Raw genomic sequence first — 117045 nt, forward strand, 5'->3', positions numbered from 1 at the left:
GGCCAACAGCTGCTGCTCTGGTTAGACCTCTAACCTAGGAACTTCCATATGCCTTGGGTGCGGCACTAAAAAGCAACAACAACAAAAAAAAAAAAACCCATGGTGTGTCTAGGTCAATCAGAGAGAAAGGCTGTGACCATTAAGCTAAGGACTTTGCCAAGAAATGTCAAACCCCTTACACAATGGAATACTACTCAGCCATAAAAAAGAACGCCATAATGCTATTTGCAGCAACATGGATGGAACTAGAGACTCTAATACTGAGTGAAATGTCAGAGAAAGAAAAATGCCATATGATATCACTTATAACTGGAATCTAATATACGGCACAAATGAATGTTTCCACAGAAAATAAAATCATAGACTTGGAGAATAAGACTTGTGGCTGCCCGAGGGGAGAGGGAGGGAGTGGGAGGGATTGGGAGCCTGGGGTTAATGGATGCAAACTATTGCTCTTGGAATGGATTTACAATGAGATCCTGCTGTGTAGCATTGAGAACTATGTTTAGATACTTACATCGCAACACAAAAATGGGAGGAAAAAGTATGTATACATGTGTAACTTGATTCCCATGCTATACAGTGGAAAATAAAAAACAAACAAACGAAAAAACAAATGTCAAACCCACTTGGGGTCAGTCCAGGCTCTGGGCGCATGGGAGGTGTGGAATATGATAGGAAGGGGCATGTGGTCTAGAGGTGTGGCAGAAGACCCACCAATGACACATACACACAACCCGAGCAGTGATTCAAACAAAAAAGTTTTTTCCTGGGAATTCCCGTCATGGTGCAGCAGACATGAACCCAACTAGAAACCATGAGGTTACAGGTTCGATCCCTAGCCTCGCTCAGTGGGTTAAGGATCCGGCGTTGCCATGAACTGTGGTGTAGGTTGCAGACGTGGCTCAGATCTTGCATTGCTGTGGCTCTGGTGTAGGCCGCCAGCCTTAGCTCCAATTCAACCCCTAACCTGAGAATCTCCATATGCTGAGGGTGTGGCCCTAAAAAGGAAAAAAAAAAAAAAAAAACTAGAGGAAATAAACACAACACTTTAGTGCCTTTTTTCCTGATGTATGTATATTAATTTATTACCAATTGGGGTCATCCTGTATAACTCTCCAATTGGGGTGGACCAAACAGGAGGGACTTGGCACATGAATCTTTGGTTGACCTCTGAGGAGCAGCCAGTGGATCTTCTCCAGGGCAATTTCTTTTCTTTTCTTTTCTTTTCTGTTTTTTTGTCTTTTCTAGGGCTGCATCCGCAGCATATGGAGGTTCCCAGGCTAGGGGTCAAATCGGAGCTGTAGCTGCCCGCCTACACCACAGCCACAGCAACACGGGATCTGAGCTGTGTCTGTGACCTACACCACAGCTCATGGCAATGCCTGATCTTTAACCCACTGAGCTGAGCAAGGCCAGGGATTGAACCTGTGTCCTCATGGATAGGATACTAGTCAGGTTCATTTCCACTGAGCCACCACAGGAACTCCATGAGTCAACATTCTTTTTAACAGGAGAATTGTTCCCTTGAGACCTTTAGGAATGATGTTTTACTTCCCAGTATCTTACTGGGGGTTAAGGGAGAGATGTCCCTTCCTTCTAATCTAGGGATCACAAGACAATGCCTCCAGGGACCAGTTATGAGTAAATAACACAGGGAAACAAGATGAATGAGAAAGAGCAGTTGATATCAGGAGTTCCCTGGTGGCTCAGTGGGTTAAGGGAACTTCTGCATGCTACATGCAGAACCAAAAAAAAGGTGGATATCATACAATGTATCTTCTTCAACCATAATAGGATAAAATTATAAGTCAATAGAGAAGGAAAACTGAAAAATTCACAAAATTTTGGAAATAGTTTACGCACTGCTAAACAACCAATGGGTAAAATACGAAATCACTAGAGAAATTAGGAAACTTAGCGATGAATGAAGTGATAACACAACATATTAAAATTTATGAGACATGATGAAAGCAGTGCTAAGGGGGAGATTTATAGGCATAAATATTTACCTTTAAAAATGGGCAGGAGTTCCCGTCGTGGCTCAGTGGTTAATGACTCTGACTAGGAACCATGAGGTTGTGGGTTAGATCCCTGGCCTTGCTCAGTAGGTTAAGGATCTGGCATTGCAGTGAGCTGTTGGTGTAGGTCGCAGACGAGGCTCGGATCCTGAGTTGCTATGGCTCTGGAGTAGGCTGGTGGCTATGGCTTGGATTAGACCCCCAGCCTGGGAACCTCCATATGCCATGGGAGCGGCCCTAGAAAAGACAAAAAGACAAAAAATAAATAAATAAGTAAATAATAAAAATGGGCAAAGGAGTTCCTGTTGTGGCTCAGCAGTAACAAATGCAACTAGGAACCATGAGGTTGCAGGTTCAATCCCTGGCCTTGCTCTGTGGGTTAAGGATCTGGCTTTGCTATGAGCTGTGGTGTATGTTGCAGATTTGGCTCAGATCCTGTGTTCCTGTGGCTGTGGCCTAGGCTGGCAGCTATAGCTCTGATTTGACTGCAGGTGCGGCCCTAAAAAGACAAAAAAAAGGTGGGGGGGGCAAAGAAGTTCTTGTTGTGGCTCAGTGGTGATGAATCTAATACCCATGAGTATGTGAGTTCAACCCCTGGCCCCGCTCAGTGGGTTAAGGATCCAGCATTGCTGTGACTGTGGTATAGGTTGGCAGCAGCAGCTACAATTCGACCCCTAGCCTGGGAACTTCCATATGCAGCTCAAAAAAAAAATTTTTTTTTTGTAGTTAAAAATGGGCAAAGAAGGAATTCTCATCTGGTGTGGTAGGTTAAGGATCTGGCATTGTCACTGCAGTGGGTCAGGTTGCTGCTATCCCTTGCCCAGGAACTTTCACATGCAGTGTGCACAGCCAAAAAATAAAATTTCCAAAAAATGTTCAAGTGAAAAGCCAAGCATTCAAAAAATAAAAATAAAAATCAGCAAAGAACTTGAGTAGATATTTCTCCAAAGACAAAAATCAATAAGCACATAAAAAGCTACTCAGTATCACTAATCATTAAAGAAATGCAAGTCAAAACCACAGTGAGATACTACCTCATGCCCATGAGGATGACTCATTTAAAAATAAAACAGGAGTTCCCGTTGTGGTGCAGGGGTTAAAGAATCCGACTAGGAACCATGAGATTGCGGGTTCGGTTCCTGCCCTTGCTAAGTGGGTTAACGATCCGGCGTTGACGTGAGCTGTGGTGTAGGTTGCAGACACGGCTCGGATCCAGCGTTGCTGTGGCTCTGGCGTAGGCCGGTGGCTATAGCTAGGTTGGTGGCTACAGCTCCGATTCGACCCCTAGCCTGGGAACCTCCATATGCCGCGGGAGCGGCCCAAGAAATAGCAAAAAGACCAATAAATAAATAAATAAATAAATAAATAAATAAAAATAAAACAAACAACCAACCCAGAAAGTAACGAATGTTGGACAGGATGTGGAGAACTTGGAACAGTGCGTTGGTAAAATGCATTGCTAGTGGGAAGATTAAATCCGTGGTGGAGCCACTGCAGAAAACAGTATGGCAGTTCCTCCAAAAGTTAAACACAGAATTACCATATAATCTAGCAATTCCCTTTCTAAGAATATGCCCCCCAACAAAAGTCAGGTCTCAAAGAGATGTTTGTGTTTCCATGTTCATAGCGTCATTATTCGGAGGAGCCAAAATGTGGAAACATTCCAAGTGTCCACAGAGAGATGAATAGATAAATGAAGTGTATTATATAAGATGGAGGAATATTATTCAGCCAGAAAAATGAATAGAATTCTGATAGATGCTGCAACACGGATGAACCTTGAGGACATTTTGATAAATGAAATAAGCCAGGAGTTCCCGTCGTGGCGCAGTGGTTAACGAATCCGACTAGGAACTGTGAGGTTGCGGGTTCGATCCTTGCCCTTGCTCAGTGGGTTAAGGATCTGGCGTTGCCGTGAGCTGTGGTGTAGGTCGCAGATGTGGCTTGGATCCTGCGTTGCTGTGGCTCTGGCGTAGGCTGGCGGCTACAGCTCCGATTCCACCCCTAGCCCGGGAACCTCCATATGCCGCTGGAGCGGCCCAAGAAATGGCAAAAAGACAAAAAAAAAAAAAAGAAATAAGCCAGACATAAAAAGACGAATACTGGAGTTCCCGTTATGGCTCAACAGAAAGAAATCTGACTAGGATCCATGAGGACACAGGTTCGATCCCTGGCCTCGCTCAGTGGGTTAAGGATCCGGCGTTTCCATGAGCTGTGGTGTAGGTCGCAGACGCAGCTCGGATCCTCCGTTGTTGTGGCTGTGGTGTAGGCCAGTGGCTACAGCTCTGATTTGACCCCTAGCCTGGAAACTTCCATATGCCACAAGTGCAGCCCTAATGGGTACAGAGTTTCAGTTTTTCACGATGAAAAGGGTTCTGGAGATGGATGGTGGTGATAGTTGCCCAATAATATGAATGTATTTAATACTAAACTGTACAATTAAAAATGGTTAAGATGGTTAAAAAAAAAAAAAAGAGTTCCCACCATGGCATTGTGGGTTAAGAACCTGACTGCAGTGGCTGGGGTCACAGCTGCAGCTTGGATTCAATCCCTGGCCCAGGAAACTCCCATATGCCACGGATAGGGCCATAAAAAACAAATAAACTGAAAAACAGAGGAAACAGAACACCTTCCATATAGAGGAACAAATATAAGAATTACATGATTTTTTCTTCACAATCATACAAGCACAAAGTGGAATAAAATATTTTATTTTTATTTATTTATTTTTTGTCTTTTTGCTATTTCTTGGGCTGCTCCGGTGGCATATGGAGGTTCCCAGGCTAGGGGTCCAATCAGAGCTGTAGCCACCGGCCTACACCTCAGCCACAGCAACATGGGATCGAGCTGCATCTGCAACCTACACCACAGTTCATGGCAACGCCGGATTCTTAACCCACTGAGCGAGGCCAGGGATCGAACCCTCAACCTCATGGTTCCTAGTCGGATTCGTTAACCACTGAGCCACGACGGGAACTCTGGAATAAAATATTTTGAACACTGACAGAAAATCCTATAATTCTGTATCCAGTGAAATTATCCTTCAAAAGTAAATGATTTTCTCATACAAAATAGACAGTTTCTGCCTGCAAGAAAGATTAAAAAGGGAGTTCCCATTGCAGCGCAGCAGAAAGGAATCTGACTAGTATCCATGAGGATGAGGGCTGGATCCCTACCCTTGCTCAGTGGGTTAAGGATCCAGTGTTGCCATGAGCTGCAGTGTAGATCACAGATGCGGCTCGAATCCCATGTTGCTGTGGCTGTGGTATAGGCTGGTAGCTGTAGCTCCAGTTGGACCCCTAGCCTGGAAACTTCCATATGCCATGGGTGCAGCCCTAAAAAAAAAAAATCCTAAAAGTAGTTAGGCCTCCCCTTCAAGTTCTATTTCAGGTGAATATTCCCTATTGAAACCCAGAATTCAGTCAAAGAATTCCATGGGCTCTAACCCGAGGAGCAGCTCTTCGAGACCCTCTCTGGGTCACTAGAAGGCTTCCCTCTATTCACATAATCCCTCTGGTTTCTTTTCCCTTTCTCTGAGCCTTCTTTTTTTTTTTTTTTTTCTGTCTTCTAAGGGCAGCACCTGGGGCATATGGAAGTTCCCAGGCTAGAGGTCAAATTGGAGCTGCAGCTGCTGGCCTGCGCCACAGTCACAACCAAGCTGTGTCTGAGACCTACACCACAGCCACAGCAACTCAGGATCTGAGCCACATCTGCATCCTATACCACAGCTCACAGCAATGCCGGATCCTTAACTCACTGAGCGAGGCCAGGGATCAAACCGCATCCTCTGGGATCCTAGTCAGGTTTGCTACAGTTAAGCCATGACAGGAACTCCCTGAGTCTTCTTAAGTAGAGCCAAAGTCTCCATCTTTCCAACCCACCTTGTGCCCAAGATGAGGTATTTCCTGGGGCTGACCAATCCCAAGCTTTTAGGTCCCTCTCTTCCCTGCTCTCAATTTCTACAAAATTCTGCCTCTCCCTGAGCTGTTTGCATCTTAGATAGAAGGTCCCAAAGGAATGGATGAATTGTTTATAATAAAAAGCCATCTTGGGAGTTCCTATCATGGCACAGTGGAAAGGAATCCATCTAGAAACCATGAGGTTGCGGGTTCAATCCCTGCCCTTGCTCAGTGGGTTAAGGATCTGGTGTTGGCTTGAGCTGTGGTGTAGGTTGCAGACTTGGCTCGGGTCTGATGTTGCTGTGGCTGCGGTGCAAGCTGGTAGTTGTAGCTCCAATTGGACCCCTAGCCTGGGAACTTCCACATGTCACAGGTGCGCCCCTAAAAAGAAAAAAAAAAAAAAAAGCCTTCTTCTTTCCCTTTTCACATTCCTTCCAGCTTCCCACCCCAACTCCTTGCTCCCAGACCCGAGAGAATACCATTCTTCTCTACCACTCCAAAGGTTTCTATGCAGTAGGAGGCCTTCAAACCTGGTAGCTGTGGGATGAAAAGGAACACCCAGGAGTGGTCAGCGCTGGATTCCCCAAACAGGCTTGGAAGGCGCCTTTGTCCTGGGGTGGTTCTAAGCCCGACACTGCAGCCCTAATATCAAGGGGCTGACGCTACCTGTCACGTGATCCACTCAGCCCTGGAGCATCTCCTGCAGCAGATACTGTGTTTGAAATTCAGAGAAGGTACAAAGCAGTTCACGGACACTGCGGGGAGGTCAAAAACGACACGGAAAAGTTAGTGAAGAGTTCAGGGAAGGTGCAGCAAGTGGAAAGATGGGAGACAAGAGATTTTTTTTTTTTTTTGGTCTTTTTAGGGCCACATCCGCTGCATATGGAGGTTCCCCAGGCTAGGGGTTGAATCCGAGGTGTAGCTGCTGGCCTATGCCGCAGTGACAGAAACTTGGGATCCGAGCCATGTCTGCGACCTACTCCACAGCTCACAGCAATGCCGGATCCTTAACCCAGTGAGTGAAGCCAGGGATTGAACCTGCGTCCTCATGGATACTTGTCAGACTCGTTTCTGCTGAGTCACGACTGGGAACTCCAAGAGATAATATTTGAGAAAGTTTGGATGAGATGCTCCAAGACAACAACTATTCTATTTTCAATTCCTTTTTTTTTTTTTGGTCTTTTTAGGACTGCACCTGCAGCATATGGATGTTCCCAGGCTAGGGGTCTGATCGGAGCTGTTGCTGCCTGTTTTCAATTCCTCCACTGGTGCATAAAGATAAGCCTTAAGTAAAAATGGTATCGTTTTAAAAAAATGGCTGGTTCAGCTCGCAATTCCATCTCACAAGTGCCTTTCCTCAGTATATCCATTGTAGTTCGTTATGTATCATATGTGCTTTATCTGTGCTTCCCATTTTTTTTTCTTTGTATGGCTGCGCCTGCAGCACATGGAAGTTCCCAGGCAAGGGGTGTAATCAGAGCTGCAGCTGCCAGCCTACACCACAGCCACAACAGCCAGCTCCAAGCCGCATCTGGAACCTACATTGCAGCTCGCGGCAACGCCGGATCCTTAACCCACTGAGCAAGGCCAGGGATCGAACCTGCATCCTCATGAATACTAGTCAGGTTTGCAATTCACTGAGCCACACCGGGAACTTCCCATTTTGAGATGCAGAATATTTAAAAGATATGTCTTCAAGGGTTAAGATTTCATAAAACTGATCATTTTTACTGCTTCAAAAAGGACGTTTTAAAGTGAAATTGACTTTTTTTTTTTTTCTTCAAAGTGTCCTGAAGAGCACAGTGTGTGCCAGTTAGCACTGTATTGTGTCTCAGCTACCCGAGTTGGAACTGGTAAACATTTCTTCATTGCCAGTAGAGGGCGCTGGGGAGACGCTGCAGAAAGAAGGGGCTTTGCTTATCTCCCCTGTGGATTTTCTCCCTGCTGACTGTGGCAGACAGCTCCCCGCAGGACATCAAGTGGCATTCAACTTCCAGCTGGCCAGTCCCAGTGCATGAATCCCAGCCTGACAGCCTTTGCACACTGGCTCTGCCCTGGGAGGGTGTCCTGCTTCTGATTCCCTAGCCCCCAGCCTCAGCCAGCTGGCTGTGGACCAGCTCTGGCAGCAGGCAACCTAGCAGACTTCTCCACCATCCACTGGGCTGCAGCCACATCTCTCCAATGCCATCTGAAACCCAGCCTTGGGGAAGGCAACCCTCTTTCAAGTTTGTTTCCTCTACCGCCTTAGGCATTTTTTATTTTATTTTATTTTATTTATTTATTTACTTATCTTTTTTTGGAATTTATTTATTTATTTACTTATCTTTTTTGGCTGCCCCTTGGCATATGGAGTTCCCAGGCCAGGGATCAGATCCAAGCTGCAGTTGTGACCTCTGCCGGATCCTTAACCCACGGGGCCGGGCTGGGCCAGGGATCGGACCTTCATCCCAATCTCCCAAGACGCCACTGATCCCATTCCACCACAGGGAACTCCGCCTTAGTTATTTAAAAAATAACTAAGTTATTATTCACACTTAATAGTAATCCTCTGTAAACAGTTCTTCATTCATTGTGTTAAAACTTTCTTAGTGAGTTCCCATTGTGGCTCATTGGTAATGAACCCAACTAGTATCCATGAGGACCCAGGTCTGATCCCTGGCCCCGATCAGTGGGTTAAGGATCTGGTGTTACCGTGAGCTGCGGTGTAGGGTGGCAGTTGCAGCTCCCATTCAACCCCAAGCCTGGGAACTTCCATATGCCATGAATACAGCCCTAAAAAAGACAAAACAAAAACAAAAACTTACCTGTTATGGAGTTCCCTAGTGGTCTAGTGGGTTAAGGATCCGGTGTTTCAGGTCACAGCCGTGGCGTGGGTTAGATCCCTGGCTTGGGAGCTTTTGCATGCCACAGGTGCGGCCAAAGAAATAAGCTTACCTGTTTATATTACTGGTGTGGCTTCTGCCTCATGATCGGATCCTGACAAATTTAGAGTTAGTACCAAGAGGGGTACCAGGAGATGTATCCACAAAGATGGAATCTTGGCACTGGCTTGGTCATGGCATTGGGTTTGAGCGCTGTGCCAAGTTCCTTGAAAGTGGGAGATAAGGAGATGTTAGTAATCCATGAGTGGCATCACAATTAATAAGGCTTATTTTGTTATTTTATTTTATTTTTGTCTTTTTGCCATTTCTTGGCCTGCTCCCTTGGCATATGGAGCTTCCCAGGCTAGGAGTCGAGTCAGAGCTGCAGCCGCTGGCCTATGCCACAGCAACTTGGGATCCGAGCCACATCTGCAACCTACACCACCGCTCACGGCAACGCGGGATCGTTAACCCACTGAGCAAGGGCAGGGATCAAACCCGCAACCTCATGGTTCCTAGTCGGATTCATCAACCACTGAGCCGCGACGGGAACTCCCTGTTTGTTTCTTTTTTTAATCTGTTTCTGGAGTTCCCATCGTGGCTCAGTGGTTAACGAATCCGATTAGGAACCGTGAGGTTTCGGGTTCAATCCCTGGCCTCGCTCAGTAGGTTGAGGATCTGGTGTGGCTGTGAGCTGTGGTGCACGTCTCAGACTCGGCTCAGATCCCAAGTTGCTGTGGCTCTGGCGTAGCCTAGCAGCTATAGCTCCGATTAGACCCCAAGCCTGGGAACCTCCATATGCTGTGGGAACGGCCCAAGAAAATGGCAAAAAGACAAAAAAAAAAAATCTGTTTCTGCATGTATATCTGTTAACAGTATGGATAGATGGATTCTTCATTTACTCAATGAGTTATAATCAATCACTATCCTTATTTTTTGATGCTCAAATTGTGCCAGATTTGGCCTTTTCAAACTGGCATCTGTATTTCTTTGATACCCTTATAAAGTTTTTTAGCACTTATTTTCTGGCACAACAAAATGTCCCAGGCTCATCTAGTACCTTCCTTGCTCTTGCCCAGAATGGAGTCAGCCGTTTCTTCAAGGAGCCCTGGTTTCTTTCTGGAGTATTTAGAAAGCCGGATCTAGGAACTAGGTATATAGAAATCTATCTGATTTTTTCCCCATAAATTTTATATTGATGCTTACCATTTCAATCCCCAGTGGGTTTTTCCCCCCCTAGGGCCACACCTGTGGCACATGGAAGTTCCCAGGCTAAAGGTGGAATCTGAGCTATAGCTGCCGGCCCACACCACAGCCACAGCAACACTAGATCCAAGCCACGTCTTCAACCTACACCATAGGTCACTGCAACACCGGACACTTAACCCACTGAGCGAGGCCAGGGATTGAACTCGGATCCTTATGGATACTAGTGAGGTTTGCTACTGCTGAGCCATGACAGAACTTCAACCATGCCTACCTGTTTACTCATATTCTCAATCCTAAATAGTTTCAGAATTGCCATGCCCTTACCACTAGGGCTAACTGGCTTATGAATTCAAGGTTTGCAGCATTCCCTTTGTGGCTCAGCAGTTAATGAGCCCGACTAGGATCCATGAGGATTCGGGTTCAATCCTTGGCCTCAATCAGTGGGTTAAGGATCTGGCGTTGCTATGAGCTGTGGTGTAGGTCGCAGACGTGGCTGAGATCCTGCGTTGCTGTGGCTGTGGTGCAGGCCAGCCGCTGTGGCTCTGATTGGACCCCTAGCCTGGGAACTTCCATGGTGTGGGTGTGGACCTATAAGCAAAATAAATAAAAGAAGGATGTAATCTGGAGTTCCTGCTGTGGCACAGCGGGTTAAGAATCCACTGCAACAACCACTGGAGTTGCAGTGGAGGCCTGGGTTCGATCCCCAGCCCGGCACAGTAGACTTGGTGTTGCTGAAAACTGCTGTGTAGGTTGCAGCTGTGGCTCAGATTAATTCCTTGGCCTGGGAACTTCCATATGCCATAAGTAAGGCCATTAAAAAATAAATTAAAGGCCATTAATAAATAAATTAACCCCAAAACCAAGGACCCTTCATTTTCCCCTGCCCCTCACAGGTGACCAATTTTATGAGTTTTCACTTTATCCTTCTTGTGTTTTTCTTTGCAAGAATTTACAGATACATTTCTGTTTTCCTATTCCCCCTTCGTCCTTGCAGAAAAGGTAGCACAGTTTATACTCTTGAACTTTGCTTTCTTCATTTAACAATATATCTGGAAATCACTCCTTAGCAAATCAAAGTAATGTAATTTCTAAATTGCATATAATAAGACAACATTTCATTCACTTATTTATTGAGTGACTGTGTGCCAGCCACTGAGCTATACAAGAAGGTTAGGGAAATGAGTAAAATATAGTCCCTGACTTTATTGACCTCAGGCTCCAAGGGAAAGGGAAGCCATACAAAAAACAAACAAACAAATAAAAAAAAAACAGAAAACACGGAGTTCCTGACGTGGCTCAGCAGTAACAAACCCAACTAGTATCCATGAGGACACAGGTTTGATCCCTAGCTTTGATCAGTGGGTTAAGGAGCCAGAATTGCTGTGAGCTGTGGTGTAATTTGCAGATGTGACTTGGATCCTGAGTTGCTGTGGCTATGGTATAGGCCAGCAGCTGCAGCTCTGATTCAACCCCTAGCCTGGGAACCTCCATGTGCCATGGGTGTGGCCCTAAAAAGACTTAAAAAAAAAAAAAAAAAAACCCAGAAATAAACTATCACAGTGCTCTGGGAGCCCGAAGTAGGAAGTCAATAACAAGAAGTTCCAAAGGCCTGACACCTGAGCTTGAACAATGAGGATTAAGTGAAGAAATAGCACGTATAAAGGCAGAGTTGAATAAAGGCAAGCTATGTTGTATAAATGAGAGTTTAACGAGGCTGAAACTTAGCAGAGTTTGGGAGCAGGATGAGGTGGGCGAGACAGAAGTGCCCATAACGAGGCCAGCTAGAGAGGTGGCATAGCATCAGGTGGTATAGGTCATGTCAGGAAAAAACTGGACTGTGTTAAGTCTTTTTAGGGTCGCACCCACAGCATATGGAAGTTCCCAGGCTAGGGGTCCAATCGGAGCTGTAGCCTCTGGCCTACACCACAGCCACAGCAATGCCAGATCCCAGCTACATCTGTGACCTACACCACAGCTTATGGCAATGCCAGATCCTTAACCCACTGAGAGAGGCCAGGGATCAAACCTTTGTCCTCATGGATGCTAGTCAGATTCGTTTCTGCTGAGCCACGACAGGAACTCCTGGACTGTGTTATTTAGACATCCAGGAGATATAGTCCTGGATCCATTCACCTCACAGGTATTTAGTTGACTGCCTGCATGGTGCTAGGTCTTGCAGAAGGAGCTGTGAATAAGAGCAAGATTCCAATTGTTAGGAGCTGACACCAGCAGGAAGACCGAATGAAAACCACTCATAGAATGAAGCTGGGAAAATTGCAAACACACAGGAAGGGAACCTAACACTCTCAAAGCTAGGAGTCAGGCGGGATGAAGGAACACTACCCAAAGAGCAAGGCAGACTTTGAGCGAAGTGTGGGCCTATTTAGGGGAGAAATGAAAGCTGCAAGAGTCCCAATGCTGATGTCTGGAGTGAAGAGAGAGAAAGATACTGGAAGTTTATCTGGGATTGAAACCACAGACTCATCACTCCTCCACTCTATTTTCCACACTGCAAAGGGTAATCTTTTAAAAATTGAACCGGTTCTATCCCCGGCCCAGTACAGTGGATTAAGGATATGGCGTTGCCTCAGCTGTGGCGTAGGCTGCAGCTGTGGCTAGGATTTGATCCCATATGCCGCAGGTGTGGCCGTTAAAAAAAAAGTAAAGTTCATTAAAAAAATGTAAATCTGGGAGTTCTTGTGATTCAGCAGGTTAAAAATCCAACTAGTGGGAGTTCCCATCTTGGCTCAGCAGTTAACAAACCCGACTAGTATCCATGAGGATGCTGGTTCAATCCCCGGCCTCACTCAGTGGGTTAGAGAACTTGGCGTTGCTGCAAGCAGTGTTGTAGCTCACAGATGTGGCTCTGGCCTAGTGTTGCTGTGGCCACTGCTTTGAGGATTATGCTCATGTCTCCTTAATATCTGGTCCCACGTTACTTAACTTTCCAGTTTCCTTTTTCAACCTCCTCCCTCTTTAATTTCATACTCCAGACATGCTGAAGTTTTCCTAACTTGTCACATCCTATGCCCCCTGCCTAGAAACCCATCACCCAATGCTGAATTAGATGTCATTCCTATCTACTCTTAGTGCCCCGTGCTTTACCTAAGAGATCTAATTGTCTGAATCTACCACTAGTTTAAACTCCTTGACAAGGGCAGGAAGTAATTTCATTACAGTTATATCGAAAACACCTAACCTAATGTCCTAATGACCAACTAATTTGAATGAATGAAGGCTACCTTCCTTGTCGAGTGGGGTGGAGGATTTTGAACTAGACTCTAGGAACTTTGGCCTTCAGACAGTCTCTTTGCTGCTAGTTTGAGTCCCGTTCCAGGGCGTGGAGAAATTATTATATTGAAAACCACGTAATATAACTTAGAATTAAGCAGATATTTATCTCCAAACTGCTATCTTTAAAGCCTATCAGTCTTTTATGTAAAGCAGATAAGCTCGAGAGTAGCTCCCACGAAACTACCACCAGCTTCAGCGAAGTCCCTGGTCTACTCTCGGGATTTTTTTTTTTTGCACTCAAGACTCCGCCCACAGGCCCCCGAATGGCGGAAGAACTGCACGCTACGTCGTGACTTCTCACAAGACTGCGGAGGCATCCCGACGCTACGCCGGCGGCGTAGGCGTGGCGGCCGGCTCTTCCTTCCTCTCTGCTGCTTCGGCTCCTCCCCCAGCGCTTCACACGCTCATTGTGAAGCGACAGCGGCCGGCAGTCTTCTGGGCTGCTTGAGATCTAGAGACCCTAAATCCTTGGCGCGCGTGAGCGCCCGCGCTGCTCCTCTCCCACTCCAAAGGGTAGAGGCGCGAGATTCACCTTTCTTTATTCCCTCCTCTGCCGCCCGGAGCTAACCGCCCCGGTGCGCTCGGACATCTCGCGCCGACGCTCCCTCCTCCCCGCCCCTCCCCCTTCGGGAGCTCCCGCCCGGGCGCTCCTCCCCCTCCCTTTTCCCCGGCGACGCGCACGCGCGCCAAGCCGGCTCGCGCCCTCTCGCTTTCCTCCGGCCCGCGAGACCCCCTCCCCTTCCGCCTCGCGGCGCTTCCTCGCGCCGCGGTCTTCTCTATCCACCCCCGACACCGCGGGGCTCGCCCCCGCCCGCCAACGGCGGGTCCCCAGCTTCCCAGTCCACCTCGCTTCCCGCGCTCTCCGGCGGGGCCCCAGCCCCGGCCTCCTCTCTCCCTCCCTTCCCCCTAATTCCCTTTCCGGACGCTGCCATCATGTTGAAGCCTCAGCCGCCACAACAGACCTCCCAGCCCCAGCAGCCGCCCCCCACGCAACAGGCCGTGGCCCGACGGCCTCCTGGGGGCACCAGCCCTCCCAACGGCGGCCTCCCGGGGCCCCTGGCCTCCACCTCGGCTCCCCCAGGGCCTCCCGCGGCCGCTTCCCCATGCCTAGGGCCTGCAGCCGCTGCCGGGAGCGGACTCCGCCGGGGAACCGAGGGCATCTTGGCGCCACAGCCGCCGCCGCCGCAGCAGCAACATCAGGAGAGGCCAGGGGCAGCGGCCATCGGCAGCGCCAGGTGAGAACGTGTGGGTTTCCGGGCGCCGGAGCCGAGGTGGCCGAGACCTGTACACCGCGCGAGGCAGACCTCTAGCCTTTGGCCACCTTTGAGGGACGCCAGGGGGAGTGGGGAAATCCCGTGAAGCTGGGGGTGGGCCCTTCAGGTTCTAACAGGTCGGAGGAAAGCCTCCGCGGCTAGCCACCGGGACATTGAGGGTGCGCGCTCAGCTCTGAGCGACCAGTCACTGCTCGGGGCTTGGGCCTTAAGGGCAGGCAGGGCGCATCCCGCCAGCGGCGTCGGAACGCGTTGGGGGGGCGAAGAGGTGATAGGGGTCCCCGGCTCCATTACCACGAAGGGTCTCGCGGTCCGGAGCTTCAGCCAATGGGGAGTCAGCTGCGGGAAGGGGTCCCTGGCAGTAGCCAATGGAGGGGGGCGCGCGGCCCACAGTTTGGCCAATGGGGAGGGAGGGACTTGGGAGCGAGTGGCTACCTCCCCCTTCCCAGTCTGGCCAGTAGGAATGGAGCAGGGTGGGCGGGGGGGGCGGAAGGAGGGACAAAACTGGGAGGACTGCGGGCCGGGAACCTCCAGCGCGCGCGCGCGCGCGCGCTTCCCGTACGTGCGCGCGGATGCTCAGTCTTATGACCCGGCCATTCTCGAGCCCCGGGTACCATAGAGGGCAGCTGCCGGGAGTGTGCTTGGACGGGTTCGCCGGGTGTTCTTGGATGAGTGGTGGACACCCCACTGTGTTTCTTCTGTTTGTGGGTTTATAGAATTGAGAGTGGAGGTACACGCAGGCGCAGTAGGTTGTGATCGCGGGAGGGGGGATTTTGAAGAGGCCCTAGGGCTTTAGTGCGCAGGCGCAGACCGGGCGAGGCCTCCCGGTGGAGAGCTTTTGCGGCTGCGCTGTCCCCCAGCCCCGCCAACGGCCCCCTGATCGTCCTCTTCAACCGACGGTTACATCAGCCAGCGAGGAGCAGGGTTACCAGGCGATTGGTGACCCCTTCCAGAGTGGGTAATAGGCTGAATGAGTAAAGAGATCGAGAGGGTGGATTGTAGAGGGAGTACCCCTCCTGCCAGGGTTTAGGGCGCAAAGCTACGGGAAATGATGGTCTTTTCTGTTGGGGAGGTAATAAATGCATGCCTGATCTAGGTAGTTGCAAATCTACACTCTGTGAGCTTCTATCTTTACATCTGGGGTGGGCTGTTAGTTATCAAATATTATAGCATTTGTCTGTTGGAAGCATGCAGCCCTGGCCTTCTTGGAGAAAGTGAAAAGGTTGTGTTGAATTGGCTTTTGACAACCCTTGATTACTGAGGTCTGTTTTGCTGGCAATTGGAGGAAATGGCTTTTAATGTCCTTCTTGCTCTGAAGGTGAGATCTTGAAAGTAGTGTTGATTAATTGGTTTGTAGCCTAAGTGATTATCTTTACATGATACATGGTTCTAACATACCAGGTCCTTTGAAATCAATGGTACAAAAAGGATTGAGCATGAAATAACTAGCTCCTTGTTTCCTTTTCTTATAGAGGACAAAGCACAGGAAAGGGACCCCCACAGTCACCGGTGAGTGCCTTCTCCCCCTCACCCAAGGCACAGAGACCTAAAAGATGCATGGGTGGGGATGTAGGGCAGATAAGGTGCAACAATAGATTGGTTGGGAATAGCAGGGGGCCCAGCACATATAAGGTGGATATTAGTGGACTGTGGACATTTAGAAGGAAGGTGAGATGTTGACTGGCTGTTCCTTTATTTGTCTCTCCTTTGTTACTGACAGGTGTTTGAGGGTGTCTACAACAATTCCAGAATGCTGCATTTCCTTACAGCTGTTGTGGTAAGTGGGTACCTAAACTCTTAGGAATGAAATGCTTCCGTTTGCTGGAGGCACTCGTCCTTATTTTCCCGCTCTTTCAGGGCTCCACTTGTGATGTAAAGGTGAAGAATGGTACTACCTATGAAGGTATCTTCAAGACACTGAGCTCAAAGGTCAGTGTACTCAAACTGGCTTATTTTTGGAGAGCATGCCGAATGCTAACCACTAGACCACCTGGGAGTGTTAGTTTCTTTTTGGAGTTGGCATGGGAGGAAGAGGAGGAGAATGAAATAGGCTCATTGAAGATGTAAAATGAGTGGGGTTGGCCAACTTTGTGCCTGTTGCAGAATAATGCTACATGGAATTAAAAGGCATGGGTTCAGGGAGTTCCCGGGTGGCCTAATAGTTAAGGATCTGGCGTTGTCACTGCAGTGGCAAGAGTTCGATCCTTGGCCCAGGAACTTCCAGATGCTGCAGGCATGGCCCAAAAAAAAAAAAAAAAAGACATGGGTTTGAAATTTGGGGGTGGTGTCTTTTTAGGGTCACACCTGCAGGAAGTTCCCAGGCGAGGTGTCATATCTGAGCTATAGCTGTTGGCCACAGCAATGCCAGATCCAAGCCTCATCTGCCACCTACACCACAACTCACAGCAACGCCGGATCCTTAACCCACTGAGGGAGGCCAGGGACAAACCCATGTCCTCATGGGTATTGGTTGGGTTCATTACCACTGAGCCACAATGGGAACTCTGAGGGCTGGTATTCTTGGATATTAAAATGCTCAAATTTTTAAAATGTGACTTTGTAAAGATTTTTGCTGAATAAGTTCCATGGCTGATGTCGAGAAGACATTTCCTGTGAGAATGTGTGGGGGAAAGTTTAAAAAGGATAAGATAAAAGTAGTCCTGTTTTTGCCTTTACATTTCTTGATACTGACTCATGTGTGTTGGTGAATGGAACTTTTATAGTTTGAACTGGCAGTAGACGCTGTGCACCGGAAAGCATCTGAGCCAGCAGGTGGCCCTCGTCGGGAAGACATTGTGGACACCATGGTGTTTAAGCCAAGTGATGTCATGCTTGTCCACTTCCGAAATGTCGACTTCAATTATGCTACTAAAGGTATTTATTGGGCCAGACTGTTAGGTCAGATCCATTTCTTGGGTAGAGAGCAGAGAACAGTTACACGGTGAATCTGCTCCCTGTTCCTCTGTATCCCCCTCCTTTATTTCTCAGGAAGATGGCTAGGGTTTCTTCTCGAGGGTGTGTCTTGACGTTTTAAGATACAGTGGAATGAATTCCAGTCTGTGTTGTGGTTCTTTGTACTTCCCTTGCCTTGTTTGCAGACCACCTCCCAGACTCTTGACACATACAAACTTTTTTGCTCGGATGGGGAGGTGTGGGGGGGTGTTGGAGGAAAGGCTATGAAATATCACCTGACTCTTGATCTTCAATTTGCTCCAACAGACAAGTTCACTGATTCAGCCATTGCCATGAATTCCAAGGTGAATGGGGAGCACAAAGAGAAGGTGCTTCAGCGCTGGGAGGGGGGCGACAGCAACAGTGATGACTACGACCTCGAGTCTGACATGGTACAGTCTTCTTCCCCCAGAGCCTGAGAGCTGGGGCGCTCTGCTGCCAGAATGTGGGTGGTTGTCAGTGACATCATCCTTAGAACCCACAGTGAATGGGGTGGGCCAGGGGAAGCATCCTTTACTTTTCCCTATGGATTCCAGTTGGATTCCAATGGAAAGGGACAGAAGATAGCAAAGATACCTGTTCTTCCACCATCTGTGACCGTCAACTATTAACATGTGCTTCAGGTCGATTATTTCTAGTCTTAATAAGGGGGGGTATGGATGAGATTGAGTACTGTGTAGGTCCATCTCCCTCCCACAAAACAAGGGCCTTGAGTCCTTTAAAATTCGTCATTAGAAGTTTCACTACATTACCATGTCTAAATTTTACTTTTTTGCTTGTTTTTGAATTTTTTCGTGTTGGTACATGGGTGTAGTCATTGCTTTTACCTATTGTGTATCGTCCTATTGTGTAAACATGTACATATAGTTTTATATGTGCACGGAACAAATGGTAGTAATCTCTTTCCTTAGTGAATGGTATTTTTTTGCCACTCAGGTACGAGAAATGATACCTTGTTGAACTTTTTGAACGTGTATCCCCATGCACATAGGCCAGAATTACTCTGGGAGAGAAACCTGAGAGTGGATGTTAGGTCTTAAGACCATTTTCTTTCCTGGCCTCTTGCTGATTTGCAGTCAGTAGTCCTTCCTCATCGATGTTCCCACCTCCCATGTTTCCATGTTTCCCCTCTGGGTTTGGTCAGATGTTTAATCTTTCAGCCTGATAGAGGCGAGGGACAGGAGGTGGTTGCTTTCCTTGCTGGACTTTGAAACGTTTTCCCTCCTCCCTTAGTCCAATGGATGGGACCCCAACGAAATGTTCAAGTTTAACGAGGAGAACTACGGCGTGAAGACCACCTATGACAGCAGTCTCTCTTCCTACACGTGAGTGTTTTTCGGTACTTCTCACGCAGTGCAGCTTGGGGTGTGGGGTCACCAACAGAAGGCGGGGTCTCTTGGGGGAACAGAGCTTTTGTTCATGCTTTTCTGGGTGTCCACGTTGTCCTCTCCCCACTCCTCATCCGCTTTGTGAACTGCTTGCTCCGAGGCGTCTCGAGTGTCCCTCAGGTTCACCCGGTCCCTTGCTGCTCTGCCCTGGACCCTGTTAGAGGCCAGTGCAGTATATACTGAGTATATATACTGAGCTGTCGAAGGGTTTAAACGCCCACAAACCTAGGTGGTAGGACTAATGGAAATATCTTTCTTTTTGCCCCCGCTCTTGTCCTGGGGCACTGGGATGGCGGTGGTCCTCTCAGGGTGCCCCTAGAGAAGGACAACTCGGAAGAATTTCGTCAGCGGGAGCTGCGTGCAGCCCAGTTGGCTCGAGAGATTGAATCAAGCCCCCAGTACCGCCTGCGGATCGCCATGGAGAACGATGACGGGCGCACCGAGGAGGAGAAGCACAGTGCAGTTCAGCGACAGGGGTCAGGGCGGGAGAGCCCCAGCCTGGCGTCTAGGTGATTGCTGGCGGGGGGCTGCTCTTTGTCGGGATCGATGTATGGGCCAGGGCCTGAGCCAAGAACTTTTTTTTTTTTTTTTTGTCTTTTTGCCTTTGCTAGGGCTGCTCCCGCGGCACATGGAGGTTCCCAGGCTAGGGGTCTAATCAGAGCTATAGCTGCCGGCCTACACCACAGCTCATGGCAACGCCGGATCCTTAACCCACGGAGCAAGGCCAGGGATCGAACCCGCACCCTCATGGTTCTTAGTCGGATTCGTTAACCAGTGAGCCACGATGGGAACTCCTGGGCCGAGAACTTGATGTGCTCTTGTTGAAGCCTTAGAATCCTATAGGTTACAACATAATTATTCTCAGTTTTTAGGTGTAGGAGGTTGAAGCCTAGAACTGTTCATTTATTTTCCAGGGACAAGAAGGCTAAAGCTTAAAGACTCAAAGGCAGGGGTTTTTTCCTCCCAGCTTTTTGATACATATTCTTATTTTCTCTTACTCACATGTATATCTTGTTCTTTTCTTTGTGAAAATGAAATCAAAGTGTGTTGCATGTGAAAAGCTGTACCTTAAGCCGCGGTGTGGTGCTACCTTCTAGGTCAGGAGGGGTAGGATTATGGAGCACTGGCTGGGTTGGTCGCATCAGAGCTTGATGCAGGGCGGGGTCATGATCCTCGAGCCACAGAACATGTAACCAGGATAGTTCTTCAAATGAAATAGTGCAGAAAGCTGAAGCCAGTCGTGTGTGGGTGTGTGTGTGGGTGTGGGTGGTGTGGACCTTAGGGAGTTCCTGCTGTGATGTAGTAGATTGAGAATCTGGCTACCGTGGATTGGGTCACTGTAGAGGCTAGGGTTTGATGCCCAGCCTGCACAGTGGGTTAAGGATCTGGTGTTGCTACAGCTGTGGCTCGGTTTTGGACCCTGGCCCAGGGACTTCCACGTGCCACGGGTGTAGCCATTTAAAAAAAGAGAAGAAGAGGGTGGACCTTAGAAAGAGGCCTCTGAAATGTATGTTTTGTGGCTACATGATGTTTTTTGAACTCTCCCCAGGGAGGGAAAGTATATACCTCTACCCCAGCGAGTGCGGGAAGGTCCCCGGGGAGGAGTTCGGTGCAGTAGTTCTCGAGGCGGCCGGCCTGGCCTGAGCTCTCTGCCACCTCGAGGCCCTCACCATCTTGACAGTAGCAGCCCTGGCCCAGGTTCTGAGACACGTGGTATCAATGGAGGTGAGTTAGGAAGCGGACTTTTGTGGGGGATGGGGGTGGTAAGAAGGTGGGAAAGATACTTAAAAAAGGGTTTAGATGGGTTGGAAGGAAGGTGCGTTGATGGTAATGTAACAGCAGAAACTCTGCCCTTTTTTTCCCCACTTAAAAAAAAAAAAAAAAAAATAGGCCCTTCCCGCATGTCCCCTAAGGCACAGCGGCCTCTGAGAGGTGCCAAGACTCTGTCTTCCCCCAGCAGCAGGCCTTCTGGAGAAGCTTCTGTTCCACCTTCTGCAGGTAAGATTCCAGCAGTGCTATATGGAGAAGTGGATAGAAATGTGTAAGGGACGGAAATATGTCAGCTGGCAGAATGCTTGGATGGGAGACAGTTTCAAGATTTGTAAGGTGTTTTGGAGGCTTGGATAAATCCTTTTTTTTTTGGTCTTTTTTTGTCTTTTTGCCTTCCCTAGGGCCGCACCCATGGCGTATGGAGGTTCCCAGGACAGGGGTCTAATCAGAGCCGTAGCCGTCTGCCTATGCCACAGCCACAGCAACGCGGGATCTGAGCCACGTCTGCAACCTACACCACAGCTCACGGCAACGCTGGATCCTTAACCCACTGAGCAAGGCCAGGGATCAAACCCGCAACCTCATGGTTCCTAGTTGGATTCGTTTCCCTGTGCCACAACGGGAATTCCAGATTGATGCTTTTAAGGAAAGAAGTTTTCAGTTTCTCTAGTGCAGAAATTCCAACATGGCAGTCCATGGGCTGTGTCTGGCTAGCAGATGTCTTTTGTTTGAATTAGTTGCCAACATTGTATGACAGGAGAAATCATAGAAAATTTCTAACTTCTTTCAAGATGCAGAAAGTTCTGCTGCTGACACTGAACCTGCCTTGCCGCATAGCTCTGCTTGGCTGAGTCGTGACTGTCCCTTTCGGCATTCCAGGCTTTCTTGGTACCCATGAGGCCATTTTAGCTGCTTCCCTTACTTGCCTTGCCCTTCTATGCATTTAGGTTTGTGACTTTGCAGATAAGCATTTCTTGGTGTTTCTAGTGGGTCCCCAGCACCTATTGCTCATTGACCAGCAGTGACCATCGCATACGTTTTCCTTTTCTTTTAGTGGGCCGGATGTACCCTCCGCGCTCCCCCAAGTCTGCTGCCCCTGCCCCAATCTCAGCTTCCTGTCCTGAGCCTCCCATTGGCTCAGCAGTACCAACCTCTTCAGCTTCCAACCCCGTGACATCAACAGTTGGGGATCCTGGAGTAGGCTCCATCTCCCCAGCTTCTCCAAAGATCTCACTGGCCCCCACAGATGGTAAGAGCCACGTGGTTGAGGGCTGTGGACAGTGTTGTGTGGTTCTGGACAGAAGGGCCTTCAGGCCTCTCCTCTTTCTTGCTCAGTAAAAGAACTCCCGGCCAAGGAACCCGGGAGACCTCTGGAGTCCCAGGAGCTGTCCCGGATAGCTGGGAAAGGTAAGGTGGGTTTTTTTGTGGGTTTTGTTTGTTTTCTGTGCCTGGACCATGTGGAAGTTCCTGGGCCAGGGATTGAACCTGTGCTATAGCTGCAGCAACACTGAATCTTTAACCCACTGTGCTACAGGGGAACTTCCAGAAACTAAAGGATTCTAAATATTCTGAACAGCTCTTCTTTCTTTTTTTTTTTTTTTTTTTTTTGTTGGTTGCTTTCTCTTTTGGGAGGTCAATATTGTGTAGCCACCTTCAGGAAAAGAAATGTGTACTTTTTTTTTTTTTTTTTTTGCTATTTCTCATAGTCCCTGGCCTTCAGAACGAACAGAAACGCTTTCAACTGGAAGAACTGAGAAAGTTTGGGGCCCAATTTAAGGTAAGAAAAGTGTGAGCATGAGCTGGGACGTTTGCAGGATGGAGCTGAAGGGGGCCGGGGAGACTTATGGAAGAGGCTCTGGGTGGCATCAGGAGGTGAGAGCAAGCAAGGGGGGTAGGTGGGAAGCCGAGCCTGGACTCTGGACTGGACAGTACCCTGTATGTTGTGTTATGTGTTTTTCTCCTTCCAGCTTCAGCCGAGTAGCTCTCCTGAGACCAGCCTGGATCCTTTTCCTCCTCGAATCTTAAAGGAGGAGGCCAAAGGGAAGGAGAAGGAAGTTGATGGTCTTTTGGCTTCAGAGCCCATGGGGTCCCCCGTTTCCTCCAAGGCAGAATCCGTATCGGATAAGGAGGACAAACCACCCCTGCCAGCAGCAGGAGGCACCGAGGGGCCAGATCAGCCCTCACCACCTTGCCCCAGCCAAACCGGCAGCCCCCCAGTGGGCCTCCTCAAGGGAGATGACAAGGACGAGGGCCCCGTTGCTGAGTGAGTCAGGGGGGAGGAGCTGGGTGGCTCTGGGGGGTGATGTGGGACAAGCCGTGGGAATTGACTTGATTTTTTTCTCTCGTAGACAAGTGAAGAAGTCAACGTTGAACCCCAATGCCAAGGAGTTCAATCCCACTAAGCCTCTGCTCTCTGTGGTGAGATGGGATGCGGGAATGTGGGCTTTGGTTTCCACGAGGGAGGTGTGGGAGCAGGGTCTTCAGCACTGGAGGGAGGCGCCTGTCAGGCTGTGAGAGGAAACGTCGCAAGAGCGTGTAGGGACCTCGGCAGGTCTCGGCAGCGGGTGGCAGGGGTTCCCGATGCATCTGACAAATTATTTGTGGGTTTCTCCCTGTGATGTATGTAGCCTTTGGTTCAGGGGGATCTGAGTCTGGTGGTTAGGAGCTTGGCCTTCTTTTGGGCCCACTGACTTGGCTCTCGCCCCTCTGTACTCGCCAGCTTTGTGATCTTGGGCGAGCCGCCTCACCTGGTCTGCCTCAGTCTCCTCATGTAGAGCTGGGAGCGCTCATGTCCTCGTCTCATAGGGCTCGATGGGAGGCTTAACCAAGGAAAGGTGTAGGATGTGTTTGTTGTACAGCCCTCAGGGCTGTCGGTGGGGCTGGGGTGGGGTACAGAGGTCATCAGGATAGCTCCTATGCGTTCTCTGTCTCTCACAGAATAAATCCACCAGTACTCCAACTTCTCCTGGGCCCCGGACTCATTCAACGCCCTCCATCCCGGTGCTGGCGGCAGGCCAGAGCGGGCTGTATAGCCCCCAGTACATTTCCTACATACCTCAGATCCACATGGGACCAGCTGTCCAGGTGAGCCCTGGGGTCACAGGTTTGGTTGGGCTGCCTGAGGGACCATGTCGCGCCTGTTCTGAGCATTGGTAAGCAGGTCGTTGGGCCTCGCCCATGCTCTGTCCCCAGGCGCCTCAGATGTATCCGTACCCCGTGTCCAACTCCGTGCCCGGACAGCAGGGCAAGTACCGGGGAGCAAAAGGTGAGCAGGGTCAGGAGGGGCCGGCAGCAGGGCTGCCCAGTGCTCCCTGGCAGATGGAGCTGGAGCTCTGCACTATTTTCCCCCCACCTTTAGGCTCCCTGCCTCCCCAGCGCTCGGACCAACACCAGCCAGCCTCAGCCCCTCCGATGATGCAGGCCGCTGCCGCCGCCGGCCCACCTCTGGTGGCTGCCACACCGTATTCTTCCTACATCCCCTACAACCCCCAGCAGTTCCCAGGCCAGCCGGCCATGATGCAGCCCATGGCCCACTACCCCTCGCAGGTGACTGTGGGCCGGGAGGTGGGGGGTGCGGAGCCCCGGATGAGAGCAGGTCTTCTCCACCTCCCAGACTCAGTGGATGGTGAGAGAGGTGGGCCGAGGTCAGGTGGTTGTGTCCGATGGGCTTCAGTCCTGGCTCTGGCGGGACCTGTAGCAAGGCGGTAGACCCTGAGCTTTAGGTTTTTTCCCTGTAAAACTGGGGATAAGATCGCATCTACCTGGCAGGGTTATTGTGAGTGTAAAGCCAGGGGGTCATGATGAGACCTGAGCAGTGCTGCGGGCAGCTTGTTGGGCAGCAGGATGTGGCCTCCAAGCCCTCCTCTATGCCGACCGCGTCTCTCCTCATGCAGCCGGTGTTTGCCCCCATGCTGCAAAGCAACCCACGCATGCTGACGTCTGGGAGCCATCCCCAGGCCATTGTGTCATCCTCTACCCCTCAGTACCCTTCTGCAGAGCAGCCCACCCCCCAAGCCCTTTATGGTGAGTTCCCTACTTGCCCCCCCTCCGCCCCCGGCTGTGCTCCTCGGCCCTCTCCCGTGTGCTCGGCACTGATTCTCTCCTTCTCCTGCTCTAGCCACTGTCCACCAGTCCTATCCACACCATGCCACGCAGCTCCATGCCCACCAGCCGCAGCCGGCCACCACGCCTACTGGGAGCCAGCCGCAGTCCCAGCATGCGGCCCCCAGTCCCGTCCAGGTGCCTGCCGTGGGGGGTCCAGGTTGGGAGTAGGGGTACGGGAATCGGTAGCTAGAAGGAAGGGGAAGCCTCGGGCTCTGCTCGTTCCCCAGCAGGGAGGCCCCAGGGCTCCCAGAGGAGGGAGTGGCACTGACCTTTCACCTCCCCCTGACAGCACCAGGCGGGGCAGGCCCCACACCTGGGCAGTGGACAGCCACAGCAGAACCTGTACCACCCAGGGGCCCTGACAGGCACGCCGCCTTCTCTGCCACCGGGACCCTCTGCCCAGTCCCCTCAGAGCAGCTTCCCCCAACCAGCCGCCGTGTATGCCATCCATGCCCACCAGCAGCTGCCCCACGGCTTCACCAACATGGCCCATGTTACCCAGGTAGGAGCCCACTCCACCCGAACAGGGAGCTGCCCCATCCCGCGTCCTTGGGCACCTCTTCACTCTGCTCCTGACACTAGGATCCGCAGAGCCAGCGACAAGCTCCCATGGTGCTCCCAGCTCCTTTTATTTGTTCTCTGCAGGCCCATGTCCAAACTGGAATCACAGCAGCCCCGCCCCCTCACCCTGGGGCTCCCCACCCGCCCCAGGTGATGCTGCTGCACCCACCCCAGAGCCATGGGGGCCCCCCCCAAGGCGCGGTGCCCCAGAGCGGGGTGCCTGCACTCTCAGCTTCCACACCCTCACCCTACCCCTACATCGGACACCCCCAAGGTGAGCAGCCTGGCCAGGCGCCTGGATTTCCAGGAGGAGCCGATGACAGGATTCGTGAGTTCTCGTTAGCTGGGGGAATTTGGCATGGAAGAGCTGAGGGGCTGCAGGTGGGGCAGGATGCACGGGTTCTGGGTGGGGAGTGAGGGGTCTTGGAGGCAGGGCTGTCCCACAGGGCGCCTGCCGACCTGCACCTGTCTGTGAAGTATGTAGGGTGGGCAGAAGCCACAGTCGCCGCCGCCAGGGGCTTGCTCCTGGCTCTGTCCTTTGCTTCCCTCCGTCCTCGCTCAGTTGTGATCCAGCAGCCCCCCTCCCCACTGCCTCCCCAGCTCTCAGTGACCCCGACTGTCTCCTGACTTAGCCGAGGTAAGGTCAGCGCAGCAGACAGGGCCAGGCTGGGGTGTGGGGGGCTGAGCTGGGCACATGAGTGAGGGCTCTGGCTCACTGGGAAACGGCTATTGATCTGTGCTTCTGACAGCCCATGAGACACCTTGAGGAGGCCGCTCCTGCCAACACTCCCCCCACACCCCACACTGGACGGCATTGGATGAAGGGACAGCTGCTTGGGTTCTAATGCTCCTGCTCTCTTCTCTTTCCCCTCCAACCAGTTCAATCTCATCCCTCCCAGCAGCTCCCCTTCCACCCCCCGGGGAACTGAAGATTGTCCTGGCCGCGACCTGAGACCTCCATGAGTGGAGGGAAGAGTGATCTATGTCTCTTCCCCCAGCAGCTCGGACCAGTCCCAGCCCCCGTCCCCCTTTCCCCCCGCGGGAGCTGGGGAATTCCTGCCAAGCACCTTGAATGGGAAGGGCCTCTGAGCGGGCAGGGCCAGGGTCCAGCGGGGTGGGGGGTTCCTGCTCTGCCCCGCCCATCCCCACCCCATCTTGCCCTCCCAGCCTCTCACCTATCCCCCCGCTGGAGACAGAAGATCTTTTATTTTCTATTATTTATAACCTCAGACTTGGGCCCCCTGTTCTTTCTTCCCCATTAACTTGAGTGATCTGCGTGACAGACAGACAGATGGTTGAACAAGGACTTTTACTTTTTATTACATAAAAATATTTAAAAAAATTAAAAAAAATAAAATTTTAAACTAACTTAACCTGCCTGTAGTTGCCTCTTTGGAGGGTAGCAAGGTCATAGCTGTCTGTTTTACAGCCCGATGCCTTTCTGGCTCTGACTGTTACCCGCACAGGTCGCCAGCGTCTCAGGAGCTGTTTCCTTGCCTCAGGATTGGCCTTGTCTGGCTATGTCATGAAGCGTGATGGGAAGGTTTGTTTTTGTTGTTTTTTTTTTTTTTTTTTTTTTGGTCTCACTCTCAACAGAAGTTCCCAGTCCAGGGACTTGAATCTGAGCTGCAGCTGCATCGCTGCTGGATCCTCAACCCACTGCACCACAGTGGGAACTCCTGAAGTTTGCATGTTTCATGTAAGCAACTTCATGAATTATGTCTACACCTCTGTACGCTAAAAAGTACGTTAGTGTTTTGGGCCCCTGGAAGTGAAGGCCTGACTTGTGCACAGCTGAGATCTCAGGTATGAGTGAGAGCTGTAAAGATGGAGCTGCTCTCGGAAGTGGGGAGATGGCACAGCATCGTAAATCAACGACGGTTTTAAAAAACAGAGATAGTGGGGAGGTGGCTGGCTTGGGCCAGGTTGAGAGGAGCAGGGAAGAGAAGAGCCAAGGATGGGATAGAGAAATTAGAGGCTTCAGGTGTTCTCTTTGTCTTGTGGGGTTTTCTTATTTTTATTTCCAGAGTTTGGACTTCCTGTCCTGACCTGGCCTTGGTTTCTTTATAAAATGAAGATGATTTCAGCCACAGAAGACTGAGGATGGGACTGGGGTCCAGCAATAGGCCAGGGAATTCAGCTCTGACCGAAGATAGAGCAAATCTGCAGAGACCAGGGCAGGAAGTTAGATGTTGGGGAAGGTGAGGGAGAAAGCATCCGAAGCATCCAAAGAGGCAGGGGGAAGAGAGGCTTATCTGTAACAGCCAATTGGCTGTTAGAAGCTGGGCAGGTTTGGGGTCCCAAGGGACAGCTCTATGAAAGGGGGTCAGTTGGGAGTTGAGAGGTGGTGATGGAAGAAGCAGGAGCAGGAAAAAGCCTTTGACAGCAGAGGAGGTTTGCACGCAGATGGAGACAGGTTTCTGTAGTACTGAGGTGTAACTGCTGGTGGTACTGAGTAGCCTGATGGAAGAGTATAATCCACCTGTGAAAACCTTCAGCCTCGCCTTGGGCACTTAAGAGGCTAAAGCAAGTGAGCTCACCCTACCCTTTACCCTTGAACAGGACATTTTTTCATGACAGTTGTCTGTCCTCCCCTGCTCTGCAGTCACCGATCAGGCTGTTTCTCAAAACAGCTCCCAGCTTGCACCCAAGAGTTCCCTTCTCTTTGAGTTGCTTGTCAGTAGGTATTCAGGACATACTCATGTATCAGGATCCATGTTTGAAAGGGAAATCCCTGCTGAATGTTACGTTTGGGCATCCTGATCAGTCATTTCAGTGTCTTGAAAAGTTTCGTTTTACTTCCTGTGTTCAACAGACCTTAAGCCTCAGTACTGACATTGAAAATGAAATCTACATTCTATAGTTTCTCACTCCTGTTTGGAATCAGTGATATGGTGGTGATAAGCTTTCAAGCATACAGACTCTTAAATGTATCAAGTACCTTTTTCGTGCTGCATCTAGAGGTACAGTCCCCAGTGTTGCCTAGCTGCGATGGCTAGGCGGCAGCAGCCTAGTAACTACTCAAAGAGGAAACCGGGTGGGGTTTGGCACCTGAACTGGGCCCAGGCTATAAGCAAATACTTTCCCTGGACCTCCCGGCAGGATATCCAGCACAGAGCCTGTCGAATGTAGCATTTTGCTAGGCAATCCTACAAAACTCACCAGACGGGCTTTCGATTTCTTTAGCTTTTTCAAGTTATCCCAGCAGTGCTGAGGGGTGTTAAGAAGGCTGGAGCTTTTTCCATCCTGTACCAGCACTGACCTCTTGAGGCTAGAGAGCTGAACTCAGTTCAGACGGCTCAGGGATCTCACAAGCTCACCTGTCCTGGGCTTCACCTCGGATTTTGTATTTCCCACTCTATCCTCTCCAATGTGTACAAAGGACACAAGACACACACAGGCCAGCTTTCTATTTACAGAACAGTTTATTGACCTACCTCACCTGGCCAGCCGTGTGGCCCTCTGGCCAGGGGAAGTGTCAGTCTAGCTGTAACTCGGCTGGGCTGCAGCGTCTGCCCTGGGACCGGGGCGCCAGAGAGGTAGGAGAGAACATGGGCCAGTGCAGCCCGGAACACAAGAGAGCCCTGGCGGAGGTCCCGACTCAACTCCATTTGATGTTCTTGTCCTCCTCGGTCATGGCCGGCGTGTCGGTGACAAGGCCAGTGCCAATGGTCCGGTTGCCGTCCCTCAGGGTGAAACGCTGGCCTTTTTCTAAGATCATTGGCTGCCGCAAGATGAGGGTGAGCTTCAGGTCCTCCCCGGGCATGGCGAGCTCCTGGAGGGCAGAGACAAGGACCAGGCGTGGTCTTCAGGGCACCTCCCTTCCCCATTTGTTTGCTACCAAGGAGGTTAAAGGCTATGGGCAAGTGCAGCGGGGTGATGATTCTTTCTGGGGAGACCTTCATCCCAGCTCTCAGGCACATGCAAACAGCATATGCAAAGGCAGAAATGCGTTGGTGATCAGAAGTCCTCGGGTACGTTCTCAAGAAAAAAATGTTTAGGAGATATGGGGTCATACAGGTTCTTTGGTCACAGGGCTTCACTGAGCCCTTAGGTACAATACAGAGGAACTCCCGACAACGGGAACTCTTTCCCTGGGAAATCTCTGCGGGTGGGTGAATGGATCAGGACGCGTTCCCCCTCAATCCACTGATCCAGACCTTTCTATCACCAATGCCACCTGCATGGTCATCCAGCCTTTCTTCACCAAGGAAAAGTCACCCACATTCACATGTGCCCTACCTTCCCCTGTGGCAAGATGATCCGACAGGCCATGTCCCAAGTCAGGGAGAACATGACAGGCATGAAATGGGACACAAAGGGCTTGTGGCGGCCACCCTCCTCCTTGCTGAGGATGTAAACCTGTGAGAGAATGAGGGAGCAGCTGGGCTTGGCTGGAAGCACCACATCTGCCCACGGTGCCCGGCCCATCCCCACCCCGCCCGGAGCCCTCACCTGCGCTTCCACCTTCTGGTGGGTCTGGATGGAGCCCGGCTTGGCCATGACCAGGCCACGCCTCAGGTCCTCCCGCTTCAAGCCTCGGACCAGGGCCCCCAGGTTGTCGCCAGCCTCCGCCCTCTCCAGGCTCTTGTGGAACATCTCAATGCCTAGGTGGGAGGGGAGACGAGGGAGGAGGGTGTGGGGCAGAAGGAAGGAGCAAGTGGCCCACAAGGGGAGAGGGCAGACCAGAGCCCCAGGGGCCCAGGGCCTCCTTCTGTACCTGTCACCACAGTGCGAATATTCTTGCTATGTCCCAGGAACTCGCACTCATCTCCCTTCTTCAAAACGCCACGCTCGAGCGTGCCTGTCACCACCGTGCCTCGGCCTGGGAGGAGACAGGACTGGACATCAGGGACCCTGGGCAAGCTTCTGTGAGGAGGAGGAGGAGGAGTGGGAGCGAGCAGAGTCCTCACCGGGGATAGAGTACACAGACTCCACAGGCAGCAGGAAAGGCTTCTCCAGGTCCCGGGTGGGCACTGGGATATAAGTGTCCACAGCATCCAGCAGCTTCTGCACAGACTTCAGGCCTAACTCAGGGTCACGTTGCTACGGGCGGGAGGTAGACAGGACCCTGAAACTTCCATTCTGCTCCCCTTAACTTGCCAAGAGCCACTCCCCAGACTCAGCAGAGCTTGGGATGCCCGGCCTGACCCCGCCTTCACCTCAAGGGCACAGAGGGCAGAGCCCACGATGATCGGAGTCTCCTCCCCTTTGTAGCCAAACTCCGTGAGCAGTTCCCTGATCTCCAGCTCGACCAGCTCCACCATCTCAGAGTCCTGAACGGCGTCCGCCTTATTCACATACACTACCACGTGCTCCACTCCAATCTGCAGGCGGGAGAGGGAGCAACGGTGTTGTGAGTGAAGGCTCTGCCCTTCCTTCCTCCTTCCACCCATACTCTGGCTCTGGGTACCTGCTTGGCCAGTAGTAAGTGTTCTCGGGTCTGGGGCATGGGGCCGTCGTTGGCTGCTACCACCAGGATGCAGCCGTCCAGCGGGGCAGTACCTGTGATCATATTCTGGGTGAGGAAAGGAGAGAAAACTGTAGTTCAGTGACCTCGGGTCCCACCTCCCCCTGCCACCTCCACTGGCCAGGCCCCCAAATCCGTGATCTCAAACCCAGACATCTTGGCTCTCTTAACCTCCTCCCCACAAGCCTAACATCGTACCCGATGGTGGCGGGGGGGGGGGTGCGCGGGGGCGGAGGAGCAGTTCCAGGGCCTGCCCCCAGCAGCTCTCTCACCTTAACGTAATCTGCGTGACCGGGGCAGTCTGTGTGGGCATAGTGGCGGTTGGCAGTGCTGTACTCCACGTGGGCCGCATTGATGGTGATCCCTCGGGCTCGCTCCTCTGGGGCGTTGTCGATCTCCTCGTACTTCTTAAACTTGGCCCCGCCTCCCTCGGCTAAAACTAACGGGAAGAGAGCACCCCTCTCAGCTAAGGATCTGATCTGGAGGAAGAGGCAGGGCTCAGACCACACCTCTGGGCCCCTCCCACCCAAACGGGAGACAGCCTGGGAGAAAGCAAGCTTCCAAGACCTTCGTCTTCGACTCCTGGGAACGGAAATAACTTCACCTTTTAGGGCGTCAAGGGTCAGCCCTGGGACGTCTCTAAGGTAACGCTTCTGCTTACAGGGCACTCCTCCGGGCTGGAGGGAGGCCATTCGGGGTCCCCCCATTTATGTATCACAAAGTTCTTCATTTCGACGGAAGTCTTGTCTCCCCAATCTTGCAATCTACCGCCCACCCGAGGTGAGGCTCCTGGGGCCCATGCTAAACACCTCCAGCAGCGTTCCGGCGGGCCCCACCTCCCCGGCGCCACGTCCCGCCTGCAGAGCGGGCGCTGCCGAATGCCCGACCCCCCCGCCCCAAATCCGCTTACTTTTCGTGATGGCTGCGGTCAGTGTGGTCTTGCCGTGGTCCACATGGCCGATGGTACCCACGTTCACATGGGGCTTGTCGCGCACATAGGTCTTCTTGGCCTCCACGGCCAGGCCGCGGCACAAGAGGGGCAGTGCCGGGGACTTCAGCGGCCGCAACAGACCCTGCAACAGTGATGTTGGGCCAGCGCCGAGACCTGCCGGGGCAGAAGCTTGGCGTCAGGGCGCGGGTCTGAGCCTGGCCGCTCCCGACGATCCCCGTGTACCCCCGGGCCGCCATCGCCCTCCCCGCCCCCTCACCGCTGAAGAGGGGCGTCGCACGCAGCAGGGTGGCGGCCGCCATTGTGGTCTTACGGGCGCCGGGAACAGTGGGTACGGCGCTCGGACCCCGGCGCGTGCACCAAGCAAAGGGCAATTGAGGCTGGAAGCGGCTTCCGGCGGAAGTGAGGGCCGAGAGGGCAAGTTTGGGCACTTCTAGCCCCGAGTCTCTATGACCCTCCCTGTCAACTTCCGGGCTCGGGACCGAAGACGTCCAGGAAGATGCTGGTGCCTCTGGGCTGGGGAAGGATGAAGAAAGTTTCCCAGGCGCCCCTGGCCTTCGCGGGTTCAGGGGCCACGCAGTTCTCTCTGGTGGCGCCGGGGGGCGATGAGCGCCGCGAAGCGCACCTGCGCCCCGGAGGCTCATGGGAGTTGTAGTTCCCAGGGCGACAGGCTGTGCGGGCACTTAGCGTGAGAGTTAGGGAGACCGAGGCTGGGTACGTAAGGACGGTCTCGACCCTCTTTGAGGCAGAGGTGGCGGCCCGGATGTGGCTGACCCAGGAACGTCCTGGCCCCGAACCCCGTGGAGTCCCACCCACTGCGCGTGTCTGGCGACTCATCTGGTGGCCAGATCTCGCAGCTGGAGGTAGGACCAGGCCCTGCGACTCAGGGGGAAGACGATCCTGGGAGTCTTTCGGGGTTGGGGCTCTAGTGTGATCCTTCTCTCCGCTGACTCTTTGTTTTCTCATCTATAAAATGGAAGTAGTAGTATCTGCTTCATAGAGAGATCCTGGCGTCTGGGTCTGAAAGGAAGTGAGCTAGGTAGGAGGCGGGAACGGGGTCCGGACGGCTCCAGGTCCCACAGTCTTTGACCCTCGCTCCTGGCTCGCAGCCTGCAGAGACAGTTTGCCGTCCACCCCTGTTGCCTCTCAGCAGCCCAGGGAGTAATTCCCTTGATCGTCGTCCCCCCCAGCCACCCAGTTTTATAGATGACCAGGTAAGGGACCAACCTCTGGTGCCTTTGAGGGCAGCCTGAGCCTGTCTTGTTCCCGCTGTGTCCCCGGCACCTACCACTGGGCAGGGCACTCAGTGAGTGCTCAATAAATGTCTGTTGACTGAATGAATGAGTGCAAGGATAGTAAATGACCTTTAACTTTCACATCCATCATCTCATCACCCTGCAAGGATAATAGCAGCTGCTTAACCTTGATTAATGTTTCTGAACTCAGCAGATCCCAAGACTCAATTTACGGTGTCTGTTTCAAATAGATTCCTTAATTCCTCCTTGGAGATTATGATTCAGTAGTGTCTGGGCACAGACAAGAAAGCTATATTTATTCATGATACATATATACACCCTTCTTAGGCTTAGGGGAGGTTGGAAAATTCAGATCTAGAGCTGTTTTATGGATCAGGCACTGTGCAAATGCTTCATATTTGTTCACATTCAAAGTGCCAAATGTTATTCTGTGGGAATATTATTTCCTCTGTTTTACCAGTGAGAAAACTGGCATCAGGATGATTGAGGAACCCAGCCGAACTAAACTCCAAGAAAGTGTGCACTTAGCCAATGTACTATTCTGTAATTTAACTGTCATAATGAGAAACATGCCAAGATGTTTGTCCTCCTGTCCTTCCAAACCCATCAGCTCTCCTTAAGAAGGGCTGGTACAGTATTAAAAGGGTTCCCAGCCCGTACCTCAGTCACTACGCTCCTGGGAATTTATCCTAAGACACTGTTGGCCACTACCAGAATGTGAGATTTTTAGGAATGGTACTTGAACTAATGCTTTATATTCTAGTGCTATGTTGTTGTGGTTTTTAATTTTATTATTGTGTTTTTAGGGCCGCACCCATGGCACATGGAGGTTCCCAGGCTAGGGGTTGAATTGGAGATGCAGCTGCCAGTCTACAACGCAGGATCTGAACCACGTCTTTGACCTACACCACAGCTCGAGACAACGCTGGATCCTGAACCCACTGAACAAGGCCAGTGATTGAACCTGCATCCTCATGGATGCTAGTCAGATATGTTTCCACTGAGCCACGACGGGAATTCCAGCGCCATGTTTATTTTAATGTGTATTAGTTTGAAGGAAAGACTGGTATGGCAAATAGTTTAAAAAAATGAATCAATTAGGAGTTCCCAAAAGAACCCAACTAGTACCCATGAGGATGCAAGTTTGAGCTCTGGCCTTCACTCAGTGGGTTAAGGATCCAGTGTTGCCATGGCTGTGGTGTAGGCCAGCAGCTGCAGCTCTGATTCAACCCCTAGCCTGGGATCTTTCATATGCTGCAGGTGTGGCCCTAAGAAGCAATAAAAAATTTTAAAAGATGCTCTTGAGGTATTCCCTGGTGGCATAGCAGTTTAGGATCTAGCATTGTCGTTGCTGTGGCTCAGGTCACTGCTGTGGTGCGGGTTTGATCTCTGGTCCAGGAACTTCCACATGCCCCCCCCCCCCAAAAAAAGATGCTTTGGGAGTTCCCGTCGTGGCTCAGTGGTTAACGAATCTGACTAGCATCCACGAGGATGAGGTTTGATCCCTGGCCTTGCTCAGTGGGTTTGAGATCCAACATTGCCGGGAGCTGTGGTGTAGGTCACAGATGCAGCTCAGATCCTGCATTGCTGTGGCTCTGGTGTAGGCCCGCAGCACAGGTCCAATTTGACCCCTAGCCTGGGAGCCTCCATATGCCGTGAGTGCTCCCCTAAAAAGTAAAAAAAAAAAAAAAAAAAAAAAGATGCTTTTGAAACCAAATGACCTTCTGGGTCTCCCCAGCTGTCCATGTTCGTTCTGCTCCATGACTGAGCTCCTGCTTAGCAGCCATTTTTCCATCTTCCTGTAGTTGGGGCCTCAATTTTATTCAAGTGGCCCTTTTCCCAGTTCCACGAATCAGTCCTGACAGGGAGAGTCCACTGCTGGTGCTCCCATTCTCCTTGCCAGGGGGTTTGTTTAGGGTTAAGTGTGTGGTTCCTTTGGGGCTTGTGATTGGTAAGAGGAGATCTGCCTTGGAGAGGGCTTCCAGGAATGGATTCCTCACTGTGGAGCAGGAGACACTGACGAGATGGCCCTCCTTCTAACTCTGCACTTGCTGGGTCTGGATGGGAAGCCTGGACCTACCGTGCCCATCATGCTCTCAGTCCAGAATGAAGCCAAAATCCACAAGAGGGCGAATCGAAGAGGATCTCAGAAGCCTGGTTTCCTTGCAGTGTGAAATGACAGTTGTGGTGTGTGGGGTTTTTTGTTTGTTTTTTGGTTTTTTAGGGCCGCATCCGAGGCCTATGGAGGTTCCCAGGCTAATAAGAGCTACCGCTGCCGGCCTACGCCACAGCCGCAGCAACACCAGATCCGAGCCGTGTCTGCAATCTACACCACAGCTCCTGGCAACTCGGGATCCTTAACCCACTGAGCGAGGCCAGGGATCGAACCCGAGTCCTCATCGATACTAGTCAGGTTCATTAACCTCCGAACCAGGACGGGAACTCTGACAAATGTCTTCATTGTTTAAGCCAGACTGTCAGACTTGTCTGTTGCTTACGGCCAAATACATCCTAACAGATAAATCTGTCTTACAGCACTCGGTACCCTGAGATACACTTCTTGGTTTCACTTGCCTGAGACTAAGAGACTTGAGTAGGGCAAGGACCAGGCTTCTTTTATCTCCGGATACTCTGTGCCTGGCCACAGGAGGCCACTCTGCATGTTTATACTTGAACTATCAATGAGCCTTCCAAACAGGAAAGTGCTACCTCTGAGATGCTGTGAACCTAATGTATCCAAAACAGGACCCTCTGTTTCTCCCACACTGTCCTTACACCTCCGAGTAAATGGCACCACCTTCCTCCTTTTCCCTCCCCCCACATCATCCATTACCCAGTCCCACTGGTTCTCTCTCCAAGTTCATCTCAGTGGGACCGCTTCTCTCTCCACTGTCAACACTGTGGCTCCAAGCGGGATTCTCGCGCACCACCTCTCCAATGGGTCTCCTGGCTTCTGTCCTTATTCTCATTAACTGTCGCATCCTTTCTCCATACAGCAGCCAGATCAATCTTTTTAGGGCCGTACTCGCGGCATGTGGAGGTTCCCAGGCTAGGAGTCGAATTGGAGCTGTAGCTGCCGGCCTACGCCACAGGCACAGCAGCGCTGGATCGGAGCCATATCTTTGACCTACACCACAGCGCATGGCAACACTGGACCCTTAACCCCCTGAGCGAGGCCAGGGATGGAACCCGAAACCTCACGGTTCCTAGTCGGACTCATTTCCGCTGTACCATGACGGGAACTCCCAGATCAATCCTTAAAATGTGGATCAGAAAAACAAAAACAAAACAGAAACAATATGGCACTGCCATGAGCTGCGGTGTAGGTCGAAGACGTGGCTGGGATCTGGTGTTGCTGTGGCTGTGGTGCAGGCCGGCAGCTACAGCTCCAATTGGACCCCTGGCCTGGGAACCTCCATATGCCACAGGTGCAGCCCTAAAAGGCAAAAAAAAAAAAAAAAAAAAAAAAGAAAAGATAATCCAGGAGTTCCCAGGGTAGGAGAGTGGTAATGGACCTGACTACTATCCATGAGGATGTGGATTCCATCCCTGGCCTCGCTCAGTGGGTTGGGGATCCCGAGTTCCTGCGGCTGTGGTGTAGGCTACAGCTCCGACTCGACCCCCAGCCTGGGAATGTCCATAGGCCACCGGGGCACTCCCCCGCCCCCCCCAAAAAAGACAAAAAAGAAAAGAATTCAAACGCCTTCCTGTGGTCTGCAAAGACCTGGCCCCTGCCTACCTCCTTGGCCCTCATCGAGGATGCTTCTCCTCCCTTCTCTCCCAGCCTCACTGTTGTACCTCAGGGTCTTTGCAGGTGTTCTTCCTTCTCCCTGGAATGCGCTTCCCTGGAGCTTTCCCCAGGCTTGTTCCTTCTCATCTTTCTGGTCCCACCTCAGACGTCACCTCTTCCATCACCCTCATTTTTTTTCTTTTTTTGCCTTTTCTAGGGCCACTCCCACAGCATATGGAGGTTCCCAGGCTAGGGGTCTAATCGGAGCTGTAGCCACCAGCCTACTCCAGAGCCACAGCAACTCGGGGTCCGAGCCGCGTCTGCAACCTACACCACAGCTCACAGCAACGCCGGATCCTTAACCTACACCACAGCTCACAGCAACGCCGGATCCTTAACCTACACCACAGCTCACAGCAACGCCGGATCCTTAACCTACACCACAGCTCACAGCAACGCCGGATCCTTAACTGAGCAAGGCCAGGGATCGAACCTGCAACCTCATGGTTCCTCATCAGATTCATTAACCACTGAGCCACGATGGGAACTCCCCATCACCCTCTTCTCAGTGGTCCTCTTTGATTTCTTTTTTCTTGCTGTGGCTGTGGTGCAGGCCAGCAGCTGTAGCTCCGATTCAACCCCTAGCCTGGGAACCTCCATGTGCCGTGAATGCAGCCCTAAAAAAGCAAAAAAAAAAAAAAAAAAAACCAAAAAAGGTACGAAGTAAAAGGCAGTTGAGAGGCAGCCTACGTGCATTGGCCACACATGGCTTCCCACAACAGGCTACACTTTGAAGCCTGAAACCAGAGGGAGGAAGATTGGCAGACGCGGGGAAGGAGGTGTGTGTCGAGTCAGGCAGCACCTCGGTGAAGTGGAGTACTTTAGCTGCCGGTGTTCTGACAGAGCGTTGACGGAGCGAAGCGTGATTGGGAGGGGCAGGAGGTGTGGCCAGAGCACCAAGGGATGAATTTGACCTCCCAGAAAAGAGGACAAAATTAGGGAATCTCCAAGTCTTGGGGCGGTGGAGGCTCTGGATGATCTCTAGAAAGAATCCCACGTGCAACCCTTCCGTCAGAGACCTGGGTTTTCCTTTGAAGGAAACCTGCCATGCTCAGCGCATCCCAACCTCAGAGGATGGGTCCGCAATCCAGTGTTTAGCAATCAGCCTAATCTATCCATCACAGTCATCATTGTCCATTCAGGGTTAGTTTTGTCTTTTAGGGCCACACTCACAGCACATGGAAGTTCCCAGGGTAGGGGGCCCATCGGAGCTATAGCTGCCAGCCACAGCCACAGCAGCTTGGGACCCGAGCCGCATTTGCGACCTACACCACAGCTCACGGCAACGCCGGATCCTTAACCCACTGAGCGAGGCCAGGGATCGAACCCACGTCCTCATGGATGTTAGTTGGGTTCGTTAACCGCTGAGCCACGACAGGAACTCAGGGTGGGTATTCTGTCTCAACCTCCAGTGGTTTACTGAAGTTGAGTTCTGGCCCGGAGTTAGCAAAGACCCCACAAGGTAAGGACTCACTCCTCTGCCAGCTGCAAGTGAGGTGCCTCAGCCATCTGTACTTCGGGCCAACTGCCTACATCTGGGAGTTTCCCATAACCACCCTCAGGTTTGATAATTGGCTAGAACAACAGACGGAACTCTGGGAAAGCTTATATACTTATGATAATGAATATGATTACATTTTATAATAAAGGATACAACTTAGGAACAGCCAAATGAAGAGATAACAGCGTGAAGTCCACAATGAATCAGGACACGTCACCTGACACATCAGTGTCTTCACCAACCAGGAAGCCCCACTGAGGGGCTTCAGAGTCCAAAGTTTTTATTGCAGTTTCATCACTTAAGTGGGATTGACCAAATCACTGCAATGTGATTGAGCTCAATTAAAGCCCCCTTCCCTCCCTGGAGGGCAAACGGGCTCAAAATCCCAACTCTGTAATCACAAAATTGGCTTCTCTGCTGATCAGCTCCCATCCTGAAGCTATACAGGACTTGCCATTAGTCACCGCATCAGCAAAAACTCAGGTGTGCTCAGAGGAGCTCGTGGCTAACAGACACTTCAGTCACTCGGGAAATTTCAAGTATGTGAAAAGCTCTGGGCCAGAAACCTGGGACAAAGACCAGACAAATTCTTTATTATACAAGAGATAGGCGGAGTTCCTGTCGTGGCTCAGCTGTTAACGAACCCGACTAGGAACCATGAGGTTGTGGGTTTGATCCCTGGCCTTGCTCAGTGGGTTAAGGATCCGGCGTTGCCACGAGCTGTGGTGTGGGTCACAGATGCGGCTGGGAGCTGGCATTGCTGTGGCATAGGCCAGCAGCTGTAGCTCTGATTAGACCCCTAGCCTGGGAATCTCCATATGCCGCACGTGTGGCCCTAAAAAGCCAAAAAAAAAAAAAAAAACACCTAAAAAATCAGATAGGCATTAGGTGACCCAAGCTCAGCTGATGAGACACAGCCCTGTCACACCTGCTGAAATTACTGGGAAAGCTATGCTCTTTTTCTGCTAGGATTAGGAGGCTGGTAGGACGTAAGCTTGGAACTCTAACCCGCTGGGAACCAGCCAGGTGGCTGTCTTGCTGCCTATGAGGAGCCGATCTGCCTGAGAAGAAAGTCCAGAGGAAAGCAGAGCTGAGAAACTGAGAGCAAGTTCAGGTGGACACTGTAAGCCTCTCCTCCAGCCATGCCTAATGTCATTGTATCTCTGCCTTTTAAATTCTGCAAGTCAATAAACGCCTCCTCTTTTCATGTTTAAACTACCTTAAATGGCAGGGGGGTGGTTCCTATTACTTGCAGCTGAAAGCATCCTGCTTATCACAGGTCCCTACCCACCCCACTCCCCCAGCCCTTTCCTAAGCAGGAAGACGTGTTTCTCCCTTTCTTATTAATACTGTGCCTTAACCAGGGTGCTGGATCCCAGCCATTTCACCTTCCCCAAACTTCCCTCCTTCAATTATCATCCTTTTTTTCTTTTTTGTTGTCGTTTGTCCTTTTTAGGGCTGCACCCGAGGCATAAGAAAGTTCCCGGGTTAGGGGTCAAATCAGAGCTGCAGCTGCGAGCCCACACCACAGCCTCAGCAACTCCGGATCCGAGTGGCATCTGCAATCTACACCACAGCTCTCGGCAACGGCGGATACTTAACCCACTGATCGAGGCCAGGCATGGAACTCGAATCGTCATGGATACTACTCGGATTCCTAGCCACAATAGGAACTCCAGCATTTTTATTTACTTATTTTTTCCTTCTTTGGCTGCATTCTCTGGCATATGCAAGTTCCCAGGCCAGGGATCAAATCCGAGCCACCTCCGAAGATGTATGTTGTCCAGGCATATGTAAGTTCCCAAGCTAGGGGTTGAATCAGAGCTACAGTTACCTGCCTACGCCACTGCCAGGTCCCAGCCGCCTGCGATCTACACCGCAGTTCGTGGCAATGCTGGATCCTAAACCTACGGAGCAGGGGCAAGGATCGAACCCACGTCCTCATGGATACTAGTCGGTGGTTCGTTACCACCGAGCCACAGCGGAAACTCTTCTTTTGGCGCTTTCATTCAGCTGTTCTTGAAGAAGCTTGACCCACTCCTTTCAATGGCTGGAGCCAAGAGACTCCTTTATTGTTTAGGCCAGCTGAAGCTAGGTCACTGTGACTTGACTAGGGATTTCATCGTGCTCATGATTTCAACAGCCCTCTACTACACCTTAATGAGTCTCCGTTTCTATATTTGGCCTTGATGTCTCTCCTGAGCTCCAGCCTATAGGTCCACCTGCCTCCTGATGTCCCACCGGCACACCTCAAACGGACCTCATTATTCCTGCCCCCACCTTCATCCCCCAGCTCAGAGACGGAACCTCCTAGAACCTCCAGGACTTCTCCTCAGAGAGGCAAGGTCGTAAGTTCAGACTCTGCCTCTCCATGGGGCCTCACCAAGGTCACCTGCATCTTTCCTCCCCCAGCTCCTTAGGGGCGGTGTCCGCGAATCCCTCTGCAGCCAGGCCAGGCGCTCTAGGCTGCAATGGGCGCTTCAAACAGCGTCAACTCGCTGGTTTCCGGTACCGGCGGCTTCTCTAGCCTCCGTCAGGGCCTGGGGACTCTATTCCCCTAAGGTGCCTTGTCTACGGTTGACTGTTCCCCTTTGTCCCGACTTGTCCTTCAGAGGGCGCTCTTGTGGGAATCAACCCCTTCCTCGGGTTGCTTCTGCCATCCCTTTTAGGCACAGCTGGAGAAGTCACTGAGCCCGCCGAGAGTCACACCCTCGCAGCCCTGGAAGGGTGGCCGAGAGTGGGAGGATGGCGGAAGTGAGCGCGAAGGTGCCCTTCCCTCTCCCCGCTCTTCTCTATGGTCTCTTCCTTCGGTGACGGGGAAAAAAGGGGTCCCGGCGCCTGCGCAGAACCGGACTGGGAGCCCGTCGCGGAGGGGGGCGGGGGGCAGGGAGCGGGAGCCGCCGCCGCCGCCGCCGCCGCCGGAGCTAACCGCAGGGACCGAGATGCAGGTGGGACCGGAACCGGAACCCCCCTCTTCAAGTCCCTCTTCCCTCTCCGCGACTCGGGCCCGGCGCCTGCGGGGAGCCCTGGGTGGAGGCGGGCGCGGGGGACTCGAGGCAGGAGGGGCGCCCGGCCCCGCAGAGTGCGGCAGACAGGGCTGCGGCCCCGGGGAATGGGCGGGTAGAGGGTGTCCAGGGTGAAGGGGGTCGGGTCGGAGTGGATTGATCACCGGCTCCGGGGGTCCGAGCCTGGAGCAGAGCCTGCACCCTCCACCACCCGGCCTTCGGGAAATAGCACCACTGAGCCAAGAAGCAGGTGCACTGGGAAAATGTGTCTGAGTCCCGCTTGGCAGAAGAGAAACTGAGTCACCAGCTCAGGAGCCACAGGGTCAGCGGGCCTGAAGGGGGCTGGGTCTGCCTGTGGTGCAGAGGGTTGGGTGGGCAGTTGTGAGCTGAGGTGGCCTCTGCCTGGAGATCGGTCTCTGCACCTCTTGGCTCGGTTCCCCTGTGCTCCATGACTCTTGCATCTCCTGGCTTCTTCTCGTTGTTTTGGAACTGTCCCTACGGTTGGAGCCATCTGAGTGTGTAGGGTCTATAGGCCAAGGAGGAAGGGGAGGGGGCGCTGACCGTGGGTCTGAGCAGGCGTCTGAAGTTTGGGGAGATTTGCCTGAACTGCCTTCATCCCGTTGCCAGTCAGAGCTTCCAGTAGAGGAAGGGACACAAACAGAAGAGCCAGGGGTTGTAAATTCCATGCCCAGCTCTGCCACTTGCTAGGAGTTGTAAGATCTTGGGAAGGCTCTTCCTTGCACTGATTTCTCTTGTAGAAAATTGGAACCCATAAAGATAGTGATGACGGCAGTCATCTATTGTGTGCTTACTTTGTGTCAAGCAGGGACTTGTTATTCCATTTAATTCTCCCAGTAGTTCTGGGGGTTAGGGATCATTAGCTCTGTTTTATAGCTGTAACAGCAAAAGCTCAGAGAGGACATGTAATCTGTTGAAGATCACACAGCTCTTAGGTGGCCGAGATGGAATTTTATCCTAAGTCTAACTCCAGAAACTCTGGCCTTAACCCCAGGCTAACCAGTCTTTAGGGCATGCTCCCCTGCGAGAGAAGAGGAAGGCGAAAAATCCCAAGGCCCCAGCTCCCTGATATGTTGTATTTGCTTGTGGCCAGCCAAGACTTGCCCAGACCCAACCCACAGCCTGTCCTCGCCTGGTGCTGCTGCCTCTGGACCCCAGACTGAAAGGGCACCAAAGAAGTGGGATGTGGCCACTGCAGGCCTCCTTCAGGCAGTGCCTGGGTGCGGGCTCCTGGGGTCGGCTTTCCAGACGGTCGTTTTCACCATCCATCCATCCATCCTCCTTCATGAGCAAGCTCCCTCCTCAGAGATGGACCTTGGACAGCGTGAGGCAGGGTCTCTGAGTTCTGGGACAGTGAGGGGTGGTGACTGAGACTGGGACAGTCAGGCCCCGGGGGACCAGGACTGCGCGCTGGGGAAAACTAGTCTTGGAGTTCTGAAACTTGTTCTGAGCTTCGGTTTCCTCATCTGTTATAGAGGTTGTTAAAACCCATCCCAGGGAAAGGTAAGAGGGGCGCAGGGGAGGCATGGGATAAGCATTGAAGGGTCATTTCATTTAGAGAAGGGAGATGGGAGTTCCCATTGTGGCTCAGTGGTTAATGAATCTGACTAGCATCCATGAGGACGCAGGTTCGATCCCTGGCCTCGCTCAGTGAGTTAAGGATCCGGCGTTGCCCTGACCTGTGGTGTGGGTCACAGACACGGCTCAGATGTGGCGTGGCTGTGGCTGTGGCAGAAGCCGCCGCTACACCTCCGACTGGACCCCTAGCCTGGGAACCTCCCTATGCCGCAGGTGCGGCCCTAAAAAGCAAAGGAGAGAGAGAGAGAGAGAGAGAGAGAATTGACGTAGGAAAGATTCCCTTTTAGAGAAAGGCGCCGCCCCGCCGTCTATCACACCTGGGTAGTGGAGGGAGTGGATCCAGGAGGCAGCAGGATGGGTGCAGGCTAGACTTCGGGGAGCCGGCGGATCGGCCGGGGCTTGGGGGGGCGGGGGTGAGGCGAGAGTCCAGGGAAGGGATGGAAGTGTTGCCCTCGGAGGAGCAGGAGCGGAGACCCGAGGAGGGAGTCCGGCTCGGGGTGGGGCTCTGGCCCCTGTCCCACCTGGGCAGTGACTCAATGTATGTGCCTCTTCCTTCTGCAGCTGCTGCCGCTCACCCCGTGTCTTCTGGCCGCTTCCCTCTTTGCCGCCCCTCCCCACAGGCTCCCCCTCTCCACCTGCTGGGGGCCATCATGAATGGTGCCCCTTCCCCGGAGGACGGGGCCTCCCCCTCCCCTCCCCCTCTGCCCCCGCCCCCTCCTCCCAGTTGGCGGGAGTTCTGCGAGTCCCACGCCCGCGCCGCCGCCCTGGATTTCGCCCGCCGTTTCCGCCTCTACCTGGCCTCCCACCCTCAGTACGCGGGGCCCGGGGCCGAGGCCGCCTTCTCCCGCCGTTTTGCCGAGCTCTTCCTGCAGCACTTTGAAGCCGAGGTGGCCCGGGCCTCCGGCTCCCTGTCGCCACCCATCCTGGCTCCTCTGAGTCCTGGTGTGGAGCTCCCGCCACAGGACCTGTCCCTTGAGGGCTGCAGGGCGGGCGGGCCCCTGGCTGTGCTGGGCCCTTCTCGCTCATCTGAGGACCTGGCCGGCCCCCTCCCTTCCTCGGTCTCTTCCTCTTCTACGACCTCCTCGAAGCCGAAGCTCAAGAAACGCTTCTCCCTCCGCTCCGTGGGTCGCTCCGTCCGCGGCTCGGTGCGCGGCATCCTGCAGTGGCGGGGCACGGTTGACCCCCCGTCCCCGGCGGGGCCCCTCGAGACCTCCTCGGGCCCCCCCGTGTTAGGTGGCAACAGCAACTCCAACTCCTCCGGCGGGGCTGGGACCATTGGTCGGGGACTGGTTAGTGACGGCCCGTCCCCCGGGGACAGATGGACTCACCGCTTCGAGAGGCTGAGACTCAGTCGGGGCGGGGGGGCGGTGAAGGACGGAGGCGGCCTGGTGCAGAGGGAAGAGCTGCTGAGTTTCATGGGGGCCGAAGAGGCAGCCCCTGAGCCAGCCGGAGTGGGCCGGGGAGGAGGGGCCGCGGGGCCGACCTCAGGGGGAGGAGGGCAGCCTCAGTGGCAGAAGTGTCGCTTACTGCTTCGAAGTGAAGGAGAAGGAGGAGGAGGAAGCCGTCTGGAGTTCTTTGTCCCACCCAAGGTGAGGCCTGGAGGAGGGTGGGCGACTGGGAGCCTGGGGCTGAGCAGCCGGGGGCAGTGACTTGACCCTCACACCGAACCCGGCTCACCTGGGCTTTGGAAGCTAGCCCAAGTTGGGAGTTCCCGTTGTGGCCCAGCGTGTGACAGCACGGACCCAACTAGTATCCGTGGGGATGCGGGTTTGATTTCTGGCCTCGCTCAGCCGCTGGAGGATCCGGCATTTGCCGTGAGCTGTGGTGTAGGTCACAGGTGTAGCTCGGATCCCGCACGGCTGTGCCTGTGGTGTAGGCCAGCAGCTGCAGCTCCAATTCGACCCCCAGCCTGGGAACCTCCACATGCCGCGGGTGCGGCTCTAGAAAGCAAAGCAAAGCAAAAAAAACAAAACAAAACCCAGCTCCTGACTCTGGGCAGGACCCAGAAAGTAGCATTGTTTGTCTGACTCAGCGGGTGGGAAGAATGACGGCTCTCTGGAGAGCAGGGAAAGTGGGTCTCTGCACACTGGAAACCAGGATCTCGTTCCCTCTCCCCGACCTAGGCGTCTCGACCTCGCCTCAGCATTCCCTGCTCCACCATCACCGACGTGCGGACCACCACTGCCCTGGAGATGCCTGACCGGGAGAACACGTTTGTGGTTAAGGTAGGGGCCCCGGCTCCCCTGCCCGCTCGGAGCACTTGTGCTGGGGAGAGAGCTCTTAGCACCTTGCTGGAGCAAGGGATGCTGGTGGAAGGGGGGCCACGTGTGCCAGGTGCCTTGAGGGTGTGTCCCCCGGGCGGCAGGTTTTCAAGGGGTGGGCAGCAGGGTTGGGGGAGGTGTTCTGGTTGCTGTTAGGGGTGAATTAAGGCCTCGAGACCTGGAAGTGGCCTGTGGGCCTCCTCTCATCCCCGTAGGTGGAAGGCCCCTCGGAGTATATCCTGGAGACAGCTGACGCCCTGCACGTGAAGGCCTGGGTGTCTGACATCCAAGAATGCCTGAGCCCAGGGTGAGGAGCCCGACTTCTGTCAGTCGAGGGGCCCAGGCGGTGAGGGTGGGGACGTCCCTCCCCGCCTGGTGACTCTCCTCCCAGCGCCCTTCTCCCTGTCTCCGCAGGCCCTGCCCTGCGACCAGTCCCCGCCCCATGACCCTCCCCCTGGCCCCCGGGACCTCATTTCTGACAAGGGAGAACACAGACAGCCTGGAGCTGCCCTGCCTGAATCACCACTCAGAGAATCTGCCCAGCCAGGGGCTGCTGCTGGGGCCCAGCGAGAGCAGCGACCGCCTGTCGCAGGGTAAGGGTGGAGCCAGAGAGCGCCGCAAACCTCGGGACCCACTGCGCCAAGACCCCAGGCCGTCAGGCCTGGGCCCTCTCGGGGCTCTCCTGTGCACCCCAGTCCTGCTCCTCAGCTACTGAATGGTTGACTTTTGTCCCTAAACGTGCCAGGCCACAGCTTAGCGTTTAGAACCATCGCCGCCCTACATGAGCCCCAAGCCAACTCCTATCCAGCCTTCTGTGCCCAGCCTTGTCACTTTTTCCATCAGCCTCGGGCCAGCCACCATTCTGGCTAGAGATGATGATTCTCTTGTCCAGGCTTCCAGGATGCTCCATACCCATCTTTGCTTTCCCCCTGCATCTCTGTGCACCTGTTGATGGTACTAGATTTTCTTTGGATTCCACTTTTATTTTTATTTATTTATTTATTTATTTTTTATTTTTTACCTTTTTCTAGGGCTGCTCCCACGGCATATGGAGATTCCCAGGCTAGGGGTCTAATCAGAGCTGTAGCCACCGGCCTACGCCAGAGCCACAGCAGCTCGGGAGCCGAGCCGAGTCTGCAACCTACACCACAGCTCATGGCAACACCGGATCCTCAACCCACTGAGCAAGGCCAGGGATCAAACCCCAACCTCATGGTTCCTAGTCGGATTTGTTAACCACTGTGCCACGATGGGAACTCCCCTGGATTCTACTTTTAAACATGCCACCCACATTCATAAACACAGAAAGACATGTCTCCCTGGCCCCAGCTCACTTTTCTCACCTCTACTGCACCCTTTCCTTCCGATCCTCCGTTCTGAGCTTCAGTTTCACTGTGCCCAGCACGCAGGCCGTGTTCCACAGGTAAACAGACGAATTAAAGAATCTTAGAGCCAGAATGGACCTTACAGGTCATCAGGGCCCATCTCCTCACTTCTCAGGCAGCTACGACCAGAGAGGAGAAATGGCTTTTCTTAGGTCATCTGAGAGTCACTGACAAAAGACAGAGGCCATGCCAGCTTGATGCCTGAGCCACAGCTGGCATTCTACACTCCGTATTTACCTGTCAACCTGTCATCTGAGCACTACCTATGCATCACCTACCAATAGGCTCAAGCCGGCTGCTCAGCAGACATTCAGGAATTCTCTAGGGTATCCCTGGCCCTGTGCTAGGCCCTGGGGCGGGATGGGGAACCCAGGGTGGCCCTGTGGGCTCACCGTCTAGCTGAGTTGACAAGACATCACTCCCTCTAAAAAGCAGAGCCTGGGAGTTCCCATCATGGCTCAGCAGAAACAAATCTGACTAGCATCCATAAGGATGCAGGCTTGATCCCTGGTCTTGCTCAGTGGCTTGAGGATCGGCGTTGCTGTGAGCTGGGGTGTAGGTCACAGACGCAGCTGGGATCTGGTGTGGCTGTGGCTGTGGCTTTGGCTGGCGGCTACAGCTCCCCTTGGACCCCTAGCCTGGGAACCTCCACGTGCCAAGAGAGCGGCCCTAGAAAGCAAAAAAAAAAAAAAAGAAAAAAAAAAGGCAGAGCCTGTGCTTAGTGTGCTCAGAGCTGCACAAGCAAGAAGCCTGGGAGCTCAGGGGAGGAAGAGAATTGGGGGAGGTGGGCTAGACCGGGAGTCTGCACAGGGGAGGTGAGAAGAGCATGGCTTGGAGGGAGCTGATGGCGAGAGCAGAGACCGGAGATGGGGGGAGCCCAGGAGATCTGGAAAGGTTAGGTGGGGTAAGTGGGCTGCAGCAGAGGACACAGGAGAATACACGTTAACATGAAGATCAGTTTCGTTAGGTGGAGGGGATTCTCGGAAGGAGGATCTTTGATGCCTCTGAGGGTTGGGGGCTTTGTTCTGTAGGCCGAGAAAGGAGGCCTTTTTGTTTTGTTTTGCTTGCTTTTTTTTTTTTTTAGGGCCGCACCAGCGGCACTTGGAGGTTCCCAGGCTAGGGGTCTGATCGGAGCTGCAGCTGCCGGCCTGCGCCACAGCCACAGCAACGTAGAATCCAAGCCGCGTCTGCAACCTACACCACAGTTCGTGGCGACACCAGATCCCCAACCCACTGAGCAAGGCCAGGGATCGAACCACATCCTCGTGGTTACTAATCAGATTCGTCTCCGAAGTACCACAACGGGAACTCCGAAAGGATCCCTTTTTAACATGAGAATATTTGAGGGAATTTTACCCTCCCCCTGCCCCACTTCAACAATGGCTGTAACTTCAGCTGTTGATTCAGAAAAGATACAGGCACATTTGGATTCTAGGACCTTGTCAGAATAACTGCAGTCCTTCTGCAGTGCGTGAAGCACAAGTTAGGAGCTATTGATAAAAAAACCATAAGGGCGGAGTTCCCGTTGTGGCTCAGTGGTTAACGAATCTGACTGGGAACCATGAGGTTGCAGGTTCGATCCCTGGCCTTGCTCAGTGGGTTAAGGATCCGGCATTGTGGTGCGCTGTGGTGTAGGTCACAGACATAGCTGGGATCTGGGAACCTCCATATGCCCCCAGAGCGGCCCTAGAAAAGGCAAAAACACCAAAAAAAAAAAAAAACCAAAAAACAAACCATCAGGGCTCACTGCCTGAAGAAAGATCCAGCATTGCAGCCAGCTGACTGCCAGTGCACACAGGGTAGCCTGGCTGGGAGGGAAGTGGGCCCAGGCAAACCAACCCTTCCCAAGAGTGGCTTTGAGTTCTCACCTTTGCCCTCCTCGTTCCTTTCCAGGGGCGTATGGGGGCCTCTCAGACCGCCCCTCGGCATCCATCTCCCCCAGTTCCACCTCCATCGCCGCCTCCCATTTTGATTCAATGGAACTGCTTCCCCCAGAGTTGCCCCCCCGAATCCCCATTGAAGAGGGACCCCCAGCAGGGACGGTTCATCCCCTCTTGGCCCCCTACCCACCCCTGGACACTCCGGAAACAGCCACAGGTACCAGAGGTGTGAGTGTGTGTCTGCCCCCAGGCCTGGTCGCCCACCTCCCCGACACTTGTCGAGGGATCTGAGCTGGGGGGCTTGGGGAGAACGGAGGGGGTGAGACCTATGACGGGAAGGCAAGGCTCTTCTTCTCCCAGGACGGGGGAGGCTTCCCTGACATCCCTTCCCTCTCTCCTTCCTGAAGGGTCATTCCTGTTCCAGGGGGAGCCAGAGGGAGGCGAGGGGGACCAGCCCCTCTCAGGGTATCCTTGGTTCCACGGGATGCTCTCTCGACTCAAGGCCGCGCAGCTAGTGTTGGCCGGAGGCACCGGCTCCCACGGTGTTTTCCTGGTACGTCAGAGCGAGACAAGGCGGGGCGAATATGTCCTCACTTTCAACTTCCAGGGCAAGGCCAAGGTGAGTGACCGAGGAGAAGGCTCCGTTGTGGGCAGCAAGCCCACGGGTCGCATGGGGGGATGCCACCGTCATGTGACTGGTGGGGCCCGGGCTCCCACTTCAGCCCGCTCCTCCTGCCCTCAGCACCTACGTCTGTCGCTGAACGAGGAAGGTCAGTGTCGGGTCCAGCACCTGTGGTTCCAGTCCATTTTCGATATGCTCGAGCATTTCCGGATGCACCCCATCCCTCTGGAGTCTGGAGGCTCCAGTGACGTTGTCCTTGTCAGCTATGTCGTGTCCTCCCAGCGACAGCAGGGTGAGCAGAGCAGGTCTGCAGGGGAGGAGGTGCCCGTGCACCCAAGAAGTGAGGAGGTGTGTGTGCCAGAAAGGCGGGCCGGGGGGGGGCGGCTGGAGGAGGAGGAGAGGCTTGGCCAGGGAGATCGGGGTAGACAAGGGTCCAGGGTGTTGGGGTTTCGCAGGAAAGGAGTCCATGGGGGACACAGGAAGGCAGAGCGCTCTGTGCTGGAGCCGGGAGGAAGCGGAGAGCTGGGCTGGTGCATTCCCATTCCATGGCCCCCTCTGTTCCATCATGCGTCTGTCTCCTGGATCCATCCCCCCCGGCCTTGTCTCTGCCCTTCACACAACCTCGCCTTGGGCCTGCCCTTCCTGGGGATGCTCGGTCTGGTCCCCCTCCCTCCTCCCCTGGTGTCTGATGTCCCTGTCTGATCTCTCCCTTTTCCCCACCCCGACGTCCCATCTGTCCCCACGTTGCCCCTCCCCCCCCCCAGGCCGGGAGCAGGCCGGGAGCCATGCAGGGGTGTGCGAGGGAGATCGATGCTACCCCGATGCCTCCTCCACCCTCATGCCCTTCGGAGCGAGTGACTGTGTGTAAGTGTGGTCCTCCTCTCACCGCCGCCCATGATCCATCTTCCATGGATGGGGGGTTGCTCAGGAGACGGGATCCGGGGGAGACAGCACACGGCTCCTGGGGGGACGAGTGAAGGGGAGGCTGCTACAAGAGCTTGCCTCCCTCCACAATCAGTCTGTTTTCTTACTCTTTCTATCCAGAACCGAGCACCTCCCATGACCCACCCCAGCCCCCTGAACCCCCTTCGTGGACAGATCCCTCACATCCTGGGGCAGAAGAGGCGTCGGGGGCGCCAGAAGTGGCGGCAGCAGCAGCCACCGCAGCCAAAGAGAGGCAAGAGAAAGAGAAAGCGGGCAGTGGAGGGGTCCAGGAAGAGCTGGTCCCCGTGGTTGAGCTGGTCCCCGTGGTTGAATTGGAAGAGGCCATAGCATCAGGCGCGGAGGCCCAGGGAGGCGCTGAATCTGGTGGGGCCCCGGGGGGGACCCTGATGGTGCAGCTCCAGCAGTTACCACTAGGGGGCGATGGAGAAGAAGGGGGCCATCCCAGAGCCATAAATAACCAGTACTCCTTCGTGTGAGACACCCTCCCCCACCCTTTCTGCACTCTTCTTGCTCCCCAGCCCTCAGTTCCTGAGACTGGAGCTGTGCAGGGCCATAGAGGAGCCGTAGGCATCCCCTCCCCACATGCTTCCTGACCCTTGACGGCCAAGGGCAAATATGTTGGTACAAAAAGGTTCAAGAGCCCTGATAACTCCCCAGTTCATACACTACAGGTGCCCCGGTCCCCTGGGCAGGGGATTCAGGCTCCATTACCTCCCCAAGGGGCTCTTATGGTCAGCCCCACCCCTGGGGGCCATTTCCGCATTAACCACCCCTCAGCCCAAGGAAGGGTGAGGGGGAAGGGCTGTCAGTTATATTAAGGTGGTTGTTGTTGTTGTTTTAAACAAAATGGAGAAGCATAAATAAATAAAAGGGTTTATCTCAGTTCCATCACGATGGCCGTGGCCAGTGTTTGTCGTGGAGGCTGGGACAGGCGGGTCAGGAAGGCAGCCCACTTGGTGTTGTGAGCTCCAGTGCTGAGAGGCTGAAGGCCTTGGTTAGGTTAAGTCCCTGTTGCCCCCCCTCTCCAGGCTTGTAACTGTCCAGTTTTTTTTTTTTTTTTTTTTTTGCTTTTTAGGGCCGCACCCAGGGCATATGGATGTTGCCAAGCTAGGGGTTGAATTGGAGCTGCAGCCGCCAGCCTACGCCACAGCCACAGCAACACCAGATCCGAGCCATGTCTGCGACCTACACCACAGCTCATGGCCATGCCTGATCCTTAACCCACTGAGCGAGGCCAGGGATTGAACCCGAAACATCATGGTTCCTAGTCAGATTCGTTTCCGCTGCACCACAGTGGGAACGCCGACTGTTCAGTTTCTTGAGCGGCACCTGCAGAGTCAAACAGTGCTTCTTGGGTCTCCAACCAAGTTCTCTTAATGGGACATGACAGTGAACAGCAGGATTGATGACCCGCAAGGCCCCTTCCTGCTCGGAATTCTTCAATCAAGGGTCCCTATCCCACAGTAAAAGCAGGTGGAGAGAGATGGGCGGTGGCGGGGGGGTGCTGAGTGTGGTGATTGTGTTGGGAGAGGTGGGTTTTTTTTGTCTTTTTAGGGCCACATCCGTGGCATATGGAGACTCCCAGGCCAGGGGTCAAATGGGAGCCACAGATGCCAACCTGCACCACAGCCACAGCAATGCCAGATCCGAGCCACGTCGGCGATGTAAACCACAGCTCACAGCAACAGCAGATCCTTAACCCACTGAGCAAGACCAGGGATGGAACCTGCGTCCCCATGGATGCTAGTCAGATTCGTTTCTGCTGAGCCACTACGGGAACTCCACGTGCTGGGAGAGTTTTAAGGTGGCAGTGGTAACCTGGCTGCAGAAGGGCCCAGGGGCAGGCTGTCTGTCCCCCTTTTCAGAGCCTAAGCTGGTGACTAGATGATAAGGAGCAGTGCGCTGGCTTCGCCTCCTGCCTTTGTTTCTCATTTGCTTTGTGCCCGGGGCAAGGTGTGTAGTGCCTCCAGGTCTCGATATCCTTACCTGTAAAATGGGAAGCTTTGGAGTTTCCATCGTGGCTCAGTGGTTAATGAATCTGGCTAGGAACCATGAGGTTGTGGGTTCAATCCCTGGCCTTGCTCAGTGGGTTAAGGATCTGGCATGAGCTGTGGTGTAGGTTGCAGACAAGGCTCTGATCCCGTGTTGCTATGGCTGTGGTGTAGGCTGGTGGCTATGGCTCTGATTGGACCCCTAGCCTGGGAACCTCCATATGTGCAGGAGCGGCCCTAGAAAAGGCAAAAAAAAAAAAGGGGGGGGGGGACCCTTCATCTAGGTTGGAGCGGCCGACATGATTTGGTTGGCCTGGCTAATGCTTCTATTGAAACATCACTCAAAAGTTCAGATTACTGGTTTCTTTTCAAAATCAGAGGCTGGAGTCTCACGTGGTACCCACTTTCCGCATCGGCTCCATCCCCACCAGCCCACTCCGCTCTTGGGCTGCGCCTAGCAAGGACTGTGGGCACTGGAGTTGGCAACGTCTCCCCGTCCCCACCCCCTGTCCCCCTCCCCCATTAGACCCAGGCTCTGTTCTCTGAACTGAACTGGGGCTCTGCCCTCCCCTGACGGGAGGCACCCCTGGGCTTCCCATCTCTGGGGGGAGGCGCTAACAAGGGGGGGGGCGGGGTTCTGAAGAGCCCCACCTATCTTGTTGGCCCTCTGCCTTCTCCCCTCTGTCCAGCTCTGCCTCTTTCCCCCTCGCAGGCAGTCTGGAGTCTATATGCCCCTCAGCCTCTGCCCCCACCTCCAGGAGGCCCTACCCGTGCTCATGACCTTGCTATTCTGGGCCTTGCGTCCTGTTGGGAGATGGACAGGAGACAGCTGGGCTCACGGGCCACCCAGGCCGGGGGCTAGCCTGGGGAAGCCTGCCGTGTCTCCTGGTTCTGTCTAATCCCCGGGGCTCCCCCAAACCTTGGCCTCAGGGAGGGAATTGGCCTGGCAGAGGGCGGGGCGGAGGGCGGCGGTGGTTTGGGGATCTGGATGCTGTGTTCTGAGTGAGATGGCGAATGAAGGCGTTGGCGCCCCAGGGTAAGCAGGACCTGATCCTCTTCTAATCTAGCAGCAACTGGTGCTGCGAGGCTCCCTCCCGCCCCCGAAACCCCGCCACCCTTCAGGGACTTGCCTTCTGAAGATGGGTGCGGGAAGGGTACAAGGACCCAAACCCCCACTCCACCCCCACCCCACCCCAAATTTGCATGAGTTGGCTGCAGAAGCCTAAGAGACAGTCTCCTGTAAGCCGGTCTTTATGGATGTTCAATTGAAGTTCAGAACTGGTTGGGGATTGGCCAGGCTCTAGCTGGGTGTCCTTCGTCTCCCATCCTCAGCCTCAGCCGGGGAAGGGCACCTTCCAACTCTGGGCCTGGAGACCCTAGAGGGAGGGCTTGCCTCCACCCCAGGTCACACCCCAGCCTCCCCGAGGGTGAGCCTTTTGCAGCTTCTTGGCTGGTGGCTTTCCCTCTCAGGCATCTCTCTCCCCTCTGGGAAGTTGAGGGAGGCAGAAGTGAATAACCTTAAAGGGCCCCGTTGGCAGCTCTATCCTGTAAAGCCTGCCCCCTTCCCTCGGCCTCAGGTTCTCAAGTCCCTTGAAGCCTCTTTCCGTCTTCTCCCCCTTCTCCATGTTTGGGCATTTCCTGCTCTTTTAAGACAGTGCCCCTGTCACTCCTCCAGGTGGTGGTGGGGAGAAGCCAGCCAGCACCCATAGGAAGGCTTGGCAGATGCTGAGCCTGACTCTGGCCTGAGAAGGTGGGTGCCGGGCCAAGTGGAGTTTCTGTGGATGTGACCCCAACACGCCCACCCCATTGTCTGAGCCCCCACCCTGGTCACAGTCACCGCAGGACTCAGCTTCAGGGAGGGGGTTGTTGGAACCACGAAAAGGGGTGGGGGAGGAGCACCGTGTCCTCAACTCACCCCAGAGGCCGCCACCCCCCCCATCCAGGCAGAAGAAAGGATGGCTATGGCGGGGGGGGGCGCTGAGTCCTTCAGTGCCATCCATCCTGCTGGCCCAGCCACCATCCCCCCCCCCAAAAAAAGCGGGGCTTCCTTTTCCTTTGCCCTGCTGTCTCCTAGGCCATTGCCTACTTAGGAGCCTGAGCACCAGACAGAGAAGCAGCCTTGAGAACCCCGCGGTCCATCCGCCTCCCTGTTCATTTCAGGAAACCGAAGCCTAGACCAAGGAAGGACTTGAGGCCAGGGCCCCGAGGCCGCTGCTTCCCCTCACCTCTCCCCGTTCTCTCCCTGACCCTTTCTCCTCTCTCTGCCCTCCTCCTCCCCTGCCCACACCCTGTGCTACCCTCCGTCTGCTCCTGCCGCAGCTGCCCTCGTTGCAAACCAAGAGATGCCCCGATGCTGCTGGAGCAGAGGTGGGGGTGGGGCTGGCGTTAGAGCAGCTGCTTCTCCGAGGAAGCTGATACCCAGGCCAGCCGTTCAGCAACAACTTGTGGCTTTGCACCCAGCCCTGGGCCCCCACCCACCTGGCTGCCACATGCCAGCTCCCTGCTGTCCCTTTTCCCCACCGCTCCTCAGACTTCCCTCTGACCCTCGCGGCCCCATCTCTCTGCCCCCTGCTCTGTCTGTCCTTATTTCCCCTAGACCTGTCCCCATCAATCTGCCTGCCGGCCATTCCTCTAGTCTGGAGCCTCTGCTTTACCCCCTCCCCCAGGGGCCCCTTGCCATGATGCCCCTTTCCTCCGGCCTCTGCCCACGGGGTGTGCCCAGCACCTGAGCACACAGCGCTGGTCCTCGCTCGCTGCCTGCTAGCACAGCTACGCCACCTGGGGTCTGCCACGTAAACCCCGCATTTCAAAGACTGCCTGGGGTGGGATGAGGTGACCCTCATTCTGTGACTTAGGGTGACCCCTGCCCCCATTCGGAAACATTGATCCCTCCCCCTCTGCCATCAGCACATTCTGTAGGCTCTTGGATTACCCGGCTGTCTGGGTATCCCATTTTCTTGGTAGGGGGGGGATTCCCTGTCAGGGATGGGGGGGCCCAAAGGCTCCGTTCCCAGAGGCTGACTTAGAGCAATGGGGCGTGGGGGGGGGGTTGGGGGAGAGACAGGCCGTCCTGGCTTTGGTCACCAGGACCTGGACACTAAATCCCTTGTTGATGGCTGCAGCAAGCCCTCCCTAGGGTAGGGTTACCATCTTCTGCCCTGTCCCCTGACCCTCTCCCCTCCTTCCTTCCCCTGGTCCCTCTAGAGCCACTTCCTCTCACCCCCAAAGGATGTTCTCCCTCTTTTCAAGTCCTGGAGGGTTGGAGTATCTCTGCTGCCTTTTCCACAAACTAAGGAAGGAGGAGACTGTGGCTGTAGGAACAGGTTTAGAGAGGATGAGGCAGCGGGGTGGGGGTGGGGGGGTTGAAGGGGGGAGCGCGAGGAAAATGAGAGATGAAGGCCTGAGAGGAGACGTGGCCTTAAGAAGGGGAGAGGGGGAGGTTGGAATAGGAAGTTCAGTGCAGCTGAAGAAGTCGAGGCAATTTCGGGAGGGCTCACCCCTGAAGACAGAAAGCAAAGTCTCTCCCTACCCCCCCGCTTCCCTGGGGCTGGGGCCACCTTAGCTTCCCTCATGAGTGACATCTCAGGCTGCAGCCCCACTGTTCCCCCTCTGTCAGCAGAAATATCTCTCTCTTCTGACCCCTCCTGCTGGAGTCTCAGCCAGCCAATCCCTGATCTGGGGGAGGGGGAAGCCTGCCCCCCCCACTCCCTCATAAGGACCAGCTGGGGGCTGGGGGGGTGGCCGGCTGCTGCAAGTGGGACTGGGGTCAGAGCTTCGTGGAGGGAAGAATAAGCTGGGGGGGGTAGGAGAGAGAGAGGAAGAAACCCAGACGGACAGGCAGGTGGACACACTGAGGAAGGCCCCCCACGCGTGAGGAAACCCCCCCAGAAGGAACAGACCGCCCCCTGGCCCCCAGGAAGGGAGCACCATGGAGGCTGCACACTCCAAGACCACAGAAGAATGTTTGGCCTATTTTGGGGTGAGCGAGACCACAGGCCTCACCCCGGACCAAGTTAAGCGGCATCTGGAGAAATACGGCCACAATGGTAAGTGTCCCTTGCAGGAGAGGCCAGTCGTGCCCTCCCGCATCCCCACAACACACACATGGACTCACACTCACACACACCAGGGCCTTGCGCTCCAGGGGGTCCTAGGGAGGAGACAGGTCATGGACCAATGACTGCAGGGGAGGGGAGGATACTGAGAAAACAGGGTCCCTGAGACCCAGAGATTGGAGAAGTTCTATGGATAACCTTGGTGAACCTCAGCTGCCCTTTTGGTGGCCTGATTCTCTTACCTTAGCCACAAAGTCCTGGGTGCGGGCGGCATTGCACTGAATGCCAAATGAATGTGTCCTTTTCTTCTTTCTCTCTGGGCAGAGCTCCCTGCTGAGGAAGGTAAGTTCCACCTCTTCCCCTCTGTGCCCCACTCCCTTCTTCCTGCCCTCTCCTTCTGACTCCTGGGACAAATGTTCCTCCCCAAAGGTTAGAGCCTGGCCCGGGGCAGAAGTTTCCGGGCACTTTCTCCTTGAGGCATCCAGCCCTTGAACAACTGCCCACTCCTTGGAGGAGCCTGTTTTTGGACTCCTGGCCTGTTACCTCAGCCCTTTTCTCAGCATCAAATGGCCTGCCCATCACCGCAGACCCTTTCTGCTCCAGGCTGGATCCCAGCCTGCACCCAGAGTCCCAGCCGGTCATCTGTTAGACCTTAACCCCGAGGGCTCCCTCCCCTTGCTTCTTCCCCCAGGGAAGTCCCTGTGGGAGCTGGTGATAGAGCAGTTTGAAGACCTCCTAGTGCGGATCCTTCTCCTGGCCGCCTGCATTTCCTTTGTAAGTGTGGGAGGGCCTCTGGGGGCTGGCTGGGGCTGTGGGTTGGGGGGATCTGGAGAGTCTGCTGGCGACCGGCTCCAAACCATGGGCTCCTCTAGTCCGAGCCTTCAGCATCCTATTCTCCAGACCAGAACCGAGGGAGGTGGGGTGACGCTGATTTGCATATTCCTCTGTCCTCCCCCACACCCCACAGGCAGGTTTTATTTTAAGCTTTAGGGTGTTCTCAGCCAAAACATTGAAGCTAAGCCGCCCCCGGAGCTTCAAGGGCTCCGAGGTCTCGGGTTACCCCCCTAAGCGCTCCACGGCTGGGCTCCATGCTCACACGCCGCCGCTGAGGTTCCCAGGCCACCACTGCTCCCGGCATGCCGCGGGACGCACAAACCGCTCCACCAATCCCTGAGCATCCTGACACCCCGGCCCCGCCCTCCTGACGCTGATTGGTTGAAGCAAAGACTCCCTCCCAGAGGCGGGAAAAAGCGGCTGGTGCCAGGGTGACTCCAAAAGCACCTAATGGCCCAGACCCCTCATCTGTCTCTGAGCTTCGCCTCCCAACTCCCCCCACCATCGGGGCTGGAACTCCAGGATCCCCCTCCTCACCCACCTGACCTGACCTGACCCTTCCCCCTCACAGCCTCAGGGCCGCCCCCACCGCCCTCTTAAGGCCCTGGCACCTCTCCTGCCCTGGAGCTCCCCTCAGCACCCACCATCCCAGCATCCAGTCTGCATTTGAGAGTTTCTTCCTTAACATCTTAGTTCTCAAAGACAAGACTCTGGAGGCCCCAAAGTCCCCGTGTCCCCTGGTCTCTATAGTGGAGGCCCCGTGGGCCCCTGAGTACTAGCTGGCAGGGCCTCCCTTCTCCTTCTCAGATTTGCTCCTTGACATTTGCCTGGGGCTGTTGCCTGGCAGTGGCAACAGCTGGGGTGGGGTGTGTACAGGAGGCCCCGTAACACTATCCCCCCCTCCTGCTCCCTCTTGAAATTGGAGCTTCCCTGCCTCGTCTTGCTGTGGGGGAGGGCCATGGGTGGGCCCAGCGCCTGCAGGGACCACAGGGTCTTGCCTAGCGCGTTTTGGCTCCTGTGGGATGGATGTGGCTCAGGGGGCAGTTGGCCTGGGTGTCCCCGGAGCTTCGTTTACAAGCCAACTACTTGGTCAGGGAAACCTGAAAGCATTCCCAGCTAATCCCTGAGCTGTGCATGTCTGTGCCCGCCTGTGCCCGCTGAATATCAGCAACCGCCGGGCTTGTGTGAGTCTGGGCCATGGAGCGTGTCGGCCCTCAAAGCAACGTGGGGCGGCGGTGCTCCTGTGATGCCCCGTCCCATTTGCTCCTGTGCAGGTTCTCACCTCCATTTCTTCTCCTCACCCCTGTGGAGGGGGGAGTGGGGGGGGCTTAATTACCCATTCTCCTCCCTTCCCTTGTTCCCCAGGTGCTGGCCTGGTTTGAGGAAGGCGAAGAGACAGTCACTGCCTTTGTCGAGCCCTTTGTCATCCTCTTGATCCTCATTGCCAATGCCATTGTGGGAGTTTGGCAGGTTAGCTTTGACGCTGCCTCATTCCTTCACATCCTGACACTGAACACTGAACGTGAGGCCAGCCTCTGTCCCCATCTCCTCCTCCTCCTCCTCCATCACCTCCCCTGGGCTTGCCTTGTTCTCTGGTCCTTTTGCTCAGTTTGGAAAAGGAACAGAACATTGGAAGGACGGGGGGTGGGGGGGTGGGGAGGACTGGTCCCTACTGTCACTTGCTGGCTATACAACCCTGGGCAAGTTCCTTCATCTCTCTGAATCTCAGTTTCCTTGTCTATAAAACGAGGCTAATCATCCCGGCCCTCAGAATTGTGGTGACACGTAACAAGACAATGAGTGTGAACGTGCCCAGCCCTGTGTGTGGCCTATGGGAGGATTTCTGCAAATGCTAGTTTGATGTCCTTTTTTCTCTTACCTTATACCATCCTCTGCTTTTCCTATCCCCTGCTTTCTGATTTTTTTAAAATTCTCCTTCCAAACCCCTCTGCCTGTTCTAGGCTGTGAGTCAGTTTCCTCAACACACACACGCACACACACACACACACACACACACACCTTCATGTTGGGTGGGGGGGGGGGTTGTCTGCTTCCCTGGGCCAGGAGCCAGGACTGCATAACCTGCCTCCTTCCCTGTGATGCCCCCACTTCCCCCGGGGACTCCGGTCCCTACTCTTCTGAACCTACACCACTTGCATCCTCCTGGACCAGTGCCCTCTCATCCCACCACCTCCCTTCCTCTGCCAACCCTCCTCTCCTCAACCCTGTCCCCCCAGGAGCGGAATGCAGAGAATGCCATTGAGGCTCTGAAGGAATATGAGCCCGAGATGGGGAAGGTCTACCGGGCTGACCGCAAGGCAGTGCAAAGGATCAAGGCCCGAGACATTGTCCCCGGAGACATCGTGGAGGTGGCGGGTGAGTGATGGGGACGAGTGGTCCAGGATGGGTCCGAGGCCAAGAAGATGTGTATGTGGAGAGTGGGGGCTGGTCGGCCCCTGATCGTGGTGTCCAGAAGGTAGCCAGGATGGTGGACTTTCTGCTTCTCCTTCCCAGACTCCTCAGGAGGTCACCCCAGGGCACGGTGGCCAGAGCACCCCCCCTCTCCGTCAGCGTCTCAGCAGGAACAGCCAGTCCTGTCCCTGAAGCTGCAGGCAGACCCCCTGCTCCCCCTCCTCTCCCCGAGCACTTGCAGGCAACAGGTGGAACCCAGGCCCTGCCAATGGCCCCGTCTCCACCCCCACCCTCCTGAGGCCTGGCTTCCCTCTCCTTCCACCCACCCCCAAGCTTGGTCAGCTTTAAATCTTGACCTCTCGGTGCCCTTGAGGCCTCTCGAAGGGGAAGGAGCGAGGGGAGAAGGGAGGAGGGGGGCCAGAGGCTCAAGCCCCCGACCATGTAAGGGAAACTCAGGCCCCGGGCAGAGAGCACGGGACCTTGGAGGAGGGGAGTGCAAGGAGGGCCCCGCCTCTCCGGTGAGGGACACTTAATGCCTGACCAGGGAGGGGTGGGGGCCGGGTGGCTAAGATTACTGGGATTCTGCCCCCTTCAGCGGTTTTTATATTTGCCCCGTGCAGGCCTTCCCACATCTCCAGGCCCCTGGCATAGGGAGATGTCTCTTTCTAGGCCTGCTTCCCTCCACCGGACACCCAAGTCGCCACCATGGGAAGCTTGGAGTCAGGGAGGGAGGGCGGGCTGAAGACCCCGGTGCCCCATCCCAGGGCGGTCCTGCTGCGGTGACAGTTTGGAGTCAGCGCCATGCATGTCTATAAATATCATTTGAGCTTGGGTGACGGTGTCCCGCCCAGCTCCCTTGCCACCTCCTCCCTCCTCTGTCAGCTTCCTCTGGCACAGGAGGAGCAACCTTAGGAACAGGGAAAGGAAAGCAGCCAAATCACATCCCCAGCACCATCCTGGGGACCAGGCAGGACCAGGCGGGGAGGCGCTTAGCTCCTCAGGGGCGTCTGAGTGGAGGGGGCGGGCATCCGCCGTGTCCCCCAGGCGCTCGGGTTCCTGGTCTGACCCCCTCCTTCTGTGCATGTCCCTTGGCCTGCCCCCACCTTTCTCAGCTCTCTGGCCTGTGGGGCCTCCCCTGCCCCCCATTGCCCTGTTTCCTGCAGACTCCCCTTCTCTCCAGCCCATCTCCCCAGCTCGCTGACCATGGAGTCCTGCCGTCCCCCAGATGCTCAGCCCGGGGCGCCAGACTTCTGATATGCATCCTGGGTCCTCCGTGCGGACCTGCCCAGCCCGTGCCCTCTGCCTCCATCCGCTCCTGCTGTGTCTTCCCTTCCCCCGCTTTCCTCTCCTGCTTCTCAGCTTTTGCCTTGGTTGAGTGTCCCATATTTTCCCGTTTCTTGCTGCCTTCTCCTGCTCGTCTGACTGGCTCAGTCTGTTACCTCCGGTTCTCTCCCTGCCTGTCCCTCCTAATCTTTCTCGCTCGTGTTTCCCTCTGCTTTGCTGTCTCCCATCCTCAGTTTTTAGTTTCCCCTCAGATGACAGGATTGTCCCCAGTGTTGCCTGTAGTCATGCAGTAGACATTTATTGAGCACCTACTGTGTGCCCCAGCACCCCACCCCTGCCCCCAGCAGGCTCACAGGTTAGTGGGGAGAAAAATATTCAGCAGGAGGGGCCAACCATGGAATGAGTGTTAGAGGGAGATGCTGGCTGGGATGACAGGAGCACAGCCCAGGTGACACCCCCCCACCCCGCCCCCTCTCCCACGAGGCCTGAAGGATGAGGTGAGGTCATCAAAGACTGGGTTTTTCTTAGGGAGGAAGAAAACTCCCTTCTCAACTGGCTTCGCTCTCTTGTCCTCTCTCCACAGTGGGGGACAAAGTCCCCGCGGACATCCGCATTCTCACCATCAAGTCCACCACCCTCCGGGTCGACCAGTCCATCCTGACAGGTCTGTTGGCCAGGGTGGGAGGGTGCGTCGCGGGGGCGTGAGGACGAGGATGGGATGAGGGAAGAGCTGAGCGGACAGACAGGGATGAGAGAGGACCCCGGGCAGGGCAGTAGGGCCCCCTCCTGGCTCCATGGTGATGGCGGTGGCAACGGCACCGCTCAGCTTTGTTTGCTGCCTAAGGCTGGAACACAAGGGGTCAGGGACACGGCGGGACATTGGTGCCCATTTCAGATGGCCGTCAGCCTATCCCTTCCGCTAAGACATACGGACACCCTCACCTAGACCACTGTCCCGTCTCCTCCAAAGCCCCCAGGGGAGGGAGCAGAGATCCTAGGATAAGGGTGGGTTCAGATGCACCTAGAACCGCAGCTTCTTGAGAGGTCCCGTCGTGGCTCAGTGGTTAACAACCCTGACTAGGATCCATGAGGATGCAGGTTCCATCCCTGGCCCCCTCAGTGGGGTTAAGGATCCGGCGTTGCCATGAGCTGCAGTGTAGGTCGGAGATTCCGCTCGGATCTGGCGTCGCCGTGGCTGTGGGGTAGGTCAGTAGCTGTAACTCCGATTCAACCCCTAGCCTGGGAACCTCCATATGCCACGGTGTGACCCTAAAAAAAAAAAGAAAAAAGAAAAAAGGTCCGTTCAGTTTAAGTGCAGCGGGTTTCCCATCTGCCTCTGCTGGCTTCTTCCAGAGTCCAGACTTCCTCCAGGGTTGTCGCAGGATCATTCCCAGGCCCCATCCCGCCGAGCAAGGAGAGAGTTGGAGTGGGAGGTGTGGGAGACGGACGCAAGGTCATCTGAACCCCCCTTGGTCGCCCCTTCTCCACAGGCGAGTCTGTCTCTGTCATCAAGCACACAGAGCCTGTTCCCGACCCCCGGGCTGTCAACCAAGATAAGAAGAATATGCTCTTCTCGGTGAGTGGTCTGGGACCAGCATCCAGGGTCAGCCGTCCGGGGTCAGCCGTCCAGGGTCAGCCGTCCAGGGCCAGCCATCCGGGGTCAGCCGTCCGGGGTCAGCCATCCGGGGTCAGCCGTCCGGGGCCAGCCATCCGGGGTCAGCCGTCCGGGGTCAGCCATCCAGGGTCAGCCGTCCAGGGTCAGCCATCCAGGGTCAGCTGTCCGGGACCAGCTATGGTGCACCCGCGTCAGGGGCCCTGGTCTGGGAGAGATGTGGCTGCGTGGCGAGAGATGGTGCCCACAGCTGGGGGTTGGGATGCAGCCCAAGGGGCATCACCCGACTCCTGGCTTCTCCTCCCCCTTCCCAGGGCACCAACATTGCCGCCGGCAAGGCCATAGGCATCGTGGCCACCACTGGGGTGAGCACCGAGATCGGGAAGATCCGTGACCAAATGGCCGCCACAGAGCAGGACAAGACCCCTCTGCAGCAGAAGCTGGATGAGTTTGGGGAGCAGCTGTCCAAGGTCATCTCCCTCATCTGCGTGGCAGTCTGGCTCATCAACATCGGCCACTTCAACGATCCTGTCCACGGGGGCTCCTGGATCCGGGGCGCCATCTACTACTTTAAGATCGCCGTGGCCCTGGCTGTGGCTGCAATTCCAGAAGGTAGGGCCATCTCTCTCCCTCTCCCCTCCCGTGTGCTCATCTCATCTGCAAAGACCCATTATCTACAGAAAGTAACATTTACAGAGTTCCCACTGTGGCTCTGTGGTAATGAACCTGACGAGCATCCATGAGGACCCAGGTTCAATCCCTGGCCTCTCTCAGCAGGTTAAGGATCCAGCGTTGCCATGAGCTGTGGTGTAGGTCACAGACAAGGCTCAGATCTGGTGGTGTTGCTGTGGCTGTGGCGTAGGCCGGCGGCTGCAGCTCCGATTCAACTCCTATCCTGGAAACTTCCACATGCTGTGGGTGTGGCCCTAAATAAAAAGACAATTAAAAAAAAAAAAAGTGAAAGAGGAGTTCCTTTCTTGGCATAGCGGAAACAAATCTGACCAGGAACTATGAGGATGCTGGTTCGATCCCTGGCCTCACTCAGTGGGTTAAGGATCCGGCATTGCTGTGAGCTGTGGTGTAGGTCGCAGATGTGGCTCAGATCTGGCATTGCTGTGGCTGTGGTGTAGGCCAGCAGCTGTAGCTCCGATTCAATCCCTAGCCTGGGAACCTCCATATGCCTCGGGTGTGGCCCTAAAAAGACAAAAGACAAAAAAAAAAAAAAAAAGAGAGAGAAGAAAGTAATATTTACGAGTTCCACGGATCAGGACCTGCTATCTTTGGGGACCACTCTTCAGTACCCCTCTACGTCTCCCTCCCTCCACCAGGACCAAGCCCTCGCCCATATGCTCTCCTTCTCCCCACAGGCCTTCCTGCCGTCATCACCACCTGCCTGGCCCTGGGCACCCGCCGGATGGCAAAGAAGAATGCAATTGTCAGGAGCTTGCCCTCCGTAGAGACTCTGGGCTGCACCTCTGTCATTTGTTCCGATAAAACGGGCACCCTTACCACCAACCAGATGTCTGTCTGCAAGGTTAGGAAAGGGTGGCAGCTCCCACCCAGCTGATGGCCTTTGGGGCCAGATGAGCCCCGGCCCCCCAAAGATGGGGCTACCCCTTCATCCCTGGCAGCATCTTTTTTTGGGGTATGCTGCACTCGAGGCATGTGGAGTTTCCAAGGTTAGGAGTCTAATCGGAGCTACAACCGCCAGCCTACGCCACAGCAACTCAGGATCTGAGCCACATCTGTGACCTACACTGTGGCTCACAGCAACACCGGATCCTTAACCCGTTGAGTGAGGCCAAGGCTCGAACCCGCATCCTCATGGATCCTAGTTGGATTTACTACCGCTGAGCCACAATGGGAACTCCAACTGGCAGCTTCTCATTTGGGCCTGAGAAAGAAATGCCCAGAAGGCACAGAGAGTGTTGTCCTGCCAGAGGGAGCAGAGCAGCGCCCTGTCCCAGGCAGAGAGCTCCCTGCAGCCACCATCCGTGTGCCAGACGCGGCTGTGTGTGGTCCCTAAGGCCCTGCAGTGGCCCTGTCTGGGGAGGAAACTGAAGCTCTGGGAGATTCAATGCACACCTAATAAGGAGCAGAACTGAGTTTCAAACCCAAGTCTGTCTGGCCCCAGAGCACCTACCGATTCACCGGACTGCCCCCTCATTCATGATGGGGCCTGGGGAGCCTGGCCACTCTAATCCCAAACAGCATTTCCTAAACCAGGGCATCCCCCCTGCTTAAAAAAACTTATTTGTTTATTTATTTATTTTTAGGGCCACACTGTGGCATATGGAGGTTCCCAGGCTAGGGGTCGAATCAAAGCTGCAGCTGGACCCTCCACCACAGCCAGGGCAACGCCGGATCCAAGCTGTCTCTGCAACCTACGCTGCACTTGGCGGCAATGCCAGATCCTTAACCCCCTGAGCAAGGCCAGGGATGGAACCTACATCCTCATGGATACCAGTCTGATTCTTAGCCCACTGAACCACAACGGGAACTCCTTAACCAGGGCTGTTCATCTTTCCGGTGCTTTGGCGCCTTTGGCCATCCGGACCTCTACATTTCATATATTTAATGTATAACCTAAAACTCTCAGGAGTCTGTTTTTAAATGACATCGGAAACCCATGATTGAAATACCAGCCATTGGAGTTCCTGTCGTGGCGCAGTGGTTAATGAATCCGACTAGGAACCATAAGGTTGCAGGTTCGATCCCTGCCCTTGCTCAGTGGGTTAATGATCCGGCGTTGCCATGAGCTGTGGTGTAGGTTGCAGATGCAGCTCGGATCCCGCGTTGCTGTGGCTCTGGTGCAGGCCGGTGGCTACAGCTCCGATTCGACCCCTAGCCTGGGAACTCCATATGCCGCAAGAGCGGCCCAAGAAAATGGCAAAAAGACAAAAAGACAAAAAAAAAAAGAGAAAAGAAATACCAGCCATCGAAATAATTTAAAAAGAGACCTGTGACTTGGTAACGCGTTATGCTTCTTTATTAATGCAGTAAGTGGCAAGTCCAGCCGTGGAGCTCAGAATTGCCATAACGCTAAAGCTGCGATGAGCGTAAATGCTATTTTGAGAGCTCTGCAACCATGCAACGTGAGAGGAGACTATGTGTGATTATATTGGTGGCCAAGTCACAGGTTTTGCTAATACTGATGTGGTCCATTGTCCACATTCATAAAGTGGGAGGAAATGTTTATCGTCAGAGAGAAAAGACAAGGTGTCATTTTTTTTTTTTTTGTCTTTTGTCCTTTTAGGCCTGCCCCTGCAGCATATGGAGGATTCCAGGTTAGGGGTCGAATTGGAGCTACAGCTGCCGGCCTACAGCACAGCCACAGCCCAATGCCAGATCCAAGCCGTGTCTTCGACCTACACCACAGCTCACGGCAACCCGGGATCCTTAACCCACTGAGCGAGGCCAGGGATCGAACCTGCCACCTCATAGTTCCTAATTGGATTCGTTCCCACTGCGCCACGACAGGAACTCCTCATTTTTGTTTGGCCGTCAAAGTTCACAGATCCCCTTGGTCCAGTGTGGGGAGGGGGGTGGGGGGATCCTCCATGGACCCCAGGCAAAGAGCCCTTGCCCTAAACAGACTTTGGGGGACTTTTATCCGATGAATAGAAACTGCTGTTCTGAGAATCAGGGGCTGTGCTGTCAGATCAGGCCAAGAAAGGATGTACCCCTGGGGAGACCCCCATGCCTCTTGGCATTTGAAAGCCTCAGAGAAGGCTGACCCTTCATAGAGAGGGTGGCTTTCACTTCGTTTAACCCAGAGTTTCCCCAAATGACCTGGCCGCAGAAGCCTTTTGTCTTGGAACACGTCCTAAGGCCCCAGACCTGCTCTGGTTCAGAGGGGCTGCTCCCCTCTGCGTGGTGCGATCAACATCCCTCCAAAGCATAGGCTTCAAAGCCAGACCCCTGGGCTCCTGTCATGTTTCATAGGAATCAATGAATCGCCCACATTTGAAACGTCAAGAACCAGAATTTCTAGTTCTTCCTACAAAACTGGAAGATCTGGGCACAGAGGCTGGGGCTGTAGGTGGGCCATGTGCTCACAGGTGGACTGGTGGCCACGGTCCCCACTACGCCTTATGGTGCATGTCTTACTTTACCAGCTGACCTGATGGAACCTCCAGCAGGACCTGCAGTAACATTTTTTTGTGTGTGTATCTGTGTGTGTCTTTTTAGGGCCATGCCCACGGCATATGGCAGTTCCCAGGATAGAGGTCCAATCGGTGAGGTTAACCGCTGGCCTACACCACAGCCACAGCTACTCAGGATCTGTGACCTACACCACAGCTCATGGCAACACCGGATCCTTAACCCACTGAGCAAGGCCAGGAATCGAACCCACATTGTTATGGATGCTAGTCAGATTTTCCGCTGAGCCACGACAGGAACTCCGAAATAGGCCTTTTTTTTTTTTTTTTTTTTTTAGGGCTGCACCCGAGGCCTATGGAAGTTCCCAGGCCACAGCTGCCGGCCTATGCCACAGCCACAGCAACACCAGATCCTTGACCCACTGAGCGAGGCCAGGGCTCGAACCTTGACCTGCAGTAACTTTTGAGGCCACTCGCACAGGGGAGACTAATTGCAGGGGTGCGGCGAGAAAGGGGAGGGTGCAGGAGGAAAAGGGAAGGACCAGTGGGGGGATGAGGGTGGGAAGTTGGCTAAGGTCCGCGCAGAGGGCCGGACAGAGGCGCGCTCGGGGCTCGGGCCTCCCCAGGCTGCAGCCTGCCTTCAAGGATGGGCACAGTTAGACCTCCGTGTGCCTGCCCTTCTCTTCTGCAGATGTTTGTCATCGACAAGGTGGAAGGGGACATCTGCCTTCTGAACGAGTTCTCCATCACCGGCTCCACTTACGCTCCAGAAGGAGAGGTGTAAGTGCCCCCAGAGTCATCATCCTCATCCCAGTTCCTCGTGCCCCTCCCCCTCACACATACACCTCCTCTTTGTTGGGGGTTGGGGGGCGCCTCCCTCTAGTTTGTTTGGTTTTTTTTTTTTTTGGCTTTTTAGGGCCGCACCCGCGGCCTATGGAGATTCCCAGGCTAGGGGTTGAATCGGAGCTGTAGCCACCAGCCTACAGCACAGCCACAGGCACACAGGATCCAAGCTGTGTCTGCGACCTACCCCACAGCTCACGGCAACGCCGGATCCTTAACCCACTGAGTGAGGCCGGGGATCGAACCCGCAACCTCATGGTTCCTAGTCAGATTCGTTTCCATGGCGCCCCCATGAGAACGCCCAGACTCCCTCTAGTTTGCCTTCCTGTTTCTCTCCTGTTCCTTCCCTGACCTCCTTCTCTCTCCCACTTATCTCCCAATGGGTGGCCATCTCCCGCACCGTCCCTGATGGCGCTCCCTGGGCTCTCTCTGCATCTCATTCCCTCTCTTCTCCACCTGTCTCTTTCCCTTCCTTCCCCCGGCCCTGCCGCCAGCTTGAAGAATGATAAGCCAGTCCGGGCAGGGCAGTATGATGGCCTGGTGGAGCTGGCCACCATTTGTGCCCTCTGCAATGACTCCTCCTTGGACTTCAATGAGGTAACCTCTCCTCTCTGCTCCCGAGGCGGCCCCTCCTGCCCCCTCCAGCTGCCTCCGCATCCAGGCCTCCTCCGCAGGCCACAAGGCAGGGGGCAGGGGAAGGGTGTCCTTTGCACCAAGCCCTCTCCTGGGTGTCAGGGGACGACGGCGGCTGGCTCCCTTCCCCTTCTAGGTGGAAGGCGGGCGATGGGGTGGGATGGAGGGGCCAGGAGGACCCCGGGCATTTACATCCTCTTCCTCCTCTGCCCTCTCCAGGCCAAAGGTGTGTATGAGAAGGTGGGTGAGGCCACTGAGACAGCGCTCACCACCCTGGTGGAGAAGATGAACGTATTCAATACCGACGTGAGAAACCTCTCGAAGGTGGAGAGGGCCAACGCCTGCAACTCGGTGAGTGTGGGCTCCCTCCTCCCTGCGGGCCTTCTCCACCCCACGCTGCCCAGGCCAGGACCTAAGGAACTTCAGGAAACACCACCCCTTCCCCCTGCACCCGCCTGGCCCCAGCATAGGCAGGCGGCCTCTCCAGTGCGCTCCTTGGCTGATTTGTGTTGACTCCTACCCCTGCACCTGTACTGCTCTTCCTGGGGCCCAGCTGCAACAGCCCTGAATGAATGGAAGATGAATTTTCCAGGAGTTCCCGTTGTGCCTCAGTGGGTTAAAAACCTGACTAGTATCCATGAGGAGGCAGGTTCAGTCCCTGGCCTCACTCAATAGGTTAAGGATGCAGCATGGGCACAAGCTGCAGCGTAGGTCACAAATGCATCTTGGGAGTTCCCGGCAAGGCTCATGGGTTAGCAAACCCAACGAGCATCCATGAGGATGCAGGTTCGATCCCTGGCCTCGTTCAGTGGGTTAAGGATCCAAAGTTGCCATGAGCTGTGGTGTAGGTCAGAGGCGCAGCTCGGATCTGGCGTTGCTGTGGCTGTGGTGTAAGTCGGCGGCTTCAGCTCCCATTGGACCCCTAACCTGGGAACTTCCATATGCCGCAGGTGCAGCCCTCAAAAGACAAAAGACAAAAGACAAAAAAAAAAAAACAACCAAATGTTTCTTTTTTTTTTTTAAATAATTTTTTTTATTTTCCCACTGTACAGCAAGGGGGTCAGGTTATCCTTACATGTATACATTACAATTACATTTTTTCCCCCCCAAATGTTTCTTGAATCTGGTGTTGCCATGGCTGTGGTGTAGGCTAGCAGCTGCAGCCCTAATTCAATCCCTAGCCTGGCAACTTCCATATGCTGGGCATGTGTGGCCCTAAAAAAAAAAATAAAGAAATAAAAAAGAGTATTCCTATCTGGCGTTGCCGTGAGCTGTGGTGTAGATTGCACGTGCAGCTCGGATCCTGCATTGCTGTGGCTCTGGCATAGGCTGGCGGCTACAGCTCTGATTAGACCCCAGCCTGGGAACCTCCAAATGCCATGGGTGTGGCCCTAGAAAAGACAAAAAAAAAAGAAAAAGAAAAGAGTATTCCTGTTGGGTCCCTCATTGAAAGGGATGGAGGATGGAGCTGGACACATAAACCACAAGTAACCCATCCTGGAACAGCCCCGGTTTCAACTGTGACCCGTAGAAACACACTTGAAACTAGAAATACACTTGTGTTTGGTTTTTTTTTGTCTTTTTTGCAATTTCTCTGGCCGCTCCTGCGGCATATGGAAGTTCCCAGGCTAGGGGTTGAATCAGAGCCATAACCACCGGCCTACACCAGAGAAAACACACTTGTTTTGATCAGATCTCAAGACCTGATGTGGGATTTGGGAAATGTGACTGTTGCATATGCCTCTGCGTTCCCTTATTCCGATGAACAAGCTCAGTTCTGAATGTGACTATCCCCCTAAGTTTTTGCTACTAATATTTTTGAATGTCCATACTAAACCCCTTTGGGGTTTACGTTATGTTCTCCACATTGCTCATTCCTTTTTCTTTTTGGTATATGCAAGATGCTCATTGCTGCTTTGTTTAATGTAACAAAAACAATGAAAATAACTTAAATATCTATCACTAAAGGATTCTTTTTTTTTTTTGTCTTTTTGCCATTTCTTGGGCCGCTCCCACGGCATATGGAGGTTCCCAGGCTAGGGGTCGAATCAAAGCTGTAGTCGCTGGCCTACGCCAGAACCACAGCAACGCGGATCCGAGCTGCGTCTGCAAACCTACACCTCAGCTCACGGCAACGCCGGATCCTTAACCCACTGAGCAAGGCCAAGTATCGAACCCGCAACTTCATGGTTCCTAGTCGGATTCGTTAACCACTGCGCCACGACGGGAACTCCAAGGATTCATTTTTAAAATTTACAAATAATATAAACATTACCTTATTTTTTTATTTTTATTTTTTTTGCACCTGTGGCATATGGAAGTTCCCAGGCCAGGGGTTGCGTCAAAGCTTCAGCTACAGGCCTGCACCACAGCCACAGCACCATGGATTCGAGCCGTGTCTGTGACCTACCCTGGGGCTGCGGCCACATAGGATCCTTAACCTATTGAGCGAGGCCAGGGATCGAACCTGCATCCTCATGGATCCTAGCTAATGAAGTTCTTAATCTGCTGAGCCATAGTGGGAACTCCCACCTTATTTTTATTTATTGTTTTTATTTTTGTTTTATTTTGTGGAGAAACATCCAGCGTGCATTTGGTACATTCATCTTTATGGAGTGTTTATTACTGCGTACCAGGCACCAGGTCCATGGTTTAACAACCCCCGTCTGTAGTAGCATACCCGTGATTGTTTACATTTAAGTTATTTAATAAAAGTAAAAACTCACTTCTTCAGTTGCACTAACCACATTTCCTGGGCTCCATACACCATATTGGACCATCCAGAATATTAAAACATCCCACCACGGACGGTTCTACTGGACAGTACCATGTTACATCATCCTGTTTCTTTCTTTCGCTTTTGAGGGCCGCGCTCACGGCATATGGAGGCTGGGGTCAAATCAGAGTTACAGCCACCAGCCTACCCCACAGCCACAGCAATGCAGGATCCGAACCACAACTGTGACCCACACCACAGCTCACAGCAACGCCGGATCCTTAACCCACTGAGCGAGGCCAGGGATCGAACCTGCGTCCTCATGGATCCTAGTCAGATTCGCTTCCACTGAGCCACGACAGGAACTCCACGTCCTTCTGTTTCTACTGTGCTTTTAACTGGACACCGTAAGACAGTGACAGCCAGCTCTAGCCTTGGAATGTTCTTCATTTCTGCTGTAGGTGCCAGACTTAGCTTTATCTCAGACTTAGCTTGGGGTCCACTCTGACCTCCAGATTCTTTTCGACTGTGTTTGAAGGGGTCTGGAACTCTTCCCTTCCAACACAGCATCATTGCTCTTTCCCCACCGGTCTCATGTCTCATGTCTGGCCTCTCCCTCCCTGTCTCCACTCTCCCAGGTGATTCGCCAGCTAATGAAGAAGGAATTCACACTGGAGTTCTCCCGGGACAGAAAGTCCATGTCCGTCTATTGCTCTCCAGCTAAATCCCGGGCTGCTGTGGGCAACAAGATGTTTGTCAAGGTCAGAAATCCGAGCGTGCCTCGGACCCCCCCCCCTTCCTCCTAGCCCCAAACCCCTGTCTTATCCCTGCTCCCCCGACACTGTGCGCTCGAAGGCACGTGGTCTCTGAGGACTGCGTCCCGTTCTCCTAGGGCGCCCCCGAGGGGGTCATCGAGCGCTGTAACTACGTGCGGGTTGGTACCACCCGGGTGCCGATGACAGGGCCGGTGAAGGAGAGGATTCTGTCGGTGATCAAGGAGTGGGGCACTGGCCGGGACACCCTGCGCTGCCTGGCCCTGGCCACCCGCGACACCCCCCCAAAGCGAGAGGACATGGTCCTGGATGACTCTGCCAGGTTCATGGAGTACGAGGTGAGCACATGGAAGCCTCCCGAGGTCTCCGAGGCACCCGCCTCACCCCCTCCACCAGCACCCCTGTCATTTCCTTCTTTGAGTCACAGGCCGTTTGAGTTTGAAAGAACTTTAGGCATCACCTAGTCCAGGGCTACTTCGTGTGTGGTCCTTGGACCTGTTGAGGGGAGGTGCTCATGCCAGGATGGAAATCAGCCATGTGACTAGGTGCCGCTGATGTGTTTCCACAGTGACGTTTTTGTCTTTTTTTTTTTTTTTTGGCCTTTTCTAGGGCAGCACCCGCGGCATATGGAGGTTCCCGGGCTAGGGGTCTAATTGGAACTGTAGCCACCGGCCTACGCCACAGCCACAGCAACGCCAGATCGGAGCCATGTCTGTGACCCACACCACAGCTCACGGCAACGCCAGATCCTTCACCCACTGAGCAAAGCCAGGGATCAAACCCGCAACCTCATGGTTCCTAGTCGGATTCGTTAACCACTGCGCCACGACGGGAACTCTGACAGTGAGGTTTTCTTAAGACACGCATCGGGGAGTTCCCCTTGTGGCTCAGCAGTAGTGAACCCAAACTAGCATCCATGAGGACACGGGTTATCCTTGGCCTGGCTCAATGGGTTAAGGATCTGACATTGCTGTGAGCTGTGATATCGGTCGCAGATGTGGCTTGGATCCTACATTGCTGTGGCTGTGGGGTAGGCTGGGCACCTCCTAGCCTGTGAACCTCCATATGCCTCGGGTGCAGCCCTAAAAAAAGCCGAAAAAAGGAAAGAAATAGTTGCTTCGACCTTCTGGCACCAGCTCTTTATCTCGTAGTGGACCTGCTCTCTGCAGAGCACCAAAGTCCACATTTTATAGAAGCAGCAGTATGGCCTGACCGGTGACATAGATTGGCTCAAAGGTGTAGATCAAGGGAGTGGCCTTGTTGGAAGCAGAAACCACCTCCCCCACTTCCAGCTCGAGTTCTTTCTATGAAAGACCCGCTCTGCCACCTGTGACGGGCCTGGTGCCGCCAGGCCTGCAGGTCTATCTGTGAACAAGGCACATTTGCTGCCCTCGTTCGAAGCCCCACTGAAGCTTGAACACCTGGCCCAGGGACAGCTTCCCCCCCCACCGCACCCCCGCCGCCCCCAGCTCCCCCAGCCCCCCCAGCCTTCCTCCCCGACCCTGTCGCTCTCCGCTCCCTCCCCAGACGGACCTGACATTCGTGGGTGTGGTGGGCATGCTGGACCCGCCCCGCAAGGAGGTCACGGGCTCCATCCAGCTGTGCCGCGATGCTGGCATCCGGGTGATCATGATCACAGGGGACAACAAGGGCACGGCCATTGCCATCTGCCGACGAATTGGCATCTTTGGGGAGAACGAGGATGTGGCCGACCGAGCCTACACCGGACGGGAGTTCGACGACCTGCCCCTGCCTGAGCAGCGGGAGGCCTGCCGGCGCGCCTGCTGCTTCGCCCGCGTGGAGCCCTCCCACAAGTCCAAGATTGTGGAGTATCTGCAGTCCTTTGATGAGATCACGGCCATGGTAAGAAAACTGGGGTACATGGGGGTCTGGCGTGGGGTGGTCTGCTTAGTGTCCCGGGAGCTGACGACCTTGGGGAGCCTGAGCAGGGGCCTTAGCAAGGGGCACAGAGAGGAAGGATTCGGTTCTGATGAAAAGTCTCGGGAGTTCCCGTCGTGACTCAGTGGTTGATGAATCCGACTAGGAACCATGAGGTTGCGGGTTCGATCCCTGGCCTTGCTCAGTGGGTGAAGGATCTGGCATTGCCCTGAGCTGAGGTGTAGGTTGCAGATGCGGCTCAGATCCCGCGTTGCTGTGGCTCTGGTGTAGGCCAGGGGCTACAGCTCCAATTAAGACCCCTAGCCTGGGAACCTCCATATGATGCTGCGGGAGCAGCCCTAGAAAAGGCAAAAAGACAAAAAAAGAAAAGAAAAGAGTCTTAAGGGGGATTTGCGGAAGGGGCTGCGTCCCACCTTCTCTCTCTCCCCGCAGACAGGTGACGGTGTCAACGACGCCCCCGCCCTGAAGAAGGCCGAGATCGGCATTGCCATGGGATCCGGCACTGCCGTGGCCAAGACAGCCTCCGAGATGGTGCTGGCGGACGACAACTTCTCCACCATCGTGGCCGCGGTGGAGGAGGGCCGTGCCATCTACAACAACATGAAGCAGTTCATCCGCTACCTCATCTCCTCCAACGTGGGCGAGGTGGTCTGGTGAGCAGCCGGGCCGGCCATCCAGGAAGAACCCGGGGCTGGTGGAGGGAGGGGTGACCGCAGGCCCGGGATCCAGGACAGACATGTGACCGCCTCCTTCTGGCAGCATCTTCCTGACAGCTGCCCTGGGGCTGCCTGAGGCCCTGATCCCCGTGCAGCTGCTGTGGGTGAACCTGGTGACGGACGGGCTCCCGGCCACAGCCTTGGGCTTCAACCCTCCAGACCTCGACATCATGGACCGGCCCCCCCGGAGCCCCAAAGAGCCCCTCATTAGTGGCTGGCTCTTCTTCCGCTACATGGCAATTGGAGGTGAGCCGGATGGGACCCCACGCTCCTTCCCAGCCCTGGGGACGATCGCCTCTGTGGGACACCAGCCTGTCCACCGCAGCCACCTTGGCGGGGGGCAGGGGGGGCCTCTTCCTCCACCAGCTGTCCACGAGGCCCTCTCGACTCCTCCCATCCCCCCAGCCCTGCCCCCCCGCCCCCAACTCCCATCTTCTCTCCACCACAGGCTACGTGGGTGCAGCCACCGTGGGGGCAGCAGCCTGGTGGTTCCTGTACGCTGACGATGGCCCTCATGTCACCTACAGCCAGCTGGTAGGGCAGGGCAGAGGAGGGAGTGGGGGGAGCGGGGGGGGGTGGTGGCCGGGAGGCTCCTGCAAGGACCCCAGCTCACCCTCCCTCCCCCTGCAGACTCACTTCATGAAGTGCGGAGAGCACAACCCCGACTTTGAGGGTGTGGACTGTGAGGTCTTCGAGGCCCCCGAGCCCATGACCATGGCCTTGTCTGTGCTGGTCACCATCGAGATGTGCAATGCTCTCAACAGGTGGGGCCCCCGCCCCCTCGCCTCCTGAAGGCCACGCCCTCTGTCCTGCGGGGGCCCTCCTCTCCCTGCTCACCCCATCTCTCTCTCCTCGTGTCTCCACCCCTGGCCCCATCCCACCTCCCCTCTGACCCCGCAGCCTGTCTGAGAACCAGTCCCTCATGCGGATGCCGCCCTGGGTCAACATCTGGCTGGTGGGCTCCATCGGCCTCTCCATGTCCCTCCACTTCCTCATCCTGTACGTGGACCCTCTGCCGGTGAGCCTCCTTCCAGCCAGGGTGGCCTGCTCCCCACCCACACGGGCCCCTCCACAGGGGTCTGCGCCCGGAGGTGCTGCCCGAGGGGGGAGGCTGGGGGTCCTCGGCTCTTTCTCACTGGCTCCTTCCCGCCTCCTCCCAGATGATCTTCAAGCTCCAGGCCCTGGACCTGGCCCACTGGCTCATGGTTCTTAAGATTTCCTTACCAGTCATCGGGCTCGACGAAATCCTCAAGTTTGTTGCGCGGAACTATCTAGAGGGTGAGAGACTCCCCTCCTGGGAACCCTGGCAGCCGCCCCCCCCATCCCAACCCAGGCCCTGAGCACAGCCCCCACCCCCACTCTGCGCTGCGAAGGCGCCTGCCCCCCCTTGCTTTTCAGGTGGGCGAGTTTCTGCCCAGCAGGCCCACCCAGGTCCCCCCCACCTCCTCAGAGCCCAGGGCAGACCTGGTCTCCTTGGCGCTCCCACCGCCTCCTCCCCTGGGTAACCGGCTGTCTCTCTGTCCTCTCTGGCCATAGGATAACCCGTTCCCCCTCCTCCACCTCTTTGAACCGTGTCACAGGTATCGCGCCCCTTTCTGCCCTCGCCCCAGCTGCTGTGCCCCCCGCCCGCCCCCTCTGCCCCTCAGGTGGCACTGAGGCCACTTGCCCTTGCAGCTCCACCTGGAGCCAATGCCGCCGCCACTGCCACGCTTCCGAGTGGGGGGCGGGCTGCTGCTCTTACTCTATGAGGCCAGCACTGCCCGCCCCCGGGCGCCACCGTGTCCGCTGGGCTGCGCTGCGTTGCGCTGGCTGGGCGCTGAGCTGTCTGCTGCTGGGGCTGCAGTGGTTGGTTGGGAGGAGTGGGGGTCTGGGGACACAGGTGAGTTGGGGGGGTGGCTGGCTGGTGGGGGGGGGGCTCCAGGTGAGTATTCCAGGGGCCAGAGACAGCGGGGACGGTTCCTCTCCTGTCCTGCCCTGCCACCTGTCTCATCCTTCCCTTTGTCTTTCCAGATCCAGAAGATGAAAGAAGAAAGTGACCAGTCCTACTGCCCCCTCCACCCTCATAGTGATGCATCTTCAGCCAGAGCTGTGGCACAGACCCCTCCCCGTCCCCACCCCCACCCCCACATTCTTGTTTATAAACACAACGTCCCCTTCTCTTCTCCTCTCCCCTTCAGTGTCCCCACCCCCCCCCGCCCCCAGTAACACCTCCCTCCCCAACCCCGTGGGGCTTGCAGGGACAAGGCGACCGATTGAGCTGAGCTGCTTATTTATTGAAAATAAATGACAGAAAACTCTGGCCTCCTTGTCTCCGCACACATCTTGGGGCTCGGCTTGGGCCCCTGGGGACAAGCATCTTAGTGTCATGCAGTCCACGGAGCAGCCACTTGTCCGGGGTTGCATGTGTGGCGGGACCCGGGGACATGACCTGAGCCTCCCAGCCACCAACTCAGCTCGACGGTGGCTCGGGAAAGGGGACGAGTGGTAACAGGCGTGGCCGTTAGTGTGGCTGGGGTGGGCCGGGGCGGGAGGGTCGGGACCCAGGAGGCAGCATGGCAGCCAGAAAGCTAAAGGCCCGAGCCTGCCCTTGGGCTCCCGCAGGGGTTGGGGACCCTCACCTAGGGGTCATCTTTGGAAGCAGAAGGCTCGGCCTCCCCAGGGAGGCAGCCCACGAGGGACAGGACAGCGGTGGCTCTGTCACCTCAACCCCAGGCTTGGAGAGGGTGAAGACTCCATTCTGAGACACCCCCCCCCCCCAAAAGCCTCGGCCTCACAGTTCAGGAGTGGAGAGAGGTGATCTCCCCCACGGGCGGGCAGGTGCTGGCCCCTCAGGTGTCCTTGATGTCCCTGATGTCCCTGAGGGGCGCCTCGTCCATGATGCTGCGGACTTGCTCCAGACTCTCTGCCTGGCGGATCCGCTCCAGGCGCACCTGGGGGGCGGGCGAGGGAGGCAGAGCGCCCCTGGTGGGAAAAGGCAGGCTCACCCCACCCGCCAGCTCCCTGAGGGGCAAGGGCCTTGGCACCAGCACCCAGGGCCCCCACCTCCCCCAACCCCCAGTGAGACTGGTTCAAGGGAAGAAACAGTGTCCAAAGACAGCAGCCTGAGGAAGGCTGGGCAGGGGCAGATGGGGCCACGGGCTTCGCGTGACTGACAAAGACAAAGATGGACACAAAAGATCGTCAACCTTTTTTTTGGGGTTTTTTTGGTTTGTTTTTGTTTTGTCTTTTGAAGCCTGCACCCGCAGCATATGGAGGTTCCAAGGCTAGGGATGTAATTGGAGCTCTTGCTGCCGGCCTATGCCACAGTCACAGCCACGCCAGATCTGAGCCACGTCTGTAACCTACACCACAGCTCACGGCAACGCTGGATCCTCAACCTACTGAGCGAGGCCAGGGATCGAACCCACAACCTCATGGTTCCTAGTCGGATTTCTTTCTGCTGCGCCACAATAGGAACTTCCCATCAACGTTTTTTTGACCAGGAGCTCAGAGGAAAGGACCGGGCCACGCTAGAGGGAGGAAGGGAGGGAGCCCTCCTCTGACTAGGGGACTGTCCTTGCCAGACCTGAGACAAGTCACCCGGAGTCAGCCTGGTGGGGCTGGCAGGTGGACACGCCATACCTGCAGGGCCTGGGACAGCCGTACGAAATCCCTCTGCACCTGCTCACTGGTCTCCAGCTCAGCCTGCAGCCGCAGCATCTTTGCCCTCTGTTCCGAGAGGAGGTCTGTGAGCTGGACCTGGGGACACAGGACACAGAGTGCGGCGGGGGGTGGGGTAGGTCTTGGGCCACCGAAGCAGGAGGTTTAGACGGGGGAACCCCTTCCATGCCAGCCCTGACCCTGACCTCTTCTGTGCGGCCTGAGCCCGGAGGCTGCCCCAGGACTTTGTGCCGCCTGGCCTGAGGGAGGCAGAAAGGGCCGTAGGGGCCGGCGAGGGTCTTCTCCACGCTGCCGCCCCCCCCAGCCACCGCGATCCTGGCCCGGGTCCTGCCTCACCTTGCTCTGCTCCTGCTGGACCCGCTCCATCTCCATCCTCAGGCTGCACAGGGAGGCTGGGAAGTCAGGCAGGGCCAAGCCGTCAGGCCCACACCCCCTTCTCCTTCCCCGCCCGCGCCGGGGTCAGGCTGCAGCCCAAACTCACCCTCTAACACCTCTGTGCGGAAAGGAGAGAAAGAGGCGGTCAAGACTCATCATCCCGGCACCGCGTCCTCTCCCTCCCCTCCCGGCACCCAGGCCGTCTCCCGTGGGGCTGGGGAGTCCGCCTGGGGTGGGGCGGGGGTGGTGGCTCCCTCACCTGTCTCCTCCCGCTGCACCCTCAGCTGCCCCTCCAGGCTGGCCCTTGCCGCCGTCTCCTCCTCCAGTGCCTCCCGCAGCGTCACAATCTCGATACGCAGCCGCTCGGCCTCGTGCTCCCGGGCCTGCTGCTGGGCCCGCGCCTCCTGCTGCGTGCGGACCACCAGCTGCTGCAGCTCCTGGAAGGAGGCAAGTCACTGGCTGGGGGAGCAGAGCCCCCCCCCCCAGGGGGGGTCAGCAGCTGGATGGGGATGCGGGAGGCGAGGGCAAGGGAGGCAAGGAGGAAGAAAACATAAAAGCGGAAACAACTCAAGACTATCTATCACACGACAGTGGACAAACGCCTTGGGATGGGGGTTCCTGTCGGGGCTCAGTGGAAACGAACCCGACTAGGATCCAGGAGGATGCAGGCTTGATCCCTGGCCTCGCTCAGTGGGTTAAGGATCTGGCGTTGCCGTGAGCTGTGGGGTAGGTCCCAGACGTGGCTTGGATCCCACGTTGCTGGAGCTGTGGTGTGGGCCGGCAGTTATAGCTCTGATTGGACCCCTAGCCTGGGAACCTCCATATGCCGCAGGGGCGGCCCCAAAAAGCAAAAGCAAAGCCAACCCCTTGGGATGGTAGTGAGTATTTTCCCCCAGCACGACTCCCAGGGTGGAGGACCCTCAGAAGTGGTGCTGAGGGAAAGTTCCAGATTACCCAGAGCAAGATGTTGAGTTTTCTTTTCTTTTATACGTGTTTATTTTTTGCTTTTTAGGGCGGCACCTGTGGCATCTGGAGGTTCCCAGGCTTGGGGTCGAATCAGAGCTGCAGCTGCCAGTCTACACCACAGACACAGCCACAGCAATGCGGGATCCAAGCCACATCTGTGACCTACACCACAGCTCATGTCAACACCAGATCCTTAACCTACTGAGCGAGGCTAGGGATCAAACCCACATGCTCCTAGACAGTAGCTGGGTTCATTTCTGCTGAGCCATGCCGAAAACTCCACCGAGGTGAGTTTTTTGGTTTTGTTTTGTTTTTACGTTTTAGGGCCGCGCCCGTGGCATAAGGAGGTTCCCAGGCTAGGGGTCTAATCGGAGCTACAGCTGCCCAGCCTATGCCAGTCTGCAACCCACACCACAGCTTACGACCTACACCACAGTTCACGGCAACGCCGGATCCTTAACATACTGAGCGGGGCCAGGGATCGAACCCACAACCTTATGGTTCCCAGTCAGATTCATTTCTGCTGCACCACAACGGGAACACCTCTACTGAGTTTTTATAATGCTAAAGAACAATTAAAGTTAGCACTCCTTGGTTCAGGCAGACGTGTATGTAGTAAAAAGGATGCCAGGGGTTCTTGTGTGGCTCAGCGGGTTATGGATCTGGTGCTGTCACTGCAGAGGCCTGGGTCACTGCTGTGACGTGGGTTTGATCCCTGGCCCCAGAACTTCCACATGCCATAGGTGCAGCAAAAAAAAAAAAAAAAAGAAAGAAAGAAAAGAAAAAAGAAAAAGGATACCAAAGAAAGGGACAGGAAAGATAAATCTCAGGATGGCGGAACCAGAAGCAAGGAACAAGAGGGTTGTTGCACAGAAGGGCAGATAAGCTGTAGCAAGGGTGCCAGGTGATCATCATTTTTTTTTTTTTTTGTCTTTCTGTGGTGTCTAGGGCCAATCCCGCGGCATATGGAGGTTCCCAGGCTAGGGGTCTAATCGGAGCTGAAGCCGCCAGCCTACACCAGAGGCACAGCAACGTGGGATCCAAGCCGCGTCTGCGACCTACACCAGAGTTCACGGCAATGCCGGATCCTTAACCCACTGAGCAAAGCCAGGGATCAAACCCGCAACCTCATGGTTCCTAGTCAGATTCGTTAACCACTGAGCCACGATGGGAACTCCATGAGCTTTACATTTTTAATAAAGTCAATCACAAAGACGATGAGCAAAACAATGATGACAGCTTGTTATGAACCAAAGATAGTGATGAATTCAATCTTGTGAATCGCATGTCACTTAAAAAATCACAAGCTGTGGAGTTCCCATTGTGGCTCAGTGGAAACCATGAGGTTGGGGGTTCCATCCCTGGCCTCCCTCCGTGGGTTAAGGATCCGGCGTTGCCATGAGCTGTGGTGTGGGTCACAGACAAGGCTCGGATCCTGCATTGCTGTGGCTCTGGTGTAGGCCGGCAGCTGTAGCTCCGATTCAACCCCTAGCCTGGGAACCTCCATATGCCACGGGCGCGGCCCTAAAAAGCAATAAATAAATAAATAACAAGCTGGATGACCGCTTCCTTTGCGCTAAGCGTCCTGTTTTCTCTCGGTACAGTGCTGGGAGGGGGTATGGTCCCATTTCGCAGTGGAGAAAACTGAGCCTTAGAAAGTCAAATAGGGGAGTTCACTTCGTGGCTCAGCCATAAACGAACTAGACTCTGATCTGTGAGGATGAGGGTTTGAGAGGATTCAGAGAGCTCCAGACAAATCAAGAAAGGGCCGGGAGTTCCCGTCGTGGCACAGCAGTTAACGAATCCGACTAGGAACCATGAGGTTGCGGGTTCGATCCCTGGCCTTGCTCATTGGGTTAAGGATCCGGCGTTACCATGAGCTGTGGTGTAGGTTGCAAACACGGCTTGGATCCCGCCCTGCTGTGGCTGTGGTGTAGGCCGGCAGCCACAACTCCAATTGGACCCCTGGCCTGGGAACCTCCATGTGCCACGGGAGCGGCCCTAGAAAAGGCACAAAGACCCAAAAAAAAGAAAAAAAAAAGAAAAAAAAAGGGCCGAATAGAAGGACTGGAGCTCAACTTCTCTCCTAAAAACAACAAAATTCACAACTAAGGCTGAGCATTCTTCACCCAAATGGAGCGGAAACCTTAAAAAAGATATCCTACTCCTGAAGACAAAGAAGAGGCCACATCAAGAGGTAGGAGGGGCGATTTCGCGATATAAACAACCCCATCCCTCCCGGGTGGAAGGCCCCTACAGACTGGAAACTAACTGGTTCACAGAGACTCACCTACAGGAGTGAGAGTTCTGAGCCCCACATCAGACCCTCACGTGTGGGGATCTGGCACAGGGAGAAAGAGCCCCGGAGCATCTGGCAGTGAAGGCCAGTGGGGCTTGTGCGCAGGAGCTCCGCGGGACTGGGGCAAACGGAGACCCCACTCTTAAAAGGTGCACGCACACTTTCACGCGCACTGGGTCCCAGGGCAGAGCAAAGTCTCCATAGGAATCTGGGTCAAACCTGACTGCAGTTCTTGGAGGACATCCTGGGAATGTGAACAGGGGTGAATGTGGCTTGTTGTGAGGGAAGGACATTGCAGGCACAGCTCTTGGGGGGAATATTCAGCAGGTGCCTTTCTCTGCAGGGGGCCATTTTGAGAAAATCAGGCCCCACTCACCAGTCAGCTGCTGAGAAGCCCCAGGGCAAACAACAATCCAGGTGGGATCACAGCCCTGGCCCCTCACTAAGCAGGCTGCCTAAAGACCCCTCAGGCACACAGCTGCCTCTAATCCCACCCAGAGACGAAGCCCCACCCACCAGAGGGATTAGAATCGGCTCCACGTACCAGGGGGCAGGCATCAGCCCCTCCCATCAGGAAGCCTACAGCAAGCCCCCCATACCAACTTCAGCCACAAGGGGGGCAGGCACCAGAAGTAAGAGAGGCTACAGCTCTATTATCTGTAAAAAGGTCACCACACCAAAAACCTATAAAAATGATCCATGAGGATGAGGGTTCGATCCCTGGCCTCGCTCGGTGGGCGAGGATTGCTGTGGCTGGGGTGTGGGCTGGTGGCTATAGCTCTGATTCGACCCCTAGCCTGGCAACTTCTATATGCTGCAGGTGTGGCCCTAAAAAAAAAAAAAAAAGGTCAAATGAGGAGTTCCTGTTGTGGCTCAGGAGGTTAAGAACCTGACTAGTATCCAAGAGGACACAGGTTCCATCCCTGGTCCCCCATGGATTAAGGACCCAGCACTGCCGTGAGCTGCGGTATAGGTCACAGCCACAGCTCAGATCCCATGTTGCTGCGGCTGTGGTGTTTGACCCCTAGCCTAGGAACTTCCATATGCCATGGGTGTGGCCCTAAAAAGCAAAGGAAAAAAAGAAAGAAAGAAAAGGAAAGTAAGAAAACACAGCTGGAGGTCCTGTTGTGGCTTAGTGGTTAACAAATCCGACTAGGAACCATGAGGTTGAGGGTTCGATCCCTGGTCTCGCTCAGTGGGTTAAGGATCCGGCGTTGCTCTGAGCTGTGGTGTAGGTCGCAGACACGGCTCAGATCCCATGTTGCTGTGGCTCTGGCATAGGCTGGTGGCTACAGCTCCGATTAGACCCCTAGCCTGGGAACCTCCATATGCTGTGGGTGTGGCCCTAGAAAAGACAAAAAAAAAAAAAAAACACAGCAAATACACAGCAGCCTGGGTCTGTCCCCAAGTGCCATGGCTCCAGGCCAGTGATCTCTGCGTGAGAAGAGGAAGGGCCCGCAGTGAGCTTACCGGCAGTGATTTGGGCAGCGTCTCCTCCTGGCCCTCATCCGGCTCCAAGCCCCGGGCAGCTAAAGACGGCGGCTGCTCAGCCCGGAGCCCTTGGTTTTCCTCGGTCAGTCGCTTGACCTCATGGCTCAGGCACTTGTGGGAGGTGGCCAGCTCTGCCTAGGGATGGACAGTGAGTGCAAAGCGATAAGGGGACTGGGGGCGTCCCATTTCCCATGAGGCCAAACCTGGAACACTCCTCCCAGACTCTGGAAGGAGGGCCAGGAAGCCCACGCCCTCCTCCTGGGCTGAGAAAGGAAGAAACACCCTTCAGTAAGCGTCCTTGGCTCCCAAGCTCTTTCTAGGCCCTCCTTGATGACTAGGGGGTCATACAGTGGCAGCCACAGGCTACATCAAGTGTTTATTTGGTTGATATGGGTGGGTTTTTTTTTTTTTTTCCTCTCTCTTTTATGGCCACTCTGAAGCATATGGCGTTTCCGGGCTAGGGATCAGATCTGAGCCACGGCTGTGACCCAAGCCGTAGCTGCAGCAATGCTGGATCCTTAACCCACTGTGCCAGGATAGGGATCAAACCTGTGTCTCAGCGTTCCCAAGACGCTTCTGATCCTGTTGCGCCACAGGAAGAACTGAGTGCTTTTATGTTTTTTGTCTTTTTAGGGCCACGCCTGCAGCATATGGAAGTTTCCAGGTTAGGGGTCAAATCAGACCTGCAGCTGCTGGCCTATGCCCCAGCCACACCTGTGACCTATGCTGCAGCTGGTGGCAACACTGGATCCTTAACCCACTGAGTGGGGCCAGGAATTGAACCTATATCCTCATGGATACTAGTCAGGTTCTGCAGAGCCACAGCCAGAACTCCTATATGGGTGTTTTCAAACCTTAAGTGAATGCCAATTTTAAAAACTGGAAGACGGAGTTCCTGTCGTGGCACGGTGGAAATGAATCCGACTAGGAACCATGAGGTTGCAGGTTCGATCCCTGGTCTCGCTCTGTGGGTTAAGGATCCAGTGTTGCCATGAGCTGTGGTGTAGGTCACAGACGTGGCTTGGATCCGGCATTGCTGTGGCTGTGGTGTAGGCCAGAGGCTGTAGCTCCGATTAGACCCCTAGGCTGAGAACCTCCATATGCTGCAGGTGCGGCCCTAAAAAGACAAAATAAAATAAATAAAAACTGGAAGACCACACACACACAGACATTCAGGTCTCTGGCTATTCTCGACAAATGAAGAAACTGGGCAGCATCAGGCCTACACTCCCACGCACTGCTGTCAGCGGAGTTGAAGGGGCACTAGCCCCCTTTTCCAGGGCTCTCGGTTTGCACTGCTGCTCCTTCCTGCCTCACACCTTGCCCAATTCAATGATTTTTCTCCCCTGTCTCATCTCGGGAAGGATCTGATTTTGCAAGCCCTGCTTTTAATCCTCACGACTCTGGAAGCGAGGTCCTGTGATCTCAATTGCAAGGCGACAAGGCTGAGGCTCTGAGCTTGTGGGATTAGCTCCAGATCACAGAGCCAGAGCATGGTGGGCTCTGTCTGAATGCAGTACCTGGTGCCTTTGAAACCCTTTTGCCCACCTGGCACCAACTCCAGAGTGAGGCCAGAGTGGCTGGTTGGGGGCGGGGGATGCTGGACAGGTGCCTCCACCTTCCACGTGTCCCCCCCTCAACCACCTCCGGTCTCACTCCTCTCCCGCCCACCTGCCCGGGTTCCCAGTCCTCACCATCTGCAGCTGAACCCGCTCCTGGGCCTGGCTCACAGTCCCCTGCAGGGTCCTCAGCAGCTGCTCTGAGTTCTGGACCTGGGCCAGGAGCACCTGCATCTGTGGGTGGATGGGGGGCCAGGGGTGAGACCAGGGTGGGGAGCAGGCAGGCAGCCCAAGTCCTCCGGGACTGGAGCCCAAGCCAAACCCACCTGCTTGGCGCAGTCCTCGTTGCTCCGTCTCAGGCCCTCCTGCAGCTCGTCCCGCTCCCGGCTGATGCTCTCCAGGTCCTTCTGCAGCTGCCGCCCCTGCCAGGGAGGCCGGCCTCAGCCTCGACCTCCAAGGAGAGGCCTCCCCTCCTCACCAGGCCTTGTGTGCCTCGCCTCCTGCCCCTCAGTGGGCAGTGCCATCATTCGCATGATCATTCGAGCCAGACGCCCAGGAATGGATTCTGGGCCTTCTCTTTCCTCCGCCCCCGCCCAGGTCCAACCCACCAGCTAACCCTGCCCCAGCAGCCTCCAAAGTGGATTCCAAATCCACTCACTTCTCTCCACCTCTGCTGCCATCTCCCGGTCCTGGCCACTACCTTCCTCTAAACTATGTCAAGCATCGCCCTCCTAACCAGTCACCCTGCGTCTTCCGCTGTCCCTTCCCCCGACTACAGTCCAATCCAAAACAGAGGCCCCAGTGACCTGTTAAAAGCCTAAAGCAATCTTTAAAAAAAAAAAAAAAAAAAAAAAGCAGAAACAAATCCAACCATTATCTATGAGGATGTGGGTTCAACCCCTGGCTTCACTAAGTGGGTTAAGGATCTGGTGTTGCCGTGAGCTATGGTGTAGGTCGCAGATGCAGCTCAGATCTGATTGCTATGGCTCTGGTGTAGGCCAGCAGCTGTAGCTCCAATTTTACCCCTAGCCTGGGAACTTCCACACGCCACACCTGCAGCCCTTAAAAAAAAAAAAAAAAAAAAAAAAAAAAAAAAAAAGACCTCAAGCAGGAGTTCCCACTGTGATTCAGCAGATTGAGAACCCAGCACAGTGTCCGTGAGGATGCAGGTTCGATCCCATGCCTCCCTCAGTGACTTAAGGATCCGGCGTTGTTGCAAGCTACGTCGTTGGTCACCGACGTGGCTCGGATCTGGCATTGCTGTGACTGTGGCGTAGGCCAGCAGCTATTTGACCTCTAGCCTGGGAACCTCATCGGCTGCCAGTATGGCCGTAAAATACAATAAATTAACTTTTTTAAGAGCCTAAAGCAGAGCAGGCCTCTCCCTGCCTTCAACACCACAGAGGCTTTCTGTAGCTCCTCGTCTAAAATGCCAACTCCATGGATGGCCCCAAAGCCAAGGCCGAACTCCTGCCTTTTTTTTATTTTGGTCTTTTCTAGGGCTGCACCCACAGCATATGGAAGTTCCCAGGCTAGGGGTCTAATTGGAGCTATAGCTGCTGGCCTACACCACAGCCACAGCAACACGGGATCAGAGCCGTGTCTGCAACCTACACCACAGCTCATGGCAACGCCGGATCCTTCACCCACTGAGCGAGGCCAGGGATCGAACCTGCAACCTCATGGTTCCTAGTCGGATTCGTTAACCACTGAGCCACGACGGGAACTCCCCTGCCTGCCTTTCTGATCTCATCTGTCTTCCGATCCTTGGAGGCCTTCCTGCCCCCCAGACACACTGTGGTCTGTCCATCCTCTGGGCCTTAGAACCTGCAGCTCCTCTGGTCCCTGGTCTTCAAAGAGCACATCTTTTTCACCAGCCAGGTCTGTCTCCCGCATCACCGGTCTCTACTGAGTTTCCTTCCGGGGGTCTCATCTTCCTCACGTGCCCCTGAGTCTGGCTCCCTGGCTAGGAGGAAGCTCCAAGAGAGCAGGCCGCTCTGTTTTCACTGCAGAATCCCCGGTTCTAGCTCAGGGCCCAGACACAGCTTGTAACTACTCAGTGCTCAGTAACTACTTGAAGGGGAGGCAGATGCGTGCCTGGCGGCAAGCCCCTCTGCCCGCTCCACTCACCTCCATCTGCAGCTGCTCCCACTGGTTGTCTGGGACGAGCTGGTACCCAGGAGGGGGCAGGTAGATGCCCTCAGGAACCAGGGTGCCCGTGGACACCAGAGAGGCTGTCTCCTCCTGCTCGGGGCTCAGGCCCTGGCGGCCACAGGGCAGGGAGGCGCTGCCGCTGGCCCCACCGCCCAGGGAGAAGGAGGAGATGGAGGCGCTGTCGTCGCAGTTGTGGGCGAAGGCTTCGGCCGCCGTGCCCCCGTCCCCACTCAGCTCCTCGAGAGGCTCCAGTGGCGGAGAAGGGTCCCGGGACAGGAGCAGCTCTGTGGAGCCTTGCAGGGAAGGGGGGGCCTGGGGCCGTCTCTAGGGAAAGGGGGCACGGAAGAGGCTGGGGGGCCAGGGTCCTGCGGCGCCCCTTCCTCCTGCAGCGCCCCCTGGCCACCCCCTCACCTGGATCTCCTGAATCAGTTCCTCTGCCCTCAGCAGTTTGGCCTTCAGCTCCTCAATCTCCTGCTCCATGGGCAGCACGATCTCCCGCAGCTTCTCCGAGTCCTCATGAGCCTGAGGAAGGGAGGTGGGTGGTGACAGCCCTCTCCCAACTGCGGGACCCTCAGGGCTGTTGAGAGCTTTACCTCCAAGCAATTAACTCTTCTAATCCTCCCAAGAAGGCGCTATCCACCCCCATTCATTCATTCATTTTGCTTTTTAGGGCTGCACCTGCGACATATGGAAGTTCCCAGGCTAGGGGTCGAATCAGAGCTGCAGCTGCCAGCCTACATCACAGCCACAGCCACACCAGATCCGAGGCGCGTATGTGACCTACACCACAGCTCACGATAACGTCGGATCCTCAACCCACTGAGCGAGGCCAGGGATTGAACCCGAAACCTCATGGTTCCCAGTCGGATTTGCTTCCGCTGCGCCACAACCGGAACTCCTATGTCAGGTTCTTAACAGTGGGAACACAGAGGCTCTGAGAGCTTACACGACTCGCCCCACCCAATGCTCCTAATACCTCCCTCCTGATACTCCCAGAGGAAATCTGAATGCAAGTAAGTAGCAGCCTCTGCTGGCAAACTATGGGTTGGGAGCCTTCCTTTCTTGGGCTCCTGTTTCAATTTCTGCCCTTCTAACCAGGTGATTTACTCCATCTCCTAACTCACAGGGCTGCTGTGATGCTCAAATGAGGTAATGATGGGAGTTCCCCCCATGGCTCAGCAGAAAGGAACCCGACTAGGATCCATGAGGATGCGGGTTCGACCCCTGGCCTCACTCAGTGGGTCAGGGATCCGGCGTTGCTGTGAGCTGTGGTGTAGGTCGCAGACACGGCTCAGATCCTGTACTGCTGTGGCTGTGGTAACAGCTCTAATTTGACTCCTAGCCCAGGAACTTACTTCCATATGCCACAGGTGTGGCCCTAAAAAGCAAAAAAAAAAAAAAAGGAAAACCTGGAGTTCCTTTGGCTCAGCGGAAACAAATCTGACTAGTATCCATGAGGACGCAGGTTTCATCCCCGGCCTTGCTTAGCGGGTTAAAGATCCGGCGTTGCCATGAGTGATGGTGCAGGTCCCAGATGCGACTTGGATCTGGCATGGCTGTGGCTGTGGTGTAGGCTGGTGGCTACAGCCCCAATCCGACCCCTTTCCTGGGAACGTCCATATGCTGCGGGTGCGGGCCTAAAAGACAAAAAAAAAACAAAAACAAAAAATGAAAACATATCTCTGCATTGATCAAATGGAAAAAGAAAAAAAAAAAGCTTTAAACACAACTTTGTAAGGCAGCTACATTCTAATAAAATTTTTTTAAAAGAAAAAATTTAAAAAAACAACAAAGCTTTAGCACAAGTTCCCATGTGGTGCAGCGGCTTAAGGATCCGCCATGGCCACAGCTATGGCGCCGGTCACAACGGCAGTGCGGGTTCGATCCCTGGCCTGGGACATTTCATGTGCCGTGGCGAAAGCAAAGCTTTTAGGACCAGATAGCCTAGATTTTAGAATTCCAGATCTGCTCCTTTGTATGTGCATTAACCTGGGGAGAAGTACTCAACTTCTCTGAGGCTCAACTTACTCATCGGCTGAATGGATCTAATGGACCTCTTTCAGGGGAAAGACCGGGGAGACGGAGTCGGTCAAGCAGGTGTCGCAGTGATGAGCGGTATCCTTAAGCGTTAGCTCCCCTCCCCCTGCAGGACTTTCCTTGATTTTGGAGGTAAATGCACTTGGCCATCCCATTAGTAAGTGGCAAGCCAGGACCGTGCTGAGCACGGGGTTAGCAGGTGCTACACCTAGAACTATTACCGCGTGCCCTGTTGCCAGTGATACAACTCTTATTTAAGCCAGACCGACAATCCCTCTGCTCCACCGTCACTGGCTCAACATCTTTCCAACCCCTCGGGGGCGGGGTGGGGGTGGCCATCTCAACCCCAACCTTTTCCATCTGCTTCTCCAAGGAGTCCAGGGGGTGGGCCCGGGACAGCAGCTGCTTCAGGCGCCCCAGCTCCCGCTCCTTCTCCTCACAGTCCTGCTGCTGCTGCTGCCGCTCCTGCTTCAGAGTCGTGATCTGGGCTTCATAGCTGCTGATGGAGTCTGGCGAGACAGGAAGGGTGGGGGAAAGAGAGCATCAGAGCACCGGTTCTGCCTTGGGGGGCCGGTGGGGGACTCTCCATCACTGCCATTCTCTACAAGGCAATTCACTACAGCAGTGGCGGGGACAGTGACGACGCTGGGCTCTGTGGTAGGATGGTCCTGGGCTATGGGCTAGCCTTTCTGCATAATGTCCTCAGCTAACGATTATCCCACTGGCTTGTTAGAGGATCAAATGACATGAAACCTGGAAGGGGTTCAGCTCTCTTCCTGGTACCCATTAAGTGCTAAAGATAGGCTATCTGGGAGCTCCCATTGTGGCTCAGTGGGTTAAGAACCCGACTAGGATCCATGAGGATGCAGGTTCAATCCCTGGCCTCGTTCACTGGGTTAAAGATCCAGTGTTGCCGTGAGCTGTGGCATAGGTCACGATGTGGCTCAGATCCGGCATTGCTGTGACTGTGGCACAGGCCGACAGCTGGAGCTCCGATTGGACCCCTGGCCTGGGAACTTCCATATGCTGCAGGAGCAGCCCTAAAAAAAAAAAGAAAAAAAAAGAAAAGAAATGAAAATAGGAGTTCCTGTTGTGCTCCATGGAGGACACAGGGTCGATCCCTGGCCTTGCTCAGTGGATTAAGGATCTGGTGTTGCTGTGAGCTGTGGTGTGGGTCCCAGACACGGCTCTGATCTGGCATTGCTGTGGCTGTAGCATAGGCCGGTGGCTACAGCTCCGATTCAGCCCCTAGCCTGGGAACCTCCATATGCCATGGGTATGGCCCTAAAAAGACAAAAGACCAAAAAGAAAAAAAAAATAGGCTATCTGTTGCTATTAATACATACCAATAACAATCAGTATCAAATGACAGTCATAAATATTTATGATCCTGAGCTAGGCTCCGGAAAGAGAAAGGAATCCAACAGAAACCCTGACACCAGGAGCCCACAGTCCAATGCGGAAGATGACGGTGGAAAAAAGCAGTGTGAGAAGAGCTCATGAGAGGACCATTCCTGGGTTTGTGGATCCCAGAGGAAGGAGCCCCTTGCTCTGCCTGGCTGGCCAGGAGAGACTCCAGCAAGGGGCAAAGGAGGGAAAGGACACATTAAGTAACAGGAGCAAAGACTCAGGGGTGGGAAAGTGGCTGGTGTGGCTGGGGCATGGTGGGCTCGTTGGAAGAACTGGGGTAAAGGTGCGGGAGGAGATGCTGGGAAGGGTGGCCAGGGATGGCTCCCAAGGCCTTGCAGGCCACATCAAGGAATTTGGCATTTATCCTACAGGTCCGTGGGAGGTTAAGGTGATGCTGGCTGGAACATGGTCATTTTTCACTCGCACAGTTATTTCTCTTAGCACGTGCTCACATTAGACGTAAAGCTTCCACTGCCAGACTGTCTGGGTTCAGATCTTCTGCTACTTTCTAGCTGTACTTTCTAAGGTCGTTAGGCAAGTTATCTGACCTCTCTGGGCCTCAGAGCTTCCTCTGTAAGATGGAGATGGATAGTAGTTCCTACCCCATGGGAACTCTTATGACGACTTAAAGCATTTAATTTTTAAAAAATTATTTATTTATTTATTTTAGGGCTGCACCTGCGGCATATGGAAGTTTCCGGGCTAGGGGTCGAATCGGAGCTACAGCTGCCAGCCTACAATGCAGCCACAGCAACGCCAGGTCCAAGCCGCATCTGCAGCCTATACCACAGCTCATGGCAACGCCAGATCCATAACCCACACTGAGCTAGACTAGGGATTCGACCCCACATGCTTGTGGATTCTAGTCAGATTGTTTCTGCTGAGCCACAAGGGGAACTCCCTAAAGCATTTATTTAAAAATTTTTTTTTTCTTTTTACAGCTGCACCTGTAGCATATGGAAGTTTCCCAGGCTAGGAGTCATATCAGAGCTGCAGCTTCAGGCCCACACCACAGCAACACCAGATCCTTAACCCACTGAGCCAGGCCAGCGATCGAACCCACATCCTCACAGAGACTATGTCGGGTTCTTAACCCACTCAGCCACAGTGGGAACCCCCTCATAAAGCATTTAGTTCACTGCCTGGCATACAGTAGGTGCTCAACAAATGTAGGTGCTCAACAAATGTTAGTTATTATCACTATTAGCAATATTATTAATATATTATTAAATAATAATATTATTATTATTTAGGATATAGTTTCACATAGGGACAGGAAGTTCCTTTAAAAGAAATGTATATGAGTTCCCTGGTGGCTTAGTGGGTTAAGGACCTGGCATTGTCACTGCTGTGGTGCAGGTTTGATCCCTGGCCCGAGAATTTCTGCGTGCTGTGGGCATGGCCAAAAAAATTAAAAATCTACTTAGAGAACAAATATTAAGTAGGTAACAGGGTAAGTCACACAAGGAGACACCCATGTTACACAGGTGGTTCCCGGATGCCTGAAACGTGGGAAATAGGGCCCCAGGGAAGCATGGAGCCAAGTGCGGTTGTTACGGAAATGACATGGTGGGACAGGAATTGTAGGAAGTTTACTCTGGAAGTCAATGTCAAGGCCAGACTCTAGAGGGAGACTGAGGAGAGCTTCCCTACAGCAGTGGCAGGGGAAGCAGAGGGGTGAGACGGGACTGGAAGCTATTACAGAGGCTCTGGCCTCTGACTAGAGAAGGGGGACATAGGAGAAGCAGCTGGGGGATCTGGGGCAAGGGGAGCTGATGAATCCCAAGTACGAAGGATGTGAGGGAGGGAAGTCAGTGCAAGGGTGTGGTGGGAGGAGGGTGTCTGCAGCCGGCCGGAGTGGTGCTTGGAGAAGAAAGGAAACAAGATGATGAGACTTACAGAGCCTAGTCCCAGGGCTGAGTCTGAAGGCCAGAAGTTTAAATGTGTTCTCAGGGAACTGAGAAGTTGGTCACTTTCAGGGTTGATCAGTCATCAGTGAGGGACAAGAAATGACACAGGGCCAGGGAACAGGTAGCAACTCAGAGCTAAACTTAGCTGGAACTGACAGAGTTGCTTGCTAGCACAGGCAGCGCCTCTATGCAAATGAGAAAAGGAAGCCTCTTCCTCTGAGTCCTTGGGCCGGCCCTGTGCTAGGCGGCCCTGCTAACCTACCCCATAAGTTATCTGTGCCCCCTGACCCCTTTCTTGTCATGCACTACTACCCCTTACAGGGCTGAAAGAGTCTGGGAGGAGTGCCTGCCTCACCTTTCAGGATAGCCTGCAGCGAGGCCACCTCCTCTTGGCATTGCCTCTGCACTGCAGCCACAGCCTCGGCCTTCGTGCTCTCGCTCACCTCTGCCACAGCCTTCATGGTTTCCATTTCTGCCAGGGCGCCTGCCAGCTCAGCCCGGAGCCGGTCGAGCTCCCCTGACTCGGCCTCAAGCTTTGCCCCTTCTTGGAGTTGCGGGTCCAGCGCTGTGGAGGACAGGAATCAGCCTCCCTTCGCATCACTCTCGGATCCCCAACAATCCCAAATCTGCAAGTCCTGCAACTTACTATTGCAGCCATGGCCCTGGCACCCTCACTCTAGCCCCGCCCCGCCCACCTGGCCCCGCCTTCTTCTCACCTACCACTGCCTCGTGTTGTCTGGAACCTCGCCTCTTCCTCCCTCAGTTCACCCAATCCCCTTTTCTCTGACACGACCCCCCCCCCCCAGCTCTCTCCCAGAGGCCCCGCCCCCTGTCCACCTGGCCCCGCCCCTCCTTCTCTCGGCCCCACCTCTAACCTGCCACTGGCCCTCCCCCTTGAGCCGCTAGGCCACGCCCCCTCCACCTCTTTCCTGGCGGCGTGGTCCCGCCCCTTTCTCCAGGCTCCCCTCAGCACCCCCCCATCCACCCGCGCGGAGCTCGGCCCCGCCTCTAGCCTCTTCGCCCCTCGCGTGCATGGACGCACCCTCACGTACCGGTCCCCGGCTGTCGCCGCCGGCCATCCTCGCCCGCGGCCGCCGGCGCAGCTGCCGCCATCGCCTCAGCGCAAACGGCGGGTTCCCGCACTGCCTGGTGACGGCGCTCACAGCTTCCGGGTCCTCTCGGCTGTTTCCGGATCCGCTCGGCTGTTTCCGGATCGGTCCTGGGCTCGAGGCAGAGGCCGGAGTTGGGGGGGTGGGAATGGCGAGCCTCGGCCGAAGGTTTCCGAGTCGAAGCCGAAGCCGGACAGCGGCCCCAGGCCCCGCCCCTTCTCGCTTTCTTTCCTGAGCCGCGCTGTTGAAGAAGGACACCTGTCCTTCAAACCCCGAAGAAGTTCTTTCATCGAAGGCTTTGTGGCGTCTCCGCGTGACCTTGGAAGCTGGGCTTAAATTACACCTCCTCTGAAACGCCCGCTGGCCTCGGCCTAAGGAGGGCGAAGTTCCTGTGGTTTCTCCTGCGCTCGGGAACCGGCCCCTTTGATCCGTCCCTGGCCACCCTTCCGCCGGAGCTTGGATCACGTTACAGCCAATTGTGGTCGGACCTTCCTGCACCTCTGCCCTGGTGGAGCGTTCTTCGGGGCAGGGCTGCTGGATCGTCTTCACTTTTTCTGGGCGCCTGGGTCCCCGCGTAGTCAGTCGTAGAAGTCAGAAACTTCCATGTCCCCACCCCCACTTTGATATTCAGCCAGTCACCGCTTCCTGCTAATCCTCCCTCCCCCTCCCAGTGCCTTTCAAATCCCTCCTTTCCTCTCTCGGCCACTGCCCTGGGTCAAGCTCTCATTATATATAAGTGACCTCTCCCTCCAACAGCCGGCCCGACATCTCTCCTTGGATGCTGACAAGCAGCTCAGACTTACGTCTCAAGCCTTGATTCCCCTTCTCCCAAACCTGTTTCTTCCTCTGTTAAGTGCACACCAGACGGTTTTTCGTGTCCTCCTGCAAGCCGTGTAAACTGTACCTCCAAAGCACTAAATATGCCAGAATGGACTCCTTTTTCTTCATCCCCAGCGCTAACACCCAACCCCAGTACCCATCATCTCGCTCCTGAACTTCCACACTGCCTTCTGCTCCCCTTGTGTCCCCTTTCCGCCCCATTAGTTAATTCTCAAAGCAATTAGAGTGATCTTTGTAAAGCAGATCACGTCTCATCCCCGCTTAAAATCTGGTTCAATCCAATTTGAAAATGGGCACAGTACACAAATAGTCGTTTCACTGATGTTGCAGATGGCAAATGTGTGCCTGAGAAGATATTCAACATCTTAGCCATTAGGAAGAGCAAAGTTCCTTTTGCACACCTAGCAGGATGGCTAACATTTTAAGAGGCATGATACCAAATGCTGGTGAATTGATGAAGAAACTGGGTTTCTCATGTATTCTTGATGGGGATGTCAAATCAGATAGCCTCTGTAGAAAAGGGTATGATGGGGAGTTCCCGTTGTGGCTCAGCAGAGATGAATCCGACTAGGAACCATGAGGTTGCGGGTTCAATCCCTGGCCTTGCTCAGTGGGTTAAGGATCCGGTGTTGCCGTGAGCTGTGGTGTAGGTCGCTGACACGGCTTGGATCCTGCATTGCTGTGGCTGTGGCTGTGGCGTAGGCCAGCTCCGATTCGACCCCTAGGCTGGGAACCTCCACATGCCATGGGTGCGGCCCTAAAAAAAAAAAGAGAGAGAGAGAGAGAGAAGAAAAGGGTGTGACAGAATCTTAAAAACTAAACATGAGCTTACTTGAACACACCAAGTTTTGCTCCACCCCAGGCCTTGGCTCAGAAGTCACCTGCTCAACGAAGCCTTCCCTGCCCACCCTCTCTAAAGCAGCCACCTCTATCACCTGTCCACAATTTGATCACATTAAAGATTTCTCGTCACCTGAAATTGCTTGATTGTTTGCTTACTTTTTAAAGCCACACCTGTGGCATATGGAAATTCCTTGGCTAGGGGTTGAACCAGAGCTGCAGCTGCCAGCCTACACCATAGCCACAGCGATGCTGGATCCAAGCCGGGTCTGCAACCTACACTATAGCTCACGGCAATGCCAGATCCTTTAACCCACTGAACAAGGCCAGGGATTGAACCCACATCCTCATGGATACTAGTGGGGTTTGTAACCTACTGAGCTACAACGGGAACTCCCCTGAAATTGTTGGTTAACTTGTTTATTATCTGTCCCCCTTTAGCCTTGTGTGGCCCCAGGATTTGAATGGAAGCTCCATGAGATTAGGAATCTTGGCTTTCTAGTCCCCTATTATTTCCCCAGCACCCCACAGAGTGCCCAGCAGATAAACAGTAGTAAACATTTGGTGAATGAATGAATGAACACTTTCCTTACTGATCTCTCTGGCCTCCCTCCAGCCCCCCTACTTCCCCACCACATGGCAGCCAGGGGGGATTTTATTTTATATATTAAAAAAAAATTTTTTTTGTCTATTTAGGGCCGTACCTATGGCATATGCAGTTTCCCAGGCTAGGGGTCAAATTGGAGCTGTAGCCACTGGCCTACATCACAGTCACAGCAATGGGGGATCCAAGCCACATCTGTGACCTACACCACAGCTCAAGGCAAAGCAGGATCCTTAACCCACTGAGCAAGGCCAGGGATCAAACCTTCATCCTCATGGATACTAGTCAGATTAATTTCCGCTGAGCCACGACAGGAACTCTGGCGGGGGGGGGGGGGGGGGATTTTAGAAAATGCAAATCTGCCCATGTCTATTGATGGCTTACAAATCCCCTAGAGCTTCTTGCCCTCAGAATAAAGTTCAGGCTCCCTGTGTATATAGTAAGATTTATGGGGGAGGGGAGAAAATGATGAGTGTAAGTCAGGCTCCAGTCAGCAATGAGGCTTGGTATCCTGAGGCCCTGGGAGTCACTGAAGGCTGTAGAGCAGGGGAAGCACAGGGAAAACCTCTGTGTGGAATGCGGATGGGAAGTAAAAGAGATAGAAGACAGAAAGTCGGAGTTCCCGTCGTGGCGCAGTGGAAACAAATCCGACTAAGAACCATGAGGTTCAGGGTTCTATCCCTGGCCTCGCTCAGTGCATTAAGGATCTGGCATTGCTGTGATCTGTTGTGTAGTTTGCAGACCTGGCTTGGATCTGGTGTTGCTGTGGCTGTGGCATAGACCAGTGGCTACTACAGCTCACATTTGACCCCTAGCCTGGGAAGCTCAATATGCCTTGGGTGGGCCCTAAAAAGCAAAAAAAGAAGAGAATCCACAAAAGAAGCTGTTAAAATGGTTCTGGTTGAGAAGGAAGGAGTCCAAAAAGAGGAGAAAATTGATTCTAGAAATATCGAGGATAGAAAATGGACTAACTTTGGTGACTAAGTGCATAGGGGAAAGAGAAAAGAAAGTTTTCTTTCATTCTTCTTCTTTCTTTTTTAAAAAATTGAGGTACAGTTGGAGTTCCCGCTGTTGCACAGTGGGTTAGGAATCCCACTGCAGCTGCTTAGGTCGCTATGGAGGTGTGGTTTGGATCCCTGGCCCAGGAGCTTCCATGCTTGGCTATAAAAAAAAAAAATAAAATAGGAGTTCCCATTGTGGATCAGCAGGTTAAGAACCAAACATAGTATCCATCAGGATGCAGGTTTGATCCCTGGCCTTGCTCAGTGGGTTAAAGACCTGGCATTGCTGCAAGCTATGGCATAGGTTGCAGAGGCAGCTCGGATCTGGTGTTGCGTGGCTGTGGTGTAGGCCGGCAGCTGCAGCTCGGATTTGACCCCTAGCCCGGAATTTCCACATGCTGTCGGTGCGGCCCTAGAAAGAATAGAAAACACATAAAATAAAATTGAAGTATAGTTGATTTACAATATTGTGTTCGTTTCAGGTGTACAGCAAAGTGATTCGGTTTTATATTTTTTTTTCAGATTATTTCTCTTATAGGTTATGACAAGATATTGACTATAGTTCTACGTTATACAGTAAATCCTCGTTGCTTATCTATTTTATGTACAGTAGTTCATACCTGTTAATCCCATATGCCTAGCTTATCCCCCCCTTCTGCCTTTGGTAACCATAACTAACTTCCTTCCTTTATACAACAAATACTTATTGAGCACCTACTGAATGCCACTGAACACAGTAAGACCTCTGTTGTAGCAGAGTGAATATTCTAGGACAGGAGGCCAATGAAAAGACTGAAAAATAAACAAGCGGACTTTGGGATTGGGGTAAATGCTGGGAAGGAAATAAAACAGTCATGTGAAATTCAAAGTACTTGGGGGGGGAGTGGAGTTCCCGTTGTGGCTCAGTTGTTAACGAATCCGACCAGGAACCATGAGGTTGCCGGTTCGATTCCTGGCCTTGCTCTGTGGGTTAAGGATCCGGCATTGCCCTGAGCTGTGGTGTAGGTTGCAGATGCGACTAGGATCCCTGCGTGGCTGTGGCTCGGCGTAGGCCAGTGGCTACAGCTCCAATTGGACCCCTAGCCTGGGAACCTCCATATGCCGAGGGAGCAGCCCAAGAAATGGCAAAAAAAAAAAAAAAAAAGACAAAAACAAAGTACTTGGGGGGGTTAAGAAAGGCCTCTCTGAGGAAGTGACATTTGAACTGACTCTTGAGTGATGGACAGAAGCCAGTGGAGCGAAGAGCCGAGGGGAGATCCAGGAAGAAGAGCAGCCAGTGCAAAGGCCCTGGGTCAGGGGCAGCGTGGCGGAGGGTGGCGGGGGGGGGGGGGGGACATGTCATCAGGGGCAGCCTCCCTCAGGCCTTTGGAGGCCATGGTTTGGAGTGTTTTCTTTAGGCAGAGGAAAGTCAAGGGATGTTCTAAGCAGGAGCCGACGTGCTCTAGCAAGAAGATGCTGCCTATGAGGCAGCTGGGAAGCTAGGGAAGGGATCAGAGAGATTCTGTTGAATGAAAGGTAGGTGGGTCTTGTCCCCTCAGCCATCCATGTCCCCACGCCCTACTCTTTCCCCTCCCAGCCACCCCAACCTGACCGAAGGGAAATGGGGGCCCTGACAGCTGGAGGGTCCCCTGGGGTTTGCCTGAGGCAAACAGGAAGCCACAGCCCAGCAAGATGGGCCTGGGAACCGGCAACAGAGAAAGCATGTCTCCTGGGTCCCTGGCCCTTTTCCCTGCGTGACTGCAGCAGTGACAGACACAGAGAGTCACATGCACAGAGGAAGAGAAAGAGAGAGAGGTGTTGCAGAAGAATAGATTTAAGAGACAGACAACAAGAAGTGGCATGATGAACAGTACAAAAAAGTCCTGTTGGGGGACAGCCCGGAAGGCCCACCCTTTTGGAGGCATGAGAAGGGAACTGTCTTTGAAAAAGTAGGGAATAGGAGTTCCCGTCGTGGCTCAGTGGTTGATGAATCCGACTAGGAACCATGAGGTTGCGGGTTTGATCCCTGGCCTTACACAGTGGGTTAGGGATCCAGTGTTGCCGTGAGCTGTGATGTAGGTTGCAGATGCGGCTCAGATCCCACGTTGCTGTGGCTCTGGCATAGGCTGGCAGCTACAGCTCTGATTAGACCTCTAGCCTGGGAACCTCCATATGCTGCGGGAGTGGCCCGAGAAATGGCAAAAAGACAAAAAAAAAAGGAAGAAAGAAAAAGTAGGGAATGGAGTTCCCATTGTGGCACAACGGAGACAAATCCGACTAGTAGCCATAAGGATGCTGGTTGGATCCCTGGCCTCGCTCAGTAGTTTAAAGGATCCAGCATTGCCGTGAGCTGTGGTATAGACACAGCTTGGATCCCAGGTTGCTGTGGCTGTGGCTGTGGCCTGCAGGTGCAGCTCCTATTCAACACCTAACCTGGAACTTCCATGTGCCACAGGTGCCACCATAAAAAGACCAAAAAAAAAAAAAAAGGAAGGAAGGGAGAAGGAAAGAAAGAAAAAGGAAGAAAGGAAGGAAGGATGAAAGAAAGAAAGAAAGAAAGAAAGAGGAAGAAAGGAAGGAAGGATGAAAGAAAGAAAGAAAGAAAGAAAGAAAGAAAGAAAGAAAGAAAGAAAGAAAGAAAGAAAGAAAGAAAGAAAGAAAGAAAGAAAGAAAGAAAAAGTAGGGGTTGAAGACAAACAGCCAAATTTTGCCATCAGGAAGTGTGTCAGGGTTCAGTTAATCAAGAAGGGCAAAAAAAAACAAAACAAAAAAAAAACCCACTTTGTACCTAAAGATGGTGGCTTGAAACTTTTTGAAAAAAATGATGACGTTCTGGTTGCTGGATTTGGTCACAAAGTTCATGCTGTTGGTGACAGTCTTGGAGTCTGCTTTAAGGTTGTCATAGTAGCCGGTGTCTCTCTTTTGACCTTATACAAAAGCAAGAAGGAAAGACCGAGAACATAAGTTTTGATGGTAAAAGCACAATAGTAATTAATATTAATATGCCAAAAATTATTTTTAAAATAGGGAGTTCCCTGGTGGCTCAGTGGGTTAAAGATCTGGCATTGTCACTGCTGTGGCTCTGGTCACTGCTGTGGCGTGGGTTTGATTCCTGGCCTGGGAACTTCTGCCTGCACGGGTGTGGTGAGAAAAGAAAAGAAAAAAAGGGAGTTCCTGTTGTGGCGCAGTGGTTAACGAATCCGACTAGGAACCATGAGGTTGCGGGTTCGGTCCCTGCCCTTGCTCAGTGGGTTAACGATCCGGCGTTGCCGTGAGCTGTGGTGTAGGTTGCAGACGCGGCTCGGATCCCGAGTTGCTGTGGCTCTGGCGTAGGCCAGTGGCTACAGCTCCGATTCAACCCCTAGCCTGGGAACTTCCATATGCCGCGGGAGCGGCCCAAAGAAATAGCAAAAAAAGACAAAGAAAAAAAAAGAAAAAAAGAACAAATAAAATAAGATAAAATAACACTGTAAAAAAAAGTCAGGACCCTGGGTTTCGGTGCTCAATTATACCATCAGCCTGGTCTGTGATCTCAGGCAACACCCTGCCCTTCAGGGGAGGGGGAACCTCAATTTTCCCATTTCTAGATGAATTCTTTCCATAACCGAAGCAGGGGCTTCGAACTCACCTTCTTGTGGATACCAGTCAGGTTCTTAACCTGCTGAGCCACAACGGGAACTCTTCCATGAACAATATTTTGATAGTACTATCATTATCCCCAGTTTACAGAGAAAGAAACTCAGGCTTTTTTTTTTTTTTTTTTTTGGTCTTTTTAGGGCCGCACCCGTGGCACATACAAGTTCCCAGGCTAGGGGTCAAATTGGAGCTGCAGTTACCAGTTTATGCTGCAGCCACAGCCACGCAAGATCCGAGCCGCGTCTGCGACCTACACCACAACTCAGGGCAACGTCGGATGCTTTAACCCCCTGAGGGAGGCTAGGGATTGAACCTGCATCCTCATGGATACTTGTTGGATTTGTTTCTGCTGAGCCATAACGGGAACTCCTGAGGCTTAGAGAGATGAAGACATTTAGCCAAGCGACAGAGGTGTAGGATTCCAATTCAGGTCTGCCAGATCTTGCTCTGTGTGTGTGTGTGTGTGTGTTGTGCGTGTGTGTGTGTGTGTGTGTGTGTGTGTGTGTGTGTGTGTGTGTGTGATGAGCTGGTTCTATGGAGGTGGAAGAAGGCCCAGGAGATGTTGGTTGAATGAAGGGTGTGTGTGTGTGTGTAAGGGAAATGAATTCAGAGCCTGAGTCTGAAGGAGGGCGGAGCTGGGGGAGGAGGGACCCTAGACTCCCTCACTCAACAATTATTTCTTGGGCACCTGCAAGTGCCAAGTTCCGTTCCCATGCAGTGTGTGTAGTCATGAACAAGACAAAGTCTTTGCCACAAAGGGCTTACGTTCTAGTCGGGGGAGGGGGGAGGGAGGGACAGAAATTGATCAAGTAACTAGACACGCAAATGTGAACATTTCACATGGTGGTGGGTGCTGGGATGAAAATAAAACCCGGTAGCAGGGAGGAGGCGAGTATTGTGGTTCTGGAGGGGTGCCTGGAGAAAGGGCTTGAGGCGTGACCACCCCTTCCTCTCTGGGGGGACTGCCCGCCCGCCCCCACAGACGCCCATGGTTCAGTGCCCACCAGGTCCCCGCCTGCCCCAGCATCCCCTGCGCGGCGGAGCTGGGTGCCACGGGGAGTCTGGCCACCATGCCACCTCCTCTCCTCCTCTTCTCCCTCCTCTTCTTCTTCTTCTTCCTTACCCCTGTGGAAGCCCGGCCCCAGGAACCATACCTAGTAGAGGCTCAAGGTATGTCCAGAGGGTAGTGATGGATGGAAGGGCGGGGGACCTGGGTTCCGGCTGGGCGCCCTCGGCCAAGTGGCTTACCCTCTCTGAGCCTCCATTTTCTTATTTGTAACATTCAGGGAGGGACTGGAAGGGCTCTGAGGATTCATCCACTCCCAGCTGGCGGGGTTGCTGGGTCTATAACCCAGGGAGCGGGAGTGAAGGGGGCTGGGTCTCCCTCCACCTCATCCCCCTCTCTCTCCGCAGAGGGAGGCAATGCTGTACTACCGTGCCTCGAACGTCCCTCAGAAGGCCCCCCTGAGCAGCTGGCCTGGTTTCGGGGTTCCCAGTCCACACCCTTCTTAGAGCTGAAACTAGGGTTACCAGGCTTGGGCATCCATGTGGGGCCCCTGGGCACCCTGAAGGAGCCCCAGGGAACCCTGCTCTTTATCTTCAACGTCTCCGACCAGATGGGGGGCTTCTACCTGTGCCAGCAAGGCCCCCCTCTTGACCAGTCCTGGCAGCCTGGCTGGACGGTCAACGTGAAGGGCAGCGGTGAGGTCCGGGCTGGGGCAGGGAGGGCTGAATGAGAAGGGGGCACCCCATGTTGGATGGAGGGGGTCTAGCAGCTAAAGGGGATCCCGAGGGAGGGGCTGGAGAGTCGGAGGGACAAGCTGGGAGCCAATTTTAGGTGGCTTCTAAAAACCCCCGTGACTTCCTGACGTCAGTGCTGGGCTGCTCCCTCTCACTCTTTCCTCTCTGTGTGGACATTTCTCTGTCTCTCTCTCGGGGTTTTTTGTCTCTATTTGTCTCTGCCCTTCTGTCTCCTGGATGTCTCTGTATCTGGTTCTGGGTATCTTCCCAGGGGAACTGTTCCGGTGGAATGCTTCAGACCTAAATGACCCAAGCTGTGGCTTGGGGGCCAGGTCCTCAGAGGGTCGCAGGCCCTCTTCTAGTCACCCCACAAGGTCCAAGCTGTATGTATGGGACGAGGACCGCGCTAAGGTCTTACACACAGACCTCACATGCCCCCCACCGAACAGCACTGTGAACCAGAGCAACAGCCACGGTAAGGTGCTGGGACGGTGTCAGGAAGTGGGGGGATGGAGACTGGGAACTGGACGGTCCTCAGGGGAGGAGACCCCCCCCCCGGCCAGGATTACACTTTCATAGCCTTGGCTCTCCCTGCCCCAGACCTCACGGTAGCCCCTGGCTCCACACTCTCCCTGTCCTGTGGGTCGTCCCGTGCCTCACTGGTCAGAGGCCCCATCTCCTGGATCCACGTGCGTCCCAAGAAGCAGGCCGTGACATTGCTGAGCCTGAACCTGACGGAGGATGCCCAGCTCAGGGAGATGTGGGTCATGGGCAGCCTCAGGGGAAAGGCTGTTCTGTTGCTGCCCGAGGCCACAGCTCAAGATGCTGACACCTATCACTGTAACCATGGCAACGTGACCACCCAGATGCGGCTGAAGGTCACTGCCCGGTCAGGTAGCGTTTCTCCTAATTGTGGGGTATCTGAATGGGGCTACCGGGGAGGACTGGAGGCCAGGGCCCCCCGACCTGAGGGCTGGTACCAGCCTCATCCCTAACTCTAGCCTCCACACTGAAGACTGACCCTAACTCCTTCGTCCCTTGCTTTCACGATGCTGCTTTTCTGGGTCCTCTTCTTCTATCACTTGTTGCACTTTCCCATCAATTTAGGAGAGTCTTTCCTTCCTTACTCCTCACTGTTGGAGGCTTGAGCCCTCCTCTTATTCCTGTCTACACCCACTTGTCCTTGTCTACACACTCTTCCTGTTTGACCTCATTTACTCCCATGGCTCCTTAGGCCACCATGCCTTGGTGACTCAGTTCCAGGGGCTAGACACCCCACACCCGGAGCCACCTCCTGGAATTGCCACCCATAGACACGGCAGGCTCAACGTGTACAAAATCAAACTCAATATCTTCCCCAGAGTTGCCGTCGTGGCGCAGTGGAAACGAATCCGACTAGGAACCATGAGGTTGCAGATTCGATCCCTGGCCTCGCTCAGTGGGTTAAGGATCCGGCCTTGCCCCAAGCTGCAGTGTAGGTAGCAGGCGCAGCTCGGATCCCTCATTGTTGTGGCCATGGTGCAGGCCAGCAGCTGTAGCTCTGATTCGACCGCTAGCCTGGGAAACTCCATATGCCATGGGTATGGCAAAAAAAAAATCTTCCCCAAGCAATCACAGTCTTCTGGGTGATCCTGCGTAAGTGAACGGCACTACCACCTGCTTATGTGTCCCAACCAAGAACCAGGGCATCCTTCCTTTTCCTCACCCATCCATCCAATTGGTCATAATGCTCTACCCATTGTGTGTGTGTCTCTCTCTCTTTTTTTTTTTGTCCTTTTGCCTTTTCTAGGGCCACTCCCGCGGCATATGGAGGTTCCCAGGGTAGGGGTCTAATCGGAGCTGCAGCTGCCAGCTTACGCCGGAGCCACAGCAACGCGGGATCCGAGCCTTGTCTGCGACCTACACCACGGCTCACGGCAAGGCCGGATCCTTAACCCACTGAGGAAGGCCAGGGATCAAACCCGCAACCCCATGGTTCCTAGTCGGATTCGTCAACCACTGAGCCACGACAGGAACTCCCATTCTGTCTCTCTTAATTCAATCCTACCTTGCTACTGTAACCACAATTCTCAAACTCTACCTGAACTGTTGCTTCAAACTTGACCTCAGCACATTGCTGCACCCCACCTCTAACCTTGGTAACTCTGCCCTTCGTGTGGACCGTGGCTGTCCTTGGCTGGAGCAGGAATCTGATCATCATGCTCCCTTTAATCCTAACATTGCGTCTGACCATAGTCATAGTTTGTTCATGGTCTGCTTAACAGATGCGGCTCCAAACCCTGGGTCCGGCTCTGGGGCACAGTCCCCATCCTCAGAGGGAGGGAAGGGAGCCTTCCTTGTAGCTTGAAATGTCGAGGGTCTGTGTCTTGCTCCCTGGGCCCCCCGACGTATGGCCCTTTGAGGTCCTAAAGCTGGGAAGCAAGATGCCAGCCCAGAGGGTTCCTCTCATAGCTCGTTCCCTCCAGCAGTATGGCATTGGCTGCTGGAGACTGGTGGCTGGCAAGTCCCTGTTGTGACTTTAGTTTATCTGATCTTCTGCCTGGGTTCCCTGGTGGGCTTTCTTCATCTTCGAAGAGGTGAGTCACATCCCCCAGCCTGTCTTCCCAAACCCTACCCCTCCTTCCTCAGGAGAGCCCATACTGGCTCCCCTGACAAGCAACTTTCTTTCCTCCCCCACCTCCCCCACCGACCTGTCCCCCACCTTCTCTAACCCTCCCCCCACCCAAACTACCCAAGCCCTTTGGAATCTGAACTCCTATCTCCTCCAAGTGACCTCCTCAGTGTCCTCCAAATCTTCACTCTTGAGCCCCACCCCTCTGATCACTCCCCTTAACTCCCCCCAGCCCTGATCCTGAGGAGAAAAAGAAAGCGAATGACAGATCCCACTAGAAGGTAAGGATGCCAGCAACCTGCGGGCTCCCACTCCTGCACGTTCGCTTTATGCTCAGAATGTCATTTCTCCATCTCTATGGTTGAACTACGGACCAACCTTCAAAGCCCAGCACCAAAGCTACCTCCTCTGTGAAGTCCTCTTTAGAGTACCACAGACGCCCCCCCCCCCGCCACCCTCCCCCCGCCGCCCCCACGGATGCTGTCCTCGAACAGAGGCACTCATGACAACAGAGCACATTTTAACCTCTGAGAGTCTCGCCTAAATCTTTTTTTTTTTTTTTGCCTTTTTGCCTTTTCTAGGGCTGCTCCCGCAGCACATGGAGGTTCTCAGGCTAGGGGTCTAATTGGAGCTGTTGCCGCCGGCCTACGCCACAGCCACAGCCACAGCAACGCGGGATCCGAGCTGCGTCTGCGACCTGCACCATAGCTCACAGCAACGCCGGATCCTTCACCCACTGAGCAAGGCCAGGGATCAAACCCGCAACCTCATGGTTCCTAGTCGGATTTGTTAACCACTACGTCCCGACGGGAACTCCTAGCCTAAATCTTGAGTGTCTCCTCCAGGCCTGGCCTCAGGAAAACTCCCCTTCCTCCACCAGGTTCTTCAAAGTGACGCCCCCTCCGGGAAATGGGGCCCAGAACCAGTACGGGAACGTGCTCTCCCTCTCCACGCCCCACTCTGGCACGGGTAGGAGGCACCACCAGGTCCCTGACCCAGAGCTAGCGCCCCACCCGTTTTCCTGATCCCTCCAGTCTCCCCGGCTCCAAGCTTTCCGGAGCTCGAAGCTCCGTCTTCCGAAAAGATCCCGCCCCCTGATGCGAAGTCCTGCCCAGACTTGAGCCCCGCCCCCAGGACCAAGACCCGCCCCCAAGACGCGAGACCTGCAGTCCGGTTCCGAGAGCCCGACCTCGCTGGAGACTTCAGGCCACGCCCCTTAGTTTTAGAGCCCGCCCCCTTGGCTCAAGGCTGGGTACCTAGGCCCTGGAGTCCTCCAGCAGGGCCTGAAGCATCCTCTGCCCGCCCACCTGACCGCCCCCATCTCACCCGGCCCGCTCGATGTTCCTCTGCCAGGACGCGCCCTGCGGTGGGCTGCAGGCCTGGGAGCCGCCGTGCCCTCCTACGGAACCCCGCGCAGCGACGTCCAGGAGGCCAGAGCCGCGGGGTCCCAGAGCCCGCCAGGAACCGGTGATTGAGGGGGGTCATTACTCACATGGGGGTGCTGGAGCGGTCTGTGGCAGGAACAGTGGGCTGGGGGCTGGCGGAGGGGAGCCGTGACCCGGTTCCCACCTCCAACTCCAAATCCCAGGCCCAGAAGAAGAGGAAGGGGAGGCCTACGAGGAGCCAGACAGTGAGGAAGGCTCCGAGTTCTATGAGAACGACTCCAACCTCGGGCGGGATCAGCTCTCCCAGGGTAAGACGCCATGGCTCCCTCACCTTCTCCTTGGCGGTGGGCTTGTGGGCCCTCGCTGGATGCCCCCTCCTTCTCCACCAGATGGCAGCAGCTATGAAAACCCTGAGGAGGGGGTCTTGGGTCCTGAGGATGAAGACTCCTTCTCCAACGGTAATTTGGGGGGGTCCTTGTGGGGCCTCAGAGACTTGGGAGGACCCTCAGGGCTCTGGATGCCCCGCAGGAGAGAAGTGGTCCCTGGAGTTTGCTCTTTTCTGCAGCAGCTGAGTCTTACGAGAATGAGGATGAAGAGTTGGTCCAGCCGGTCGCCAGGACGACAGGTGTGTGTGGGGAAGATCACAATCCTGTGGGAGGGGGTGTGTGGGAGGGTGACTTGAAGGCCAGGAGGAATAGTGACTTCCCTCTTCCTTCTCCAGACTTCCTGAGCCCCCATGGGTCAGCCTGGGACCCCAGCAGGGAGGCAACCTCCCTCGGTGAGAAGTGCTTGGAACCTGCCTGTCTTGCCCAGATTGGGTTGATGTGGCCTCATCTCTGACTTCAGGCCCAACCTTGACCTTGGCTATGACCCCAAACCTGAGCCTAATCCTGACCTTAGGTTTGACTCCTAACTCTAACCTCAACGGTGACCCCAACACCCATTCTGATGCCCAGTATGGACTGCATTCCCTGTGAGCAATATCAGCCCTGATCCCAGTTCAGTTCCAGCCTGAACTTTGACCTCCAGCTCAGCCCGTTGCAATGCAGACCTCAGCTTTGACCCCAGCTCTCTCTACAACTGCCTCACGACTCTGACTTTGACTCCATTCAATGCCATTCTTGATTCTTTCACTGACCCTGACCATAACCATAATCGAATCCACACTTTTTTTTTTGCCTTTTAGGGCCACACCTGCGGCAAATGGAGGTTCCCAGGCTAGGAGTCTAATCGGAGCTGCAGCTGCCGGCCTACACCACAGCCACAGCAACTCAGGATCTGAGCCAAGTCTGCAAACTACAAGACAGCCCACGGCAACGCCGGATCCTTAACCCGATGAGCAAGGCCAGGGATCGAACCTGCAAACTCATGATTCCTAGTCAGATTTGTTGCCACTGTGCCACGATGGGCACGCCTCAAATCCACACTTGATCAAACCCTCCAACTAACCCTCCAATTAGCCCAGAAACCTGATGCTAATTCCATCACTCCTTCTTAGTACCTGAAACCTCCCAACTTCCACTGTGCCCTAAGATTCCCTCCATATCTTAGGCTGCACTTCCCTTCCCCAAGCCCCAGCATGGCTCCCGGGCCTCCAACTCTCCATCCCCTGCCCAAGCAGGGTCTCAGTCCTATGAAGATATGAGAGGGATCCTGTATTCAGCCCCCCAGCTCCGCTCCTTTCGAGGCCAGCCTGGTCCCAACCACGAGGAAGGTGGGTGCTGCTCCTGTGTTCTCCTGTTGTCTTCTGGGGCTTCCTCCCAGCCTACTTCCAGCTCCACCTGTATCTCACCCCTTCCTGGTCCTAACCAGATGCGGACTCTTATGAGAATATGGATAATCCTGATGGGCCAGAACCAGCATGGGGAGGAGGGGGCCACATGGGCGCCTGGAGCACTAGGTGATGTATTTCAGGTGAGCTGGGAACCGCCCTCTACGGATGGGAAAGAAGGAGGGAGATGGGTAGGGATGGAAGTAGGGTGCTGGCTCCTGGACCCCTCCCCATCACCGTATCTTCTATATAGTCTGGGGCCCTGAGACCCACACCTGACTCTGGTACCCCAAGCAGACAGTGTCAGCCTGTGGAATGATGTTACTCAGGATATGCGTATCTTTGTGTGTGTGTGTGTGTGTCAGTGTGTGTATACACACAGGTGTAACTTTGGCCCCCTTAGCACTCCCCAAAGAAACTCAGCAAGCTCTTCCAATCTGGTGGCCTTGTGTGGGAGAGAAAGGGAAGGTGCTGTTGGGTGTGCTCCCATCCCCTCTTGAATTCAGTGGAGGATGGAGAGCGGCGTCTCGGGTACCACAGGGCCTTTTCCCTCCTATGGCTTGGCCTGCACTCCTCTCCCTCGCTTGCCTGCCATTCCCACCATCCAGTCATTCAGCCGTTGTTCATTCAGCAGTTGTATGCTGGGCCCCAGGGAGGAGGAGCCGTCCTGTAGCTGGCAGTCATCACTGCCATTTATTGAGCATTTACTCTGTTGAAACCCGTTTAATCATTCTAATAGCCTCACAAAGTTGTGGAGTGCTTATGTGCCAGGATTGTATCAAAGTATTGTACGGGGAGTTCCTGTCGTGGCTCAGCAGAAACAAATCTGACTAGTATCCATGAGGACGCAGGTTTGATCCCTGGCCTCACTCAGTGGGTTAAGGATCTGACATTGCCGTGAGCTGTGGTGTAGGTCACAGACGTGGCTTGGATCTGACGTGGCTGTGGCTGTGGCGTAGGCTGGTGGTTACAGCTCCAATTCCACCCTCCTAGCCTGGGATCCCTCATATGCCTTAGTCGAGGTCCTAAAAAGACCAAAAAAAGTGTTATATGTATATTTTGTGTATTACTTATATGTACACATATATGTGTTTGTCTATATATCTGTATTTATTTATATTGGCTCATTTTTATCTTCACAAACAACCCTATTTCATAGATGAGGAGACTGAGGCAGAGACGCTAAATTACACATCCCAGGCTAGCCTAGTTAATAAATGTTGGGGTGAGGACTTAAACTCTGCCAGTCTAATTCCAGAGCCTATATCATTCTTGACATTCTCCCTTCCTAGGTGCAGTTCTGTCGATGGAAACCACATGTCAAACCGGCCAAGTAACAAGTCTGAAAGTACACAACGAGCACTTCACAGAGCTGGAAGTGGATCCAGAAATCTGGCTGCAGGTCTAGCCACTGTGCCTACCATCTAATAAACAGTCCTAAGCTACAAAGCATGAACACAGACTTCAGAGCTAGAAGTCGCCAGGCCCTGAAACCATCACTGTGTAGCAAGTGCCACCACACCCAAATTCCTGTCTCAGGCAAAGGTGGGATCGGTCACTCATAGTCCTGGCATCTCCTCCCTGTCTCTCCAGCGCCAGAGCTCTTCTGAAACCTAGGACTGACATCTAAAACCCAGTCCCTCTCCTGCCCCAGAAGTTTCGATGCTCTCTGTAAGACTACCTAGACTTTTTCAGTATCTACATTTTTTTTTCTAGAATTCCTTTTCTTGATGCTCCTATTCTTTCTTCATAATGTCCTGTGTTTGTTCTTGAGACTCTATTCTTTTTTTTTTTAATCTCTGAAACTTTATAGCTTACTTTAGCTGTATTAATGCTATTATGATATGCCAGGCATTGCTCTAATAAATACTTTACAAGTAACATCTCATTTTCTCTTTATGATAATCCTATGAGAAAAGGTATGCTAAAATTATTATCACCTTATGGCTGAGAAGACATAGACACAGAGAAATTAAATACTTCAATTGCTAATTGACTTTAGGCACCTTCCTTAAGATCAGTGATGCTCAGGGAGTTCCCTTTGTGGCTCAGCAGTTAACAAACTTGACTAGGATCCATGAGGATGCAGGTACAATCCCTGGCCTCGCTCAGTGGGTGAAGGATCCGGTATTGCCGTGAGCTGTGGTGTAGGTTGCAGACGCAGCTCAGATCCCGCATTCCTGTGGCTGTGGTGTAGGCTGGCGGCAGTGGCTCCACTTCAACCCCTAGCCTAGGAACCTCCATGTGCCACGAGTGCAACCCTAAAAAAAAATAAAAATAAAAATAAAATGACCCTCAGTGTCTCCAGTTATAGAGGAGGCATGTTGTTGATTGCTGTCATCTGTACAGTGGGGTAGATTCTCCCAGGGTGGTGTCGCCATAGAAGGGTTCTTTGACTTCTTTGTGTTTTTCCTGTGAAGGTCCCGGGAGATCCCTAGGCTCTGCTCACATCTCCTGGGGCCAGCTTGCTTTGGCTTCTGCAGCAGTTTTACAGGCTATGCAGGTTTCCAACCATTTTATTCATGGGTTTCTCAGAGCAGGCTTTTTTGCCCCAGAGGTTTGGTCTGAATCCAAGCCCATACTCTGGTGATCCTGGAGATTCTGATTTCCTGCAGTGACTTTTTCCAAACTGCATCCCAAGGCCTGTGGATGGACTCTCCACCCCTCCACCCAACCCCCATCTTCTCTACTCAGAGGAGACAGCCCTTTCTCAGCTCACAGCTTTGGGCAGGGGGGCTTAGTTACAGCCCCCTGCTGTTCCTGGGCCTCTGCCTTGACTTCTGTTCCCATGTGAGGGTTAAAACTCCATTCCTAGGGCTCCCGGCATTCCCATGGGCTGACCTCATATTGCTGTGGCTTTTGATTTTCTTTATTCCTAGCACTGGGAAGATTCTGTCCTGCTTTTGAGCTCAGGTCTATACTAAGAAAAAGGAAACAGGAGTTTCCGTTGTGGCTCAGTGCTTAACGAATCCAACTAGGAACCATGAGGCTGTGGGTTCGATTCCTGGCCTCGCTCAGTGGGTTAAGGATCCGGCGTTGCTCTGAGCTGTGGTGTAGGTCACAGACTCGGCTCGGATCCCGCGTTGCTGTGGCTCTGGTGTAGGCTGGTGGCTACAGCTCCGATTAGACCCCTAGCCTGGGAACCTCCATATGCCGTGGGAGCAGCCCAAGAAATAGCCAAAAGCCAAAACCAAAAAAGCAAAAAAAGAAAAGAAAAAAGAAAGCAAGCGATGCTTCCTGTGATATTTGCATGGGGTAAGTTTGGAGTGTGCGGAGGGGTGGGAAATGAAACTTCAGCATATCCTTGGGCCTCCATCATGGATGACACAGTCCATGTGACAAAAATTAAAAAAAAAAAAAAAAAATCCTAGCTCCAGCTCAGGATTCACCTCCCCACCTTACCCTTCAGCTAACATAAGCTTTCCACATTGCCATAGTCCCCACCATTCCCTATTGCCTTTCACCTGGTCTGCTTCCTTCATGTAGGTTTCCACCTGTGCCTGAAGCATTTAAACATGTGAATCTTGTTGAAAACATCCACCTTATTGGGGGTGAATCCCTCTCTGGGTCTCCCCAGTGTCCCCGGTACCTAGTCAGGAGATGGCAAAATCAGGGGCTCAGAAAGTGAGTTGGGAGGAGGAGGGAGTGAAGGATTGTGGCAAGTTCTGAGACTCAGGAGGCAAAGGATGGAGCTAGTCCTGTGAGCTCTGCCACCCAGGAAAGTCTTGGAGAAGTTGAGGAACAGAATGTGCTGACTCCAGCCCAGTGTTCTGGACTCAGACTGTCTGGGACTCAGACTATCTGGGTTTGAATCCCAGCTCCAGCCCTTTCTGGCTGTGTGACTCAAGCTCTCTGTGCCTCCGTATCCTAGTCTGCAAGAGAGGGATAATAATAATAGCTGCCGGACTTCCTGTTGTGGCTCAGCAGAAAGAAACCCGACTAGTACCCATGAGGATGTGGGTTCGATCCCTGGCCCCACTCATGGGTAAGGATCCCGCGTTATTGTGAGCTGTGGTGTAGGTTGCAGGTGCAGCTCGGATCCCGTGTTGCCGTGGCTGTGGTAAAGGCCGGCAGCCGTAGCTCTGATTGGACCCCTAGCCTGGGAACTTCTGTACGCTGCAGGTGCGGTCCCAAGAAAAACAAAAGACAAAAAAACCCGATAGCTACTTTAACGAGTCTTTTTTTTTTCTTTTTCCTTTTTCTTTTTAGGGCCGCACCCATGGCACGTGGAGGTTCCCAAGCTAGGGGTCTAATCAGACCTACAGCCACTGGCCTATACCACAGTTCACAGCAAGGCCGGATCCTTAACCCACTGAGCGAGGCCAAGGGTGGAACCCACAACCTCATGGTTCCTAGTTGGATCATTTCTACTGTGCCTCGAGGGGAACTCCCTTTAATGAGTCTTCAATGAGATATAAAGCACATGACAGTGGCATAGTAAACACTCAAACATTAGATAGTATTATTTGGTATTTATTAAGGCCCTACTGTGTGCCAGGAGCCAGAGGGCCCCCAGGCCATTTGATTGGGATTTCCTCTAGCACAGAGAGCCACTCAGAAGAAAGCCACACTTCAAAGCTTCCCAACTTCCCACCCCATGGGCAGGGCTTTGACCACTTGGAGCTCTTGGACAAGGTTTAGGGAGAAGAGTTCAGGCCTGCAGGGCTGCCCCTGATTTGCAGTGGCCTCCCGGGTGGAACTCAAAGCTGCAGAAGGGCTTTTGGTGCAATTTCTATGCTTCCAGCCTGGCAAAGAGTGGCTGAGGGTTTCCTGGGGCTAGAGCCTCTGTTCCTTGGGAGACTGCCCCACCTGCTGGGTTGTGTGCCTGCAGTCTTGGTCTTGGCTGAGTCTACTCAGAGGAGTTTGGAGGACTTGAAATGTGGGCTGAGTTGGGGCATGGTTGTGGGGGATTTCAGTGTGGCAAGGGAGGGGAATGGGATGAAATGTGGGTGGTTGTCAAGATGTTCTACTGGGAGTTCCCACTGTGGCTCAGCGGCTTAAGGACCTGATGTTGCCTCTATGAAGACACGGGTTCAATCCCTGGCCTTGCTCAGTGGGTTAAGAATCTGGGGTAGTTGAGGCTGTGACGTAGGCATGCAGCTGCAGCTCCAATTCTATCCTTAGCCCAGGAACTTAACATGCTGCAGGTGTGGCACTAAAAAGAAAAATAAAGGGGGAGTTCCGGTTGTGGCTCAGTAATTAACAAACCCACCTAGAATCCATGAGGACGCGGGTTTGATCCCTGGCCTTGCTCAGTGGCTTAAGGATCTGTGTTGCCGTGAGCTGTGGTGTAGGTTGCAGATGTGGCTTGGATCCCGCATTGCTATGGCTGTGGTGTAGGCCAGCTGCTACAGTTCCGATTGGACCCCTAGCCTGGGAACCTCCATATGCCATGGATGCGGCCCTAAAAAGACAAAAAAAAAAAAAAAGGAAGAAGCCATACTGGGAGTTCCCTTGTGGCTCAGCAGGTTAAGGATCTGGCATTGTCACTGTTGTGGCTCTGGTTGCAGCTTTGGTGCAGGCTCAGTCTCCTGGCCCAGGAACTTCCACATGCCAGAAGCACAGACAAAAAAAAAAAAAAAAAAGGGAGTTCCCGGCGTGGTGCAGTTGTTAACGAATCCGACTAGGAACCATGAGGTTGTGGGTTCGGTCCCTGCCCTTGCTCAGTGGGTTAACGATCCGGCGTTGCCGTGAGCTGTGGTGTAGGTTGCAGACGCAGCTCGGATCCCGCGTTGCTGTGGCTCTGGTGTAGGGTGGTGGCTACAGCTCTGATTAGACCTCTAGCCTGGGAACCTCCATATGCCGCAGGGGCGGCCCAAGAAATAGCAAAAAAAAAAAAAAAAAGACCCTGTACTGGATGGATGTGTGAAGTACAAGTTAGGGGAACATTATGTGTGTGAGAGGTAGGTAGTATTGGGTGTACGCTATGTGGGTATCGTGTGTGAAGTATGTTTATTTATTTATTTATTTTTGTCTTTTTGTCTTTTCCAGGGCTGCACCCGCGGCATATGGAAGTTCCCAGGCTAGGCATCTAATCAGAGCTGTCGTTGCTGGCTGATGCCACAGGCGCAGCAATGCCAGATCCGAGTTGTGTCTGGAACCTACACCACAGTGCAGGGCAACGCTGGATCTTTAACCCAGTGAGCGAGGCCAGGGATTGAACCTGCAACCTCATGATTCCTAGTTGGATTCGTTAACCACTGAGCCATGACGGATACTCCTTGTGTGTGAAGTATGGTGTGGCATATCTAATTTGAGGTGTCAGGGGTATAAAAATTAATAAAGGGAGAAGTTCCTGCTGTGGAGCAGTGGGTTAAGGATCCCGCATTACTGCAGCTGTGGCGTAGGTGGCAGCTGTAGTTCAGATGCGATTCCTGGCCCGGGAACTTCCATATGTTGTGGGTATGGCCAAAAAAAATGATTTAAACCTCATTAAAATGGAGTTGGAAGGCCGGAAGAGAGGGCTTTCATGCACTACAGCTCGTTCTCAATTACAGAAAAAATTGTTAGTTAAAGACCCCAATAGAAGAATCATGAACCGGACAGAATCGCCAGCTACACATCCCAACAGGAAAAGATGCACCCTGCATCTCAGAGGAAATGAACGACCCCAGCAACCCAGCCAATGGGAAACATCGTTATCCCGAACTCTCGCTTTTCTCCAATGGACTTCTCTTCAGAACCACACCTCTCAACATCTTCCTTTTTCTTTATAAAATAATGTTCTTCAGGAGTTCCCAGGTGGCTTAGTGGGTTAGGACCTGCTATGGTCACTGCTCTGGCCTGGGAACGTCAATCCCTGGCCTGGGAACGTCCACATGCTGTGGGTGTGTCCAAAAAAATCTGTTCTGGGAGTTCCCTTTGTGGCTCAGCAAAAACGAATCCGACTTGGTAGCCATGAGGAGGTGGGTTCAATCCCTGGCCTCACTCAGTGGGTTGGGAATCCTGTGTTGCTGTGGCATAGGCCAGCAGCAGTAGCTCTGATTGGATCCCTAGCCTGGGAACTTTCACAGGCCGCGGGGGTGCCCCCAGAAAGAAAAAAAATTATGTTCTTCATTTGCTGGATTTGCTTATGGTTTTCGCTATAGCTTGCTTGTCCCGAATTCAATTCCTCTGCTCCTCTGGAATAAATTTGCTGGTAAAATAACTGACTTTTATTTCTTTAAAAATTTTTTTTTTGCTTTTTAGGACCGCACCCGCAGCATATGGAGGTTCCCAGGCTAGGAGTCCAATTGGAACTACAGCTGCCGACCTACACCAGAGCCACAGCAACGTGGGATCTGAGCCGTGTCTGCGACCTACACCACAGCTCACGGCAACGCCGGATCCTTCACCCACTGAGCAAGGCCAGGGGTGGAATCCACAACTTCATGGTTCCTAGTCGGATTCGTGTCCACCACACCATGATGGGAAGTCCTGACTTTTATTTCTAAGGTTAACAGGGGTCATGCTGTTGGAGGCAACATGGGACATGTGACTTGCAAGAGGGGTGTGTCTGGGCCGTGTTGGGATGTATGTTGAACGGGGTTGTGAACATGATAGATACAAGGAGGATGTGTAGCCTCTGACATATGTGACGTCTTTGGTGGTGGGTGTGTTGGAGAAATCTAATGAAAAAACAAAAACTTCCAACCCAGAAAACCTCTCCGCAGAGCCAGTAGAGACAGACAATAGTTTTATTCATTTATGTAATTGTATTTATTTATTTATTTATTTTTGCTCCGTAGGGTCACACCCATGGCATCGGGAAGTTCCCAGGCTAGGGTTCGAATTGGAGCTGCAGCTGCGGGCCTACGCCATAGCCGTAGCCGCGTGGGATCCGAGCCACTGCTGTGACCTGCACCAAAGCTCACCACAATGCCAGATCCTTAACCCACTGGGTGAGGCCAGGGATCGAACCTGAATCCTCATGAATACTAGTCGGGTTCCTCACTACTGAGCCACAACAGGAACTCCAACAGTTTTGTTAGTGAATGAGCATTCCGCAGAATGTGATGCCATCACAGACCCTAAAGGATTGATGGCAAAAGCAGAAAGAAATCTCATCCTTTTATATAGCCAAGAATGTACCACCCACTAGCCTGTTTTTAATATAAATTTTCAAAACCCATATCTTGGAGTTCCTGTCGTGGTGCAGTGGTTAACGAATCCGACTAGGAACCATGAGGTTGCGGGTTCGGTCCCTGGCCTTGCTCAGTGGGTGAAGGATCCGGCATTGCTGTGAGCTGTGGTGTAGGTCGCAGACGCGGCTTGGATCCCACGTTGCTCTGGCTCTGGCATAGGCGGGTGGCTACAGCTCCAATTCGACCCCTAGCCTGGGAACCTCCATATGCCGTGGGAGCGGCCCAAGAAATAGCAAAAAACAAAAACAAAAACATAAAAACAAAAAACCCCCCCCATATCTTGTGGGGTTTTTGTTTGTTTGTTTGCTTGTTTTTGCCACACCCTTGGCATGTGGAAGTTCCCAGGCCGGGGACTGAACCAGTGCCCCAGCAGTAACCAGAGCCCCAGTAGAGACAATGTCAGATCCTTAACCTGCTGAGCCACCAGGTAACTCCCCCATATCTTGTTTTCAAGATAAACAGTAACTAGTCCTCCACTAAGAGGACTTGACACCACTTTTAGTCACGCGTAGTTCATCCTAACTTTATCATGGTGATTGGCTTTTATCCAAGGGCGAAACAAACTTCTGATGACTTTTTTTTGGGAGGTGGTTTTGTGTATTTCAGCAGAGCCCCAGGAAGTTAAACTGCTTTTCCCCTGCTGGAGCTGGGAGATTGGGAGGTCTGATGCTTGAATTTCAAAGAGTTGGCTTCCGAACTTATTTACAAGTCAGAAACAGACTCACAGACGTAGAAAACAAATTTATGGGGAAAGGGAGAGGGAAAGGATAAATTATGAGTTTGGGATTAGCAAGACAAGCTACTACAGGAGTTCCCGTCGTGGCTCAGCAGTTGGCGAGCCGGACTAGGATCCATGAGGATGCGGTTGGATCCCTGACCTCGCTCAGTGGGTGAAGGATCCTGAGTTGCCGTGAGTTGTGGTGTAGGTCGCAGACGCGGCTTGGACCCTGTGTGGCTGTGGCTGTGGCTGTGGCGTAGGCTGGCGGCTGCAGTTCTGATTGGACCCCTAGCTGGGAACGTCCATATGCTGCAGAGGGTGTAGCCCTAAAAGACAAAAAGGCCAAAACGAACAAAAAACAACAAAACAAAACAAAACCAGAGACAAACTACAAGGTCCTCTGAACAGCGCAGGGACCACTGCCCCAGTTTCCTCACCGGCTCTGCCTTGGTACACACTTGGTCCCTACAGTCGCATCTTGTAATAAACTATCAAGGAAAATAATATGAAAAAGAAAATATACATAAAACTGAATCACTTTGCTGTACACCAGAAAATAATACAACATTCAAAATCAACTATACTTCAATTAAAAAAAAAAAAATGGCTCCCAGGTCCTGGAGTTCTGAGACTGGCAAGAGGCGTATTTAGCCATTATAGAGATAAACGTACATTTTGAAAGGGACACAGAAAGAAATTGTGAAAGTAAAGGGAGAAGGGGGAGATCACTTCTCTTGTTGCATCTCTAAGTGTTTGTAAGTCGGGTTGTGCTTAGGTATATGTTGTAGGAAGGTGTTGCAAGAGTTTATGCTCTGGGAGTTCCTGTCATGGAGCAGTGGTTAACGAACCCGACTAGGAACCATGAGGTTGCGGGTTCAATCCCTGGCCTCGCTCAGTGGGTTAAGGATCCGGCGTTGCCGTGAGCTGTGGTGTAGGCTGCAGACGCGGCTCGGATCCCGTGTTGCT

At 54.1% G+C, this 117045-nt stretch overlaps 6 protein-coding genes across 33 annotated transcripts; 4 read left to right on the forward strand and 2 right to left on the reverse strand.

Annotated features, from left to right (window-relative positions):
• The first annotated feature begins 13949 nt into the window (after positions 1–13949).
• Positions 13950–26703, forward strand: ATXN2L (ataxin 2 like). 15 transcript variants are annotated; one of them, XR_007134913.1, is made up of 23 exons: positions 13950–14519; positions 16028–16064; positions 16276–16332; positions 16413–16484; positions 17279–17429; positions 17775–17899; positions 18741–18832; positions 19204–19404; positions 20445–20620; positions 20786–20893; positions 21720–21914; positions 22001–22072; positions 22372–22442; positions 22633–22928; positions 23014–23083; positions 23603–23749; positions 23858–23930; positions 24024–24211; positions 24559–24688; positions 24783–24904; positions 25059–25271; positions 25415–25967; positions 26210–26703. XR_007134913.1 is itself a non-coding variant. In XM_047780197.1 (23 exons), exons 1-23 carry the CDS (start codon positions 14218–14220, stop codon positions 25960–25962), a joined length of 3297 nt encoding a protein of 1098 aa, XP_047636153.1. In that variant the 5' UTR covers positions 13950–14217; the 3' UTR covers positions 25963–26703. The 15 variants fall into 15 exon arrangements, 11 of the variants coding, with proteins under 11 accessions (XP_047636153.1, XP_047636141.1, XP_047636148.1 ...); XR_007134914.1 differs by having other exon boundaries at positions 26233–26703; XM_047780197.1 differs by having other exon boundaries at positions 25415–25658; positions 25808–26703.
• Positions 26704–28736: 2033 nt separating this feature from the next.
• TUFM (Tu translation elongation factor, mitochondrial) lies at positions 28737–32173 on the reverse strand. The gene is made up of 10 exons (XM_047780199.1): positions 32009–32173; positions 31711–31905; positions 31073–31239; positions 30744–30848; positions 30493–30657; positions 30244–30376; positions 30051–30155; positions 29786–29937; positions 29573–29692; positions 28737–29105 (listed from the first exon to the last, which is right to left on the reverse strand). Exons 1-10 carry the CDS (start codon positions 32049–32051, stop codon positions 28932–28934), a joined length of 1359 nt encoding a protein of 452 aa, XP_047636155.1. The 5' UTR covers positions 32052–32173; the 3' UTR covers positions 28737–28931.
• Positions 32174–40998: 8825 nt separating this feature from the next.
• Positions 40999–50884, forward strand: SH2B1 (SH2B adaptor protein 1). 6 transcript variants are annotated; one of them, XM_047780206.1, is made up of 10 exons: positions 40999–41244; positions 43459–44486; positions 45021–45122; positions 45374–45465; positions 45573–45751; positions 48437–48640; positions 48831–49042; positions 49166–49337; positions 49810–49909; positions 50090–50884. In XM_047780206.1, exons 1-10 carry the CDS (start codon positions 41091–41093, stop codon positions 50106–50108), a joined length of 2262 nt encoding a protein of 753 aa, XP_047636162.1. In that variant the 5' UTR covers positions 40999–41090; the 3' UTR covers positions 50109–50884. The 6 variants fall into 6 exon arrangements, with proteins under 6 accessions (XP_047636162.1, XP_047636158.1, XP_047636156.1 ...); XM_047780202.1 differs by having other exon boundaries at positions 49166–49393; positions 50090–50230; XM_047780200.1 differs by lacking the exon at positions 49810–49909.
• Positions 50885–55706: 4822 nt separating this feature from the next.
• ATP2A1 (ATPase sarcoplasmic/endoplasmic reticulum Ca2+ transporting 1) lies at positions 55707–76160 on the forward strand. The gene is made up of 23 exons (XM_047780207.1): positions 55707–56027; positions 56361–56378; positions 56728–56810; positions 58236–58340; positions 59108–59246; positions 61150–61230; positions 62057–62142; positions 62493–62790; positions 63546–63712; positions 66973–67061; positions 67619–67721; positions 67977–68108; positions 71112–71234; positions 71366–71584; positions 72774–73109; positions 73578–73798; positions 73905–74107; positions 74310–74395; positions 74492–74625; positions 74762–74879; positions 75022–75139; positions 75398–75441; positions 75872–76160. Exons 1-22 carry the CDS (start codon positions 55910–55912, stop codon positions 75400–75402), a joined length of 2982 nt encoding a protein of 993 aa, XP_047636163.1. The 5' UTR covers positions 55707–55909; the 3' UTR covers positions 75403–75441; positions 75872–76160.
• On the reverse strand, positions 76114–93449 carry RABEP2 (rabaptin, RAB GTPase binding effector protein 2). 2 transcript variants are annotated; one of them, XM_047780208.1, is made up of 13 exons: positions 92775–93449; positions 92078–92287; positions 88754–88911; positions 86777–86887; positions 86342–86689; positions 84538–84633; positions 84347–84445; positions 82632–82787; positions 78156–78333; positions 78003–78014; positions 77858–77913; positions 77483–77599; positions 76114–76791 (listed from the first exon to the last, which is right to left on the reverse strand). In XM_047780208.1, the coding sequence occupies exons 1-13, from the start codon at positions 92833–92835 to the stop codon at positions 76690–76692; spliced, it is 1704 nt and encodes a 567-aa protein (XP_047636164.1). In that variant the 5' UTR covers positions 92836–93449; the 3' UTR covers positions 76114–76689. The 2 variants fall into 2 exon arrangements, with proteins under 2 accessions (XP_047636164.1, XP_047636165.1); XM_047780209.1 differs by lacking the exon at positions 76114–76791 and having other exon boundaries at positions 77503–77599; positions 77858–77900; positions 92775–93444.
• A 7295-nt stretch (positions 93450–100744) lies between these two features.
• CD19 (CD19 molecule) lies at positions 100745–109119 on the forward strand. 8 transcript variants are annotated; one of them, XM_047780210.1, is made up of 15 exons: positions 100746–100901; positions 101145–101432; positions 101743–101946; positions 102051–102365; positions 103937–104047; positions 104315–104363; positions 104963–105051; positions 105436–105549; positions 105671–105775; positions 105857–105925; positions 106033–106092; positions 106189–106245; positions 107089–107181; positions 107280–107381; positions 108531–109119. In XM_047780210.1, the coding sequence occupies exons 1-14, from the start codon at positions 100802–100804 to the stop codon at positions 107369–107371; spliced, it is 1746 nt and encodes a 581-aa protein (XP_047636166.1). In that variant the 5' UTR covers positions 100746–100801; the 3' UTR covers positions 107372–107381; positions 108531–109119. The 8 variants fall into 8 exon arrangements, 7 of the variants coding, with proteins under 7 accessions (XP_047636166.1, XP_047636167.1, XP_047636168.1 ...); XM_047780211.1 differs by having other exon boundaries at positions 106036–106092; XM_047780212.1 differs by having other exon boundaries at positions 103940–104047.
• The last annotated feature ends 7926 nt before the right edge of the window (positions 109120–117045 follow it).

This window comes from Phacochoerus africanus, chromosome 5 (assembly GCF_016906955.1).
Source record: "Phacochoerus africanus isolate WHEZ1 chromosome 5, ROS_Pafr_v1, whole genome shotgun sequence".
Taxonomy (NCBI): Eukaryota; Metazoa; Chordata; class Mammalia; order Artiodactyla; family Suidae; genus Phacochoerus; species Phacochoerus africanus.

Coding starts and splice junctions, on each gene's coding strand:
- TUFM (XM_047780199.1), bottom strand. CDS start 32,051: ATGGCGGCCGCCACCCTGCTGCGTGCGACGCCCCTCTTCAGCG. Junction 31,240..31,710: donor GACCGCAGCCATCACGAAAA/GTAAGCGGATTT, acceptor TCTTCCCGTTAG/TTTTAGCCGAGGGAGGCGGG. Junction 29,693..29,785: donor ACCAGAAGGTGGAAGCGCAG/GTGAGGGCTCCG, acceptor ATTCTCTCACAG/GTTTACATCCTCAGCAAGGA.
- ATXN2L (XM_047780197.1), top strand. CDS start 14,218: ATGTTGAAGCCTCAGCCGCCACAACAGACCTCCCAGCCCCAGCAGCCG. Junction 16,065..16,275: donor AGGGACCCCCACAGTCACCG/GTGAGTGCCTTC, acceptor TGTTACTGACAG/GTGTTTGAGGGTGTCTACAA. Junction 21,915..22,000: donor CTCACTGGCCCCCACAGATG/GTAAGAGCCACG, acceptor TTTCTTGCTCAG/TAAAAGAACTCCCGGCCAAG.
- RABEP2 (XM_047780208.1), bottom strand. CDS start 92,835: ATGGCGGCAGCTGCGCCGGCGGCCGCGGGCGAGGATGGCCGGCGGCGA. Junction 86,690..86,776: donor AACTGATTCAGGAGATCCAG/GTGAGGGGGTGG, acceptor CCCTTTCCCTAG/AGACGGCCCCAGGCCCCCCC. Junction 84,634..86,341: donor GGGAGCAGCTGCAGATGGAG/GTGAGTGGAGCG, acceptor CCTCCCTGGCAG/GGGCGGCAGCTGCAGAAGGA.
- CD19 (XM_047780210.1), top strand. CDS start 100,802: ATGCCACCTCCTCTCCTCCTCTTCTCCCTCCTCTTCTTCTTCTTCTTC. Junction 105,776..105,856: donor GCGGGATCAGCTCTCCCAGG/GTAAGACGCCAT, acceptor CTTCTCCACCAG/ATGGCAGCAGCTATGAAAAC. Junction 105,926..106,032: donor TGAAGACTCCTTCTCCAACG/GTAATTTGGGGG, acceptor TCTTTTCTGCAG/CAGCTGAGTCTTACGAGAAT.
- SH2B1 (XM_047780200.1), top strand. CDS start 41,091: ATGGTCTCTTCCTTCGGTGACGGGGAAAAAAGGGGTCCCGGCGCCTGC. Junction 45,466..45,572: donor CAAGAATGCCTGAGCCCAGG/GTGAGGAGCCCG, acceptor CTGTCTCCGCAG/GCCCTGCCCTGCGACCAGTC. Junction 45,752..48,436: donor CAGCGACCGCCTGTCGCAGG/GTAAGGGTGGAG, acceptor GTTCCTTTCCAG/GGGCGTATGGGGGCCTCTCA.
- ATP2A1 (XM_047780207.1), top strand. CDS start 55,910: ATGGAGGCTGCACACTCCAAGACCACAGAAGAATGTTTGGCCTATTTT. Junction 56,811..58,235: donor TGGCCGCCTGCATTTCCTTT/GTAAGTGTGGGA, acceptor CTTGTTCCCCAG/GTGCTGGCCTGGTTTGAGGA. Junction 61,231..62,056: donor CGACCAGTCCATCCTGACAG/GTCTGTTGGCCA, acceptor CCTTCTCCACAG/GCGAGTCTGTCTCTGTCATC.